We start from the raw sequence: 144,179 nt of genomic DNA, 5'->3' as shown, positions 1-144,179 counted from the left end.
AAGGCCACCAAGTCCCACCTCTATCCATGGTCTACAAAAGAAAACCCAAACTTCCCAGCATAGCTTACAGACCCTTCAGGATCTGTTCCCACCAGGCTCACCAGTGCAAAGCCTGCCAGTCTCTTGTCTCTGCCTTTAGCCTGCCATACAGAACGACTTGCAGTTCTTCAAAGTCATTCTGTTTGCACGTCCTTGCATTTAGGAAATCATTTTCTTGGTAATTCTGCCCCTAGCTGTCCTTTTTTTTTTTTTTTTTTTGTCTTTTTGCTATTTCCTTGGGCCGTTCCCGCAGCACGTGGAGGCCCCCAGGCTAGGGGTTGAATCGGAGCTGCAGCCACCGGCCCACGCCAGAGCCACAGCAACTCGGGATCCAAGCCGCGCCTGCAACCCACACCACAGCTCACGGCAACGCCGGATCATCAACCCACTGAGCAAGGGCAGGGACCAAACCCGCAACCCCATGGTCCCCAGTTGGATTCGTTAACCACTGTGCCACGACGGGAACTCCTGTCCTCTTCTTCATTACCTTCCCTGGGGTTCTGGGGCTCCTGCTCTTGAGCTTCAAAATTCTACCAGGAAAATTATATTCTACCTACGATTGAGGGACCTGAGTTCTAGTCCTGGCTCTAGGTGATCTTGGATGAGTTGCTCACCCTTTTGACTGGAGGGAGGGCTGTAAAAAAAAAAAAAAAAAAAACAACAACAAAAACAACATTAGAAGATATCTAAGGAGTTCCTGTTGTGGCCCAGGAGAAACAAATCTGACTAGCATCCATGAGGACACAGATTCCATCCCTGGTCTTGTTCAGTGGGAAAAGGACCTGGTGTCGCTGTGAGCTGTGGTCACAGACACGGCTCATATCTGGCATTGCTGTAGCTGTGGCATCAGCCAGCAGCTACAGCTCTGATTTGACCCCTAACCTGGGAACCTCCATATGCCATGGGTGCAGCCCTAAAAAGACAAAAGACAAAAAAAAAAAAAAGATATCTAAGATGTCTTAGTCCTCCATTTGAGATAACTAGATAAGATAGTATCCATAGCTGCCTTGGGAAATAATACTGCCTTCATGGGCACCCATCTCTGCTTCTGCCTCCTGCCATAGCACTGACTTCTGACACACAGGCCTTCTTCTGTTAACACTCTAAAAGAAAAACAAACAACAACAACAACAAAAACAGAAGTTATCCAAAAACTGACAGCAAAAAGCCCCAGCTTGGCATTTGGGGGAACTATTCACCAGGCCTTTATTGAGGTGGAAGCAGAAAGGAAGAAACTACCCAAGAGATTTGCTCTGAACATCCCAGAAGGTGCTATCACCTTTAGACTTTATGGGGAAGAGGAGAGGGCAGTAGAGGGGAAGGAAAAAGGTGCATGCCAGAGAAGCCACACGCAGGTGGGCGGAGTTAGCCACCCAAGCCGATCTAGGCTGCCTCCCCCAGCTTTCATGCCCTAACAGTGGGGCTCTGTGAGACGGCTCTGGCTCCCCTGAGTGCCCCCTGGACCCATGTCCACTACAGTAGGAAGGACTTAACTATAGCTGCCCCCTTCTTCTCCCAGCAGCCGATTAGGACTCCAGACATCTGCCACGAGGCCGAGTGCACCTTGGTAGGGAGCTGAGGCAACCATACTTCAGTGATAGCAAACCACCTCGTTAATCACGTGGGTGGTGGAAGACCCCAAATTAGCCATTCAACCACAGTGAGGAAAAAGATGCACTTTTTAAAACCTGCCTCCATGTAGATGAAAACCTGTGCCTTCACTTGTTTACCTCTACTTCAGAAGGTATAATCTGGGCTTCTCCCAATGGCTCCTGACAGGACTTCAGTGAGGTCAGATGTGATCATTCCCTAGCCTGGAACCTGAGCCACTCAAGCAACATCTCCAAGACCGGCTAACATTTATCAAAATCTTGCTATGCGCAAAGCCCTGTTTCAAGAACTTTCAATGAATTAACTCCTTGAATCCACAGGGCCTTCTGAGGTACATATTATTCTGAGGCCCCTTTACAGGTGAGGAAACTGAGGCACACAGCAATGAGGTGACTTGACCCAGGTTACAGAGCTAGTCGGAGGAAGAGCCAGTATTTGAGCCTGAGCAATGTGGCTTACAAGGTGCTTTCTTTTTTTCTTTTTTCTTTCTTTTTTTTTTTTTTTTTTTGGTCTTTAGAGGGCCGCACCCATGGCATATGGAGGTTCCCAGGCTAGGGGTCGAATTGGAGCTGTTGCTGTCAGCCTACACCAGAGCCACAGCAACTCGGGATCTGAGCCACATCTGTGACCTACATCACAGCTCACGGCAATGCCGGATCCCCAACCCACTGAGCAAGGCCAGGGATTGAACCTGACACCCCATTGTTACTAGTCAGGTTCATTAACCACTGAGCCACAGCAGGAATTCCCCCAAGGTGCTTTCTTAACCACCGTTCTGGACTGTGCCACTAGGCCAGAAAAACTGCCCTGGGAGACTCTAAATGGACAGATAATCTGCACGCTGTTTTATTTTGTCTTTACTTTTACTGCCCAATGGTTCAATTAACACAGCAATATATATAATATATATATATATATATATATATATAATATAGAACATACATAAATATGTAATGCATATGGAAACCCATATTGCTGCCTATCGCTAACCAGAGGTTAACATCTTCTAGTCTTTGTTTTATCTACTGCTCTTTTAGAGTAGCATATATAGGGAGTTCCCTGGTGATCCAGTGGTTAGGACTTGGTGCTTTCAATGCTGCAGCCCAGTTTCAGTCTCTGGACTGGGAACTGAGATCCCACATCAAGCCACTGCACACTGTGGCCAAAAAAATAAATTAAATGGCGTTTTATTTTAAATTTAATTTTACTTAAATTTAATTTTTTATTTTTATTTAAATTGAGATTGTATGCTATTTTTTGTTTCATTAAATTGAGATAGCACTGTATACCATAAGAGTCATTATTTTAAAGTGTATAGGAATTCCAATTGTGGTGCAGTGGAAATGAATCTGACTAGTATCTATAAGAATGCAGTTTTGATCCCTGGCCTTGATCAGTGGGTCAGGGATCCAGCATTGTCTGGTGTAGGTTGCAGACTCAGCTCAGTTCCCACGTTGCTGTGGCTGTGGTAGAGGCCAGCAGCTACAGCTCTGATTCGACCCCTAACCTGGGAACTTCCATCTGCTGCAGGTTTGGCCCTAAAAAGCAATAAATAAATAAATAAATAATGTATAATTTAGTGGGTTTTAGTATATTCACAACATTGTACAATCATCACCATTATCTTATGCCAGATGTTTCATTACCTCCAAATCACACTCAAAGCTGTTACCAGTCACTCCTCATTCCTCATGCACCCCATCCACCCAAGTCATTGGCAACCAATAATCTATTTTCTAACTCTGTGGATTTGCTTATTCTGGGCATTTCATATAAATAGAATTATATAATATGTGACATATTGTGTCTAGCCTCTTTTACTTAGCCTAATGTTTTCAAGGTTCATCCATGTTGTAGCATGTATCAATACTTTGTTCCTTTTTATGGCTGAATATATTCCATTGTATGGCTATAGCACGAGTTGTTTATCCATTCATCAGTTAATAGACATTTGAGTTGTTTTCACTTTTTGGCTATTACAAGTAATGCTGTTATGAACATTCATGTGTAAGTTTTGAAATGAAAACATATGTTTTCATTTCTCTTGAGTGTATACCTAGGAGTGGAATTGCTGGGTCATAAGGTAACTAACTTTTTGAGGAACTGCCAAAATTGTTTTCCATGGTAGCTGCACCATTTAGATTCCTGACAGCAGTGTATGAGGGTTCCAATTTTTCTACCTTCTTGCTAATGCTCATTAATTTCCCTTTTTTTTGGTGGCAGGACTCATCCTGGTGGATGTGAAGGGGTGCCTTGTTTTGATTTGCATTTCTCTAATGATTTTGCATTTTTTCTTGTGCTTATCACTCATTTGAATGTCTTTGCTGTAGAAATGCTTATTCATATACTTTGCCCATTTAAAAACTTGGGTTATCTTTTTATTGTTGAGTTCTAAGAGTTCTTTACATATTCTGTGTACTAGAATCTTTTTGGTTTGTTTCTTTTGACCTTTTTTATTTTTTTGCTTTTTAGGGCCACACTCCCAGCACATGGAGGTTCCCAGGCTAGGGGTGTAATCAGAACTACAGCTGTCAGCCTACACCAGAGCCATAGCAACACCAGATCCAAGCCAAGTCTGTGACCTACACCACAGCTCATGGCAATGCCAGATCCTTAACTCACTCAGAGGCTAGGGATGCAGGCTGCAAACTCGTGTTTCCTAGTCGGATTCGTTTCCGCTGTGCCATGATGGGAACTCCTGCCTTTTTTTAAATTGATGTATGGGTGATTTACAATATTGTGTTAATTTCAGGTACACAGCCAAGTGATTGTGATACATATTTTTTTCAGATTGTTTTCTATTATAGGTTATTACAAGATGAATATAGTTCCCAGTGCTACACAGTAAATACTTATATATAGTGATATGTATCTGTTAATCCCATACTCTTAATTTATCCCTCTCCACTCTTTCTCCTTTGGCAACCATTGTTTGTTTTCTATTTCTATGAATCTGTTTCTGTTTTGTGTTTTCTGTTTTGTAAATAAATCCATTTGTATTATTTTTATTTATTTTGTCTTTTTAGGGCCACACCCACAGCATATGGAGGTTCCCAGGCTAGGCGTCAAATTGGAGCTCTAGCCACTGGCCTATGACACAGCCACAGCAACATAAGATCTGAGCCAAATCTTCAAACCACACCACAGCTCACAGAAACACCGGATCCTTAACCCACGGAGTGAGGCCAGGGATTGAACCTGCGTCCTCATAGATGCTAGTCAGATTCGTTTCTGCTGAGCCACGACAGGAATTCCTCCATTTGTAATATTTTTTTAGATTCCAAAAATAATATTTGTTGTATACTAGAATCTTGTCTGATAGATGATTGCAAATATTTTCTCGCATTCTGTGGGTTGTATCTTAACTTTTTTTTTGTCTTTTGTCTTTTTTGTTGTGTTGTTGTTGCTATTTCTTGGGCCGCTCCCGCGGCATTTGGGGGTTCCCAGGCTAGGGGTTGAATCGGAGCTGTAGCCACCGGCCTACGCCAGAGCCACAGCAACGCTGGATCCGAGCCGCGTCTACACCACAGCTCACGGCAACGCCAGATCGTTAACCCACTGAGCAAGGGCAGGGACCGAACCCGCAACCTCATGGTTCCTAGTAGGATTCGTTAACCACTGTGCCACGACGGGAACTCCCTCTTAACTTTCTTAATAGTGTCCTTTGAAGCTAAAAGTTTTAAATTTTGATTGTCTAGTTTATTTTTTATTTGATTGTTGTGCTTTTGGGTGTCATAGCTAGGAAATTATTGCTTAATCCAAGGTCATAAAGATTTAAACTAATGTTTTCTTCTAGGGTTTTATAGTTCTACCTCTTATTAAGAGTTATATAAAACTCTTAGGGAGTTCCCATCTTGGCACAGCAGAAACGAATCCAACTAGGAACCATAAGGTTGCAGGTTCGATCTCCGGCCTTGCTGAGTGGGTTAAGGATCTGGAGTTGTCATGAGTTGTGGTGTAGGCCAGCAGCTACAGTTCCAATCAGACCCCTAGCCTGGGGACATCCATACGCTGTGTGTTTGCCCTAAAAAAAAAAAAAAAAAAAGACAAGGTCATAAAGATTTAAATTAATGTTTTCTTCTAGAGTTTTATAGTTCTACCTCTTATTAAGAGTTATATAAAACTCTTACGGAGTTCCCGTCATAGTGCAGTGGAAACGAATCCTACTAGGAACCATGAGGTTTTGGGTTCAAACCCTGGCCTCACTCACTGGGTTAAGGACCTGGCATTGCCATGAGCTGTGGTGTAGGTTGCAGACGCAGCTCGGATCCCGCCATGGTTGTGGCTCTAGCTGTGGCATAGGCTGGCAGCTGTAGCTCTCATTAGACCCCTAGCCTGGGAACTTCCATATGCCGCAGGTGCGGCCCTAAAAAGCAAAAAAAAAAAAGGGGGGTTATATAAAACTCTTAAAAGAAAACATAAGTATAAACATTTGATCCATTTTGAGTTAATTCCTGCATATGGAATAAACAGGGATCCAAATTCATTCTTTTGCATGTAATATTCAGTCATTTGTTGAAAAAAATATTTTCATTACATCTTATTTTTTTAAGTTAATACACTGTAAGCATTTTCACAATAAATACCTTTTTTTTTTCTTTTCTTTTTAGGGCTACCCTTGTGGCATATGGAGGTTCCCAGGCTGGGGGTCGAATCAGAGCTACAGCCGCCAGCCTACGCCACAGCCACAGCAATGCAGGATCTGAGTTGCATCTGTGACCTATACCACAGCTCACAGCAATGTTGGGTTCTTAACCCTCTAAGCGAGGCCATAATAGAACCCTCAACCTCATGGATGCTAGTCGGATTCATTTCCGAAGTGCCACAACAGGAACTCCAATAAATACTATATTGTAGCAGTATTTTTTTATTAGCCATATGTGTTCCATTACATTGATGTAATTTATTTAACTAATCTATTTGTAGACATTTAAGTTGTCTTCACATTTTACTGTTTTAAATTATCCAGTTGTGAATATACTTACAAAAATATCTTGAACTATATCCCTGATTATTTTCTTTCTCTCTCTCTCATTATTATTACTATTATTTATTTATTTATTTATTTATTTTGGTCTTTTTAGGGCCGCACCTGAGGCATATGGAGGTTCCCAGGCTAGGGGGTCAAATCAGAGCTGTAGCCGCCAGCCTAAGACAGAGCCACAGCAACTCAGATTACAAGCTGCACCTGCAACCTACACCACAGCTCACAGCAACACCGGATCCTTAACCCACTGAGCAAGGCCAGGGATCAAACCTGTGTCCTCATGGATGCTAGTCAGATTGCTTTCCACTGAGCCATGATGGGAACTGCTTTGATTATTTTCTTAGGACCAAGTTTTCAAAGAGGAAAAAAACCTCTTTTTTTTTGGCTGACAGAGCAGCATCATTTTTAAGGCTTTAGATGTATATTGTCACTTTGCTCCCCAACAGCAGTTCTCAGACTTTTTAGTCCTGACATCACTTTACACTCAAAAATTATTGCTGTTCATGGAGTTCTTGCTGTGGTATAGAGGGATCCTTGGCCTCTTAGGAGCACTGGGACACAGGTTCAATCCCCAGCCTGGCACAGTGTGTTAAGAATCCGGCATTGCGGAGTTCCCGTCGTGGTGCAGTGGTTAACGAATCCGACTAGGAACCATGAGGTTGCGGGTTCGGTCCCTGCCCTTGCTCAGTGGGTTAACGATCCGGCGTTGCCGTGAGCTGTGGTGTAGGTTGCAGACGCGGCTCGGATCCCGCGTTGCTGTGGCTCTGGCATAGGCCAGTGGCTGCAGCTCCGATTCAACCCCTAGCCTGGGAACCTCCATATGCCTCGGGAGCGGCCCAAGAAATAGCAACAACAACAACAACAAAAAAGACAAAAGACAAAAAAAAAAAAAAGAATCCGGCATTGCCACAGCTGTGGCTTAGGTTACAACTGCAGCTGGGATCTGATTCCTGGCCCAGGAACTCCATACACTGTGTGGAGGCCAAAAAAGAAAAAAAAATAATTGCAGTTTCTAACAAGTTTTTTTTGTGTGGATTATTTCCATCTATATTGACTGTCTTAGAAATTAAAGAATAAAAAATTTAAATATCTATATATTCATTTCAAAATAACTATAATAAACCCATTAAATGCTAACATAAGTGATATTTTTATTAAAAATATTTTCCACAACAAAAATATTTCGTGAGAAAAGTGACAGTTTTACATTTGTGCAAACCCTTTCCATGTCTGGCTTAATAGAATATGCTGGAGTTTCATATCTGTTTCTACATCAGGCTGCTAAGCTATCATACATTATCCAGCCTCTGGCAAACTGCACTTTACACTAATGAGCAAAAGACTGAAAAGTATTATCTCAGTATTATCATGAAAATAGTTTTGACCTCTCAGACCCCTAAAGAGTCTCAAAGAGCCCTAGGGTCCCTGAACACTCTAATAAATGCTTCTCTGTAAGATTTTTATCAGTGTATGCTCTTAGGACTATGCCCTTTACCCTACACCTTCACGAACACTGGGCATCATCTTTTTTTTAAAACATTTGCTAATTTGTTAAGCAAAAAGCGGATCCTCTTTATGACTTTAATTTGCATTCTGTAATTTCTAATAATGTTGAAAGTTTTTCATTATCTTTGTCATTTATATTTTTCTAGCTTGCCTGTTCATATCCTTTGCACATTTTATTCCTGAGGTGAACATCCTTTAGCTTAATGATTGTAAGAGCACTCTATATAGTTAGGATTTTAGCTCCTTGTTGTGAATGTTGGAAGTGTTTTTGATGTGCTTGAGTTTTGTTTTATATAGGCAAACCTATGGGGTTTTTTTTGTTTGTTTTTGTCTTTTTAGGGCTGCACCTACGGCATATGGAGGTTCCCAGGCTAGGGGTCCAATTGGAGCTGTAGCCACCAGCCTATGCCACAGCCACAGCGATAGCAACACCAGATCCGAGCCGCATCTGCAACCTACAGTACAGCTCACGGCAACAGGGATCTTTAACCCAGTGAGCAAGGCCAGGGATCGAACCTACGTCCTCATGGATGGTAGTCAGATTTGTTTCCACTGAGCCACGACAAGAACTCCTATTGTATTTTTAATGGTTTCATCTTTTCCTTTTGCCTAGCCCAAAGACTAATAAATTTGACTCCTATTTAATTTCCCACCAGCAGAGTGGGAATGTGCCTATTTGGCATAGAAAGGCAACAAGAAGTACCAGATTAGGAGTTCCCGTCACGGTGCAGTAGAAAGTTGTGGGAAATGCATTCTTTAATATGCAATAGGCAGGTCAATTATTACAGTTTCCGCGGTGGACAAGTTGTCAGTTTTGACATTTAAAATCTGGAGTTCCCGTAGTGGCTCAGTGTTTAACAAATCCAACTAGGAACCATGAGGTTGTGGGTTCGATCCCTGGCCTCCTCAAGGGGTTAAGGATCCCGCGTTGCTGTGAGCTATGGTGTAGGTCGGAGACATGGCTCAGATCCCACGTTGCTGTGGCTGTGGTATAGGCCGGCAGCTGTAGCTCCAATTTGACCCTTAGCCTGGGAACCTCCATATACCATGAGTACAACCCCCCCCCCCAAAAAAAGAAGAAGAACCAGATTAGCACTTTCATAGTATCAATAACATTTTATTTTTATGCTGTTGGTTATTCAGGTATTACGCAATAAAAGAGAAATCATATTTGAGTCAGAATGAAGATGCTCTTTGATGTCATCATCACAGATTATCTCCCAACCAAATGTCCTTGCGGAGAAAATCTCTGCTTACCCAGAAGGAGATGACAAAAGTAGGGTTTATTGTTTGTGTGTCTGTAAAGTAGGTAGGTCTCACCTGCTCAGAAGGCTGGAGACGTGAGTTTCCTATTCCTCACAGGAAAGAAGGTGACCCATCTGGGTGGGCCTCCTGGCCTCATGCCAACACTGGGGTGCCCAGCAGGGGGCTGTATCAATGAACCTGAAGTGAGGCCAATTTATATCCAAAAATGTAGCAAGGGATTTAGGTATCCAAGAAGTTAAAGATTTATTATTGGACAATAGCCCAAGCACTCATGACCTATTTCTTAGGAAGAAACATTTTAAAATAAGAAAAGGAAACTAGAACTTAACAGTCTGACAGGATATTCTAGCTAACCACAAATTTACAGAATTATAGCTTAGCTACTGAGATCTTCTCCTTTTGCAACTTTTTGCAAATCTCTCCAGTAAATGCCACCCTCTACAGCTTGACTGCTCTCTGAAAAAGGTAATCAGAAACCATTACAAAGTGGATTTTGCATCCAAGGTGACTAAGCCCCCTTAGCAGGGATTTTCCCAATATTGTTTCTCATAGTCTTAACCTCACTAGAGAACATTTTTCCTTGCCAGTCTGGCAGGTAAAAACAAATGTCATGACATTATGTTATATTTGACTTCATCATATATGCTGCATTTTCTTTCCCCTCAATTTGTCAGTTTCCTTTAAGCTTCTGCTCTGCAGAAGTTTCTAATGGCTAAAAAGCTAAATCTATCTGTCTTTAGAGTTTCTGTCTTTAGTGTCATGCTTGGGAAGTCCTTGCCTCACAATTATTTAAAAAAAAAATTTCTAGTATTTTATATTTTCATTTTTTACATTTAAATCTAACCCATCTGAAATTTCTTTTGGAATCTATGATAGGGAACGCTAATAATTTTCCCCCAAAATTGCAGGCTAGTTGTCCCAATGATACTTATTGAATAATCCAGGAATGACAAATATGTGGCCTGAGTGTAGTCTTCCGTTCCTGGGCCCCTGGAAGACATTTCTAATCAAATGCAGAACTCCTGGCTAAGCCTAGACAGCCCTCCTAGAACTTCAGGCAGCCACCTCCTACTCCTACCTATGAGATTGGGTATCAGGATGGAAACTTTTTGTCATTCTCTAGACTAATCCTTCCTCTTTCCCACTGATGCAAGAAGACTTTATTAGAAAGTACATTTTTGGGAGTTCCCATCATGGCTCAGTGGTTAACAAATCTGACTAGGAACCATGAGGTTGCGGGTTTGATCCCAGTGGGTTAAGGATCCGGTGTTGCAGTGAGCTGTGGTGTAGGTCAAAGACGCGCAGCTTGGATCTGGCGTTGCTGTGGCTGTGGCGTAGGCCGGCAGCTACAGTTCTGATTAGACCCCTAGCCTGGGAACCTCCATATGCCGCAGCTGCAGCCCTAGAAAAGACAAAAAAGAAAAAAAAAGAAAATACATTTTTGGGGAGTTCCATGGAGGTTCAGCAGTAACAAACCTGACTAGTATCCATGAGGACTTGGGTTTGATCCCTGACCTTGCTCAGTGGGTTAAGGATCCAGCATTGCTGTGAGCTAGGGTATAGGTCGCAGATTTGGCTCAGGTTCCAAGTTGCCATGGCTGTAGTGTAGGCTGGCAGCTACAGCTCCAATTTGACCCCAACCTTGGAACTTCCATATCCCTCAGGTGCAACACTAAAAAGACCAAAAAAATGCATCAGGCATTTTAAAAGCTGCCCTGAAGTTCCCACTGTGGTTCAATGGGTAAAGAATCCAACTGCAGCATCTTGAGTTGCTGCAGAGGGGCGGGTTTGATCCCCGGCCTGCCGCAGTAGGTTAAGGATTCGGTGTTGTCACAGCTGCAACTCAAATTCAATCCCTGGCTTGGGAACTTTCATATGCCACAGGTGCAACCATTAAAAAAAAATTAAAAAGCTGCCCCGGCGATTCTAATGTGCAATCACAGTTGAGAATTGCTGGGGTCAAAAAGTACATTTGTGCATATGGAGACTCTAAAAGACGGGGCGGGGGGGAGGTGCAGTCAAGAAGAGGCCCAGCTGCCCTGGCAGAAGGGGTGGAATCCTGGGGGGCTATAGGTATCCCTCCGTCGCAAGAGGAGAGATTCCTGCCTTGTTCTGCCCTTTGGTCAGGATCTGAATTCCTCTCCAACTTCCTGACTTAAGTTAAACCACAGAGAGTTTCCCAGACAGAGAGACCGAGGGACCCCCTGAATGGCCATGGAAGGCCAGGTTCAGGAATATGATAGTAATTATGGCAAACAATACAATTTCCTGCTTAAGAACCAAGCCCCCGGCCTGGTTCACTGCCTGTGCAGGTGCAGGAATGTGTGTGTGTGTGTGTGTGTGTTTCAGACTGCCTATTCAACTGAAAAACAAAAGTGGCTCTGAGACTGGAAGGGAGGCTGAACAAGTGACCAGGATGACTCATGCTGCTTGGCTGCAAAGGCCAGTAGGCTGCCCTCCCCACCCCCAGTGGGGCGGGGCCTGGGCGGGAAGAGCAGCAGGTACAAGCGGCTCCTGTGAACTTCCCACCTGCCTCTGGATAGGCTGCCTTTTGGGTCAAACAAATATTTTTGTAAAAATTAAGGCAGAAAATGTAACTTTCCGCTTACAGCCACAATTTTCTGGTGTTAAGTAGACAAGCTAAAACAAGGCTGAAACCACAGGATCTCGCACAAGAATCCAGGTTTACAGTATTAGCCCCCGAATTGTGACATTTTTCAAAACAGGCTCAAGTTGGAACAAGAGAAGGGCTGCAGGTGTGGATGCCTCTGTGAGGAGGGGTCAGGAGGTAGGCACAGACCAGAAGAGTACATTTAATGGACACTTTCAACATGCAGGTTTGGGGACATGAAGGAGACATTGAACCTGTCTGTGCTGCCCAACATATAGCCACTGGCCACATATGGCTGGTGAGCACAGGAAATGTGGCTCCTCTGAATTAGAGATCAAATGCACAGCAGATTTGAAAGACATAGTACAAGGAAAAAAGTATAAAATAGATCATTAATAATTTATTAATATTTTATACTGACCCCATGTTGAACTAATATTTGAATATTAGTTCAATATTATTATTAACTTTTTATTATTATTAACTTTTTACTAAAATTAACTTCACCTGTTTTATTTTACTTTTTAAGAAATTTATTTATTTATTTATTTATTTAGGGCCACATCTGTGGCATATGGAGGTCCCTAGGCTAGGGGTCAAATCGGAGCTGCAGCTGCCAGCCTATGCCACAGCCACAGCAACTCAGGATCTGATCTGTGTTTGTAACCTACGCCACAGCTCACAACAATGCCAAATACTTAACCCACTGAGCAAGGCCAGGAATCAAACCCAAATCCTCGTGGATTCTAGTCGGATTCGTTACCCTTGAGCCACAACAGGAACTCCTCATTTTACTTTTTAAAATGTAGCTATTAAAAAAATTAAAATCACATCTGTCTTCCATGATATTTCTGTTGGACAATGCTGCCTACCCTATGCCCTTCACCCAATTTACTTTTTTTTTTGGCTGCACCCGAGGAATGTGGAAGTTCCCAGGCCAGGGATCAAACCTGCACCACAGCTGCAACCAGAGCTACGGCAGTGACAACACCAGATTCCTAACCTGCTGTGCCATGAGGGAACTCCCCCAATGAACTTTTATTGGACACCTACTTTGCCCAAGGAAGTGTGAAAGTACAAAGCCACATAATGCTAATAATGACTCCAGTTTTGACAAGGCTGACTACTTGCCAGGCACTTTGCACTGATTTAGTAACTTGCCCTAGTTAAGAAAATGCATTAGCTTCCAGAACCCCCATTATTAGTCAATTGGCCAAACTGCCTGCTTGGCAGCAAAGACCTTAGTGTTTACTTGGGGTACATCACAGACGCCTGCCCTGACATAACAAAGGGGTTGTCACAGCAGAGAACACCCAAGTTAAAAACACATTCTTAGGAACAAACTTTAAATGCTTTTTAACATGACTGAAGCACACAGCAATCGATCTACCTTCTCTTTCTCCAATTTTTAAATAAAGATTGGCAATCTTTTTGGACATGCTGGCAGAGGAAGAGGTGACTCGGAGAAAGATCAGTGGTTCTCTACTTTGGCTGCCCAATGCAATCACTTAGGGTGCTTGGGGAAATCTGGCTGCCTGGGCCCAATCCTTAGAGATTCTGATGTAATTAGTCTGGTTTGGGGTCTGGCTTTGGGGATTTTTAAAAGCTGCCCAGGGATGGGGGTGGAGGGGTGGTTCTAACATGCAGCCACAGAAGGGGACAGGGCCATAGAGTGTCTTAAAGGCTCAGAATTTTGACTTGGGCCCCTGAACTGGTTTTAAACATACTACTCCAGGGCACATTCTGTTCAGTTTTATTCATCTCTCAAGTTTTATTTATTGATGAATCTATACCCACATACTCACACACTAGTGGATGAAAACAGCAAGAGGTCATGGAAAGTACACTGGACATAAAGCCAAGAGAAGTTGCAACGAGTAGTAAATAAGCCCTAGAGATTTAATGCACAGTATAGTGAATATAGACAGCAATATAATAATCATCAAATTTACTGAGATGGAGTTCCCTTCGTGGCTCAGTGGTAACAAATCCGACTAGTATCCATGAGGACACAGGTTCGATCCCTGGCCTTGCTCATTAGGTTAAGGAGCCAGCATTGCAGTGAACTGTGGTGCAGGTCACAGATGCAGCTCGGATCCGGCATTGCTTTGGCTGTGGTGTTGACCGGCAGCTACAGCTCCGATTGGACCCCTAGCCTGGGAACCTCCCTATGCCACGGGAGTGGCCCTAAAAAAGACAAAATTAAAAAATTTTACTGAGAGACTAGAACTTAATGGTCCAACCACTAAAAATAAAGGATAGTTATCATGACAGAGGTGCTAATTATTGCTACAATGGCAATCATATTACAATATAAAAATGCATCAAATTAACATGTTGTATCCCCTAAATTTACACAATTACACAATATTATATATCAAATATATTTCAGGAAAAAAGTCAAGAGCACTCGTCTCCAGGTCTAGTCTGCCACTTCTGAGACCTCAATATCCCCATCTGTAAAATGAGTGGGTTGGCTTAGCTAGGCCTAAGGCACCTTCCAGTGTAGGTATCCCAGAATTCTAGACTGAGGTCAGACTCTGCCTTAAACCTTATGTCTGATCCCCCAGCCAGAGAACATGGCTGGTTCCTTGCTAGTGCAGATCCAGTCCTGCTGGCCATGCTGGAGACTTCACCTTTGAAATAGAAATTTCCACTTGCATCCTATCTTGCTTATCCTCACACTCCCTACCCCACCCCACCCCCATGCAAATCAGCCTGGGGAATCAGATCTTGAAGAAACTTTGATCTCTTTATCTGAAGGCACAAAGATAGCATTGCAGCCTGCTGCCATGTGGAGGTGGCAAAGATGGGAATGCTTCGCATTTTTCTAGCAAGTTTCATTCCTACCATATTCTCAGAGGGGGGAACCTACCCTCAGCAAGGCCCTGGGGAAACTAATGATGGAACTTAGGGAAGAACAAGGACAGGGTGGGAGGCAGTCCTCTTTGAAAGGAAAAATCAGCGATTTCTGGTATGCAAAGATTTGAAAAATCCTTCATGTCATAGTCAGAAAGAACCAGAAGTGGGCTATGGACTGGGCTGTCTCACTGTATCCTTTTCTTCCCCCACCAATTAAAAAAAAGAGAGAGAGAGAAAGCGTTCCCACTGTGGCACAACAGAATTGGTGGTGTCTCTGGAGTGCTGGGATGCAGGTTCGATCCTGGGCCAAGCACAGTTGGTTAAGGATCCAGCATTGTCACGGCAGTGGCTCAGGTCACTACTATGGCTTGGGTTTGATCTCTGACCTGGAACTAACACACGCTGCAGGCCTGGCCGAAAAACAAAAACAAAACGTTTTGGAGTTCCAGTCGTGGTGCAGCAGAAACGAATCCGATTAGGAACCATGGGATTTCGGGTTCAATCCCTGGCCTTGCTCAGTGGGTTAAGGATCTGGCGCTGCCGTGAGCTGTGGTGTAGGCTGGCAGCTGTAGCTCCAATTGGACCCCTAGCCTGGGAACCTCCATATGTTGCAGGGGCAGCCCTAAAAATACAAAAGACAAAAAACAAAACAAAACAAAATATTTCATATATCCAAAGTACTTAGTGCAACAGGCCTCTTACTGAGCCTACAAGTCCTATTCTGACACCCTCTAGCCCACCACCTATCTGCACTGCCACCAGGGCTTGCTCTCAAAAGCACATCTGACCATGATCCTCCCTAGTTTAGGATCAGTCTCCAATTCTACCCCACAGCCTCCATGAACAGTAGGAAATAAAACAAAATCTAAACTCTTCTCAGTGTCCTTTGAAGCCCTTCAAAATCTGGTTCCAGGCTATACTTTTATCTTATCTCCGAAAGATCTGAGCCTTTCTAAGGTTCTCCAGCTCACTGAACCTGTTGTTCTGCCATCCTGTGTGTCATACCAGCCTCTGGACAGCCATGAGATCCACCAGGAAGGACAGTGGCTGGTCACGCTGACTGTGTCCATCCTCCAGCACCCATCTCATTTCCTGGGACACAGGCTCACTAAAGGTTCGATGCCTGAATGACCAACTAAATGAGCAACCATGTAAATTAAGGCCTTTGGATTGGACAATTTCTCAATTATCTTCCAGGGCTAGCTCTCTTCCCCAGGGCAGAGCTTGAAACTGCTTAGAACTTGACCCATTTCATACTAAAGGTCACTATAATTTCCAATCAAGAAAAACAGAGACAAGTGGCCTGACAAAGGGTTTAAAAGGTTTTTGTTTATTTTTACTAAAGCGTAAAAATGTTTAGGCGATCCTATGATAGCATAACAATATGAATGTACTTGGAGTTCCCCTTGTGGCCCAGTGGGTTAAGAACCCAACTAGTATCCATGAGGATGCTGGTTTGATCCCTGGCCTTGCTCAGTGAGTTAAGGATCTGGCATTGCTCTGAGCTGTGGTATGGGTGGTAGATGTGGCTCGGATCCCATGTAGCTCTGGCTGTGGCATAGGCTGGCAGCTGTAGCTCTGATTCAACCCCTCGCCTGGGAACTTCCATATGCTGCAAGTGTGGCCCTAAAATAAATAAATAAATACATACATACATAAAAGATTAAATAGCAAACTTTAAGTTATGTGTCTTTCACCACAAATTTTTTAGGACCATTCTGAATGTTCAGTTCTACAGCCATGCCCCTAGTCGTCTGTCAGTGAGACCGTAAGGCACTCAAACAAAAATTTCGAGTAGGAAAAATATTAAGACCTTTAAAGAAAATGGAGGAAGAGACAATTCCTGGTTTAATAAAATGTTCAAATGCAGTGATACTCAAAGTACCCTAATATCACTAATTTCCAGAAGCTTCAACCATCTATCTATCCTGCAACCCAAGACTAGGAAGTAAGCAAAAATAGCCTCTGAGTGACCACAATAAATGTCACTAGACTAATTAAAGAACTGATTTTATGAGATGGGTGATCTCCACTTCCCGGTCAAAGAAGTGTAGGCACAGAAAGGGTAACTAGCCTTAAATGTTTACAGCTGGTCAGCTAAAGAACCAAGATTCAAGACTACCCTGGGTGTGGAAAGATTGTAAAAAGAAAAAAAACAAATTTCATGCTTTTCTCATTTCACCATGCCTCTGCCTCTTCGATACTATATTTATAACTTTTCTTGTTTCTTTGGTTTTTATTTTGTTTTGCATTGTTTTGTTTTTATGGAGGTATAGTTGATATACCATGTTATTTTAGTTTCAGGTATACAACATAGTGATTCAAAATTTTTACTGATTATACTCCAGTTAAAATTATAAAATATTGGTATATTCCCTGTGCTGTACAATATGTCCTTGTAGCTTATTTTATACACAGTAGTTTTTGTTTTCATTTTGAGTCCTCCCAAAATAACTTTGATTACTGATCAAAATGGACTTTATTGGAAGGAGACTGCAGAACTCAGTCTCAGAGAACTGAAGGAATGGCTAACACATAGGAGCTGGCAGGAACTGGGCAGCTAGGGACCTTCTCTCCAGAATGCAGTGGTTCATGTGACACATACCCAAGCTTGCCAGGCTTGGAGACTCTCTGTTCAGGTTTCAAATTCCCACGAGGGAGAATCTGGTTTGCCTGCCTAGGTCAGGTGCCTACAGCCCTATCAAGCAGCTCTGCCCAGGGAAATTGAGGACTGGATTCCAGACTTGGCCGCTGGGGCTCATCCAAGGTGTTGCTCTTCCCAGAGAAGGGGGAAGCCCCCAGGGGCCAGGTAGACACTCAAGTGTGTCCCCAGAAGGAAATTCTCTGGGGGGAGGGAAGAAGGCAACAGGAGTACCCTGGCACCCCAGAGGCTGCTATGGAAATGCCTTGAGCTATAAATTCAGCCTATGTTTTGCATATTGTTGCATTCAGTTTCATCATTTTCCAGAGTTAACAAACTTTGGCAGCATATCCTCAATTTTGACATCAGTGGACCCATGAAAGTGTTAAAACTCATCTTACTTGAACCAAGGTGGCTACTCTGGAGCCTGCTTTCCAACGGCACCCTTGGGGATGTAGTGGGTCAGAGGGCTACTCAAGGCAGGGAGAAAGAAAGACCTACCATCTAGAAAGCTCAGAGCTGCCTGGGTGGCAGGCTGTGCTCACTCTCTATCAACCCTGAGGGTGCTCGGAAGAAGAAAATTAAAATGAATGCCATGCATTTGATACCTTTTAGCTGTGCATCTGGGCTCACTGCATAGAAACCTGCCCCCACGCAGCCACTCCCATCAAGCAATAACCAGAGTTGCCTGGTCTAAATTCTAAAATTCATTTAAGGCTATTAAAACCATTAACTCTAACTCAAGTTCAGCTCATAGGCACAAATAACTAACCAAATTAAATGATCGGTAGTTCAGCCAGGCTTTCAGAGTCAGGAAGGCCTGTGTGTGAATCCACAGCAGCCAACTACCCCTGCACAGCCCCTTACTGCTATTTCAATTGCATTTCTCCACAATCCTCATGAAGCTGCTATTATTACAGCTATTTATGGATGAGAAAAATGAGGCACAGAGGCGTTTTTAACTTGGCCTACTACAGAATACTGGGAAACCCCAGACAGAATGAGGATTTGAATTCAGGTCTTCTGATCCCAAATCCTAGGCTGACCTGTCTTCTCAGTACTTTCTAGTGGATTCATCATGTCTTTATTCCCTTCACGTCATCAGTCTCCATCTAGAATATGTTACCTAATGACTCTCCACATTTACAAAGTAAGAGTGGCTTCTCCCTGCCAGTGTACCTTTAAAGAATGCATCGGATTAGTTTCTCTGCCCAAGAAAATAGTGTCACCCTTTTCTTGGGCTCTAATTGCAAGAACAGCTGAGCTGGAGCAGATCCTGCTGACCATTTGTTGCCAAATTCCAGATTATACAGTAGACAAGAGGAGTTTTCTAGGACTACGTTAAAGTGAGTAGAGTTAGGGTGAGGATTTCAGGGCCATAGAAGTAAAAAGAACCTTATTCTAAACCTCAGGAATGAAATCCAAAACCAGTTTTTGCTTCTGCCTGTTAGACGTCAATCAAAGCTTAGTTCAGCCTCAGTGCTGATACACAAACTCTTCAGTGTTCTTTACGGATTGAGAATTGTCTGGCCTCTCCATCACCACTTGGTGTGGGAGATGAGTGAAAGTGGAATGGAAGTGGGTAAGATTTGAGGAGAGAGAAAATCTGCCTCTTCATGGTTCTGATATGTGTTTTGCAAACCCTGGGACAGGCTTAACAACCCATCAAACCCCACTGATGGGGTTAAGTCAATTTACTGAGTCAAGAATGATGATTTTTTTTGTTTGTTTGTTTAAATGAAAGAGAAGAGAATTAGTTAAACAGGAAATAGACTACATCACATGTAGTTAGGGTAAGTAATGTTTCATGAAATATTCTAAAATAATTTTTTTAAGTAAATATTCTCATGCGTAGTGGCTTGCAATGTTAAAAAAAATTTTTTTTTTGGCCTCATGTGGACGCTCCCAGGCCAGGGATCGAACCCAAGCCACAGCAGCAACCTAAGCTGTTGCAGTGACAACACCAGATCTCTAGCCCGCTGCTCCACAAGAGAACTCCTATAAAATGTATTTTTTACAAGTCACAGTAAAAAACAAAAACGAAAACAAAAACAAAAAACAAGATTGAAAGCCACTGGCGAGGTGGATTGAGAGCTGGAATGCCCAGGGTTATAATCCTCTCCACTTAATACTAGGTCTCAGCTGTCAGGGAATATCATGGGAGCTATTTAAAACTTGCCACCTAGAAGCATGAAACCAAAACCAAAAGCTTCAAAGAAGAAACTTGTTGTGAAAAGGCATCTACATTTTCTACAGTAAAAAGCATAAAACAGAAATGAAAAGTAAAAAATTTTTAAAAACACCTGCACACGTATTTCATAGTAAATGTTCTTAATATAAAAATGAATATACTAATACATTGTAAATCAACTATACTTCAATAGAATAATTTTTTTTTTTTTTCCATTTCTTGGGCCGCTTCCGCGGCATATGGAGGTTCCCAGGCTAGGGGTCCAATTGGAGCTGTAGCCGCCAGCCTAGGCTAGAGCCACAGCAACACAGGATCCGAGCCAAGTCTGCGACCTACACCTCAGCCCACGGCAATGCCGGATCCTTAACCCACTGAGCAAGGGCAGGGATCGAACCTGAAACCTCATGGTTCCTAGTTGGATTCGTTAACCACTGTGCCACGACGGGAACTCCCAATAAAATAAATTTTTAAAAATGATTATAAATGAAAAGAAAAAGTCTAAATATCCCAATAGAAGGAAAAAGGGTAAAGGCAAATCATTTATTTTTCATATTTTTGTTGAAGTATAGTTGATTTACAATGTGTTAATTTCTGCTGTACAGCAAAGTGGTTCAGTTACTCATATATATAAACACATTTTTTTTTTTTTTTTAGGGTCGCTCCCCTGGCATATGAAGATTCCCAGGCTAGGAGTCTAACTGGGGCTACAGCTGCCGGCCTATGCCACAGCCACAGCAATGCCAGATCCAAGACCTGTCTGCAACTTACGCCACAGCTCATGGTAATGACATATGGTTAACCTGCTGAGCAAGGCCAGGGATCGAACCCATAACCTCATGGTTCCTAGTCAGATTCATTTCCGCTGCGCCACAATGGGAACTCCAAGACATTCTTTTCTAAAAATATTCTTTTTTGTGTGTGTGTGTTTTTAGGGCCACACTCATGGCATATGGAGTTCTCAAGCTAGCGGTCTAATCAGAGCTACAGTTGCCGGCCTACACCACAGCCACAGTAATGCCAGATCTGAGCCGCATCTTCGACTTACACCATAGCTCACAGCAACACCAGATCCTTAACCCACTGAGCAAGGCCAGGGATCAAACCCACAACCTCATGGTTCCTAGTCTGATTGTTTCTGCTGAGCCACAACGGGAACTTCTAAAAATATTCTTTTCCCATTATGGCTTATTATGGGATATTGAATATGGTTAGTTCCTTGTACTATAGTGACCTTGTTATCTATCCATTCTACATTTAATAGTTTGCATCTTTTAACCCCAAACTCCCACTCCATCCCTCCCCTACTCCCACTCCTCCTTGACAACCACAATTCTTTTCTCTGTGAGTCTGTTTCTGTTTAATAGATAAGTGCATTTGCGTCATATTAAATCATTAAAAAAAGGGAAAGAGATGAAAAGATGTACAACTTCACCAATAATGTTAATTAAAACAAAATATCATTTTTTTCATCCTCCCAATATTTTAAAAATACCCAGTTTTGTCAAGGATGTGAGAATATAAAAGGCATTGCATACAGCTGGTGGGACTATAATTATATAAGCTGGAGGAAAAACTGGCAATCCACACCAGAAGCCTTGAAAATCATGTACCCTTTGACTCAATAATTCCTCTTCAAATAATTCATCTCGAGGAAACAATCATGGGTGTGTTCGAGGTTGCCTACAATAGTAAAAACTTGAAAAACACCCTAAACTGTCCAACAATAGGAGTGTTATGATCTCTTTGTGTATAAAAAAGTAAAATAAATTTAAAAAATAAATAAATAAGTACATGCACAGCAGTTTCCTAGTAAAGACCAGCTTGGGCTTAGAGTTTGGGCCTTCTAAGGGGCTGGAACTCCATCGGGAGTTCATTTTCCTGCGCTGACAACAGGTGATGGCAGGAGGAAGGAGGAGTTAGGGGAACACAGGACTAAGGGCCAGGAAAGACAGACAATGGGACTATTGAATATCAATGGACTGAGAAGTTTGAGACAGAAGCAGTTTTTCTTGAGGGACTTTGGTGAGACTTTAAGTTGGGGCCTGGGATCAACAAAAAAAGATAGCATAGGTGTGGTGGTGAGAACTCTCCTGGAAAAAAGTAAAGCCGGTAAGAGAGTACAGGGAGTGTGGGAGACTGAGGACTTTGCAGGTTTATTCAGGTCAGGGGAAGACCCTGATAATGAATTGATATTTGTCAGAGAAAGAAGGGAAGGTGAGAACTACTAAAGGGATCTAGACAGGAGTTCCCTCACGGCTCAGGGGGTTAAAACACTCAGTGTTGTCACTACTGTGGCTCTGGTTACAGCTGTGGGGACGTTGGATCTCGGGCGCAGGAACTTCAGCACACTGCAGGTACAGCCAAAAAACTTTCGTCTTTTTTTTTTTTTTTTTTTTTAGGGCCGCATCCATGGCATAAGGAGGTTCCAGGCTAGGGGTTGAATTGGAGTTGTAGCCGCTGGCCTACACCATAGCCACAGCATCGCCAGATCCAAGCTGTGTCTGTGACCCACACCACAGCTAATGGCAACACTGGATCCTTAATCCACTGAGCAAGGCCAGGGATTGAACCTTCGTCCTCATGGATGCTAGTCAGATTTGTTTCCACTGAGCCACAACAGGATCTCCAAAAATTTTTTTAAATGGAATCTAGGCAGAGGGAACAGCAAGTGCAAAGGCCCTGAGGCACACACATTGGGACCACACCTCACCCCAAGTGAATCAGACTGTCTACACACAGATAGTTCATAATATTTCTTAAATACTCCCCAGGAAACTCTAACCAGGGTTGAAAACTACTATTCTAGGTTGGAATAGGTTATAGGAGACTTCCATTCTTTTTTAATCATTATTTTCCAAAATGAGAGTTATAAATAAGGGAAAAGATATTTTAAACAAATCTTCTCCCCTCCCATACTCTGGGATATAAAATGTGGGTAAGCCATAAGGCTTTTTTTTTTTTTTTTTTTTTTTGCCACATCTGCAGCATGTGGAAGTTCCCAGGCTAGGGAGAGAACCCTCACCATAGAAGCAACCTGAACCACTGCAGTGACAATCCTTAATCCCTGGCACCAGGAGGGAATCCCAAAGGGCTTTATTTTAATGAATGATATCTCCACTTGCCAAATTCCTACCATCCTTCCATAGCCAGCATAAATGCTACCTTCTTTCTGGAGTGCCTTGAGCTTCCCCCACCACCTGTGATGGCTCATTTTTGCCCACCCCTGTGGCCTTTTTCTTTTTGGAGCTTAGTATTTGTATGTGAAGCCTATGTTTTGGCTAGAGGGAGTTGCTGTAACCCTGGAAGTGGTGAAAGCGGGCCCTTGGAGGTTCTATTGCGTGAAGGCCAGAGTCCAGTTGGAAGGAGCGGTGGGGAGACCACCTGGAACATCAGGCAGGGGGACACAGACAGGCTGAAGGCTGGCCCTGGATCTGGGACACGCTGTGGCCTCCCCTGAGGCACTGGGCTCCTGGGACATCCATCCTGAATCCCTGACTCTGGGGAGGCAAGGAATGAGTTACATGTGTAAGACTGAGGCCCTGGAATGTGTCCCAAGTTCTCTGGCACCAGGTGCCCCATTCAGAGGCCTAATAAAATGCTATGAAAAGAGGTGGGAGAAGCCTCATCCCCTCTTACTCCTCCTCTCCGCATACACTATTTAGTATCCTGCTTTCTTAATTTTCATGTCAAATTATGACTAGTTTCCCATGTCATTAAACATTTTTTGAAAATATAATTTTGATGACCACATATAATTACCATTAACTAACCATCCTTTATCATTTCTCCATGGTTTAAAATTTATTTTTAGCTTTTACTATTATATTTAATACCATATATTTGACCTAAAAGGAAGAATTACAATGCAGTCCCCAAATTTTAAAACTGCAACCAAGAAGAAAAGCTCTTTCATTTTCCAAAGATTACCCCACTTTTAAAAAAAAATTCTGATTTGGAAAGGCAATCACTCTTGCCAGCATCTGAGTAATATTTATCTCTACTATTATAATTTACATCTGTATATAGCTTTACAGTTGACAAAGCACTTTCTCAAATATCATCCAATTGATATAACAACTACTATGAAACAGGTCGTTATTCCCATTTTACTTTTGGGGAAACTGAGGCTCAGAAAGGCTATGGGAAGAGTTCAAAATAACAATTACTGAGTGTCAGAGCTAAAACTTGGGTCCAGATCTCGGGACTCCTAAAACTATAACCTCTACCATGTACAAAGTATTATGCTAGGGGGAGTAGGAGAGAGGTAGACAACAGTAGAAGAAGGACAAAGGTGGAACAACTCTACAAGGCAGAGTGGTCAGGCCATTAATGAGATAAAGTGCTACCGACAGTGGCCTTACAAGGATAAAGTGGTTCCTCTTATTGGAGGACATTGCCAAGACTTTTTGAGAAAAACAATTAAAAGTCAGGTCTTCAAGGATGAGTAGATTTGGGGTATTTAGAATAAGGAGGACTTTCCAGAGGCCCGGTAAGAGGGAAAGTAAAGTGTGGCTGATTGGGGAAAGGACCAGACAGGGAGCAGGAGATGGGGTGGGGCTGGAAGGAATGGAATGGTAATTGTAGCCTCACAGAGGCTAGAGCCAGATAGGGCCTTAGAGCTCATCTGGTGAGGAAACCAGAGATGGGGAGGAATTTGCAGTACCAGGCAAGGAAAAGGCAGGGTCTCTATTCTACCCTGGCCTCTGGTCGCCCAGGCCAGTGCTCCTTCCATGCAACAAACTTAATCAATTTGCCAAAACTAAGAGGCCATCTCCTTGGCACAGTATTTGCTATGGCTTCCTGGATCAAAGACTAGCAGCAGGATGAGGGATTAGTGTCAGAGCCTGGGAGACAGCCAGGAAGCTACTGCAGTGGCCTGGCAAGGTGACAGATGAAACCCGAAGAAGGAGTGGTAGGAACAAAGAGGAGGGATCAGAGAAATAAATACTGCAAAGGTCACACTGCCAGGACCCAGCACTTGATCTGATAATGGGAGGCAGTCTAGAGGAAGGGACTGGACCTGAGTTTCCAGCCCTTCAAAGAAGGCAGCTTCAGTCATGTGAGAAGAGCCCAAGGGGAGAGGGGGTGAGAAGTCGGTGAGGAGCAAGAAGGGGCAGGTAGAGTTTCTCTAAGTCCTGTGGCATTGAAGAGCAGTCCCCCCCTCTGGCTACTGTTTGTGCAAGATACATACGTCGCTATAATTCTTCTGGAAAAACACACAAGGCAGTGGTATTAGTCAGGGCTTTGGGAGAGGAAAATGGGTGGTTAGCAGACAGCAGTCTGTTGTCTCTCCGTTTTATATTAATTATACCTTTGGATTATGAACCATGGCCATGTAATATCTAATAGCAAAATAATTAGAAAAAAGTTCTTCAAGTTGTATAGAAAATGGAAGGAAAGAAGTAGGAAATACCACAAGGAACAAACAGACTCTTTTTTTCATTAGGAAGGGGAGACTTGAGCACCTTGGGAGGATGAAATTGAAAATGTGAGGGGGAGGGGTTAGGTGAAACCCGGCCAGAAGGAGGAGGAGAGAGCTCTGAGGCTCAGGAAGGAGGAAGTTAGTCTTGCAAGGGAGGAGAAAAGACCTTCAGTAGAAAAAGGGTGGAAAGGAGGAAAATGGAGGGAGGTCGCCGGCGGATCCCACCTCTGACAGCAGGCATGATGAAGTGACACTGACACCCGGCAGGCTAGCAAAATGCTCCTGGGTCTTGGGGATAAGGACCTCTCAGACCTCACTGGTGAAAGCGGGAATTGTTCTCGCCCTGGGGGCTCCCTATTCAAGGGAGCACCGTTTGTGGTGATAAAACACAGGAAACAAAGGAAAGGGCGTGAACAACAGAATTATTGAGTAAACCGAGGTGCCTTCATGCCAAGGATTAATACTCAGCCATTATTAGAGTGAATCCCTGCCGGGATTTGGGGTTTCCATGATGTACTAGAAAACCAAGATGCAGAGTGGTGTATACTATTATGATGCCATTTTGGAAAACAAAAGATGCCGTGTGTGTGTGTGTGATTTGACGTGGTCATGGGGAAAAATCACGGAAGTACATAGGTTAAAACTGGGAGAGTGGAAGATGAAGGAAGAAGGGGGAGAAATCCTTCCTACTTACACAGTAAAAATGAGCAAGTGCAAGACAAAAGCAGAAACCACCCAGGACCCAGGATCGGCGATAAAGACCCTGAGGCAAGGAGTCCAGGGCGCAGGAGCAGTAGCACCAGACGAATGGGAGCGCCCACTGGTTATTTCCAACTCGTGGGCGTCTGTGCCGGCGCGAGGCGCGCGGCCGGGGCTTCCTCTGGGCTCTTTGTTGAGGAGGACGGGGAGAGAGGAGAGCGCGCTGCGCCGCCAGCGCTTGCGGAAGGGCAAGGGAGGAGGCGCGGGCGGGGGCCGGGTTCCTGCCAAGCGTCGGCCCTGGCCGGGCGCCCCGGCCCGCGTTCTCCCGGGGGCGGCGCTCCCCCGCTTGGACCCGCGCTTCCGGGTCCGGGACAAAGACGCCCGCGCGACTGCCACGCACCCCCGCCGCCGGCCTTCTGGCCCCCTCTCCTCCAGCCGCTGCCCCGCTCCCCTCCAGCAGCCCTTTGCTCCGCACCCCTTTTGTTTTTAATCCCTCCAGTTCCCCCGCTCCCACCCCACTCCCGCCGTTCAGCTCCTCGTGACTTCTTATCTACTCGCGGTCTCTACAAATTTGCTCTTCTGTATAACTCATGGAGGGAATCGCACATATTTGGCCTTTTGCGTCAGGTTTACTTTGTTTAGCATGATGTTTTCAGGATCCACCCATGTTGTAACATCTGAGAACTTCATTCCTTTCATTATATATATATATATATTTTTTTTTTTTTGCGGTAAAATGTAGGTAACCTAAAACTTACGAATTTAACCAAATTAAGTGTACCGTTCAGTGACATTAAAGTACGTTCACATGGTTGTGCAACCATGGCCACTGTCCATCTCCAGAACTTTTCTGTCATCCCCAACTGAAAATTTGTACCCATTAAACAGTAATTCCTCCGACCTTTGTGGGGTGTCTGCAATGGTTGCGTTCCCTCTTTGGGGACTTGAGGGAGACAAAGCCATACACTGGAGAAGATTGATGTAGATGACAAGGATGCCAAAAATCATCCTTGGTCATAGGACAAATCATATATGAGAAAGAGCAGAGGTGACTAAGAATATTCAAAAAAGTGAAGTCCTGGGAGTTCCCGTCGTGGCGCAGTGGTTAACGAATCCAACTAGGAACCATGAGGTTGCGGGTTCGGTCCCTGCCCTTGCTCAGTGGGTTAACGATCTGGCGTTGCCATGAGCTGTGGTGTAGGTTGCAGACGCGGCTCGGATCCCGCGTTGCTGTGGCTCTGGCGTAGGCCGGTGGCTACAGCTCCGATTCAACCCCTAGCCTGGGAACCTCCATATGCCGCGGGAGCGGCCCAAGAAATAGCAACAATAACAACAACAACAACAACAAAAAAGACAAAAAAAAAAGTGAAGTCCTAGGATGATACTAATTCATGCTAAAAAACAAAACCCTAAAAGGAAGGCAAACTTAAAAAAACCCCACAAAATCCTGGAGGTTTTATTTTCTCAGGGTTTTTTTGCTTTTTTTTTTTTTTTTTTTTTCTTTAACTAACACACTCCCGGTAAATGGAGATTTCCAGCCTAGGGGTGGAATCAGAGCTGTAGCTGCAGCCTACACCACAGTCACAGCAGCAGCAATGCAGGACCCAAGCCCCATCTGTGACCTACACCACAACTCATGGCAGTGCTAGATCCTTAACCCCACTGATTGAGGCCAGGAATGGAACCCACACCCTCATGGATCCTAGTCGGTTTGTTAACCGCTGAGCCACGAAGGGAACTCTTGGAGGTTTTAATTTAACAACAAATTTTTAACAAGCAGACAGGCTTTCTTTCAAGAGGCTCTTAGAAGACACAGCAAGAACAGAGTCCACCATCTTTAAGTCAGGAAGAGGGCTATCACTAGACACTGAATTTCCTAGTATCTTGATCTTGGATTTCTGCCTTCAAAACACTGAGAAATAAACATCTATGGTTACAACATCAAAAAAATATATATATATTGAGTTCCCTTTGTGGCTTGGTGGGTAATGAATCTGACTAATATCCATGAGGATGTAGGTTTGATCCCTGGCCCTGCTCAGTGGATTAAGGATCTGATGTTGCCATGAGCTGCTGTGTAGGTCACAGATGTGGCTCAGATCTAGCATTGCTGTGGCTGTAGGGTAGGCTGGCACCTGTGGTGCCAATTTGACTCCTGGCCTGGGAACTTCCACATGACACAGGTGTGGGCCTAAAAAAAAAAAAATTAAAAAGCCAACGGAGTCATGTAATTGGAAAAGACTCAAGGGACCAGAAAAACTCTTTACCCGAGTGAAGGACAGCAGTGGATAAAAGTGATTACAACTGCTGTCAATAAAAATATAAAGTGATTCACATTTAAAATTTTCTAGTTCCCGGTGGCCCAGCAAGTTAAGGACTCCACATTGTCACTGCTGTGACTGAGGTCACTGATGTAGCGAAGGTTTGGCCAAAATAAATTATTCTAGTAGCCACATTAAAAAAAAATTTAAAGCAGTAAAAATTTAAAATTTTGGATTCCTTAATCTGATATATTAAACTATTATTTCAACATGTAATCAATTTAAAAATTAATATGAGTTATCTCCCATTCTTTTATACTGGGGTTTTAACATTAGGATGGCCACATTTCAAGTGCTCAATAGCCATATATGGTTACTGTACTGGACAGTGCAGGATTGATATCAGACAGGTCTGAGATTAAGACCCACATTCCATCTCTTACTAGACTACAATCACAATTTACTTGCCCTGGGAGTTCCCATTGTGGCACAGTGGAAACAAATCCAACTAGGAAACATGAGGTTGTGGGTTTGACCCCTGGCCTCAGTGGGTTAAGGATCCAGCATTGCCAAGAGCTGTGTGTGGTGTAGGTTGCAGATGCAGCTCAGATCTGGCGTTGCTGTGGCTGCGGCGTAGGCCAGCAGCTGTGGCTCTGATTGGACCCCAGCCTGGAAACCTCCATGTACCACGGGTGTGGACCTAAAAAAAAAAAAAATTTACTTGCCCTCTCTTATCTTTCTTCATCTGTAAAATGGAACTAACAGCAGTACCTACTCAATGGAGTAATTGTGATGATTAATGGCACATGAAGCATTTAGAATGTGTTCTGTAAAGGTTGATGATTATTAGTAGTAAATTAGGTGGTTATTAATTTGAATTAATGAGATTTTGTTATCCCTGTTAGTGTGACCTCATTTATTCCCATCAGATGATGTGCTTTAGAGACATTCCAGAGGAACAAAGTTTAAAAAAATGGACAAACTGGGAAAAACTATTGGCAACATAAGTGATAAACAAAATGTCATTTTCAATATGTAGAAAGTGCTTACAAATAAATAAGAAAATGAAGGATATGACTGAGAAGTTCGAAAAAGGACACAAACATCTGAAGTTTTTTTTTGTTTTTTTTTAAAGTAAGAACCATTTGAAGTTAGTTCAACTATCCTACGAACTGAAAATGAACACATGATACCATTGTTCAGCAACAAACTGGCAACAACCAAAATTTGGTGGCATCTAATGTTGAAGACGGAAAGAGGAGATCAACTTTCTTTTCTTTCTTTTTTTTTGTTTTTTGTTTTGTTTTGTTTTGTTTTGTTTTTTTGCTTTTTAGGGCTGCACCCGAGGCATATGGAAGTTCCAGGGTAGGGGTCTAATTGGAGCTGTAACCGCTGTCCTACACCACAGCCACAGCAATGCAGGATCCAAGCCATGTCTGTGACCTACACCACAGCTCACAGCAACACCGCATTCTTAACCCACGAATCGAGGCCAGGGATTGAACCCGAAACCTCGTGTTTCCTGGTCACATTCACTTCTGTTGTGCCACGACGGGAACTCCTCAACTCTCTTTTCAAATCAAGATTCTCTGAAGTTTTGATCCTCAGATCTGATCCTAGATTATCAGGTTAAAAAAGCTGGCTTCAAGAGGAGCAACCAGACAGTCTTTTCTATCCATCTTCTTCCTCTTACAAATAAAGCTGAAAATCCACCAATACCTTCTAGCAAGTTGATTTTTTACTTATCATATGTGCAGTCTCTTCATATTTGCTTTGCCAATAGTCCTTTACCACTATTGTTGACATTTCACAGGGCTTGAAATAGCCCCAACATTGTTCCAAATTTGGGCAGAGCTAACTGACATTAGTACTTAAGCCACAAAACCCCCAGAATATTCTTAGACTTTGGCTAACTCCTTCAGGAATTCTTTATCTGCCAGCAGGTTCAATTACATATTTGCAGGGCCCAGTGTGAAATGAAAATGTGGGGCCCCTTTTTCATAAAAAAAAGGAAAAAAGCTTTTCCCTTTTTTCTGCAGTTTTTCAACATCTTATGATGTATGATGTTTTTTCTTTGCCATTTTTTGCTGCACTCTCAGTCATGAGAGTGGGCAAGGGCAAGAAGAACTTCCATATGCCTCGGGTGTGGCCCTAAAAAGCAAAAAAAAAGAAAAGAAAAGAGAGCTGATCTTCTCATTCCGTCTTCAACATTCGATGCCACCAAGGGGCAAGGGCAGACCCTCCCAGGTGCCTGGGGCCCTGCATTTCTCAGTTTGAGAAAACTTGATCCAGTCTGGGGCGGGAGAAGACACTAACTCAGGTTGAGCTAAGTCCTTAGTCTTCTGGCCTCTGCAATCTGCTCTACAGGCTTGCCTTGAGGTGAAAGATGTCTCAGGGTGCAGCCATCTCAAAGGGAGGGAAGGTTACAGGGCAACAGGAAACAGAAAAAAAACCACATTGGTTAGGAGATCAAAATATGCCTGCACCTACATCAGTATCTGAGAGTTGGGTTAAAGAGTTAGCTCCCAGAGAGCTGATCCACTCTTTGTGTGTTAATAGATCAGGTCTTGAGCCAGACAAGGCTGAGGGCCAGTCAGACTAAGCTCTGAGGTGAGGTGACACCAGGGGGAGTCTCTGTGGATGGCCAGCCAGTCTTACAGGGTGACCCTATTCTGTCTCCCTTCATACACTTCCAGGAAGTTCCTAGACTGTTCAGGGGCCCAAACAGGAGAGAGGATGGTTAGCTAAAACCCTATTTTACTGTATCAGAAAATGCCTCTTTTCAGGCACTTCCAGGCCCCTATCTTGGCAGGAAAAGCCACAGCTTTCTGTACGTCCAGTAAAAGAAAGCTATGTAGGAAGCCAGGGCTGAGGATGCCTGCAGTGAAAGTTCAGGGATCAATCTGCCGCACTCCACAGGGTTCTTCACATGAGTATTCCTTGCCTCCCCTACTCACTGAAGTCCACCATTAAAGAAATCAAGGAGTTCCTGTTGTGGCTCAGCAATAATGAACCCAACTGGTAACCATGAGTATGTAGGTTTGATCCCTGGCCCCGCTCAGCAGATTAAGGATCTGGCATTACTGTGAGCTGTGATGTAGGTCAAAGATGTGGCTCGGATCTTGTGTTGCTGTGGTGTAGGCCAGAGGCTGCAGCTCCGATCGACTCCTAGCCTGGGAACCTCCATATGCTGCAGGTGCGGTCCTAAAAAGACAAAAAAAAATTAAATAAAAATTTAAAAATCAATACAGGTCCTTCCCTTTAGTTAGCCAAAGGATGAGAAATGATTCCTTCCTGATTCAAAGGGAAGGGCCCAGCACCCAAACCCTGGCAACTATATGAACCAAAGAGGAGGGCAGGAAAGCCCCAAGTTGGCCTCATTTGGTGTCCTTCCCAACAGCAGCAAACCTCCCCCACCCCTGCAGTGTCCTTAGAACCCAACTCTTCCTGGGAGAGTTCCCTCCTGTCTGGTGGTTGTGGTCACTCTGCCTCACCTGGACTATGTTCCTGTGACCACTTGAGCTTTGAGAAAAAGGAGAGTGAGGAGTTTCCGTCGTGGCGCAGTGGTTAACGAATCTGACTAGGAACCATGAGGTTGCGTGTTCGGTCCCTGCCCTTGCTCAGTGGGTTAACGATCCAGCGTTGCCGTGGGCTGTGGTGTAGGTTGCAGATGCGGCTCGGATCCCACGTTGCTGTGGCTCTGGCGTAGGCCGGTGGCTACAGCTCCGATTCAACCCCTAGCCTGGGAACCTGCATATGCAGCGGGAGCGGCCCAAGAAATAGCAACAACAACAACAACAAAAGACAAAAAAAAAAAAAAGAAAGAAAGAAAAAGGAGAGTGAGAAAGCTGAGGGCTTCTTATTGGTCAACACTGCTCTTTTCCTGTCAGCAGCATACACACACATATACACACACACACACATTTTCCCCCTTTTTGGCCACTTGTGCAGTATGCGGAAGTTCCCAGGCCAGGGATCAAACCTATGCCACAGCAGTGACAACACCACATCCTTAACCTGATGTGCCATAATAATATATTACTAGCCATCTTCTTCTGAAAAACCTCTTTTCCCCTTTTTTTTGTTTTTTTGTGTGTGGGGGGGATGTCTCTTCTGGTTCATTCATTTTTGTTTGTTTTTTTGTGGCTGCACCTGTGACATATGGAAGTTCCTGGGCTATGGATAGAATCCAAGCCGCAGCTGTGACCTGCACACATCAGGGACAAGTTGATCCTTAACCCATTGTGCCAGGTGGGGGATAGAACCAGTGCCACTGTAGAGACAAAGCCTGATCTCTAACCCTTTGCTCCACAGTGGGAACTCCCATTCGTTTGTTTATTCACTCAATCAGTAAACATTTGTTGAGTGCCTGTTGTGTGCCAGGCATAGTGATGGCTGTGGGGGACAGAGGGTAACACTCCTGGTGTCTGCCTTCAGGCTTGTCACTAACAAAGAGTCTCCCCTTTCCCTGGCTACTACTCTACCTCCTCCACTTTCTCCTCTTCTTCCTCTCGGTTCTCAAAGATGACTTCTCCTTAGGCTTTTTCCTTTGGTTCTCTTCTTTTCTCCTGAATGCCTTCACTCCCATAACTCCAAGGTCACCACAGTGCAAAAGTCCCTTAAATCCTACCACCAGTGTGAAACTCTCTCCTGACTGATCTTCCAACAACTGACCGGTTATGTCTGTGAATGGCCACAGTAACTCAATTAATATGGTCCAAGAAAACAATTCTTTAACTTGCCATCACTCCCACTCCATCCTGCCTCATCGCTCCGTCAGACCCGCTTATCCTCCTGACTTCAACGCTTATGTCAATAGAAACATTCTTTCCCAGGAATCCAGGATTAAAAAGTTTGGTTTGTTCAATTCCATACCCATGCCTCTGCCCTTCCATAGCCAATCAGTGGTTAATTTCTACAGATTCTACTGTCTCTTTATTTCCATTCCCACTTCCACCTTGGCTGAGTCTCTCCTGAACTGCCAAGTTGCTTTTTATCTGGTTTCCATGCCACAACTTTGGCATGCCGAGGTTGCTAGGCCAGGGATTGAACGCGTGCCACAGCAGCGACCTGAGCCGCTGCAGTGATAACATCAGATCCTTACTCACTAGGCCACCAGGGAACACCCTAACTTTTCCTTTTTTGAATGCAGAGCTCTTAGGATGCCTTTTTCTTGTATGCAAAGTCTTCAGAGGTTCCACTGTCACCAGACATCCCAAACCTAACATCTAAGGTCTCATAAAAACAGCCTTGTCCTTTCCAACATATTCTACTTTTCTTCAACACAAGCCCTGAGCTTCTGCCAAACCGAACCACTCTTTTCTCCTCTGTTCATACTATTTGCTCCACTTAATATGTTCCCCTAACTCCTATTCTCCTGATCCAAATCAAAGCCCAATCCAAATTTTTATTATTCCATGAAGACTTTTTTTCTCCCAAATGGCTGAAGCACAGCCCTTGATGTGCACCTCTCTGAGACCCACATACCTTGGCTTTCTTATCTCTCCTAATGAAGCATAAACTTGAAGCAAGGAGAGTTGATTCACCCATGGCTGCATCTTCCAGAGCTGAGCACAGACCCCTGTATAGAGAACAGGGACAAAATAAATTAGAAAGAATGAGAATTTAGGATGAGGAGCCCTGGTTACCAAATGTTAAATTTTGGTCATGTCACCTAATCTTTCTCAACCTTTTTTTTTTTTTTTTGGCCACCCCCATGGCATGCAGAAGTTCCTGCGCCAGGGATTGAACACATGCCACAGCAGTGACACCACTGGATCCTTAACCCTCTGACCACCAGGGAGCTCCTCTCAACCTGTTTCCTTATCTGCTATTTCCTACCTCATGGGGTTTACTGTACATCACCTAGATATATATGTGAAAGTCTTTATAGATAACAAAAGTAACTTATGTGAATTATTCAGTCAATATTTATTTCATTGAAAGGGAAAAGGTTGGAGTTCTCATCGTGGCTCAGTGGTTAGCGAATCCGACTAGGAACCATGAGGTTGCTCAGTGGGTTAAGGATCCGGCGTTGCTGTGAGCTGTGGTGTAGGTCGCAGACACGGCTTGGATCCTGAATTGCTGTGGCTCTGGCATAGGCTGGTGGTTACAGCTCCAATTTGACCCCTAGCCTGGGAACCTCCATATGCCTCAGGAGCAGCCCAAGAAATGGCAAAAAAGACAAAAAAAATAATAATAAAGAAAGAAAGGGAAAATGTTGAAGAGAATCACAGAGGGAATGTGAATGTGGGAATGTGAAATACAAAGATTTTAAATTATTTTTCATGTTTTTGCAAAGTATATTTCTTCTAAGATATTAAACATTCAAATTAAAAGGCAAAATACAAATTATAATTAATGAATATCAAACATTGTTTTTTCTTTTTAGGGTTGCACCTGTGGCATATGGAAGTTCCCAGGCCAGGGGTCGAATCTGAGCTACAGGTGCTGGCCTGCGCCACAGCCACAGCAACATGGGATCCAAGCCACATCTTCGAGCTACACCACAGCTCACAGCAACACCAGATCCTCAATCCACTGAGCGAGAGTGAGGCCAGGGATTGAACCCGCATCCTCATGGATACTAGTTGGGTTCTTAACCTGCTGAGCCACAATGGGAACTCCTTTATGTAAATTTAAAAGTAATATGAGGAGTTCCCATTGTGGCACAGTGGTTAACGAATCCGACTAGGAACCATGAGGTTGCGGGTTCGGTCCCTGCCCTTGCTCAGTGGGTTAAGGATCCGGCGTTGCCGTGAGCTGTGGTGTAGGTTGCAGACGCGGCTCGGATCCCGCGTTGCTGTGGCTCTGGCACAGGCTGGTGGCTACAGCTCCGATTCGACCCCTAGCCTGGGAACCTCCATATGTGGGAGCAGCCCAAGAAATGGCAAAAAGACCAAAAATAAATAAATAAATAAATTTTTTTAAAAAATATGAATCTAAAATTGAGAAAGATCATTTCCTAAGTTGTTATGTGCAATACTGTGACTATTTGATAATTCATGAGTATGTCTGTAACCACGAACTAGGATACAAAGAAGAAAACTGATGATCTGCGCTACTAGGAAACCATACTTTTTTTTTTTTTTGTCTTTTTGCTATTTCTTGGGCCGCTCCCGCGGCATATGGAGGTTCCCAGGCTAGGGGTCGAATCGGAACTGTAGCCACCGGCCTACGCCAGAGCCACAGCAACGCTGGATCCGAGCCACGTCTGCAACCTACACCACAGCTCACGGCAACGCCGGATCCTTAACCCACTGAGCAAAGGCAGGGATCGAACCCGCAACCTCATGGTTCCTAGTCGGATTCATTAACCACTGCGCCACGACGGGAACTCCCATACTTTATTTTTTAAGAATCTGTTGTATCTCTGCTACAGTATACTGATGGTAGAGATGGCCTTATCCTAATCCCCAGAACTTGTGAATATGTTATCTTTTATGGCAGGACAGACATTATAGGTGTGATTCAGGTAAGGATCTTGAGATGGAGAGATTATCTGTGTGGGCTGAATGTAATCACAAAGGTCCTTATGAGAAGAAGGCAGGAGGTCAGAGAGAGAAAGAGAGCTTGGAAATGCTATAATCAATGGTTTTAAAAATGGAGGATCAGGGAGTTCCCATGTGGCTCAGAGGAAACGAATCTGACTAATATCCATGAGGATGCAGTTTCGATCCCTGGCTTGATCAGTGGGTTAAGGATCCAGCATTGCCACGAGCTGTGGTGTAGGTCACAGAAGCAGCTTGGATCCCATGTTGCTGTAGCTGTGGTGATGTAGGCTGGAAGCTACAGCTCCAGTTCGACCCCTAACCTGGGAACCTCTATTTGCCGTGGGTGCAGCCCTAAGGAAAAAAAAAAAAAGGATGGGGCCATAAGCCAAGAAATACCAGCCTTCAGAAGCTACAAAAGGCAAAGAGCCAGATTCTCCCTGTGAGCATCCGGAAGGCACAGAGACTTGCTGACACCTCAATTTTAGGACTCCTGATCTCCAGAACTGTAAGATAATAAAGTTGTATTGTTTTAAGCCACTCAATGCCTGGTAATTCGTAACAGCAGCAATAGGAAACTAATACACCTGCTATCTGAGAAGAAGAACCCAACAATTAATTTGTTTTTTCTCTTAACAAAGTGGTCTGTGCCTCATATTCTTTCTGAACTCCAAAGCAATTGTCCAACATAGAAGCACAAAACCCACAACATTCATAGCATTTGGATGCCATCCTGTTTTGTTGTGAGGACACAGGTAAAGAGATGGAGAAGAGCGTTTTCAAGGTCTGAATACAGTTAGTCAGGGAGTAGATGTTTAGGGTTATGAGTGCAACTGGACTTGTGCTGAGTATAAGATACTAAGTGACAAAGATTTCTGTGAGTTCTTTAAACAATTATTTCATGTGTTTGTGATATATGGGGCCCTCTAAAATATAGATTACAGAGTAGGTACTTGTTGTTTGATTCTAACCCCTAAAAATAACAATTCAGTAAGCAGGACAAAACAAAGCAGAAAAGAGTGAATTAGTTCAGTTTTTGGTGGTTTTTGTTTGTTTTAGCAATGATCTAATTAATTTCATATCTAGGAGCAAAAATATTGATAGAAGACTTCTTTTTTATGATTTGAAAATCATAGAATCTTTTTGTAAAAGTTTGCAAACCAATACCTTGATTATACTTAATGGAGAATTCTAGAATTATTCCTTTAAAGTCTAGAAAAAGGAAAGAATACTTACTATTTTATTTTTTTTGTCTTTTTGTCTTTTGTCTTTTGTTGTTGTTGTTGTTGCTATTTCTTGGGCCGCTCCCTCGGCATATGGAGGTTCCCCGGCTAGGGGTTGAATCGGAGCTGCAGCCACCGGCCTACGCCAGAGCCACAGCAACGCGGGATCCGAGCCGCGTCTGCAACCTACACCACAGCTCACGGCAACGCCGGATCCTTAACCCACTGAGCAAGGGCAGGGACCGAACCCGAAACCTCATGGTTCCTAGTCGGATTCGTTAACCACTGCGCCACAACGGGAACTCCTTACTATTTTAAAATATCTTTTTAGTGAGTTCCCATTGTGGCTCAGCTCAGTGGTTAGCGAACCCAACTAGCATCCATGAGGATGCAGGTTGGATCACTGACCTCACTCAGTGGGTTAAGGATATGGTGGTGTGGTGAGCTGTGGTATAGGTCAAAGAGGCAACTCAGATCCTGCATTGCTGTGGCTGTGGTGCAGGCCAGCAGCTGTAGTTCCGATTGGACCTCCTAGTCTGGGAACCTCCATATGCCTTGGGTGTGGCCCTAAAAACAACAACAAAAAAAGTCTTTTTAGAAATTCTAGCTACTGCAGTAAAACTAGAAAAAGAAATAAGAGCTCTCATTTAAAACAATGAGAAAAGGAGTTCCCGTGTGGCTCAGTGCTTAACGAATCCGACTAGGAACCATGAGTTTGTAAGTTCGATCCCTGGCCTTGTTCAGTGGGTTGAGGATCCAGCGTTGCCATGAGCTGTGATGTGGGTCACAGACATGGCTCAGATCTGGTGTTGCTGTGGCTCTGGCATAGGCCAGCGGCTACGGCTCCGATTGGACCCCTATTTATATGATTACTCTCATTAGGAGCAATAAAAGTATATTCTTTTTCAAGGTTAAATTATAACATGCCCAGTCGAAAGGTATATTGTTTACATTGAGCACTTACTATATCTCAAGTTCTTTGTACATTATAGTTATCTAATCATTCACAAAAATGTTATGGGATAGGCAATAAAAACATAAAATAATCCCCATTTTACCAATGAGGCAATGAAGGCTCAAAGTCAGGCTAGGATTTGAATGAACATCTGTTTGTAAGGTCCATTCCCTTTTTGTTTTCTTGTTTTTTTTTTAACTTTTTTTTTTTTTTTTTTTGGTCTTTTTGCCATTTCTTGGGCCGCTCCCGCGGCATATGGAGGTTCCCAGGCTAGGAGTCGAATCGGAGCTGTAGCCACCGGCCTACGCCAGAGCCACAGCAACGCGGGATCCGAGCCGCGTCTGCAACCTACACCACAGCTCACGGCAACGCTGGATCGTTAAGCCACTGAGCAAGGGCAGGGATCGAACCCACAACCTCATGGTTCCTAGTCGGATTCGTTAACCACTGCGCCACGACGGGAACTCCCATTCCCTTTTTGTAATACCAAATGACTGGAAATAATCTAAATGCCCATCAGGGCAACCAGTTGAATTATAGTATACATTCATACAATGTAAAGTTCTGCAGCCATAAAAATAAAAATGAGAATGCTCTCTACATACTTATAAGGAAATGTTTCTAAGAAATTGTGTTAATTGTGCTGGGGGGACCCAACAAGGTGCAGAAGGTGTGTGTTGCATGGCACTATTTATGTTAAAATGGAATAAAGAAGAGTATACATTTGTTTTAGCTAGTATATGCATACAAACATCATTAGAGAAATAAACAAAAACCTAGTAACAGAGTTTTCTATTTGGAATGGGAGAAATGGGCAGACAGGGCACAGGAACAGGAGAGACTTTTCACTATACACCTTTTAATACTGTTTTAGTTTTGAGCCATGTATATGAATTTCCAATTCACAAAAGTAAATATATGCAAAAATTCAGAAGTTCCCTTCATGGCTCAGTGGTTAACAAGCCGAACTAGGATCCATGAGGTTACGGGTTCCATTCCTGGCCTTGCTCAGTGGGTTAAGGATCTGGCGTTACCGTGAGCTGTGGTGCAGGTTGCAGACACACCTCAGATCCCATGTTACTGTGGCTGTGGCTGTGACTGGCAGCTGTAGCTCCAATTCAACCTCTAGCCTGGGAACTTCCATATGCCCTGGGTGTGGACCTAAAAAGCAAAAAAAAAAAAAGGCAAAATAAAATAAAATTCCTGTCCTTTCTGCTCTTCCATACGCCTTAGACATTCTTGGAGGGCAGTCTGCATCCATTTTTCAATGAGACCTGCGGGGCACCAGGCCTCTGGACTCCTGGGGTGGCTGGAACAACAGCAGCGTCAGCACACAGACCAGGAAGGCTGCCCAGCCAGCAAGCAGTGCCAGGCCAAGCACACCCTCTTTCCCTGACTTAGAAAAACAAAACCAATAGGCAAATCCACTCATCAGCAGTTCTGAAGCCAGCTGTTAACCAATCCTCTTCCTGCCCTTTACTCTTTCTTTTCTTCCTTTTTCCAGAAAAACCTGGAAAGCACTGCAAAACTTTTGCAAAACCACTTACTAGCTCTGGCTGCCTTGTTGTTTTCCTTCTCTCCTTTGGCCTGTGTCATCCTCTCAGGCAAGGGCCACAGTCTGACTTCCTGCCAGCTTGCCTGCTGGGTTCATCTTGGTGTCTTAAAAGAAAAAAAAAAAAAAAAGTGTATTTCCCTAAACCTACAAACCACAAGTTAGAGGTCATTTTGTCTAACCCCACTCAAAGTAGAACACCCCAATTGTAAAATTTAGCAGAGTAAATGTATTTGGTTTTAAAACACAACCCCTTGGTTTCACTTTATCCAGGAGTGACAGCTCTCATAAAATATCTGTTCTTGCTAAGAATCCCACAGGGCAGGCCTACTTGTGTGTGGAGTTGAACAGAGAAGAAAGCTCCAGTAAATTTCCATTTAGTAATTCAGTGACTGTCAATCAACACCTAATATGTATCCATGGCTGTTTGAGGCCCTGTGCTGGGGACAAAAACAAACATGAGACCCAGTTCCTGCTCTCAATCTCTAAAAACCCTGTTAGAACACTTTCAGCTCAAAAATGTGTTTGGACTCATTCATTTTATTCTTTAAATCCATTTGCAAGGTATCAACTATATTACTAAGTTGTGGACAACTTCATGGTTAGCTGTGTGTCATAAATATGATTTATAGGAGTGGTTTTCTTCAGCCTCCCCCCCTTTATAAGATTTTGAGGCAACAGCTTGTATATTGCAAAGATTATACCTAGAGTTCAAACTCTAATCCACCTAAGATTCACTAAACTTTCAGGGTGTTAATTTAGTTATAACAGTGTCACAGAGCTTAGCTTTCAATAACTAGAATTTCTTGGCTAATATGCAGGAAATTTGAGATGCATGCTAGGTGCAATCAATGAAAGGTTCCGCTCAAATCAAATGTGACTCTAAAAGTAAGTCATTCTCAGCATTGCTGAGCTTGGCTGGGATTCAGGTGTCTAGAACCACACCATATACCTCCCCTGAGGGTGCTGGGCCAAAAGACTGCCATCGGGCAAGTGTCGTTGATTTTACTGGGAACATGGAACAGAGGCCCAGGGAGGCTGCAGGGCCTCTCCCTATTAGTTATGTACAGCATCATCAGGAATGATACCATGAGATTCATTCTGCACTGCCTTATTCTCAGAGAAAAACCCCAACCAGGGTGAGGATGATGAACACCACAGACTGAAAGCAGCAGCAAGAAGCTACCACACTGCTATGGCTTCCACAGATCCATACAAAACACGTTAGCAGGAAGAAGGAGTGTTGTGTTTCTTAGGTTTCCTGTCAGGACATCCTGGTTTGAAACAGCTTTGTCCCTGAAAAATTTAAGATAACTGACAGATGGGAAACTACCAGATTGTATCCTTGAGAATCTCAGAAATCTGACAGCTTAGAGTTCCTGTCATGGCGCAGCAGAATTGAATCCAACTAGGAACCATGAAGTTGCGGGTTTGATCCTGGCCTCGCTCAGTGGGTTAAGGATCTAGCATTGCCGTGAGCTGTGGTGTAGGTCGAAGATACAGCTCAGCTATGGCGTTGCTATGGCTCTGGCGTAGGCTAGCAGCAACAGCTCGGATTAGACCCCTAGCCTGGGAACCTCCTCCATATGCCATGGGTGCAGCCCTAAAAAGACAAAAACAAACAAACAAAATCTGTCAGCTTGCAAAAGAGAGCTCAAAGCAAGTATGAAAATCACCCATTTTCATTAATAACAGGTAGTTTTTCTTCCAGGTAAAGAGGAACATGGGAACATGAGAGCATAAATTGATTTAAGGAATCTGGCTTGGGGAAGGCTCCATGCACAGATTCTGAGCAGACAGGGCCTGTCTTTAACAACCTTGGGCCAAATTTACAATAAGATTTGACAAACTTGGGGTATAAGCATTACCACAGAAGGTGGGTGGCCCCATTCTGCTTGTGACTTTGAAGATGACCTATGAATTTTTCATTTCCCATGGGCTTTGCCATCCATGCTAATCAGTATAAACAGTTCAGTGCAGCAAAACAGTATAAGGTTATAATATTGAATACTCTAAGTCATTTCTCTGGGAGAACTGCAGAATAAAAGAGGATCCACTAATAAGTGAATGTATGGGGAGTTCCCATTGTGGCTCAGCAGTAATGAACTCAACCAGTACCATGAGGATGTGGGTTTGGTCCCTGGCCCCATGGTGCAGATCTGGTGTTGTATGGCCCTAAAAAAAAATTTTTTAAGAGGTTTTTTGTTTGTTTGTTTTTGGTTTTTTTTAGGGCCGAACAAGTGGCATATGGATGTTCCCAGGGTAGGGGTTAAATCAGAGCTACAGCTGCCAGCCTATGCCATATCCACAGCAATGCAGGATCCAAGCCACATATGCAACCTACACCACAGCTCACAGCAATGCTGGATCCCCGACACACTGAGCAAGGCCAAGGATCGAACCCACATCCTCATGGATGCTAGTTGGATTCATTTCTGCTTCACCACAGCAGAACTCCCGGCATGTGTGAATTCTTTTGTGGCACAGTGGGTTAAGGATCTGGAATTGTCACTGAAGTAGTTTGGGTTGCTGTTGTGGTGCAGGTTCGATCCCTGGCCCAGGAACTAAGAACTTCCAATGCCACGGGCCCGGCCCAAAAAAAACCAGAGAGATGTAGGCCAGGACCCAGTTCTCCAGACTTGTCATGATAAGCTCAGGATCAGACAGTACCCATCCATTCATTCATTCATTCATTTAACAAACATTTATAGAACACCTCTGAGGTTTCAAGCACTAGGCTTGGTGCTAGGAATGCAAAGGTGAGTAAGACCCAGATCCCTGTCTTTAAAAGGTCACAATCTAATGGCAGAGAGCCAAGAAAATCAACAGTTACAATCAGGCACTATGTGGATATTTGCAGAGTGTTTCTGCTCTTACTGTTGTGTGCTTGCCTTGTTTAAGCATGGTGGCACACAAACAGTTAGGGAAGAGTAGCCAGAGACTGTGATGCCTGAGCTGAATGCCTGAAAAGTAAATAGGAATTAGCCAGGGGAAGTGGAGGAAGGAAAGAATATTCAGCAGTGAGATCAACATGTGCAAGGGTACAAACAATACAGAGGAGAGGGAGAAGATGTGGCTCAGTGACAGCCTCATAAGGCACAGTGTGGATGGAGAATAAAGGGTGGAGGAGGGTGGGGTGGAAGAGATGAGGATGGGTGGGGAAATTACAACCAGGTGACCAAGGTGCTTGTCATGCTAAGGTAGGGGCTGGGTCTCATATTTGTTTTGTCCCCCATGGGGATGAGATGTTGGTAGATACATATCAGTTGCCAATAAACATCTAAAGAAATGAGGAGGTCCCACTGAAGGATTTTTTTGTGTATGTTTGTTTTTAGGGCTGCATCCTCATCATATGGAAGTTCCCAGACTAGGGGTCAAATTGGAGCTGCAGCTGCTAGCCTAAGCCAGAGCCACAGCAACACACGATCCAAGCCACATCTGCAACCTACACTACAGCTCACAGTAACACCAGATCCTTAACCTACTGACTGGGGCCAGGGATTGAACCTGCATCCTCATGGATACTAATCTCCAGTTTATTACCACTGAGCCACAGTGGGAACTCCCACTGAACGGTTTTAAACAGGGGAGTAACACGACCAGGTCTCTATAGGAGACACACACATCAGAGGAAAACTTGAAGAGGCTTAAACCAGGGAGGCAACTGCAGTGACTGAGGTAAGAGATGAAGATGAGCTAAACTAAGGTAGTGCCAGCAGGAGTGGAGAAGAGTGAGTGAACATAGGATCAGAACATCATATAGGAGAGAGGGGGCTGCCATTTTTAGGTAAAAGAGTATGGATACATTTATCATTTCTCATGGGCACTGCCAGACCATATGCAGAAGTTATTAGTCAACCTGAAGATTCTTCAAAATCACAGACTAAGACTATAAAGCTGGTGGTCTCCACTGCCCATTACTGTGGGCAAAATGCCACTTTTCAGGTCCCCACAGAACTTTTCTTGGGCTTATTCCCACTGCCTCTTCTGTGCAGAAAGGGAAAATACTGTTCAGAAAAGGAGTTCCTGTCATGGCTCAGTGGTTAACAAATCCAACTAGGAACCATGAGGTTGTGGGTTCGATCCCTGGACTTGCTCAGTGGGTTAAGGATCTGGCGTTGCTGTGAGCTGTGGTGTAGGACACAGACACGGCTTGGATCCCGAGTTGCTGTGGCTCTGGCATAGGCTGGTGGCTACAGCTCTGATTAGATCCCTAGACTGAGAACCTCCATATGCTGTGGGTGCAGCCCTAGAAAAGACAAAAAGAAAAAAGAGAAGAATGACAATTACCTTTACAGTAGGTTATAGGTGAAAAGACCCCCATCTTTCGCTCTTAACAGAATGTCTGAGGGACCAAGAGAGAGCAATTCAAGTCCTTCTTGCACAGAAGAGCAAGCTAGAACTTCAAGAGGTAGAGAGACTTGCCCAAGGACAGAGCTAGAGAGGAGCAGAGAAAGCCAAGAACACCAGTGTCATCCTATTCCCCCTCACCATCAGGAAGTCCTTTAAATTTCCCCAATGTTTTTTTTTTTTTTCTATAATTTTGGGGGGGGGGCTGTGCCCATGGCATGTGGAGGCTCCTGGACCAGGGTTCAAACCTTAGCCAGAGTAGTAACCAGAGCCACAGCACTAACAACACTGGATCCTTAACCCACTAAACCATCAGGAACTCCTAAATTCCCCCAATCTTATCATTAACAGAGGGGGAGAAGGACAGGACAGGTGAAGGCAGGAATGTAAGCTGAGCCAAGTTCAGTTCTTGCTACACCCATTTCCCCAGCTTCAAAGAGAATATAGATGACCACCGATTCTGACACCTCCAAGTCAGTGCAGAATTTTGAGGCCCTTTGGTACATCTCTCAGCTTGTTCTGGGGCTGCTATCTGTTAACACTAATATTCACACTGTTCTTCCTTTGATCTTTCCTTCCTCAACCACAAGCTTCTACTTCCTTCCATTTTTCTGTCTTACGATGCTAAGTCATCTTCATCTGAATGTCTTCCAAATGTCAATATTTTTGTCCCAATTTCACCTCTGGCACTAAAGAGTATGATAAACTTTATAGCTCTGAAAGCCTTGGTCAGAAAATAGTGCTGTGACACACAAGGTGGCAGGCTGAGTTCCCTCTTCAACTTCATATCTCTAGCCTCACGCCCACATCTGTGAACAGGGAACCTCCTGAGGAAACACATGTGGTCTCTGAAGATTCCACAGCCACCCTGTCTCAAGGCCTGACTTCCTCCTCCTCCTCCCCCACCTCTCAGGCAGGAAAAGGAGCAGAGAAGTTATTTCTTTTCTTTTTGCGGGCCACACCTGAGGCATATGGAGGTTCCTAGGCTAGAGGTCTAACAGAGCTACAGCTGCCAGCCTATGCAACAGCCAAAGCAATGCAGGATCCAAGCTGCATCTGTGACCTACACCGAAGCTCACACCAACACCAGATCCTTAACCCACTGAGAAGGGCCAGGGATCGAACCTGTGTCCTCATGGATGCTAGTTGGATTTGTTAACTACTGAGCCGAGATGGGAACTCCTGAAAAGGTATTTCTTTAGCCCTTTGCTCTTCCCTGCTTAGCTCTGTCACATCTCACAGGGGTCAATACCTAATTTTCTTAGAACACCTATTTTCTTTTGGTCACACCCAGAGTATGTGGAAATTCCTGGACCAGGGAACTCTAAAACCATAATATTTATATTTAGAGGTTTAGGGTACAATTGTTTCCCTATCATCGCACCTGATTTTTCTGGCTTTCAGAAATGTTCCATTCAGGAGTTCCCATCATGGCACAGAGGAAACGAATCTGACTAGGAATCATGAGGTTGCGGGTTCTATCCCTGGCCTCGGTCAGCAGGTTAAGGATTTGGTGTTGCAATGAGCTGTGGTATAGGTCACAGATGCGACTCAGATCTGGCATGGCTGTGGCATACGCTGGTGGCTACAGCTCCGATTGGACCCCTAGCCTGGGAACCTCCATATGCTGTGGGTGCAGCCCTAAAAAGACAAAAGACCAAAAAGAAATGCCCCATTCAGAGATTGTGGCTTAATTTTCTCCAGGCAGTGAGCCATATTCACAGACAAATTTTATCTCCTGCGTCACAAACTGGTCAGCTCCCCCAACTCACAGAAAATGATCTAAGATTTCGTACACTTTTGCCTCTATATTGCTTGCACACAACTCATTAAAAATTTAGGGAAAAAAACACCTCAGCACAGCTGATCGCTTCTCCACGTCTTATTTCCCACCCTCCTTCTCTCCTCCTTCCTTTCCTTTCTTCTTTGATTTCTTCCAGTCTTTCTCTCATCTCACTAGAATGTAAACTCTTTGAAGGCAGGGCTTTTGTTTTGTTCATTTCTACATCCTCAGGACAGAGTTCAGTGCCTGGCACATAGCAGAAACTCACTAAATGGTGAAAAAAGAGTTATTGGATGAACAGTTGATCTTCCTTTCATTTCTTTGGGGCCTACCACTCCCTCTCCTGTCCCAACAGTGTTTTTTCTTTGGCTCAACAACTAAGAAATTAGTTGATTATATATTTTCCATCAGCTCTGGAGGGGAACTTCACTGAAATGGCAGTGGGTATTTCTTCTTCATCTAATGAAATTGTATCCACTTGACAAGTCCTACCAACCTCTTCTGTGGCACCATCCTTTAACCTCCCACAGCACTCTCCCCACCTCTGAATTCACAGCACGCGATGCCTACATCACGCATCTGGAATTTTGCACTTTCTACCTTATGCTCATGATATAGTTTTCCTGAATGCGATTGCAACAGGAAGGTCAAGGGTAGTTTTTCCTTGGCAAAGCTGGCTTCCTGCCCCCGCTCCCCCTCCTCCTTTCCCACAGGTCCACACTCAGCAGTGCTTATCTTGGTGAACTCAACAAGGACCCAGCTCTGGGCCTCACAGTTTTAGGGTGACACATGTGAAAGGACCTACCTCTCAAACACCTATTAACCAAGTTCACACAGAGGTCACAGGGCATACAAACCAAATGCCAATATACTGATTTAAACCAAGGAAGAGTGCACATTCTAACAGACTAGAATGCTTGAATTTGCCCGACTGGCTGATATTTTCCTCATGGGCTGGAGACATACTGTAGCTCAGATCTGGTGGTGGTGTGGCTATGGAGAAGGCCAGCAGCTGCAGCTCTAATTAGATCCCTAGATTGGGAACCTCCATATGCCGCAGGTACGGCCCTAAAAAGAAAAAAAAAAAAATGATCTAGGATCAGCTAACTAGGCTCATCTGCTCTCTAGATCTGAAACACAAAAGCTACTTGCCCTGCTCAGAACCAAGGAGTATTGACTTACAAAGCCCTGGGTTTTGGAGGAATGACTCCAAAATACACAGGCCCTTATTAGTTTGCCTTATCCTGGGAATTTCTTTTATCTTGTGCTCTAGCCAAGTTCAAGTTTAAAAAAGAACAAAAAGAGGAGTTCCCATTGTGGCTCAGTGGTTAACGAATCCGACCAGGAACCATGAGGTTTCGGGTTTGATCCCTGGCCTTGCTCAGTGGGTTGAGGATCCGGTGTTGCTGTGAGCTGTGGTGTAGGTCACAGACATGGCTGGAATCTGGCGTTGCTATGGTTGTGGCGTAGGCCAGCGGCTACAGCTCTGATTTAACCCCTAGCCTGGGATCCTCCATATGCTGTGGGTGTAGCCCTAAAAAGACAAAAAATAAAAAAAAAAAATAAAAAAAAAGAACAAAAAGAAAATGGAGAGGGGACCCCTGCCTTTACTGCCTTTCTTGTCTCCTGCAATTCCACATACAACTTATGGGTGGCTATGGACTGCCATTCTCTGAAAATAATACAGAGAACACAGCCATCCCTGAGGTAACACTGAATCTAACTTACACAGGCACCACATTTCTGCCTTTCACACTGTTGATGGGCAAATGAGCAATGGTTTGTAGATGCAGCAGGTGCAGGAGAGGTGGCTCCTGCCAGATGGTGTTTAAAAAAGGCACAAGTCTGATACACAACAGTCCTTCCATTAACCCATCCATGGCCAAGGCGGTGCGTATGCTAGGAGGAGTTTGACCCTTCTCTGTCTTTGAGGATTTTTAGAGTCTCAAATGCTGCCCCTATGTGATCCATCATTTAACGTGGTTTTGCCTTGATACAAATGGCAGGGGTGGCCAAGAGACCAGGGATATAGAGAGGAAGGCTTTAGTGTAATACACTTTCACTCATACCCTCTAGGATAGTCCTCAGCACCTCATACCTGAGAAAAGGGCTGACTAGGTACGGACTCTTTCTGCCCAAAGCCCTGCAATGGAAATTTAGTACCTCTGAGAGCACTTGCTCTACCATATTCTTTCTGTAAACTGTGAACCACAGTTCCCTCCTCTATATAAAGGGATGATAATTCCACCAAGCTCACAAGACCAGTTGTGGGAATCTAATGAGACGACGTGTGAAAAGGCAAATACAGTCCCTGACACGTGCTAAATAAGCACTTCAAGTACTTTAGTTTTCTTCCTTCCAGAAGACAGTCTTGGAGTTCCCACTCTGACTCAACAGGTTAAGAACCTAACTAGTATCCATGAGGTTCCATCCCTGGCCTCAGTGGGTTAAGGATCTGGCACTGCCAAGAGCTGTGGTGCAGGTAGAGGACATGACTCAGATCCCACATTTCTGTGGCTGTGGCAAAGGCCAGCAGCTGCAGCTCTGATTTGAGCCCTAGCCTGGGGACTTCCATATGCTACAGGCATGGTCCTAAAAGGAAAAGAAAAGAAAAAAATCTTGTATTCTGTTACTCTGAGATCAGCTTCCTATAAGCTACAGGAGGCTAGCTTGTCCCCAAGTCTCAAGCCATCCCAGGAAAGGTATCTTGGCCATAGCAATGCAGCATGAGATGAAAAACTCTGGGAAGGGGCAGCTAGAGGAGAGACTGAAGGGTGCTTCAAAGCAGTGTGTGCCCTAGACCGGGCTCCCAGCCGGAAATCCCACAGCCTCTCAGTTAAGTAGTATCACAGGTGCTGGGGCCCAGAGAAAATTCCCATAACCACCCTCCCCCAAATTCTGATCAGGCTCCAGGTTCAACTCGTCAGGTCATCGATGAGTCATTTGCCACCTTTTCTTCCAAAGCCACAGGCAGGACTTGGAACTCATGCTAAGAAAAGGGAAGCTTCAGTCCACTAAATACCAGGACACAGAACTGTACAAAGCCTTTTGTTCTACGGACTACCCAGGGATTAATGCCCCTGCCAAGTGACTCTAAGGACCCGGTGGAGCTGAGTGGGAAAAAATAATTTTTTATATTTTGACTAACCATCTGCCACGTGCTAGACACAGACTAGTTAAGTCTGCAGAGTGGAGGATATTTTGCAAAGGAGAAAACCGACAGAAGTACTGAATGACTCTCAGGGCAAACAGTAAGAGGCCAGCAGGAGCCCACGCTCCCCCTCACTCCCCACCCAGCCGCACAGCTAGGGCGAAACACGGCCAATACCAGGCAGGCGGGGAGGAGCCCGGACGCAGCTGCTCCCTCCCCGCCAAGCCGCGCTTTCTGAAACTCCGGGTGCGGCCTGGGCCCCACGTGCCCCCTGCTCCCGCGGACCCGCGGGTCGCAGTCCAAGCTCCGTCGGCCCGAACCAGGAAGTCGGTGCCCGGCCTCCCAGCGGGTCTGAAGGCGGCTAGGTTACGCCTGGGCAACCTAGCCGGCGAACGATCTCAGGAGTCTCGCGCTGGGCAGCCGGAGCCCCTCCTCTCCGAGCCCGCCCCGTCAGCACCTTTCCCGCAGCTCGGCCCGCCGCCCTGGCCCGCCCGGGCCCCACAGCGGGTCACGAGGCAGCGCCGGAGAGTCGGCAGTAGGCGCGGCCCGGTCAGCCCCAGCGGAGCCTGCGCTCGGCGCCACCCCCCACGCCGCGCGCCACGTCCCCAACCCCCCCGCCCCCCGCGTGCCACGCGGGGAACCCCGGTGACGTCACCGCCCTCCTGTTCTCGCCTTCCCGCGCTCTCCAGAAAAGACGCGAAGGTGGTGACGTGTCCGGGAATTCAATGCGCCTGCGCAGGAGGCGTCAGCCACACAACGTCCTGCAGCGCCGCCTGGTGGAAGAAAAGCCCATACCGGCCGGAAGCGTCGACGCGGGCGAGAGGAGAACGTGACTGACGTCAGCTCGCGGAGCCGAGGGGGCGACCGCCGCGTGACAGGCCCCTCGCTCTGGGCGCCTGCGCGTCTTTATCTTCCCCTTTTAAGAACAGGGTGGAAACTTGATTATTTCGCACCTTGTTTTAAGAGTGTAATCTTTCCTTGTATCGAATGGGTTAAATTGGTCTTTAAAGGAAAAAGAAAGTGGGGGGAAGAAAATATATGAAGAAAAGGAATAGCAATACTCTTCATATTTACTTCCAGCCTTTTTTTTTTTTTTTTACTTAAATCAAAATTGAGATTTGCTGTGGTTTTAAGCCCAAAGTTCTTAGGGAGGTACAAAAAGCACCAAAGCTAAGTTAGAAAAACACGGTAGAAGAGAGAAGTGCAGAACAATAGGTGAAAGGATAATAGCTCGTATATAACAAGCGTTTCACAGACAGTATCTTATTTACCCTGCATAATATCCAGCTGAGGAAACTGGGGCTCAGAGGGTTAAATAACTTGCCTGAGATGGCTCTGCTGCTATCCACTCTGGTAAGTGGGTAGCAGAGTGTGTTGACGGGTTGGGGCATTGAACCCAGGGGTTAAAATCTGAACCATAGGACGGTGGGCTGGGGAGAATGGCGAAAAACCTCAGGGAACATACATGGATGAAGACACTTTTTGTACTTCTGTATCGTGGGATTACAACTAGTTCGTAGGAACGTGGATAGTGCCTCCATCAGTTGGGTCAACTTTGCAGGAGCGCGCCTTAAGCAGCTCACGCTATTACACTCCCTTGAAATGCATAGCTATGCTTAAGGGCCCCTAACTGCGGAGGTCACCGCCTGCAGCACTGCCCTCTCCCATTAATAGTCGCGAAAGGTAGCGGTCAGCACCAGCACAGGTATTACGTCCTGCAACCCAAAGTGCAGTCTGCAGTCCAGCAGCATTTCTTCCATCTTATAAACGCCATCCCAATCCCTTGGTGAAGCAGGTGGGGTGGTAGAAAGATGTGAAGGGAGTTTGCTGAGCTGGATGGTGGAAGGGCAGGCAGACAGGGAGCAGGGTACTTATGGAGGTTTTAAAAGAGGATCATATAAGGAGTACCAAAAAAATCACAAGATGCAAAGGAAGAAAAGTAGGAAATCAATCTGGGAGACTAACAAAAGAGAGAACTAGGTTAAGGGGGTTAAGCAAGTCCAACTTGGGATAAGTCACCAAAAAAAATAGACACAAGTGCTGTTCTTTGTAGGTGACTTTTGTGTGTGTTATGCTTGAGACAGTCCCTAATTCAAAGAACTGGAGGAAGGCAGCCCCTGCCCATTCCCTCATCTTCAGCAGATGCAGTAGGGTTTCTCTGGGTTCTTGTAATAGAGGGCAGATCGGGCAGTGACAAGAGTGCCCCTGGGATGACATACACAGGTTGTACTATATATGGCCAGGCCTCAGGGCTGGTGTGGATGCAAGTGCGTGCACATGTGGGTTGGAGGGAAGGGCAGGTTATTAGCAGACCAGATGTAACAGGAATCAGTGAAAGATGGAGTGAATTTATGTGACTGGAAATGGCTTGGCCCAGAAAGTCACAGGGCTGATAGCATCTGGTACCTTGAGAAAGCCAGGTGGCAGGCTTACAGACCTTCACTTAGGTGGGTAGTTCTTGGGAGTCAGATTTTCTGGACTTTTGGGTGGCCTGTCATTCTTCCAAATAGTAGTAGCAAGCTGTTGAGATGATAGTTCTGGTAGAGGCAGGTGTGAATTGAAGTGTTCTAGGTATAGGAGTAATAAGTTGTCCTCATGATGCCCATTTTATTAGGGGCCCAGCCATGTTGCCTGGAGGAGTTAAGATGGATTCTCTCTCAGACCCATTAATACACTCAGTCTGAGGATGATCAGTCTGTGCAACAGAAAGTTGCGTAGACATGAAGGGTTTTGTGCTGCTCACACTAGAATACAAAGTGGCTGCAGCATGGAAAGGCAGTAGCTGGGCAGTCCCCAGAAGTATAAGATTCCAACAACTAATGGAGGAGATATGCAGGGGATGATACAGATGAGTGTGTATATGGGTGGGTACAGGGTTTGAAGAGCACTAGGACCACTCTACTCTGATAGCATGGGTAGAGTCTGAAATGAGGTCAAGGCTGATGGTGTCCCAAAGGTGTCTAGGAGTGGGTACAGTACTCGGCTAGGGCCATGTGTGACCTGGCAAAGTCAGTTTAGAAAAGGTCAATGCAGAGTTCCCGTCGTGGTGCAGTGGTTAACGAATCTGACTAGGAACCATGAGGTTGCGGGTTCAGTCCCTGCCCTTGCTCAGTGGGTTAACGATCCGGCGTTGCTGTGAGCTGTGGTGTAGGTTACAGACGCGGCTCGGATCCAGCGTTGCTGTGGCTCTGGTGTAGGCCGGTGGCTGCAGCTCCGATTGGACCCCTGGCCTGGGAACCTCCATATGCCGCAGGAGCGGCCCAAGAAATAGCAAAAAGACAAAAAAAAAAAAAAAGAAAAGGTCAATGCAACTCTGAACATCATTCCAGACTTTTTCTTGGCTATACCTGTAGCATGTTGAAGTTCCCAGGCCAGGGATCAAACTCACACCATAGCAGTGACCTCTGCCACAGCAGGGACAATGCCAGGTCTTTTAACCTACTGAGCCGCTGGTGAAATCTGCCATTCTAGATTTTGATGGGCTCTATTGGTGGGCCAGGGGTGGTCCTGGGAGAAGTCCTTAGTATTTGAGTAGGGGCTTCTTTGGATAAATTATTTGCCCTAGCCATGTGTTTTATGGCCCCTGTTGGGTCATTAAAAAAAATATATATATATTGCTAGACCTAGCCAGGATTTGCCTGTCAGTCATAGGCTTGGTTTGGTCAAAAAGCTATGACTAATGTCCTCAAGTGTTTAGATTGAAGGATTTTTCAGAATGGACCAAGCAATGTGGTTGAGCAACCTTAGTTGTTCTTGCTTTTCAAGCAGGCAACCTGCCTGTTTTTTTTTTTGGTTTTGTTTTTGGTTTTGGTTTTTAGAGCCCAGCAAGTGGCATATGGAGGTTCCCAGGCTAGGAGTTGAATTGGAGCTGCAGCTGCTGGCCTACACCACAGCCACAGCAACTCGGGCTCCGAGCCACATCTTTGACCTACGCCACAGCTCATGGAAATGCCGGATCCTTAACCCACGGAGCAAGGCCAGGGATAGATCCCGGATCCTCATGGATATTAGTTGGGCTCGCTACCACTGAGCCGCAATGGGAGCTACTGCCTCACTTAGTTTTCTCTTTTTCTCTATGCCTTTCTAAGCCCTTCCTCTCCTTTAAAGCCCAGCACAAGGTCTAATTCTCTTTGGGCCTCTGGATTCTCCTCAGGGATTTCCCCCACTGTCTGAAGCACTTGGGGGCTCTCCACACAAGCTACACATCCCTCTCTTGTAGGAGCACAGTCCCCCCATTTTACAAAGAAATGGTCACGGATCTCCCCCCCCCCCCCCCCGCCCCAGCCACCCAGTTAGGCACATCAGATCCTTTCTTTAGGGGATTTTGGGTTTTTGGATCAGAGAGAGCAGAGCAGTCAGTCCAGCTCTAGTGTGGAGGGGCAGCCATGCTTTCAGGTGCATCAGGAGCTAGAATTCCTACCAGAAGCAGCTAGTCTGTGCTGACAGTGAGTGAAGCTCCAGGAGAGGAGATGGGTCAGATGGACCGTGGCTCCAGGGGTTCTGAGGAGCCGCACCCCATCTCCACCCCAGGATGCCTGTCCAACCTTGTTTCAGTGTCCATAAACCATTCATTCATTCCCATTTTTGCCTGAGCTGGTTAGAGTTGGATTTTTGTTACCTACAATCAAAAGAAAACAAAAAGCCTACCTCAAATGGACTTTTCTTGTCTTCCCAAGGATAATGCATTATAAGGAATTTATACTAAAGCAACATGATACAGTGGAAAGAACATGCACTTTGAAGTAAAATGAAACATTTTAATGCTGTTTCCAGCAATATACTTAACCTCAGAGAGACTTTAATTTTATGAGGATGGCTAAACTCAAAGAATGGTAAGGACTAAATGAGATGATTAAGTGAGAATGTAAATGAAAGTTCCCATTGTGGCTCAGTGGTAACGAACCTGATTAGCATCCGGGAAAACACAGGTTGGACCCCTGGCCTTGCTCAGTGGGTTAAGGATCTGGCGTTGCCATGAGCTGTGTTGTAGTTTGCAGACGCGGCTTGGATCTGGCATTGCTGTGGCTATGCATAGGCCAGTAGCTGTAGCTTGGATTTGACCCCTAGCCTGGGAACTTCCATATGCCACAGTTGCAGCCCTAAAAAGCAAAAAAGAAAAGAAAATGCCTGGCATGTAGTAGGCAGATAGGAAATGTTTATTCTTTTCTTCTTGAAGACAGGCTTCCATTCTGTGTCTTTCCGTATTTCCAGTCTGTAATCAGTGAATTCAAAAGAAGGAACTAAATTTTACCAACTGTTTAACTTTTTGGAGAGGAAAGAAGAAAATAAAGTGAACAGGAGTTCCTGTTGTGGTGCAGCAGAAAAGAATCTGACTAGGAACCATGAGGTTGTGGGTTCAATCCCTGGCCTCGCTCAGTGGGTTAAGGATCTGGCATTGCCATGAGCGTGGGGTAGGTCACAGATGCGGCTTGGATCCTATCTGCTGTGGCTGTGGCATAGGCTGGCAGCTGTAGTTTCGATTTGACCCCTAGCCTGGGAACCTCCATATGCTGTGGGTGTGGCCCTAAAAAGACAAAATCCAAAAAAAATATATATATATATATATAAATATATATATTTATAAATATATAAATATATATATTTACATAGTGAACAAGCCACTACAAGCATTTGTTTGTTTTGTTTTGACTTTGGCTACAGCTTCAACACGCAGAGGTTCCCAGGCCAGGAGCTGAATCCACACCATAGCAGCGACCCAAGTCAAGGCAGTGAGAACACCAGATCTGTAATCTGCTGAGCCACCAGGGAACTCCTACGAGCATTAGTCTGTAATGTCAATATTCCCTGGACCTCTTTTTCCTATTTCACTATCACCTAAATCTCCCAAAATGTTTATGATTTTATAATTAGGCCAATATGAGATATAATTTGGAAAAACTAGTGACACTGTGCTTTATTTGAGAACAGAATAAAATGGCATAACTGGAACTCTGACAGGATGGTCCTTAATAACATTCTGCCATAACCAAGGTATTATTAACATTTCAACACTGTTGGTGTAGGGCAGAGTGCTGCTAATAACCTCAGAGAATTAGGAAAAGGGTGAAACAAACTCTAAAAGTGGGTCGTTTAAAGAAGATGGTAGGCTGGTTTTCTTTTTGTTTCCTTAAAAACTCTAGCCAGAAATACCACCCAATTTAGAATGAAGACTATACACAGCAGCACCAAAAGGGCTATTTACAAAAAGAGTTTTTCTTCAACAGTATCCAATTGATTGTGTTGAGAAACTGCGTCTTAGCTAAGAGCAGTTCATTAAGGAACAAGGCCATCTAAGTGCCTGACTAGTATTTAAAGTTGTCAAAGGGTTGGGATGTGCAAATTTAGCAGCAAAAGCCTCTTTTGTTTTGCCTCAAGGGAAAGTAATGGTGGTCAGAGGTGCAAGCTCCAAGGGCTGGTCCAGGGGGGGCCGCTGGTCTTGGTAATCTGCCACATGGCCATTCCGGTGGTGACCGTACTCAAACTTGATCCGCAGCTCGCCAATCTTGGATTGGGGAAGAATATCTGGGATCCACTCAATGATGAAAGGTGTTGGCTCCTTTTGATCTGGGGAAGTGTTGCCTTAAGGAAAAAAAAAAAAGACTGAGAGTCATGGCTCAGTGGTTAACAAACCCAACTAGTATCCATGAGGATGCAGGTTCAATCCCTGGGTTCGCTCCCTGGCCTTGCTCAGTGGGTTAAGGATCTGGCGTTGCCATGAGCTGTGGTGTAGGTCACAGACGCAGCTCAAATACGATGTTTCTGTGGCTGTGGTGTAGGCTGGCGGCTATAGTTCTGATTCAACCCCTAGCCTGGAAACCTCCATATGCTGTGGGTGCGGCCCTAAGAAGATAAAAAAGACAAAAAAGAAAAGATTGAGTAGGATTGGGTAGTACCACTCCAAAACAAATTTGAGTCTGGACAGGTCTTACTCTGTTCAGGAATTTTTTTTTTTTTTTTTGCTTTTTAGGGCCACACCCATAGCATAAGGAAGTTTCCAGGCTAGGGGTCCAATTGGAGCTATAGCTGCCAGCCTACACCACAGCCACAGCAATTCAGAATCCAAGTCATTTCTGCAAACTACACCACAGCTCACGGCAACACCAGATCCCTACCCACTAAGAGGGGCCAGGTATCGAATCCACATCTTCATGGATCCTACTCGAGTTTATTACCACTGAGCCCACAATGGGAACTCCCTGTTCAAGAGTTTTAAAAGGAAAGGAAAAAGCTTAAAAAAAAACCAAAAACACTAAAACTACATGAAAGAAAAAAAAAATAGTGGGGAAGTAACAAGAATCAAGGGGAAGGAAAAGTGATCACTGCTGTATCTCTACAAAAGAAAATTGCAGGGAACTATCTAGCATCCTCAAAATAAGACCCAGCCTTTACAAAAATAGGGCCAAAAGAATCATAAATAGAGCCCAGACTGAGAGAAAAGAAAACTGAATGAGTTTAAAAGGGAGACTAGCAGGAAGAAGTCAAGATTCAAGGAAACTAGAAAACAGAATTAAAATCCACATGGTTCTAAAACATATTACAAACCCGTAATAACCAAAAGAGTCTGGGACTAGCATAGGTCTAAACAAATTAAAAGAACAGAAGAGAAACATCTAAAATGGACACACAAAAAACAGGGAATTTAAGATAAAGGCAGCATTTTCCATTATTAAAAGAAGTACAGAGTTCCCTGGTGGTTCAGTGGGTTAAGGACCTGGTGTTGTCACTGCAGTGGCACAGGTTCAATCTCTGGCCCAGGAAGTTCTGCATGCCGCGGGTGCAGCCAAAAAAAGAAATACAAGTAAACGTTTCTTAAAATAAATGGTGTGCATCAACTATATAGTTATCTGGAAGAAAATAAAAGGTGGCAGAATCTTTCCTTATAACTTACATCAAAATAAAGTCCAGAAAATCAAAGATTTAAACATAAAAAACTCAGGTTAAAGGATGCTTTTGAAAAAATATGAAATACTAGCAGATTTAAAAATGGGGAATATGGGGAATTGTCTTGTGGTGCAGCAGGTTAAATATCCACGTTGTCACTGCAGTGGTCCAGGTCACCATTGTGGCATGGATTCAGTCCTTGACCTGGGAATTTCCACAGGCAGTGGGTGTGGTCCAAAAAAAAAAGAAAAGAAAAGAAAGATATTCCATAAAAAAGAAAAAAAAGGAGTTCCCTCTATAGTGCAGTGGGTTAAGAAACTGACCACAGTGGCTTGGGTTGCCGGGGAAGCACAGGTTTGATCCCAGCCCAGGGCAGTGGGTTAAAGGATCCAGCACTGCCACAGCTGAGGTGTTTGTTGCTTGGATTCAATCCCTGGTCTGAGAACTTCTATATTTCAAAAGTGCAGCCATAACAATTTTTTTTTATAAAAGTAAATAAAACAACTGATAAACACAAGAGCCAGTTTTTTTGAAAAACAGACAAAATTCTGATGAAGAATATAACTGTAGATTTAGATTTTAAAAGTTATGTGGGAGTTCCCGTCGTGGCGCAGTGGTTAACGAATCCGACTAGGAACCATGAGGTTGCGGGTTCGGTCCCTGCCCTTGCTCAGTGGGTTAACGATCTGGCGTTGCCGTGAGCTGTGGTGTAGGTTGCAGATGTGGCTCGGATCCTGCGTTGCTGTGGCTCTGGCGTAGGCCGGTGGCTACAGCTCCGATTCGACCCCTAGCCTGGGAACCTCCATATGCCGTGGAAGCGGCCCAAAGAAATAGCAAAAAGACAGAAAGAAAAAAAAAATTAAAAAAATAAATAAAAGTTATGTGATAATCTTCTATATAAAAAATTATAGGAGTTCCCTTCATGGCGCAGCGGAAACAAATCCGACTAGGAACCATGAGGTTGCAGGTTCCATCCCTGGCCTTGCTCAGTGGGTTAAGGATCCGGTGTTGTGTGAGCTGTGGTGTAGGTCACAGATGTGGCTTGGATCTGGTGTTGCTGTGGCTCTGGCATAGTCTAGCAGCAACAGCTCCAATTAGACCCCTAGCCTGAGAACCTCCATATGCCGCAGGTGTGACCCTAAAAGGACAAAAGACCAAAAAAATAATAATAATAAAATAATATAAAAAATTATAAAAATGAACATAACTTAAAATTTGGATAAAAAAATAGAATTCTGGAGTTCCCGTCGTGGTGCAGTGGTTAACGAATCCGACTAGGAACCATGAGGTTGCGGGTTCGGTCCCTGCCCTTGCTCAGTGGGTTAATGATCCGGCGTTGCCGTGAGCTGTGGTGTAGGTTGCAGACGTGGCTCGGATCCTGTGTTGCTGTGGCTCTGGCGTAGGCCGGTGGCTACAGCTCCGATTAGACCCCTAGCCTGGGAACCTCCATATGCCATGGGAGCAGCCCAAAGAAATAGCAAAAAGACAAAAAAAAAAAATAGAATTCTGGGGATTTCCTGTTGTGGGTCAGTGGGTTACAAGGCCAACTAGTATCCAGGAAGATTCAGGTTCGACCCCTGGCCTCACTCAGTGGGTTAAGGATCCAGCATTGCCATAAGCTATGGTGAGATCACAGAGGCAGCTCAGATCCTGTGTTGCTGTGGCTGTGGTGTTGGCCAGCAGCTGCAGCTCTGATTCAACCCCTAGCCTGGGAACTTCCATATGTCACAGGTAGGGGCCTAAAAAGACAAAAATAAATAAAGAAAACCAGATATCACAAGCTAAGGAATTTAGCACTTTTCTATGTATGGGAAGATACAAGAGTCTAGGCTCACTTAAATCACTCCTTTTTTTTTTGGCTTCACTGGAGGCATGTAGAAGTTTCTGGGCCAGGGACTGAACTTGCACCACAGCAGTAACCCGAACAACAGTAGCGACAACACTGGATCTTTAACCCACTGCTGCCACCAGGGAACTGCAAAAGGAAGTTATTTCTAAAAGGAAGCATTGTTTATACCAGCTAAAAGTTTGAAACAACTTAACTCAGGACTGATTAGAGTGAAATAACTTTTTTTTTCCCTTTTAGGGCTGCACCCTCAGCACATGGGCGTTCCCAGGCCGGGGGTCGAATTGGAGCCACAGCCACCGGCCTACGCCACAGGCACAGCAATACCAGATCCGAGCCACATCTGTGACCTGTGCCATAGCTTTTAGCAACACCAGATCCTTAACCCACTGAGTAAGGCCAGGGATTGAACCCATATGCTCATGGATATTAATTGGAATCTTAACCTACTGAGCCACAATGGGAACTCCTACAGTGAAATAACTTAATGAATGAATTGTACGTGTCTATTTAAAAATGTTGTATTCACAACAACCAAATGGTAGAAGTGATCCAAAACTAATTGAGAGATGATAAACAAAATGTATATATAATGTACATATAATGAAATATTTTTCAGCATTAGAAAGCAAAGAAGATTTGACATATGCTACAACATGTTTGAACCTTGAAGACATTATGCTAAGTGAAATAAGCCAGTCACAAAAGGATAAAGACTGTATAATTCTTTTTTTTTTTTTTTAGGGCCACATCTGCAGCATATGGAGGTTCCCAGGCTAGCAGCTGAATAGGAGCTGTAGCCGCCGGCATACACCACAGCCACAGCAACTCCAGATCTGAGCCAAGTCTGTGACCTACACCACAGCTCATGGCAATGCCGGATTCTTAACTCACTGAGCAAGGCCAGGGATCGAACCCACAACCTCATGGTTCCTAGTCAGATTCATTTCCACTGGGCCACACCAGGAACTCCCATGATTTTTCTTTTTGCTTTTTATGGCTGTACCTGCAGCATATGGAAGTTCCCAGGCGAGGGGTCAAATCAGAGCTGCAGCTGCCGGCCTACAACACAGCCACAGCAATGCCAGAACCAAGCCGCGTCTGCGATCTATGCCACAGCTCATGGCAACACCAGATCCTTAACCCACTAAGCGAGGCCAGGGATCAAACTCAAATCTTCATGGATACTAGTTGGGTTCATTTCCTCTGAGCCACAACAGGAACTCCCTGGAAACTTTTCATGCACAGAAAAAAAGTCTGGGAGTTCCCGTTGTGGCGCAGCAGAAACAAATCCGACTAGGAAGCATGAGGTTTCAGGTTCAATTCCTGACCTTGCTCAGTGGGTTAAGAATCTGGCGTTGCCATGAGCTGTGGTGTAGGTGGAAGATGCAGCTCGGATCTGGCATTGCTGTGGTGTAGGCTGGCAGCTGTACCTTTGATTAGACGCCTAGCCTGGGAACCTCCACATGCAGTAAGTGCGGCCCTAAAAAGCAAAAAAAAAAAAGTCTGAAAGAGGATACACCAAATCTTTTTTTTTTTTTGGTCTTTTGAGGGCCATGCTTGGGGCATGTGAAGGTTCCCAGCCTAGGGGCAGAATGGGATTTAGAGCCACCAGCCTATGCCACAGCCACAGCAATGCAGGATCCGAGCCAAGTCTGACCTACACCACAGCTCACAGCAACGCCAGATCCTTTAACCCAATGAGTGAGGCCAGGGATCGAACCTGAGTCCTCATGGATACTAGTCAGATTCATTTCCACGGAACCACGATGGGAACTCCAGGAAACACCAATATCTTAATGGTGATGTCATCTACGGTGGGTGGGATTACAGGTAGTTTTTATTTTTCTCCTTCATGCTCTATGATTGTTTTAAAAGCACTGGCTCAAATGAAACAAAAAAACACCTTATCACATGACTGCTTTTACAAAATATATGAGTCTTTTTTGTTTAAGGTCAAGATCCAAAGTCTAGGACAGTGTAACACACACAGTTGACCCTTAAAGGAAAATGTGCTATTGAAACCACCAAATTCACTCACCAACTTTGAGAAAAGTTTTTAGTTCCAAGGGTCGCAGCACTGGTTGCTTTTCTATACGGCCATAGGTTTCTGCTATGCTCTCTACTTCTACTTTAGGGCATTTAAACAGCTCATAAGTCCCATCCCGGTTCTGGATAAAACTCCGGGTGATTTCCAAGGGCATCTGGATATGGAGACAATACCAAGAAAGATGAGAACAGAAAAACTTTCAAAATAGACAAACATTTGGACAAGAATAGATTTTATTCATCCTTTCCTATTAAATATACATAAATTAGCGAAAATGTCTAATGTTTTTCTGTAAATTTTATCGACAAATCTGCCTTTTCTCCTATATCTCGCTCATGGCTTTTCTTTTTTTCTCTGTAACTTAGTTTTTTTAAAAAAAGATTTTTATTTTTTCTATTATAGTTGATTTACAACATTCTGTCAATTTCTGCTGTACTGCAAAGTGACCCAGTCATATATATATATACACACATACATATATACATACATACATATATATACATACACACATATATACATACACATATATACATACATGTATATATATACATATATACATATATATACACATACATATATATACATATATATACACACACATATATATACACACATTCTTTTTCTTACATTAGCCTCCATTTTCTCTATAACTTTGACTTGAACCCTGGCCAAACCATACTGAGTGGAACCCTAATACGTTCTGGCTACATAACTGCTACTGGCACAGACCTGCTCTGAAATCAGTTTTCTTCCTTCCCCTACTCCTCTGCTGGCAGCATTCTTCTCCTAAGAACTCTATCAATAGCACCTGCAGCTGACCTCACATCCTGTGTGCTTCACACCATCCTTGGGACTGAGCCAGATAGAGCTTGAACTGAATTTTGTCTTTGCCACTAAACAGCAGAGTGAGCACCTCATAGACTGTTTCTCATCTGCAAAATACAGTTAATACCAATGTGTGGTTGTGAGACTGATGGGGTGATGTAGGTAAGTTAACATGCAACAGAAACTCAATAATAATTATTAGCTCTCTTCCCTCACATGACTCTGCTCTGGGCTGCTTCAGTGTTTTCCTGAACATGACTTGTTTCAGGCTAGGAGCCTGTCTGTAACATTCTGCATTTAAAGAAGTTCCTCAAGGAGTTCCCATCAAGGTGCAGCGGAAATGAATCCAACTAGGAACCGTGAGGTTGCGGGTTTGATCCCTGGCCTTGCTCAGTGGGTTAAGGATCTGGTGTCGCCGTGAACTGTAGTGTAGGTCGCAGATGCGGCTCGGATCCTGAGCTGCTGTGGCTGTGATGTAGGCTGGCAGCTGTAGCTCCAATTGGACCCCCCCTAGCCTGGGAACCTCCATATGCTGCAGATGCAGCCCTGAAAAGCAAAAAAAAAAAAAAAAAAAAAGACAAGAGCTTCCTCAGGTGTCTTTAGTGCTAATTAGTGAACCTTTTCCAGGGTTCACATGTAAGTTCTACAGCTACCAAATAATTTATTCTTTTTCTGAACAAAATAGTGCCTTGCAATCAAGCTAATCTTAATGTATTAAATTATGTGCAATTTTCCACAATATTCCATTACTCTAGGAAAGGAAAAACCTCAAATCTTTTGGATCTGCTTGAAAAAAAGTTTTAAAATGTCTAATATTGCCCCTATGAAAAAGAACACAAAATATTTAAGAATGATTTCTCTAATGAGAACTAAATTGCAATTTGGAAATTAACATTTAATTGTGCCAGACCCACTGACTTCACAAATAGTACATAATCTTTTTTTTTTTTTTTGTCTTTTTGCCTTTTCTAGGGCCGCTCCCATGGCATATGGAGGTTCCCAGGCTAGGGGTCGAATTGGAGCTGTAGCCGCCGGCCTACACCAGAGCCACAGCAACACAGGATCCGAGCCGCTTCTGCAACCCACACCACAGCTCATGGCAACACGGGATCCTCAACCCACTGAGCAAGGCCAGGGATCGAACCCGCAACCTCATCGTTCCTAGTCAGTTTTGTTAACCACTGAGCCATGATGGGAACTCCAGTACATAATCTTAAATCATATAAATACTTTCTAGCTGTCTGCTAGTTAATCTGGGGCTCACCATAGTTAGTAAAGGATCACTATTTAATTTATAAGAAAAAGCATCCCTGTTTTCTGATCCCAAAGGCATTAGAAAAAGGAGGCTTCAATTTAAGATACATCCTTAAGCTACAGGGAATACCTATTACAATCAGAGCTGGAACCATAAAGCCATGAACCTTTCTGAATAATCTTAGTATGAAAAAAAGGAATTTGCTGTCCAGAACTCAGGGAGCTGTTGCAAACACGATTCCCGCACTTGCTTCCCTCTCTTTGCCTCTCTGTCCTCCCACTACTGTAGAAATAAACTCTTACCTCTGGAGTATCTAAGATTTGTTTAACTTGCAGGATATTTGTGATATGCCAGGTATATTTAGAAAAGGTTCCCAGTGGCAAGGCGTCTTTGCGCACAAAAGCTTTAAGATAAAAAGAGGACAAAATCAGACTACCAAAACACAACATACTCTTTCAATGTTTTCATTATCCAGTTTCTAGAGAGTTCAGTGCAGTGATTTTCCTGCCTTAAAGAATCTCAGCCCTCTAAAAAAGGAATTCTAGAAGCAAATCTATAACAGGGTTTTGGCAGCAATGTGATGAATCAAATGATCAGGATTTCTGCTAATGTACTATTTCTGATGCTTGAGATACTAATTTTTGGCACCTTGGAGATTTGTTTCTTTGTTTGGTAAGACTACACACAAAGGACTCCATTATAAAACAACCACTTACAAGTTTAGGTATGTCAGAGGTCAAATCACAGTCCTTAAAATAATTATGTGGAGTTTAAGCTTACTCTAATGGTTACCCACCTACTGCCCTGTCTCCAAATTATAAAATGGTTCCATTAATGGGCCTAAAACTATCTAAGGAATGGGTTAAAATTAACGTATTAGGCCTAGAGTTTAAACTGGAAGAAAGAATCAACGCTGCCTCAAAAGTCAAATAGTTAAGGTATAAAGAGAGATTTTTGGAGTTCCCATCGTGGCTCAGTGGCTAATGAATCCGACTAGCAACCATGAAGTTGCAGGTTCGATCCCTGGCCTTGCTCAGTGGGTTGGGGATCTGGCGTTGCCGTGAGCTCTGGTATAGGTCGCAGACGTGGCTTGGATCCTGAGTTGCTGTGGCTCTGGCATAGGCTGGTGGCTACAGCTCCAATTCGACCCCTAGCCTGGGAACCTCCATATGCCGTGGGTGCGGCCCTAGAAAAGGCAAAAAGACCAAAAAAAAAAAAAAAAGGAAGAGATTTTTATGGCCCTAAACAAGGTCATCCACAGCTTGCACAATTTATTCAAAGACAGAACTGAACCTCAGTCTCTTTTATATCATCAAATAACAATTCACTGAAGAAACAGCTTCTATTTCTAGCTGTGGTTACTCTTGGGCTATTTTCCCCTGAACGATCTTCTCTTTCTCCTTTTCTCTCCTATTTCCTTATATTACCTAATAAGTATCTTGAGATCGCCAGTAGAAAGATGTTATATGAAACCAAGAAATATGTACCAGATAATGTAATTATAAAGTGTTCCAATCCTGAGAATTGCTCTAAAAATAAAATCTTCCTTCATCAAAAAAATTTCATTGGAAATCGGAAATCATGAGAGTACTCATGGCTCAGCTGGTTAAGGAGCCAGCGTTGTCACTGCTATGGCTTGGGTCACTGCTTGTGGCAAGGGTTTGATCCCTGGCCCAGGAACTGTTATATGCCATGGGCACAGCCAAAAAGGAAAAAAAAGGAGGGGGGGGGAAATAAGAAAAACAAGTTTTAGTTTTTGATATATTATGCTTCCAAGAAGCCAGCCCAAACGACAGATGGAGCCTGCAATGCTTTTGTTGAAACTGATTGATATCTAGAAAACACCCAACTTCTTGGTGGGCACCGTCACTGTACTTCATTGTGGTTCTTTCACCAAGTTTGTGCTTTCTGAGTCTTTCCATCACCTCAATGGAATAAGCATGAGGCCTTTGAAGAGTGTGATCTTTTTATTTTGGGGGGGCCGAATTTTTAGCCTGAGGGGTCTCCAGGCCGGGAAACAAACTCATGCCACTGCAGCTACCTGAGCCATAGCAGTGTCAGGATCCTTAACCTGCTGAGCCACCAGGGAACTCCTGAAGAGTGTGATCATTATTCTAAGAGGTGATAGGCTAAGGCTTCATGCTCTGAGCATGTAACCAGAAGTCCTAATCTGAAAACTTCCACGCAATTTTTTCCAAACATAATCCTCAAAGGTTAAGATACCTATTGCTATTCCTGAGGAAAATCCCATACCTGTGGTGGAGTTGGGAAGCCGTTTTTTTGCACTTCCTATGGATATTCTCTGTTGCAGGGCATCAAAGAAGGACTGAGGAATGTGGAACACCAGTGGCTCTGGTTTGCCTAGAAGAAGTAAGAGGAAGCTCATTTAAAGAAATTGAGTGGGCTTTCTGGTGTGTAGGGAAAGGTGGATGAAATGGAACTGATGGGTAATAATAACTAAAAATACCATTGAGCTTTTTTTATTAAGCAAAAAGGCTTTGATCGACTTTTATGAGCCAAGCCCTGTCAACAGCCCCACTCTTGATCCCTTGCAATTATAACAAATACAGCAGACTCTTGTCATTTACCAAAGACAACTTTTTTTTTTTTTTTGCTTTTTAGAGCTGCACTTGTGGCATATGGAAGTTCCCAGGCTAGGCATCTAATTAAAATTGTAGCTGCCGCCCTATGCCATAGCAACATGGGATCCAAGCCACATTTGCAATCTACACCACAGCCGGCGGCAATGCTGGATCCCTGACTCACTGAATAAGGCCAGGGATCAAACCTGCATCCTTATGGATACTGGTTGGATTTGCTACTGCTGAGCCAAAATGGGACTCCCAAACCCCAATTTTGCAAACACCACCACAGCATAGATGTATCTCTTTAAAGATGACATGAGATGAAATTAAAACATTGAGGCTGAGTTGAAAAGGTAAACTTGATCCATTCCTGCTACCATCCCAGGCACTTGCCTGCATTCATGCTTTCAGATGGTCATGACCATGAATGCCAGACTGAAAAGTTAGGATACTTTATCCAATAAGCACCTGTCTTCTCTCTGATCTGAAGGCAGGCAAACTGTTTGAAAATACTTAACAAATCTCTTTAAAAAATTTGCAAGAAACTAGGTTAACAAAAAGTTAACAGCGTGTTTATGGGAGGGGTTGAAAATGTTCAGAGTTTTCCTTAAAAATTCTTCCTAAGGGGTTAGCTTCAGAGGGACAATGCTCAGAATCACATGGATTAACATGCAACTTCTACCTACCTAGATACATCTTAAAAGTAGCTTTTTTTTTTTGAAGAGTAGTTCTTAAAGACAGTTCAGATGCCTTTTTGAAATAAAGATCAAACTAAGAAAAATGAAAATGAAAATGAAAGGTTTTCCAGTATTCTATTTTAGGATTTTACATTCTTTTCAACTGATTTTGCTTACTTAATTGAATGCAGAATGTCAATGACAAAACTCACTACTTCTGAGTCACTAAAATATTATTATCTGGGCAGTTTAGAGAAGTCACTACAGAAAGGATTTAAAAATCTTTCATCTGGGAGTTCCCATTGTGGCTCAGCAGTAACAAACTCAACTAGTAACCAAGAGGACTCGGGTTTGATCCCTTGCCTCGATCTGTGGGTTAAGGATACGGTGTTGCCATGAGGTGCGGTGCAGGTTGCAGCTCGGATGTGACATTACTGTGGCTCTGGCATAGGCCAGCAGGTGTATCTCTGGTGTCGACACGTAGCCTGGGAGCTTCCACGTGCCACTGGTTTGGCCCTACAAAGACAAAAAAACAAAAAATAAAAACTGCAAAAAAACCCCCATAACTTTCATCTTGAAATTAGATCATGGGCTATTATGCAGAGATCTCAGCTGATGGGATGCTAGAGTTGAGGTTTACAAATTAATCTTGAAAAGCCCTTGTAAAAGAGAATCACAGTCAAGGAGAGAGCTGATGGTGACACTTTGACAAAGGTGGTGGTAATGGAAATGGTGAGAGGGGTGGTAAAGGAATGGGATGGAAAAGGACAACAGTTTATAGCTTATATTATTGTCAATGTTCTATTTTATGTCTTGGGAGGCAGGTTAGTAGATATTTATTATGTTATTTCAAACAATATATACATAAATTTTTAAAAGAAAAAAACATAGACTCTCTCTTTAACCTTCCCTAGGTTACTGGGTTTGTTTTGTTTTGTTTTGTTTTTTTGTCTTTTTTGTCTTTTTAAGGCTGCAACCACCACATATGGAGGTTCCCAGGCTAGGAGTCAAATCGGAGTTGTAGCTGCCGGCCTACACCACAGCCACAGCACGCAGGATCCGAGCTGCTTCTGCCACCTACAACAGAGCTCATAGCAACGCCAGATCCTTAACCCACTGAGCAAAGCCAGGGATCAAACCCACATCCTCATGGATACTAGTCAGGTTCGTTAACCACTGAGCCATGACGGAAACTCCTAGCTTGTTGTTTTTACTTCTAAAGTTTAATTTTTTCTGAATTAATATAAATAAAACTTAGCATGTATTTCAAGACTTCCATTCTTGTCCCTTTCCTCACCATGAAGCCATAACTCATCTTCTCTGAGTGTCTGCTGCTGGACTACTGTTCAGTGTGGGGTGCTTTATTTTTAAAATGATATCTACAAACTTCCAACATATTCAGCAAAGATCATCAAAATGATGTGAGGTTTATAAATATGCCATGAGGAATGTCTGAAGACCTGAAGTATCACTTGGAAAAGAAATGACCTGTCAGGTAGGACAATGAGTGTGTGCAGTGGCAGGGACTGTTATTTGAAAATAGGACCACAGACTTAGTCCATGTGGCTAGAGTGCAGAAGTAAACCAACAGGCAGTATTATTGACAAACATTTCCTCTTAGAATGAGGAAGACCTTTTCACAGCTATCACTATTCAACCATGTTGTGAGCTGTCTCAAAAAGCAGTGTGCTGCACACAGCTGCACAAAGCCTAGAAAACCATCCACCAAGGATGCTTTTAAGGCAATGGGTAAGGCCTGGTTAGAAGGTCCACCTCTGAAATTGCTGAGGTTCCATAAGGCTATCACAATCAACCTGAAACCAGCCTGTGTTCTCCAATCTTCCTTAGCATTCCTTTGTAATTTTGTATAACTATGTTAGTCTCACATGTTTAGATTTTTTTCTAAACTTTTTCGTCCCTTGCTTTGATTTTTTTTGGGGGGTAAGGTAGGGGGAGCCTCACCCATGGCAGTCAGAAGTTCCCAGGTCAGGGATTGAACCGTTCCACAGAAGTGAAAACACTGGATCCTTAACCAGCTGTGCCACCAGGAAATTCCATCCCTTGCTTTGATTTTAAGTTTGAGGGTTAGAATGATCTTCTAAGGTTTTGGTATCTCTCTCACCAAACAAACACCCATGCATACCTCAAAACCAAGGCTATCTACTTTTACTTACTGTTTGCTGTGGTTTTTCTCTTCCGTCTCTAAATTCATTTTGCTGGTCCTACACTTTAATTACATGATTCCTCCTTTCATTTATTTTATTTATTTATTTATTTTGTCTTTTTGCCATTTCTTGGGCTGCTCCTGAGGCATATGGAGGTTCCCAGGCTAGGGGTCGAATCGGAGCTGTAGCCACTGGCCTACGCCAGAGCCACAGCAACGCGGGATCTGAGCCGCGTCTGCGACCTACACCACAGCTCACGGCAACGCCGGATCATTAACCCACTGAGCAAGGGCAGGGACCGAACCCGCAACCTCATGGTTCCTAGTCGGATTCGTTAACCACTGCACCATGATGGGAACTCCTCCTCCTTTCATTTAGATTTCTATTTTCTTGAGGTCCAATGCAGTTTGGCCTGAAGCCCAATTATTTTTTCTATCAAAATAGCATAGAACTACATCATAATTTCTTTAATTTCTCCTACTTAGAGCAAAAGTCCAATTGGATGACCAATACTTACCATCAAACTGATAGTGCATGGTTTGATGGATGCGTTCCGTGACACTAGCCAGCCAGTCTTGGAAGGATAAGGTCACTTGTGCCTCATCTAACAGTTGACCACAGGCTGATGGGGAGGGGGTAAAAACTCCAATAAATTTATCTTTTCTCACAGAATTAAACAGTTAACTGAAGTTTTAAAAAGCCAAGGCATTGACACAGAAGAGAGCAGCAAGTTGAAAATTCAAAGAAATTAGATATTTTAAGTGAAATGGAATATAGCAGGGTTTCTTTTTTTTAAGAATCCATCTAGAACATCTCCATGTACCCACCAACCTACCATTTTATTCTATTTCTTCTCCTGAAATATCTTCACTGTGTCTGAAGTATATCCCTTTCATTTGTTTTGGCCTTGCCTGAGGCGTGTGAAATTCCCAGGCCAGGCACTGAACCCTTGCCATAGCAGCAACTTAAGCCACAGTAGTGACAATGCCAGGTCCTTAATCCACTGGGCCACCAGGGAACCCCCCCCATATTATCTTTTATAAAGAAATAATGATGCCAAAACTACTATTCATTTAAAATTAAAATTCTCACAGATAAATACATATTGTGATAATTTGGATTTAAAGCTATTTTCTTTTTTCTTTGCATCAAAGTGACAAAATTTTGTTTAAGATCTTCTAACAGATGCTTCTGATCTGTTTACTTCCTGACCTTCCAAAAATATTTATTCTTGGAATGTGTCAGTTCTTCTTTAATTAGTAAATTAAGATTTGGTCTTGTATTATTTGCTATTTATGTACTGGTCTTGTCTTCAAAACCAGAGTATGAGGGCAGGGATGATGTCTAACTTCTAATCACCCACTCATATTATAAAAGGGTTAAAAAATGTTGATCTTCAAACATACAAGTTTAATTATTCTGAGTAGAAAAGTGATAAATATAAATGTATAAGTTATGATCAAAATTAAGTCATTCTGTCTCATTAATTCAAAATAATATCCATGCTACTGCTTTTAGGTGTTTTCAAACTTTACTACCTTTGGAGTACAGACTATATTTGTCTTTCTTAACAATTATTTATCCCTGCGTAATTTTAAAATATGTTTCTTCTTCAATTTTGAACCTCCATACTAACTGCATGTGGGTAATGAGCAACAAAACAAAAATATTCTATAAAATATGCGCTGCTAAAATAAGTCAGTAATTTTTGTTGCATTTGTTACTTAAAAGGCAATTTGGTTTTGAGCTTGATTTGAAAGCAGTGGGAGAGACAGCACAGATCTAAGCCTCGGGGCCTGCTAGTTTTTATCTTAGCACTCCCTAGGGGACAACCTGCAACATTACTTTTGATTACATATATATATATATATATATTATTTTTTTTTTTTTTGGTCATACCCATAGCACATGGAAGTTCCCAGGCCAAGGATCCAACCCATGCTACAGCAGCGACCCAAGCCACACCAGTGAAAACACTGAGTCCTTAACCCTCTACATTACCAGGGAACTCCTCTTTTGATTATATTGCTTTGGGCTTCTTTAGGATGAATTAACACCTCTTTAGCCTATCCTAGGGAAGGGGAAACTTACCCTGCCTTTTTAATGAAGAAGCAACCACAGGCTTTTTCAGGCCACTTTTCCTTAGATTACTGTTCACTGCATCTTGAGGCAGCAGCGAGCTGTTCGTCTGTGCACCTAAACCACAAATCATTACAGTGCTTAATAAGATGTCTGCAGAATACAAATTGATTCAATATTAATTTCTGAAGAGTTTAAAGCATTAAAAAGTCTGCTAATTTCACTTAGAATAGATTTATAAGGAGATCCTGCTGAGTAGCATTGAGAACTTTGTCTAGATACTCATGTTGCAACAGAACAAAGGGTGGGGAAAAAAATGTAATTGTAATGTATACATGTAAGGATAACTTGATCCCCTTGCTGTACAGTGGGGGGAAAAAAAAAAAAAAGTCTGCTAATTTCTTTTTTTTTCTGTCTTTTTGCTATTTCTTGGGCCGCTCCCACGGCATATGGAGGTTCCCAGGCTAGGGGTCGAATCGGAGCTGTAGCCACCAGCCCACGCCAGAGCCACAGCAATGCGGGATCCGAGCCGCGTCTGCAACCTACACCACAGCTCACGGCAACGCCAGATCGTTAACCCACTGAGCAAGTGCAGGGACCGAACCCGCAACCTCATGGTTCCTAGTCGGATTCGTTAACCACTGCGCCACGACGGGAACTCCAAGGCTGCTAATTTCTAAGTTAGTTTCTAGAAGGAATTAGTGTTAGACTTTATACGTAATATTTTAAGTTTTTTTTTGTTTTCTTTTGTTTTTTGCTTTTTCATTTTTAGGGCTGCAAGAGCGGCCACGCTAGGGCTCAAATCGGAGCTGCAAGTGCCAACCATAGTCATAGCCACAGCCACAGCAACTCAGGATCTGAGCTGCATTGGTGACCTGCACCACCGCTCACAGCAATGCAGGATCCTTAACCTACTGAGTGAGGTCAGGGATTAAACCCACATCCTCATGGATACTAGCCACAATGGGAACCCCCACTTTTTTTTTTCAGCTGTGCCTGAGGCATACAGAAGTTCTTGGGATCAAACTTGCATCACAGCAGTGACCAGAACTATAGTAGCGACAACACCAGATCCTTAACCTCCTGAGCCAGCAGGGAACTCAAGTGTCTCATACTCTTTACGGGAAGTCAGTGAAGGAGACTACAATGAAAGGAAGAAAAAAAATTCACCCTTTGCTCTCACCTCTTGGACAATCACTATTAATTTTCTGGTGAACTATCATCCATTTTTTGGTATATGAATAGTTTATTTTGCAAGGTTTGTGATTTTAAGCAGCTGTGATTATACCAGGATTGCCAGATTTAGCCGCAGGTGTAGTATACGGAAGTTCCCAGGTTAGGGGTCGAACTGGAGCTACAGCTGCCAGGCTACAAAAAAGCCAAGACAATGCCAGATCCGAGTCATATCTGGGGCGGACACCACAGCTTGCAACAATGTCTGATCCTTAACCCATTGAGCAAGGCCAGGGATCAGACCCATATCCTCAGAGACACTGTCAGGTTCTTAACCCACTGAGCCACAATGGGAACTCCTTTTACAGTCATTTTTAATGGCTACCTGGTATGCTAGCCAGTGGCTTTATCATGGTTCATTTAACTAAGTGGTTGGCCCATAGTTTGTTTCTAGTTTTTCACTATTATAATAACCACACAATAAGCATCTCTGGACAAAATGCTTTTCCTGTACTAAGGATTATTTTTTTAAAAAAGGATTATTTAGAAGTGATATTACTGGAGTTCCCATTGTGGCTCAGTGGTAACAAACACAACTAGTATCCATGAGGACATAGGTTCAATCCCTGGCCCCACTCAGTGAGTTAAGGATCCAGCATTGCTATAAGCTGTGGTGCAGATCACAGACACAGCTCTGATCTGGCATTGCTGTGACTGTGACATAGGCTGGCAGCTGTAGCTCCGATTCGACCCCCTAGCCTGGGAACTTCCACATGCCACAAAAAAGAAGTGACATTACTGAGTATAAGGGTTAAAAAAAAAAATTTTTTTAATTTCAAGTTTTCCCGGGAAAGACTGATAAGTAAACATTTAACAACAATCTCTGCTCTATCTTGCTGCCAAAATTACCTTTCAAAAACACAGAAATAACCAGGTCACTTTGTATCTCCATCTTTCTCCAACTTGCCAGCCCCTAAACTCCTGTGCATGACTACCTGACTCATCTCCAGCAATACTCCCTCTATGGGTAGGAACATTGTTAAGGTTCTTAAGAAATACTGCACACTGCTTTTACAAATGATTAAAGCAACTTACACTATTAGCCATGCTCAAAAGCCCTGATTTCACCTTTGTCTGTGGTCTCATCATTTAAAAAAAGGCTAATTTGATACCCGGAAGTATCTTGTTTTAATTTTTTTTTTCTTTTTATAGCCACATCTATGGCATAGGGAAATTCCTGGGCTAGGGGCCAAACCGGAGCTAGAGCTACTGGTCTATGCCACAGCCACAGCAACACCAGATCCCACTGCGGTCTGTGACCTACACTGCAGCTCACAGCAACACCAGATCCTTAACCGACTGAGCAAGCCCAGGGATCGAACCCACATCCTCATGGATATTAGTTGGGTTCTTAACCCACTGAGCCACAATGGGAACTCCTCTTGCTTTAATTTTGCACTTGTAAAATGTTTGTGTTTCTCTGTTCACTAGTGAGTTTGGAGTTTAGTCCACACATGCAGACCAGGTAATATTTTCCTTCTATTGTTTTTTTCTATGTTTTGCTTTTTGGGGCCACACTGTGGCATATGGAGGTTCCCAGGCTAGGGGTCAAATCAGAGCTACAGCTGCCAGCCTAGCCACAGCCACAGCAACTCAGGATCCAAGCCACGTCTGTGACCTACACCACAGCTCACAGCAACGCCAGATCTTTAACCCACTGCAAGAGGTCAGGGATCAAACCCACAACTTCATAGTTCCTAGTCGGATTATTTCTGCTGTGCCACGACGGGAACTCCTTTCCTTCTGTTTAGAGTCTAGTTTTTTGTTTTGTTTTTTTTTTTTTTGGCCACACCCACATGATATGGAAGTTCTGGGGCCAGCAACTGAATGAGACACAGCTTCAACCTACGCCAGATCCTTAACCCACTGCACTGGGCCGGGGATCAAACTGGTGCCACTGCAGAGACAATGCTGGATCCTTAACCTGCTGTGCCACAGTGGGAATTTCAAGAGTCTAGGTCTTTTAATACCTATCAACTAGGTATTCTCATGTTGATTTATATGAGTTCTTTTTTTTTTTTAATTTTATTTATTTATTTATTTTTTGTCTTTTTTGCCATTTCTTGAGCCGCTCCTGTGGCATATGGAGGTTTCCAGGCTAGGGGTCAAATCGGAGCTGTAGCCACCGGCCTACGCCAGAGCCACAGCAACACAGGATCCGAGCCACGTCTGCAACCTACACCACAGCTCACGGCAATGCCGGATCGTTAACCCACTGAGCAAGGGCAGGGACCGAACCCGCAACCTCATGGTTCTTAGTCGGATTCATTAACCACTGAGCCACAACGGGAACTCCTGATTTATATGAGTTCTTAACTGACACTGATATATTTGAATTAAAAATATATATATATTTATTGCACTACCTGCTGAAAATGTGAATAACAAATTATACTCCTAAGTTATCATGGAAAATATAATTAGCCATTGCCACAAATTTTTAAAAGACATTCTATTGATGAAAACATCATACAGTGTCTTAAGGCAGATTAAGGTCTAAAACTAGTCTGAATGTTTAACGGATAAACGAAGAAATACAGTAACACAAGTGGGAGTTCTCACTGTGGCACAATGGCATGTCGGGAGTGCTGGGATGCAGGTTCGATTCCTGGCCCAGCACAGCGGGTTAAGGATCTGGTACTACAGCAGCTGCAGCTTAGGTTGAGATCCCTGGCCCAGGAACCATGTGCTGTGGGGGTGGCCAAAAAAGGAAAAAAAAAATTTAATAATAATACAAGTGGAGTTTGGTTGGATTTTTTTTCTTCTTTTTAGCCACACTCATGGCACATGAAAGTTCCTGGGCCAGGGATCGAACCAGTGCCACAGCAGTGACCACACCAGATCCTTAACCCGCTAAGCCACAATAGAACTCCATGGTTGGATCTTATACTTGACCAATAGAACCAACTATTAGCTCGATTTAACAAAGAATCATCAATGTCTCAAGAGTAAGACTTTTTCCAGGAAAAAAAAAATCAAACCCACATTATTTCTTAAATTTGCTGAAATTCAGTGAAACACATAAAACACAGCAAAACAATCTTTGAAACTAACACCATCAAACGAACCAAACAGCTTCTCACCAGATACTTCCTCCTTTTTCCTCTTCTTTGGCTTAGAGGCAGTAGACTCACAAGCTGATACTGTTGATTCTGAATGGCAACCTAACTGGGGCACAATAATCTCCTTAAGACCTAGAAGAGAACAAATTTCTGAAATATTAATACTCTCCAAGAGTAAGTATGTGTCCTTATCTGAGAAAAATTAATTTACAAAAATCCAAATCCTCTAAACAAATTTAGGGTGACTGCCTGCTTTAAAATCAGCTCCTTTAAAGAACTCTTCAGTATATGTTTTTGTTTACAGACCATTAACATGGTAAAAAGGCTCTAGAGATAAATACTAAAATTCAAAAATTGGCAGCTGCTGCCAACTACAGATCATTCAGAAATGAAAATAAGGAGTTCCCATTATGGCTCAGCGGTTAACGAACCTGACTAGTACCCTTGAGGACGCAGGTTTGATCCCTGGCCTCTATCAGTGGGTTAAGGATCCTGAGTTGCTGTGGCTGTGGCATAGGCCGACAGCTACAGCTCCGAGTGGACCCTAGCCTGGGAACCTCCATATGCCCCAGGTGCAGCCCTAAAAAAAGACAAAACAAAAAGAAATGAAAATAAAAAGCATCCACAAGATAAAAATATTAAAAACAACAACATAAGAAGCTTGTGTCGTGGCTCAGTGGTTAACAAACCCTACTAGTACGCAGCTTTGACCCCTGGCCTCACTCAGTGGATTAAGGATACAGCATTGCCACGAGCTGTGGTGTAGGTTGCAGATGAAGCTCAAATCCCACGTTACTGTGGCTCTGGCATAGGCTGGCAGCTGCAGCTCCAATTTGACCCTTAGCGTGGGAAACTCTATATGCTTTGGGTGTGGGCCTGCAAAAAATTAAAAATAAATTAATTAATTAAAAAAAAAATAGGAGTTCCTGTCGTGGCTCAGTGGTTAACGAATCCGACTAGGAACCATGAGGTTTCGGGTTCCATCCCTGGCCTCGCTCAGTGGGTTGAGGATCTGGTGTTGCTATGAGCTCTGGTGTAGGCTGCAGGTGCAGCTTGTAATCTGAGTTGCTGTGGCTCTGGCATAGGCCGGCAGCTACGGCTCTGATTGGACCCCTAGCCTGGGAACCTCCATATGCCGTGAGTGAGGCCCTAGAAAAAAGACAAAAAAATAAAAACAACAACATAAGATTTTTTTTTTTTTTTAGGGTTTCTAGTCAGATTCAGTTCTACTGTGCCACGACAGGAACTCCACAACAACATAAGACTTAATGTAGAAACTTTTTTGGTTTTTTGTTTGTCTTTTTGTCTTTCGAGGGCCGCACCCATGGCATATGGAGGTTCCCAGGCTAGGGGTCGAATTGGAGCTACAGGTGCTGGCCTACGCCCTAGCCACAGCAATGCCAGATTTGAGCTGCATCTTCGACCTACACCACAGCTCACAGCAACGCTGGATCATTAACCCACTGAGTGAGTCCAGGGATCAAACCGGCAACCTCATGGTTCCTAGTCAGATTCGTTTCCGCTGTGCCACAATGGGAACTCCAAATACAGAAATTTTAAAGGCTTTTTTTTGGCCACACTTGGGGCATGCAGAAGTTCCCAACCCAGGGCTCAAACCCACTCTACTGCAGAGACCCAAGCCACAGCAGTGATAATGCCAAATCCTTAACCCACTAGGCCACCAGGGAATTCCTAAAGGTCCTTTGAGCCAGCTACTTGTTTTTCCCAGCTTCAAAAGAAGTAACACTAAAGGGAATTTTTTTGGTTTGCTGTTTTTACTAACCTAGGGCATCTGTGTAAAAGTAAAAATACCAAAGCAAGGAGTTCCTTGGGGCTGTGGCATAGGCCGGCAGCTACAGCTCCAATCTGACCTCCAGCCTGGGAACTTCCATATGTGGCAGGTGTGGCCCTAAATAAACAAAAGACCAAAAAAAAAAAAAAAGCAAAAAAAAAACCCATAAAGCAAACTTTGTTAGATTCATTGTTTCAATGAAAATGCCCAAATCATTCATTTCAACCAACCAACCAAGCAATCAACCAACGAAGCTTTATGCAAATGTGCTGACTGGGTTTAAAAGAAGGAATGTTTTTTTGTTTTGTTTTGTTTTTTTGTCTTTTTTAGGGCCACACCCGAGGCATATGGAGGTTCCCAGGCTAGGGGTCTAATTGGAGCTGTAGCTGCCGGCCTACACCACAGCCACAGCAACACCAGATCTGAGCCGCGTCTGCGATCTACACCACAGCTCATAGCAATGCCAGATCCTTAACCCACTGAGCAAGGCCAGAGATCAAACCCGCAACCTCATGGTTCTTAGTCGGATTTGTTTCCACTGTGCCATGACAGGAACTCCAAAAGAAGGAATGCTTTTTTCGTTTATCTAGCTACTGTTTCTTAAGATTGCTGGGATAATCTCCAAATGCCATCAGTGGAACCCTTTCATTGGTATTTTAGACAAACAAGAGTAACTGTCATGCCACCTACCACTGGAATCAAAATTTAGGAAGTCTGAGAATTCCTGAGCCAATGTCTCGTCACTGGCAAAGGCACAGATGCAAGCAAAGAAATGAATGCATCTCTGGACCGCCTCATCCTTGGAGGCATTCGACTTGTGTGATTTCAGAGTCTGGCAGGAGCAGAAGAAACGGCGCTCAGGTAAGCTTTTGGCACTGATTTTCTGCACGAAGGATGTATGCAAATACCCTAAACTATGCTTCTGACTTGCCTTACATTTCACCACCAAAATGTTTTTAGTAATCCTCTGTACAAGGGGACCTGTGGGTTCTGTGGCTAACTGCCAGATGGTCTGCTTGGTTTCTGGCGAGGCCTGCATTGCATTCAGGACCGAGCTCTTTAGAGTCAGAGGGGTGGCCTCTGCTTGGCAGTTCACTGCCAGCTTGATGTGCTGGCACTGGTTTTCTACCACACCCTGGGTGGCAGCTTTCAGGCATGAGGGGACATAACACCGTCCAGAGCTCAGTTGAGTGATGATCGTCCCATCCACGGTCTGGATTGTCGTCTCAGAAACTCCTAGCTCCACAAAGCATCGGTAATCAGGGCCCCGGTCTCTTTGCCGCACTGAGTAGACTTGCAGGTCAGAGCCTGTTATGATTTTGACAGCTTCCGCACTAGGCTGCTTCCGCGCACCATATCGGAATATGGTTCCACAGGTCTTATTTTTACAGCTCAGTCCCCGGGTTCCATTGTAAGTGCCGCATCGGGGACACTTTCTGATTCCCCTCAAGGTGGCCTTCCCCAAATCAGATAGGAAAGCTGGGACTTTTGTCCTCAGCGAGTTTGGTTCCATTTTTCACAGGTCCTAGAAAAGGCAGTAAGCTCCATCAGCATGAATATACATTCATACACAGTTAAGATCATATATGATATTTAGTACAGAAAATAAAATGTAAAGACTCTATCCACTATTTTCAAATTATGCTCTCAAATAGAACATCCATTTCAACTCCCAAAACAAAAGTGGAGGAAACTTTGCCTTTCACATCTATTTTTAGAATCCTAATGTAATAATTAAAGCATTTCTCTAGAGTCAGTCCTGTTCTATAAAATAATCTAGATTAGTTAACCTAATCTTTACATGCACAGAGGTTTAACTTGAGCAAGGACTGGAGAGTGGAAAGATGAGTTCTTTCCCTTCCACCATACCCCACAAAACTCAGCCCAATCCTACCTGTATCAGCTGCCAGAGCATCCAGAAAACAGTGTGACCCGAATTCTTAAGACCTAAGAGGTGTTTCATTAGTTTGTGATGATCATAGAGAACAGGTGAAGACATAATCATTTGCAGAGTAAATGACACTGCTTAACTCAAAGTCTTCTGAAGTTTGAACTCTGTGGTGTAACAATGCAGACATTCTGCCTCCTCCTTCTCAGCCAGCCAATGGCAAAGCTCATGCCCAGTGTTCCACAATCAAAGAAGATTCCTACTGCCCTAAATGGCGATCTGGGCAATCTATAAGTAAAACAGGAAAATATATTAAAGTTAAGCAGAAGGAAAATGAGTCTTTCCTCTTAGAAGAGAAATCTAAGTCTGGGGTCCAGGGATGTGCTTGGGTTGTGGGATGGAAATCCTGTGAAACTGGATTGTTATGATCATTATACAACTACAGATGTGATAAATTCATTTGAGTAATACAAAAATTAAAAAAATCTAAGTCACAAGTATTTGAGAAATATTTGATAGAAGTTTTTATGGAAATGGTTGTTTCACACTTCCAATTGCAAGAAGGTAAAACAGTGCTAATGTCATTACACAGGGAGTTGTCAAGAATAGAGGAGTTCCCATCGTGGCTCAGTGGTTAACAAATCTGACTAGGAACCATGAGGTTTTGGGTTCGATCCCTGCCCTTGCTCAGTGGGTTAAGGATGCAGCGTTGCCATGAGTCGTGGTGTAAGTCACAGACGTGGCTTGGATCTGATGTGGCTGTGGCTGTGGCGTAGGCCGGCGGCTACAGCTCCAATTAGACCCCTAGCCTGGGAACCTCCATATGCCGTGAGAGCAGCCCTAGAAAAGGCAAAAAGACAAAAACAAAAAAACAAACAAACAAAAAAAACAACCACTTAGAGCCATAGTATATAACTGGCCACTCATCCTTCCTAATAGTAATGCATTACATTTTTAGATGGAGAACTTCATGCTTTTCAAACTGCTTTCATATTATTTCATTTGAACCTCACAATATTAGCATTTAATTTGAGCCAAACAACAATCACTCTTCAGGTTAAAATTAAAAAGTTAAGGAGTTCTCTTGTGGCGCAGCAAGTTAAGGATCTGGTGTTATCACTGCAGTGGCTTGGGTTGCTGCCATGGCGTAAGTAACTTGCCTGAGGCCACCCATCAAAATCAGCAATGCGGTTTCCACTAACTTAGTGTCTGCCCACGAGTGTTAATCTGTTTTTTTTTTTATCCCCCCCAATATTATGAAAATTTTCAAACAGAGAAAAAAATAGAATCATACAGTCAACCTTCCATAAACCCACTTTCTAGATTCTACGTTTTACTATGTTTACTTTATTACATGGCTATTTATCCGTCTCTTCCTCTATCCATTAGACTCTTTCATATTTTGATACATTTCAAAGTTGCAGGTATTAGTTCAGCATGTTTATTACTAACTAAAGTTTAACATTTTTACTTATTTTTTTGGCCACGCCTGTAGCATGCAAAAGTTCTTGTGCCAGCAATCAAACCCCAACCACAGCAGTAACCTGAGTCACAGCAGTGACAACAGAGTCAAAAGTTTAATATTTTTGATACTTTTTAAAAAGGTGTATGTGTTCATGATTTTGAAGTCGATTGTTAGATTTGCTTTTCCTCCTTGACCCCAAAGAATGGTCTTGATCAAAGATTTTCCCTTCACATTTTCTACAGGCCACCAGTTAACAAATAGGAACGTACAAAGTTTAGGTAGAGTTCCCTGGTGGCCTAGCGGATCAAGGATCTGGCACTGTCACAGCTATGGCACAGGTTTGATGCCTCGCCCAGGCATGGCCAAAAAAAAGGGAGTTCTCATTGTGGCTCAGCAGTCAATGAACAAGACTGGGAACCATGAGGTTACAAGTTCAATCCCTGGCCTCACTCAGTGGGTTAAGGATCCTGCGTTGCCGTGAGCTGTGGTGTAGGTCAAAGACGCGGCTCAAATCTGGCGTTGCTGTGGCTGTGGCGTAGGCCAGTGGCTACAGCTCCAATTCGACCCCTAGCCTGGGAACCTCCATATGCCTTGGGTGTGGCCCTAAAAATAGAAAAAAAAAAAAAAAAAACTATCACGCTCTGAATATCAGCTTCCAATTAAGCCAACTTTGGGGCATAGAGCTCTTTGGAGTTCTCTGGTGGCTCAGTGGGTTAAGGATCATGCACTGACACCGCAGTGGCTCAGGTCACTGCTGTGGCATGGGTTCAATCCTTGGCCCAAGAACTTTAGCATGCCATGGGCAAGGCCAAAAAAAAAAAAAAGAAAAATGCCCACCTTTTTCACTGGCGCTATGAACTAACCCCCAACTGTAACATTTGCTGAGAGAATAAAGCTTTGTGAAATATGATCTATAGCAGAGTTTCTCCACCTTGGTACTACTGACATTTAGGGTTGGATAACTGTTGCTGTAGGGGGCTATCCTATACATTGTGCGATGTTTAGTAGCACCCTGGGTCTCTACCACTAGATGCCAGTAGCAGTCAACATCCCCTTCCCCAAACTGTAAAAAAAACAAAAATGTCTCCAGATATTGCTAAATGTTCTCTTGGGGGCAAAATCAACTGTTAAAACCACTGATCTAGAGACATTAGCCTGTTTACACAGCCATTTCCTTCTCAGGTGAATAAACTTTTTTCCTGCAGCATGCAGAAGTTCCTGGGCCAGGGATCAAAACCATGCCACAGCAGCAACCCAAGCCACAGCAGTGATACCGCCAGATCTTTAACCCACTAAACCATCACAGAACTCCTCAATAAACTTCTTTAGCAGGTAGTCTCATTCAGCCAAATACGGGTTCATAGGAGAGAATGTTGTTCTCAAGTTGATTATCTCTGTAACCAAGTCTTTTAACTCCCTGAGCTTCAGACCGAGATCTATCTATTTATAAATCAGTTTTAAAATTATATTGGAGTTCCCCTCGTGGCGCAGTGGTTAACGAATCCGACTAGGAACCATGAGGTTGCAGGTTTGATCCCTGGCTTTGCTCAGTAGGTTAAGGATCCGGCATTGCTGTGGCTGTGGTGTAGGCTGGCAGCTGTAGCTCCGATTAGACCCTAGCGTGGGAATCTCCATATGCTGCAGGGGCAGCCCTAAAAAGCAAAAAAAAAAAAAAAAAAGTACAAATGCACATTAAAAAAAAAACCATTGGAGTTCCCGTCATGGCGCAGTGGTTAACAAATCCGACTAGGAACCATGAGGTTGAGGGTTCGGTCTCTGTCCTTGCTCAGTGGGTTAATGATCCAGTGTTGCCGTGAGCTGTGGTGTAGATTGCAGACTAGGCTCGGATCCTGCGTTGCTGTGGCTCTGGCGTAGGCTGGCAGCTACAGCTCTGATTCAACCCCTAGCCTGGGAACCTCCATATGCTGCGGAAGTGGCCCAAGAAATGGCAAAAAATAAATAAATAAAATAAAAATTAAAAAACCATTAATTCTGAAATAACTTGATTTATATAAAAAGGACAAAGACAGCATAGATAGTTCCTGTATACCCTTTACCCAGCTTCCCCAAATGTTAACATCTTACATAACCGTGGGACATTTGTCAAAACTACAGTCTTAACATTGATACAATATTATTAACTCCACGACAGACTGAGGATTTCACCAGTTTTTCCCTAATGCCATTTTTTTTTTAAAGAATAAACCTTTTATTTTTTTTAGGGCCACACCTGTGGCACATGGAAGTTCCCAGCCTAGGGGTCAAATCAGAGCTACAGCTGCCAGCTTAGCCACAGCCACAGCCACAGCCTCAGCAACTCAGGATCCAAGCCATGTTTGTGACCTACACCACAGCTCACAGCAATGCTAGATCCCCGACCCAATGATCAAAGCCAGGTATCAAACCCACATCCTCAGCTTTACTGGTCAGATTTGTTTCCACTGTGCCACAAGGAGAACCCCCTAAACTTTTACTTTTAGAATAATTTCACATTTTCAGAAAAGTTGCAAAGAAAGAACAGAGTTCCCAGATACCTTTCACCCAGATTCCCCTAATGTTTACAACATATATTACCACAGGATATTTGTCAAAACTAAGAAATCAACATTGGAATTTAGTTTACTAATTAAACTCTAAACTTTGTCCTTTTTCTCTCACAGGATCCAATCCAAGATACCACATTGCATTTAGTCATCATATCTCCTTAGTCTTATCAGATCTATGAATTCATCTTTTCCTTGTTTTTCATAATCTTGACAACTTTGAAGAGTTGAGTATTTTATGGTATGTCCCCCAATTGGGGATTATCTGATGTCTTCTCTGCCTATTCCTTCGACCCAGTAACTCCACTAAGAAATTGTCTTACAGGTATACACTCCCATGTGAAATGAGAAACATATAAGGTTATTCACTGAAGTATTTTTTTGTTTGTTTGTTCCATTTTGATTTCTCTCTCTCTCTTTTTTTTTGGTCTTTTGTTTTTTTTTTTAGGGCCCCACCCATGGCATATGGAAGCTCTTAGGCTAGGGGTTAAACTGGAGCTGGAGCTGCCAGCTTAAGCCACAGCCACAACAACCTGGGATCCAAGCCATGTCTGTGACATACACCACAGCTCATGGCAACGCCAGATCCTTAACCCACTGAGCAAGGCCAGGGATGGAACCGGAGTCCTCATGAATACTAGTCGGGTTCGTTAACCACTGAGCCACGATGGGAACGCCACTGTTTTGATTTCTAAGTCTACAGCTATGACATATGGAAGTTTCCAGGCCAGGGGTGGAAAACTAGAGCTGCAGCTGCCAGCTTACTCCACAGCCATGTCTTCAACCTGTGCCACAGCTTACGGCAATGCCAGATCCTTAACCCAATGACAAGGCCAGGGATCAAACCCCCATCCTCATATACTTATAGGGTTCTAAAATCATTCTCAATCTGATACAGAATCTGTTGTCTCTGAAGAAGTGACTGGGGACTTGAAAAATACAAAGTGGGAGGGAGATGTACAATTCGCTGTTTTGTACTGTCTGAATTTTAAACCGTTACTAGTATTACTTGTTACAGATTCTATACTGAAAGCATATATAAACAAGTAACACAACTTGTAAACAACCTATATTTGAATCCTGCCTAAGAAAGGGTCTCCTCTTCCCCGGCAAGTTTACTAAACAGCCTCCTCAGTCAGATGGCGTTAAAGAGACTGGGGCTGGAAGAGCTAACCCACGAACATTCCTTGAACTACTGGGTTTTCAGCCCGTTACTCTTTGCAGGGCTATACAGTTTGGTGAATGCTGTTTAATGCTTGTGAAGCACAGTAAGTGAAGAGAATAAAGGGTCACCTTGAATAAGACATAAACTTGCTAATGTTTACTGAGTACAAGTAAGCCCTTCCCATGCATTTACTCATGTATTGCTATGTATTGCTCACCACGATCCTGTGAAGTAGGTACTATTTTACCCATCTTGGAGATGAAGAAGTTGGCTCAGAGAAAAGTAGTGATTTGATTAACATCCCTCAGCCAGTCTCCAGATAACTTAACGTGAGTTTGCAATCTGGATTCCTCGTCAAACCACAAGTGAGAGGAAAGGGCAGGACCATAAGCCAGGACTCTCAATTCCAGGTCCGGGATGCTTCCATTTGCCCTGCGATGCCTCAGGATAATGGAGAAAGGCCACCAAGGCTAAGCCGACCACAGCCCAGTCACGCGGCCTGCAGGACGATCACCTCCCACCTGGCTTCCGGGACCGCCCGCCCCTTGACGCACTACCAGGGACCAGCTTCCCGGCAGCCTCCCCGCGCGACCGCTTACTTCCGGTCCTAAGTAGGCCCGAGCAGAAGCATCACCTGGCCGGTACCCTGCTCTCGGGACACGCTATGCGCCGGGACTCCCGGCTCTACATCCTTGTCCCATAGCCGCACCCCCCTTCTTTTAGCACAGCCCCCCTTACCTGCCCTGCGCAACCCACCCCGCGGCCCTAGGCCCCCACGCTGATGACCGCCCTCACCTCCTCTCTCTTCTCCTGCCGCGTCCTTTTACAAACGCGGCCAAACTGTTCGCTGTAACGACAGTCGCTATTGGTCAGAGCCGCCCACGCGCGGCTAGAGCCCGCCTACCTTGGCTCGCGTTGTCTTACGGGAGTTGTAGTTTCCTCCTTTTGGAGCCGGCTGACAATTGCTGCGGAATCCGATGGTGGAATCTGCGCTGACCTGACGACTGTACAGTTTAGGTTCTTTGCTGTGCCTAGAGTGCTTCTGGCCGACCCTGCTGGTGCTGGAAGCCCAGAGCTCTAGGATTAGTCGTCACTGTTTTAGGCCTGAGCGAGTCCTAAGTCTGAGTAGAATTCCATTGATCATTGATGAAAAAAATCTCCTTAGATTTTCTGCATTATTAGCAGATGTCAGATGCGAGCGATTTAGTGTTCTGTCAAGGGAGTCTTGTTCACCAAAGAATTCGTTGTTTCTATCACTTGTGTGTTTGCATCAGATCATCTTTTTCTCCCTTAATTACACTCTGACATATTACTTGAATGTTTCCCTTATAATGAGTTGTTATTGGCTTCTGGTGTGACCTAGTTTTGATTATTGGAATCACACAGAATAAATCTGAATACTCTTTGTTGACAATAGTTCATGAGTTAAAATGTGTCAAGGGTGAGGCCTGTGTGTGGGAAAACTCTGGAATGAGATTTCCTACACCTTTGGCTTTCATACTGCTCCTTATTAGTGATGGCACTGTGGGCTGGGTGGCTGAGAACTGTCACATGAAATAGTATGAATAAATAAAAAGGTGAGAACTGTGGTTCAGTTGTATTCTGGGTTATAAGACTATAGGCCCAGAGACAGCCTCTCAGATAGTTCTGAGGAAGAGCTCCAAAAAGATATGGAGGGAGGTCATATATCTAAGAGAAGGAGTATGTGCAATCAAGCACACATCTTGTTAGAAGGTTGCTTCTGGTCACGGGACACAGCTATCTTAGCTAGTAATTTTAGTGCTCTTCTAAGTATGGGAAGATACAAAAAAATGGATTCATAAAATCTTCTTCTGAAAATATTTATCTGAAGTCCTGTTTTGCCAGTTTTCCCAGAGCAGAGAGTACCTCAATCCTAATCTGCAAACTGAAAGTCTGTGACTGCAGTGGATAATGACTTTAACCTTGTGGAACCAGATGGTGAGTGACATTCTTTAGTTAGCAGAACCTTAGTCTTCTCAACTATTAATAAGACAAATGGGCTTTTCCAAGATTAAGGTTTGTTATGTTGTTTCTTAAACTGGAGGTAGGGGGAAGCGGGCACATTTTTTCCAGGAAATTTTTCCAATTTTGCTTATTTCAATTTATAAGGTTTTTTTTTTCTTTTTTTTTAGGGCTGCAACTGCAGCATATGGAGGTTCCCAGGCTAAGGGTCAAATCGGAGCTGTAGCTGCCTACACCACAGCCACAGCACCACCAGATCCAAGATGCGTCTGTGACCTACACCACAGCTCATGGCAACGCCGGATCCTTAACCCACTGAGCAAGGCCAGGGATTGAACCTGCAACCTCATGGTTCCTAGTCAGATTCATTAACCACTGTGCCATGACAGGAACTCCTCAATTTATAAGTTTTTAAATGATCATCAGTATATCCTGGATTGTCTAGATGATCACCTAATAATACTGTGGGGTCTCAATGCCTGGTTGTGTTTTTGATTGTTGTAGTGCCAAGTGATTAAAGCAGCTCTTCTCAACTGGGAGCACTGCTACACCTCTAATGGACACCATGGCTGTTGTTAAAGATCCTGCAATGCACAGGACAGCCCTTACAACAAAGAATTATCTGGACCAAAATATCAATAGTACCACAATTGAGAGACCTTGTTGTTGAGAGAGTGTTTACATTTTTTTTCAATGGAGTTGCCCAAATGCATCCTAAGAGATCTGTGGGTTTTCAGTGGTGACACATTGTATGTTCCAGTCAGGAAGGAAGCTATCAAGCAGCCCCATTCTGAAAGAGGTTTCTTAGAGTTCCCACCATGGCACAAGGGGATTGGCAGTGTTTCTGCCAGCACCAGGATGAAAGTTCCATACCCACCTGGCACAGTGGATTCAAGGATCCAGGGTTGCTGCAGCAGTGGTGTGGATCACAACTGTGGCTCATATATGATTCCTGGCCTGGGAACTCCATATAAATAAAAGAGATTTCTTTCTTCCAAGCCAGACACTCATGTTTTTTCCTTCTTCATAGAAGAGACTTTGAAGAAGTATTGCCATCATAGAAGTAATTTCTGAGCGGTCTTATAAATAGAATTCTCAGAATTGCATAATAGTCTCAAGTAGTGGTTTGTTATGGTATGTAATTTTTTTTTTCTTTTTTGGGACCGCACCCAAGGCATATGGAGGTTCCCAGGCCAGGGGTCGAATTGGAGCTGTAGTTGCTGGCCTACGCCACAGCCACGGCAGCGCAGGATCCAAGCAGCATCTGTTAACTACACCAAAGCTCATGGAAATGCTGGATCCTTAACCCACTGAATGAGGCCAGGGATTGAACCTGCATCCTCGTGAATACTAGTCAGATTTGTTTCTGCTGAGCCACAACAGGAACTCCCATAGTATGTTAATTTTCAGCATGTTAATATTTTTTACCTAGTCACTTCACTTAATTCTCTCATTATTTTTTATTTTTTGTTAATGATTAACTTTTTAAAATTACTCAATGAATTTATTACATTTGTAGTTGTACAATGATCATCACAATCCAATTTTATAGCGCATCCCCCCACCCCCCAAACTGTTTCCTTTGGAAACCATAAGATTTTCAAAGTCTGTGAGTCAGTATCTGTTCTGCAAAGAAGTTCATTCTGTCCTTTTTTCAGGCTCCACATGTCAGTGAAAGCATTTGATGTTGGTGTCTCATTGTCTGACTGACTTCACTTAGCATGAATAATTTCTAGGTCCATCCATATTGCTAAAAATGGTGGTATTTTGTTCCTTTTAATGGCTGAGTAATATTCCATTGTGTATATGGACCACATCTTCTTGATCCACGCCTCTGTTGATGGACATTTAGATTGTTGTCTTGGCTATTGAAAATAGTGCTGCAATGAACATCAGAGTACATGTGTCTTTGTGAGTCATGGTTTTCTCTGGATAGATGCCCAGGAGTGGGATTGCTGGATCAAATGGTAGTTCTATTTTGAGTTTTCTGAAGAATCTCCATACTGTTTTCCACAGAGGTTGCACCAATTTGCAATCCTATCAACAGTGTACTAGTGTTCCTTTTTCTCCACACCCTCTCCAGCACTTATTGATTGTAGACTTTTTGATGATGGCCCTTCTGGCTGGTATAAGGTGGTACCTCAGAGTGGTTTTGATTTGCATTTCTCTAATAATGAGTGATGTTGAACATCTTTTCATGTGTTTTTTGGCCATGTGCATGTCGTCTTTGGAGAATTGTCTGTTTAGATCTTTTGCCCATTTTTTGATGGGGTTGTTTGTTTTTTGGTATTGAGCAGTAGGAAGTGTTTATAAATTTTGGAGATTAATCCCTTGTCAGTTGATTCATTTGCAAAGATTTTCTCCCATTCTGTATGTTGTCTTTTGGTTTTGTTCAGGGTTTCCTTTTCTGTGAAGAAACTTCTAAGTTTAATTAGGTCCCATTTGTTTATTTTTGTTTTTATTGTCATTACTCTAAGAGGCGGATCTGAGAAGATGTTGCTGTCGTTTATGTCAGAGTGTGTTTGGCCTATGTTTTCCTCTAAGAGTCTTATAGTGTCTGGTCTTATATCTAGGTCTTTAATCCATTTTGAGTTTATTTTTGTGTATGGTGTTAGGGAGTGTTATAATTTCATTCTTTTACCTGTGGCTGTCCAAGTTTTTTTTTTTTTTTTTTTTTTTAGTATTTTCTAATTGTCAAGAGTTCAGAATATTAATTTATGTGGTAATAGTGGATAACTTTATCTTTGACCTTGAGAATGTCTCTAGGGGAGTTCCCGTTGTGGCTCAGTGGGAACCTAACTAGTATCCATGAGGACTTGGGTTCAATTCCTGGCCTAGCTCAGTGGGTTAAGGATCCAGCATTGGCGTGAACTGTGTTGTAGGTTGTAGACTCGGCTGGAAAGCCCTCTCTTGGTTCCTAATTTTTTATTTGTGATTTCTCTTTTTCCCCTGATCAGTTTCACCATGTTAAATATATTATTAGTCTCTGCAAAAGAACAAACTTTTGGCTCGTTTGAGCTAGTTTATTATGTTTTCATTTTCAATTATCTTCCTTATTGTTCTTTTTCTAACTTGTTAATAGGAAACAGCACTCTTTTTTTTTTTTTTTTCTTTTCGCCATGGCAATCGATGGCTTGATGTGGGATCTCCTTTCCCAGACCAGGGGTAGAACCCAGGAATTCTAACCACCAGATCACCAGGGAACTCCCAATTCAATTACCCATTAATTTTTTTTTGTTTTTTGTTTTTTGTTTTTTTGCTTTTTAGAGCCACACTTGCAGTACATGGAAGTTCCCAGGCTAGGGGTCCAATCAGAGCTGTAGCTGTTGGCCTGCGACATAGCTACAGCAACGCAGGACCAGAACTTCGTCTGCAACCTGCACTACAGCTGACAGCAATGCCAGATACCTGACCCATTGAGCAGGGCCAAGGATTGAACCTGCACCCTCATATATACTAGTTGGATTAATTTCTCCTGTGCCACAATGGGAACTCCCTCACCTTTCTTTTCTTATATAAGTTTTTAATGGTGTGCATTGTTTTCAAAGTGCCATTTTACTTGCATTCTACAAATCTTTTTTTTTTTTTGTCTTTTTGCCATTTCTTGGGCCGCTCCCGAGGCATATGGAGGTTCCCAGGCTAGGGGTCGAATCAGAGCTGTAGCCACCAGCCTACGCCAGAGCCACAGCAACGCAGGATCCGAGCCGAATCTGCAACCTACACCACAGCTCACGGCAACGCCGGATCCTTAACCCACTGAGCAAGGGCAGGGACCGAACCCGCAACCTCATGGTTCCTAGTCGGATTCGTTAACCACTGCGCCACGACGGGAACTCCCTACAAATCTTGATATATAGTATTTTTATTGACATTTTAAATAATCTAAAATTTTTACTGTGGTATCTTTGACTCATAAGGTTTTTTTTTTTTTTAAACACATATATATTGGAGTTTCTACAAATTTTTCTGATTGATTTCTAAACTAAAAAAAATTTTTTAGGGCTACACCTGCAGCATATGGTGATTCCCAGGCTAGGGGTCGAATCAGAGCTGCAGCTGCTGGCCTACACCACAGACACAGCAACACAGGATCCAAGCCGCATCTGTGACCTACATCACAGCTCACAGAAACACCGGATCCTTAACCCACTGATCGAGGCCAGGGATCGAAACTGCATCCTTGTGAAAACTACTCGGATTCGTTTCTGCTGCACTGCAACGGGAACTCCTAAATTCTTTATGTCAGAAAATATAAGCTACTTTTTTTTAGTCTCATAGAAGTTCTGCTTTATTTATCTGTTGATAGATAAATACTAGCTTCTGAGATTTCTTTTTTTTTTCTTTCTTTTTTTTTTTTTTGTCTTTTTGGCCGTTTCTTGGGCCGCTCCCGTGGCATATGGAGGTTCCCAGGCTAGGGGTCTAATCGGAGCTGTAGCTGCCAGCCTACGCCAGAGCCACAGCAACGCAGGATCTGCGACCTACACCACAGCTCATGGCAACGCCAGAACCTTGACCCACTGAGCAAGGGCAGGGACCGAACCTGCAACCTCATGGTTCCTAGTTGGATTGGTTAACCACTGCGCCACGACGGGAACTCCTAGCTTCTGAGATTTAAAAGCATTTCCAATAAAAAGAATTTGTGTGCTATTCACACTTTAAAACAAATATTCACAGTCTTTGATTTTTGCCAATTGACAATAATTATTCTTCAGCTTCCCTCACTTCTTTACCCTGTGACCTTTTTCCTTTTTTTTTTGCCTTCATGCGCAGAATGGGGAAGTTCCTGGGCCAGCGATTGAATCTATTTCACAGCAGTGACCTGAACCACAGTAGTGACAACTGCTGGATCCCCAACCCAATGGGCAACCAGAGAACTCCCCACTGTGACTTTTTTTTTTTAAGGGCCACGTATGGACGTTCCCAGGTTACGACTGAATCGGAGCTATAGCTGCTGGCCTACACCACAGCCACAGCAACCCTAGATTTGAGCCGTTATCTGCGACCTATACCACAACTTGCAGCAATGGTGGATCTTAACTCACTGAACAAGGCCAGGGATTGAACCCGAACCCTCATGGATACTAGTTGGGTTCTTATCCCACTGAGTCACAGTGGAGACCCCCCCATGCTTGATCTTTTTACACCAATATTTTAAGTATTCCATCTGTGCTTAACAGATGTTTGTACATTTTGTTTGCTATTAATTTGGCTACATCAGCTTCAATTAGTTTCCTGGTACATATATATATTTCTGCATCCTTTTGTTTTAGATGTTGCTTGTAAGGAACAACTGGATTTTTAAAAAATCCAGATAGACAATCTCTTTTAACTTGTTAGCTTAGTACATTGCTTATGCTTATTAATCCATTTGGAATTATTATTATTTGTCTTTTTGTCTTTTCCAGGGCCACAACTGAGGCACATGGAGGATCCTAGGCTAGGGGTCTAATCGGAACTGTAGCTGCCCGCCTACACCACAGCCACAGCAGCTCACGGCAACACCAGATCCTTAACTTGCTGAGCAAGGCCAGGGATCGAACCCGAAACCTCATAGTTCCTTGTCAGATTTGTTAACCACTGAGCCACGATGGGAACCCCCATTTGGTATTATTTCTACTATCTATGTTTTTGATTCCTTTGTCCAGCTTTTTTTTTTTTTTTTTTTTTTTTTTTAGCTATTTCTTGGCCCGCTCCCTCGGCATATGGAGGTTCCCAGGCTAGGGGTTGAATCGGAGCTGTAGCCACCGGCCTACGCCAGAGCCACAGCAACCCGGGATCCGAGCCGCGTCTGCAACCTACACCACAGCTCACGGCAATGCCAGATCCTTAACCCACGGAGCAAGGGCAGGGACCGGATCCGCAACCTCATGGTTCCTAGTCGGATTCGTTAACCACTGCGCCACGAGGGGAACTCCCAGCTTTGTTTCTTTTCTACCTTCTTTTGAATTTTTTTGGGGGTAGCTCCTCTTTTGGAAAGTTATATTTGCTATTTCTATTATTTTAGTGACCATTCTTTACATTTTAACTCAAGGCCAAAGCTTATAAATCTGTCATTCTTCTGAAAAAATATAGTGATCTTAGAACATTTTAATCAACTTCTGTCACATGTATTGTCATTACCTAGTTTTTTAGTTCTCCCTTAGAAAAAGGCATCATTATTGTTTGAGATTAAATTACACACATTTATCATTGTAGTAGTCTTTTTTTTCCTCCCTCTGCTGCTTGCAACCCTGGATCCTTAACCCACTGAGAGAGGCCAGGATCATTAACTGCTGAGCCATGAAGAGAACTCCCCTTCTGGTATGTTAAAAATCTGTCTTTGATAATCTGCAATTTGCCTATGTAACCATGGATTTCATTTTATTAATCTTTCTTGGGATTCATTGTGGGGTTTTTTTTTTTTTTTGCTATTTCTTGGGCCGCTCCCACGGCATATGGAGGTTCCCAGGCTAGGGGCCGAATCGGAGCTGTAGCCACTGGCCTACGCCAGAGCCACAGCAACGCTGGATCCGAGCCGCGTCTGCGACCTACACCCCTACACCACAGCTCATGGCAACACCGGATCATTAACCCACTGAGCAAGGACAGGGACCGAACCTGCAACCTCATGGTTCCTAGTCGGATTGGTTAACCACTGCGCCACGACGGGAACTCTGGGTTTTTTTTTTTTGTCATGGTGTGCAGTGGCTGGATATTGGGGTCTCAGTTCCCAGACCAGGGATTGAACCCAGGCTGCAGCCATGAAAGCACTGAATGAATCCTAACCACTAGACCACCAGGGAATGTCCCGCCATAGTTCCTGAATCTCAGAATTCCTTTCAATAATTGTGGAAAACTTTCAGCCATTATCTTTTCGAATCTTGCCCATCCCAACTTGTTTTCTCTCTTTATGGAACTCCAGCTTAAATATATTATATATATATGTATATATATATATATATATTTTTTTGTCTTTTTGCCTTTTCTAGGGCTGCTTCCTGCGGCATATGGAGATTCCCAGGCTAGGGGTCTAATTGGACCTGTAGCTGCCGGCCTATGCCAGAGCCACAGCAACTCCGGATTCAAGCTGTGTCTGCGACCCACACCACAGCTCACGGCAACACCGGATCCTTAACCCACTGAGCAAGGCCAGGGATCAAACCCGCAACCTCATGGTTCCTAGATGGGTTCATTTCCGTTGCGCTGCAATAGCAACTCCTGGCTTTTGTATTTTTAATTTCTAGAGTTTAATAATCTGCCTAATCATTTGATAGCCACTTCTTCCTCTCATTTTTATTCCATCTCTCCTTTCTAAAGACATATAAAATATATTTATTCTATATGTGGTTATTATAATGTCTAAGGTCCTAGAAGGTCAAATGGACAAAGGACAACAGACACATCACAGAAAAGGAATACAAATAGCCAATTATCATGGAAAAAGATAACTAAGTTTACTTACAATCAGGGAAATACAATGAAGGAGATCATGATACATGCATCAGATTGGCAAAAATAAAAGCTTAATAACAATCAGCATTGGTAAAAGTAGAGGCAAATGAGTGCTTTTGCACATTATTGGTTGGGGTGTAAAATGGTACAGCTTTTTAAGAGGGCAATTTGACAATATATAATACAAGTTTTACAATTTACATTCTTTAATCCATCATTCAATCCCAAAGATCCTAGAGAAACAATATACACACGCACACAAATGTATTCTTTAACCTTGGTTCCATTTTTTTTTTTTTTGCGGGGGGGGGGGGGGGGGGGCAAGCCTGCAGCATGTGGAAATTCCCAGGCCAGGGGCTGAACCCACACCACAGCAACAATCCAAGACCAGAGCAGTGACAGCTCTGGACCTTAACCTGCTGTGCCACCAGGGAACTCCCTTCCAGTTTTTTTTTTTTTTTTTTAAATACAAAACAGAGATGAATGTTTTCTGTTGTGTATTTCCAAATGGGTGAATAGTGGGGTTATTTTTTTAGCAGTCATTTACTTTTATGATTTATTCATAGTTTATTGTATTGACATTTAAAAAAATATTGCTTTCTTAAGCCCATCTCCTCTTTCTTCTCTCCTTTCTCTCTACAGCCCAATGAACTGGGAAGGCAGTCTGCTCCTGATAACTATCTCACTTCCCACTCCTTAACCCACCGCAGTTCACATTTTGCTCCCACTACTTCACTGAAAATGCTCAATGTTACCAATTACTTCCTTATTGCTAAATCCAGTGGACTTGTTTTCCCCAACCTTTTTTTTTCACCAACTTCTCTCTGCTCTTGACTACTTCTATTTCCTTGAATTTTTTCTTCCTTGATTTCTACATCATGGACCTTCGGTATTTCTCCTGCCTGTCAGGGAGCTCCTCCTCATTCTCCTTTGCCAACTTCTGTGTCTCTATCCTCCTCAAGCTTGATGGACCTACGGGTTCTGTCCTCAGTCCTTTTCTCACTCTGGCGTCTCTCTGGGTGACTGCCACTCCATGGGCTGAATTACCACCTAAAGGCTGGTGACTCTCGTCTCTCTTCCAGCCTGGATCTCCCTTCCAGATTCCCTATCATTACCTACTGGATATTTCTACCTGAATGTCACACATGTCCAAGCTCCACATTTTCAAAGGCAGAAATCATTAGCTTTCATCTTCTGCCCTCTAACCAGCTTCCATGTTATTTTTACGAACTCCCCTTCTTCCTTTTCCCACTCCAGTAATTAGCCCCACCATCCATTCATGGCTCATGCCAGGAACCTGGAAGACATCTTGACTGAAAACGTATTAGATCAATGGCTCCCTAGGACCTTTAAGATTTAAAAAAAATTTCAAATTATTTGACATGACAGAACGAATTAGCCCTGTTTTGGTCCTCTAATTTTAGCTTTTATCACTTCACACTTGGTACTCTAGCTGGTAGTACTATCAGCAAATGGTAGAAAGCCATTTGGTTAAGACAGGAATGAGATAATTAAATTAATTCAACAGACATATTGAGCACCTACTATTTACTACCTACTGGGTACATACAGCATTGAAGAAAACAGTCACTATATTTTAGTGGGGAACATGAGTTTTCAAGATATAATCACAGAAATACATAACTTTAAAATTGTGACAAATGCTATAAAGCAAAAGTATAGGATGATTTGAGAGGCTACTGATCTAGATTGTAGGTAATAGAAGGAAGGCTTTTTAGAGGAAGAAACATTTAAGAGGAGAGTTGAAGACAAAGAGCAGACAAAAGGCATTCAGGTGGCAGGGCTCTGAAATGGAGTCTGGGTCCCCACGCCACCCTTCTTTGCCTTGCTTTGTGAAACATTTCTCCTCTGCCAGTTGGCTAAGTCTTAGGCTTCATCAACAGTGGCAATGGGGGAACAATGCAAGGTGATAGTGACAGAAAGCCTCACCCCTTACAGGTCCTGGTTCTCTTTCTTTTTATTCACTGCCGGAGCCAGTGGACCAGTGCACAGACGACCCAGTGGTGCTCCCCTCAGTGGTTCCCAGGACCTGCCCCAACTGCACCCTCAGGCCACACTTTTCACACCTGCAGCTGCTTCCACGGCAGCTTTGGACTGCCAGATAAAATACAGGACACCCAGTTAAATTTGGATTTCAGTTTTACAACAAATAATTTTTAGTATGTTTCATGTAATACTTGGGATTGTGGTCTTGCTAAATCTGGTGACCCTAGCTCCCCCACCCGGCGGACCATTTCTAAATTACCATCTCCAGCTTCCCAACCTTTGACAATGGCAGGCAGCTTCTAAGGACCGGCTCTGGCCCATACCCTCTGGCACATTTCTTCACCAGGCTGCACATTCCTTGGTAATTAAGCCCACTTTGAAGAGGCCAGAAAATCAGTGCTCTCCTAAACACTTAGATCCCGCATTGTCCACTCTATCCATAACAACTGTTTTTGCACCTGCAACTTCTGGATCTCTTTTAGTTAACCTTTTACTCTTTAACCATTATTTACATTAAAATTTCCCTTTTCAAATTTTAGCCTTGGTCTCTGTCTCCTGACTGGACACTGACTCATATAAAATGATTACTTACTTAAGAAACTGAAAGATGAGTGTGGAGGGGAAGGGCTTATGGGAGAGTGGAGGACGGTTTGCTGTACAGTTGGTAAGTACAGACTGCACTTTAGAACTCACTGCAGGCCATATTCAAGATTTTACATATTAAAGATTTAGATTACATTCTAAATACAATTTGAAGAGAAGACTTTCATGCAGGGGAGTGTCATGATCAAATACATGTGTAAAAGATTCCTTTAGGCTTCTGATTCTGGTAGAAACGTTAACAGCCTGGTTCTGGATCTTTCTACTTCTTCTGGAAATCACAGGGAGCAAAAAAGAAAAAAGAAAAACATGAACACTGACTCCTACAAACAGTATCTTAGGTGAAAGTAGGGAGGCAGAGAAAATGCACATGTCCCACAGTGAGTGGAAGTGTGGTCCTGGATGGGAGGCCAACTGAGTGCTGTGGGGGAAGAACAGAGTGAGGAAGGGAGTTGATGGCGGCAGACCTCAGAAATCATCCACAAATATTCACTCTGAGAAGAGAGCCAAACCCTGAGTGGAAACTGCTGTGGGGATGTCTAACCAAGCTTGAGTGCTGGGAAAGGCAGGGAGGGAAGGTGTGCCAGGTACCTAGGGGGTGCAGAGTCCATGTCTTTCAGAAAGCAAGTTAGGGGATCTCCATGAAAGCAGGTGTTAGGTTCCCTAATGTAGCAGATGAAGGAACCAAGCAAGGGAGCTCAGAGCTGGTACAGAACTTTTGGACAAGGTCACATCTCAGAGAGGACCCATGGCTGCAACTTTTAAGGAGACAATTCACTGGAGCCACAGAGGTGGGAGGGGAGAAACCTGCACAGGGTCTTTCCCTTTCATCTTCCTGCTGGTAAGTGGTCTAGGAAAAACTGTTTCAAATATGAATAAATAGAAAGGCATATATGCAGCATTTGTACAAAGATACTGTAATTAAAAATACAGTAGCAAAACTTACCTAGAGTTTCCCTGGAGAAAACTCAGAAGAAAAATGTTCCCACAAAGCAGTTGAAAATAATATACCGACATTTCCAACATGGATTTTAAAAATCTAATGAAGTAAATGCGGCTAAGAAATACAAGAATTCAGGGAAGCAACGGCCCTGAAGTGAAACAGAAATTGGTAGAATTTAGGAAACAGAAACCACCCTCTCCCTTAACATTTCAGAAACGAAGACTACATTAAAAGGAAGACTACATAAGCAAGTTTGGACATCACAGGAAGCACATTAAGGAATGCAGATTAGAAATGAGAAAAGCAAACAAAAAGATTCAAAGAACTAAGAACAAATGATAGAAACAGATGACAGGCAGAAGAAACCCAACATAAAATTAAGTTGCCACAGAAAACCAAAGCAGTGGAATAGTACAAATATTTATGAATGTAATCCAGGAAAAGATGAAATATTATCTTGGTGCATGTACTTGGCTCAGGGAACATTTCCTTTCTTATACAACTTTTTTCCTGACAATTGCCTCTTCCCATTTGCCTGACTTTCTCCCAGCATTAAGTCTTCTCACCTTCTCCATAGGTCTGTAAAACATCCCACAACACAATTATCTACACAGCCCAACCTGTCAGAGAACCTTAAGTCTAGCCCTCTGACGATCAGTCTGGACTGGCTACCAGGTCATGTCACAGCTGTAATCTTGGGGCTTCCCTTATCTCACTGCTGTATTTGATCCCAGTTCTAGATGCTACATCTTATCTTTTCTGGGTTTACTTTTGTTTTGATGGCATTCATCCAGCAGCTGGAAGCTGGAGCCAGTGAACAGGAAGAAAACCTTTTGAGAACTTGCATGTCTAAAAATGACTTTATTCTATTGTCACCCAAGACATAATTTAAACTTTTGAAGACAATACCATTGATCCCTAGGTTCTAATGTTGCTTTTTTTTTTTTTGTCGTCTTTTTCCAGGGCCGATCCTGTGGTATATGGAGGTTCCCAGGCTAGGGGTCTAATCAGAATTGTTGCTCCCGGCCTACACCACAGCCACAGCAACGCCAGATCCGAGCCTCGTCTGCAACCTACACCACATCTCATGGCATCGCCGGATCCTTAATCCACTGAGCAAGGCTAGAGATCGAACCTGCAACCTCAGGGTTCCCAGTTGGATTTGTTAACCACTGAGCCATGAAGAACTCCTAATGTTGCTTTTGAGTATTATTCTTGGAACTTTTTCATCTGATACATTTTATATTATTTACTGCTGTGCCACAAGAGAACTTCTCTGTCTGATAAATTTTATTTTGTTTTAGGGCCACACCTTTGGCATATGCAAGTTCTCACACTAGGGGTGGAATTGGAGTTGTGGCTGATAGCCTATATTAAAGCCACAGCAGTGCCAGATCTGAGCCTCGTCTGTGACCTAGATCCTTAACCTGCTGTGCCACAAGAGAATTCCTATCTCCACTTTTGATTTCTGTTCTAGAACATTGCCTTGTCTTTGAATATTCTCACCTAATTTATTCATATCCTAATTTGTGACATTTTACCAGCATCCTAATTTCTTGAGTAGAGTATCTTGAGGATATTACTTTTTTTTTTTTTTCTCTTCCCTTTGAAAATAAAAGTTTTTCTCAATTTCTTCTTTCTTTTTTAAGGACTGCACCCTCGGCATATGGAGATTTCCAGGCTAGGGGTTGAAATGGAGCTGTAGCCACTGGCTCACGCCAGCCACAGCCACATGGGATCCAAGCCGCGTCTGTGACCTATACCACAGCTCACGGTAACGCCAGATCCTTAACCCACTAAGCGAGGCCAGGGATAGAACCCCCATCCTCATGGAAGCTAGTCAGGTTCATCAACCACTGAACCGACAGGAACTCTGTTTCTCAATTTCTAATCTTTGTCTTTATTTAAAAGTGAAGCACTAAAAACTTATTGGAAGATTTGTGTTCACGGGCAGGGCTTGCTGATTGGCACACTCCACTGTAAGGGGATTGGTGGTCAGCTGGTTTTTGGTGGGGATCCTCAAATGCCAGCATGTCTTTTCTCTCAAAAGTTGTTTAGTTTTTCTTCCCATTCTTGCCTGGTGTATTCAAGTGTGGCTGTTGGTATTCAAGAGCTGAACTCAGAGAAGGAGCTAAGGATCTCATTTATCTAGTATGTGAAATTGTGCTTAGTTCCTATTTCTGTACAGTATCTCCTTCTAGCCTAGTAACCCTGAGTCAGACACCTACTTTTTCCTTTAAAAGGTGAATTATTATCAGAATAACTTTAGCCCCTAACATTAGAGGCCATAGTGTAAAGTCTTATTCAACTGAGACACATTCACATACATTTTATCAAGGCTCTTATATTAAACTTTGTTGTTTGGAGCTATGTTTTTCAAATTCTAAACTGTTAAAATGCAGTGACTAGAAAAAATATAATACCCCTACCAAAAAAAAAAAAAAGAAAAGAAAAAAGATTTTGTTTTTAGAAATCATCACTCCTGGAGTTCCTGTTGTGGCGCAGTGGAAATGAATCCGACTAGGAACCATGAGGTTGCAGGTCTGATCCCAGGCCTCGATCAGTGGGTTAAGGATCCGGCACTGTCGTGAACCGTGGCATAGGCCGGCAGCTGTAGCTCCAATTCAACCTCTAGCCTGGGAACCTCCATATGCTGCAAGTTCGGCCCTAAAAAAGGAAAAAGAAAAGAAAAGAAAAAAAAACTCCTGGAGTTCCCTCTGTGGCTCAGTGGTTAACAAACCCAACTAGGATCCATGAGGATACAGGTTTGATCCCTAGCTTTGCTAAGTGGCTTAGGGATACAGTGTTGCTGTGAGCTGAGGTGTAGGTGTAGGTCACAGACACGGCTTGGATCCCGTGTGGCTGTGGCGTAGGCCGGCAGCTGTAGCTCTGATTCGACCCCTAGCTAGGGAAAAAAAAAAAAAAAAAAGAAAGAAAGAAATTATCGTTCTTGGAGTTCCTCTTGTGGCTCAGCAGAAACAAAACCACCTAGTATCCATGAAGATATAGGTTTGATCCCTGGCCTCGCTCAGTGGGTCAGTGATCCAGGGTAGCTATGGTGTAGGTCACAGACCAGCAGCTGTAGCTCCAAATCGACCCTTAGCCTGGGAACTTTCATATGCCGCACCTGTGGCCCTAAGAAAAACAAAACAAAAATCACTCATTGAAAGGGTTTGCTTATTATCGCCTGTAAACACATTTTATTTTCTAATTCAACTGTAACCTCAAGAGCATTCTATAGCTCTTAGTAAACTCAAGTCTCTGTGTATGCAATCTAGTCCTTATCAACTGTCTTCTCAAAAGTAATACAACTCTAACATATGCAAAAGGAAGATGAGCAAGCACAGGAATGAAATAGCAGAAGAATAAAACCAGAACGTGAATCTCATTTTCAACAGGGAGGTAGTAGTATCAATAAGGAAAATGAGATCCTGATTTCATGATTTAAATTTATAGCAATTCTTTGTGGTATTAAATAGTAACCCAATGCAAACCACGGTTTCTGGAATAAGATTAAAAAGAAAGCTAACAAATACCTGAGTGAATACAACAATATGGCTAGACTAAAAAGAAAATAAAACCTCTCACACACAATAATCACTGCAAGAAGCTCCCAAAGGTTATAGAAAACATAAAGGAACTTTAATATCCAAACAGTCAGGGCAAAGAATACTGGATTAATGACCCATTAAGTGCGAACCACTTCAGGTTCTTTACAGTACCAGATGTATTTTAAAGTAAAATCTGAATGCATATTGAAGAGAATGAAGCTATTTTTAAAACTTTAATTTCCTTACCTGATACTAATACCAGTATGACTTTTAGACTGTAAAATTTTAAAATGATTTGTCTTAACACTGAAAGATTTAAAGCAAAATTAGCAATGTTCCTGAAATACAAATTTGTCAGTAGTAAACTTTTGAGTAATACTACTTTCTTCTCAAAAAGTAGACAATGTACTTTTTTGAATTGTGCAGCAAGAAAATATTGGCCAAAAAGAAGTGTTATTACTTGAATTAGTCAAAGTGAAAGAAAAACTATACTTTTGCTTATTCATGCCCAAATAATTTACCCTGCAGTCCATAAATGTATAGGACATAAAATATTTTTGAATAAGAGAAAAATAATGAAGGTCCTGAAATAGGAACACAAACTAGAAGAATCTAAAAAGAGCATCCTGTTATTTTATTTTTTTGAGTATTTGATTTAAGCTGCTTTTGGTTACATGCCCTAATCTGCAGAAGTTATCAGGGAAGTAAAAATTTCAAGTGTTTAAAAAATTTACTCATCTTGCATAAAGCAACTTTTAATGTATCAACACTTAAAAATACACAGTGACTTAATGAAACATTACTACGACTGCATAGAATTGAGCTCCAAAGAATTATACACTTATGAGCTGTCTTTCCTGGGCGCTGGTTTGTAGAATATTGGCTTAGAGACCAGCTTAGAGTCATTACGTGGAGGATACAGGCCAGGAAAGCCTTAAGATTCCACATGCCTTTTCTGTCTGTAAATAAAATGCTAGGAGCTCTCTGAAGGTCTTAAAAACAACCAAGTATCCAAATATGTGTACTGGGGACCCTTCACCTTTGTGAATCAAAGGAGAAGAGTTTGTGACTTTCATTGAAAATAAAACAAAAGCTCTCACAATTCTTAGAGACTTTGAAATGTACTAGAAATTTCAAAACTAGGACAATGCCATCAAAGATTAAACCTCTTAATGCTCGGAGTCACCCCAAAATAATAAAATTGGGAACTCCAGGAAAACAGGTACCAAAAGAATCAAAGTAATGATTGCACTGAGGATTCTCCTCTTTGAAGGCTGTTTAAGGAGGTAGGATTTTAAGGGTTTTTTGTTTGTTTGTTTATCTTTTGGCCTCTGAACATTTAAAAAATGCTTTGCCCGGCTGGTCATTCAGGCTAATTTTGGAGTTCACAACAAACCCCAAGCCTGACATAAGGATATTCTACAGTTTCACAGCTATCATTTGTACATATTAAAATCAAGCTGATTTACTCTTTTGGAGTAAGTATATCTAGAAAATGGCAAATTAATATATTCCTTTACATACAACTTTGTGTCTCAAAATTCTTGAAAAACAAGAGCAGATGACTTTGTATTCAAAGACTACCAAAGTGTGTATTTGATATTCACATGCAAACGAAACCTTATAAATCTGTGGACTCTGCATGATGCCTTTAAGGAGGAAATGACATACAAAGTTTACTAACTGTGCAAAATATTAAATTGCTAAAACATTTTACATAATGAAATAATACATGTTAATGTAGAATTTGACACATGAAATTAACAGGGGTTCATAAGAACTTATCACATGTCAGAGATTTTCTTTAGTAACAAATTTTTGTTTTTATATTTCCTGGTACATAGCGAAGTTTATCACAGAAGGTAAAAACTCTTTTAAACAAATTCAACAGGGAATTCTTGAGGCACCTTCTCATATAAAACACAAGATGAATGCAATTATCAATCCATCTGAGAAAAGTTTTCAATCTAAATGAACATCATTTTTTTCCATTTAAGTATGTTACAGAACTTTAATAAGGCAAGACAAATTTGTGAAAAAATGTAGATACAAAAGTGATGTAAACTAATAATTTATATTTAAAAACCCCAGAGGGAAAACGGTGGAGATGGGACAGTTCAAACAAAGCCTTTTTCAAAAAAAAAAACCTAAAACACAATTGTGCATAAGCTGAAGATTACAACAAACTTCTAGACTCTGCACAGTTTTGGTTTTTCTTTTTTTTTTAACATATTATATTATATGTTAAAAATCATATTACATGTTTAAAATCATATCAGGAATGCAAACTAGAACTGCACGCTACTTCAGTGGAAAAAAGTTCAACATTGTGCAATTTTCTGCCTCAATTTTAAAAAAGTGGCAGCAATCCCTGCATTTGTATTTGAAACAAGGATCTGAGAAACTTTATCAAAAAAGGTAATGAAGGCAAAAATTGGCAGACATCCAGCATCTTGTTTCTCTTTAAAACAATGCGGATGATAAGTAATTTCATGATTAAAAAATGAATCTTTTAAATAAATACATTGTATCTGACATTTGCACTGACTGATTTGATAAATCTTTAAGTAAACAACAGCTCTACTACGCTCCCTGTAGCCTCAAGCCACTGGCTTTAGCTTCTAGAGTCCTCTTTCACTGGGTTTCATACCCTGCCACTCGATACCCTGCAGGCTGACTAGGCATCATGCTGCCATTCTGTCCTGGAGGTGGCTGTACTCCGTAATTTGGTCCCATCCACGGTGCAGAAGACTGTGTCTGACTGGTAGAGAATGTGAAAGAAGCAGAGGGGAGTGGAAACCCACTGATTAAAATAAAATGTAATGCCAAGAACAAATAACACAAACATGGGAAATATCCTTTTTCTTAAGCCTAAAGATAAGAATATTGTTATGCCAGGGAAAGCAAAGGCAAAAGCTTTTTTCTTTAAAAAAAAAATAGGCATTCTTTTAGCTTTAATTTGTACAGTTTAATTTTGTTATTTATTTAATTGCAGATAAGAAACTATCCTTTATAAACACTTATTCCCTTTGAAATTAGAAAAAAACCTCATCTCTACTCTCAGAAAACTGTCTATCTGGGGTTGAACATATGTTGGACAAGCCACTACCCTACCTGAGAGAAACTTAGCATTTAGTATGCTATGGACTTGTGTTTATATTACTCAAAGAAGAAATGAAAGTAATTATTAGCATACGTAAGCTCATTAAATTTTTTCAATATTACAAGATTCTTTTTAAATAAAAACTGCAAAGTGTTTTAATTTCCAGTTTGTTTTTCAGAATTTAAGTAAAACTGCGTAATTCACGAAGTTTAAAGCAGCTTCCATTGAACAATGTATGAATAAACCCTTCTGCACAGAGAAAAAGTATAATGAATAAAGCAACTAGTATCAAAATAACTGCATCCAAGAATGGCTAAGTGGCCATTAGTCATATTAAGAAGCTTAACAACTGTTATTTTCTTACTGAAATATTCACTGATTCATTACTAAGGATCACCAAAATTCTTTTTTGTCTTTTTTTAGGGCTGCACCCGGCAGCATATGGAGGTTGCCAGGTAAGGGGTCGAATCAGAGCTGTAGCTGCTGACCTACACCACAGCTATAGCAACACCAGGTCGAACTGCATCTGCGAACTGCGTCCTCATGGATGCTAATCAGATTCGTTTCTGCTAAACCACAACGGGAACTCCGGCATTACCAAAATTCTTATAACTCCCTAAGTCTTTCAAAGAATATGCTTTAGACAGAGGGCCACATTACCTACTAATTACTTAAATTAATTACTCTTCCTTCCTAAGTTCTTGACATTTCCAAAGGCTAATAATAAAGGAAAAGAACAAATATGCTTACTTAAATCCCTGCTGGTTCCACGCCTGGCCATACATTCCATATGCAGGTACTTGCCAACCATTAGGCATATACTGGCCAATTTGCTGTGCATTTCCATACCACTGGCCCCACTGGCCATAAGCTTGTGGATATCCAATTTGATTCTGCTATTAAGTAAAATGATTTAACAGATAATTTAATATTATTTGATGTCATGCATATATATATAGTCTTAAAATAACACAATTACATAGTCATATCACATATTGCCATGTTTACAATTAAAATTATGGGGTAAACAAAGAGTTTATAAAGTAAATGAAATCTAAAAAAAAAAGTGAGATTATAGTGCTTTAACTACACTAATGCTCTAAATGGCATAGTCTTTGTAAGACATCAGGCAATGCCCTAGTAATAAATATTAAAATCAGTATAATGTTTAAATGTTTTGTAAACTATCCATAATGACTGTTTATTTTAGATAGGAAAGATATAAAGATTATTTATGCCTATATTCAGTTTACTTAAGAAACTTAATTAGTTTTCTTACTCCTATCTTGGTGCTCCATTTACAATTTCCTCACAGAAACTTTTGTGGGATCAAGTTTGAACCATTAAAGCTGCCTGGAAAAACAAAGGCAGCAAAATCTGGAAAAAAATGCTAAGATACAAATACCTTTATAGCTTTTATTTCAACTGAATCAAGCATGCTTGTGAGTTCTCCAAATAGTATGTGAAGAAATATACCAAGTATTAGAAAAAATTTAACACCCTGTTAAGTTTGTCAGAGCATTTTAAAATCCATTGTGTGAGCATGAGTCACCTGAGGCGGTCACATTCATCATGTCACCGCTGCAATCCATGAACCACCACTCTAGAACTATAATACATGTAGGAAGAGCCCTTATAGTCTATCTAATGCTAGAAACATTAACAAGGATTATCAACAATTTCATTTAAAAATACCTCTTAGCTCAGCAATTACTTTATGAAGTCCAGAACCCTCTCACCTGTTGCACGGGATTTATCATATCAAGAGTTTCTTTGCCCCAGTAACATTTCACAACATGGCCTTCAATGGTAGTTCCATTAACAGAAACAATTGCATGTGCTGCACTTTCATGGGAATTGAACCTGTTGAAAATGATATTAAGAATTATCAATATAGGGAGTTCCCGTCGTGGTGCAGTGGTTAACGAATCCGACTAGGAACCATGAGGTTGCGGGTTCAGTCCCTGCCCTTGCTCAGTGGGTTAACGATCTGGCGTTGCCGTGAGCTGTGGTGTAGGTTGCAGACGCGGCTCGGATCCCGCGTTGCTGTGGCTCTGGCGTGGGCTGGTGGCTACAGCTCCGATTCAACCCCTAGCCTGGGAACCTCCATATGCCGCGGGAGCAGCCCAAGAAATAGCAACAACAACAACAACAACAAAAGACAAAAAAAAAATTATCAATATAAAGTGTTTAAAATACATGAATAAAACCTATTTTTAAAAATCAAAATGAGGTAAAACATAAAACAGGCCGTTCATATTAAAAAATCAATACAATGGTACGTTTTTGTTTTTACAAAGATCTTGCAGTTCTGAAGAAACTTCTTTTAGTAGAGAATGTTTTATTTTGCCATGTGTTGGAAGGAGGGAGCTATTTAAAAAGTGGCAAATATGATAAATACTACAGAAATTTCATTTCTTTTGGCTTTTTTAGGGCCATGCCTGCTGCATATGGAAGTTCTCAGGCTAGGGGTCAAATTGGAGCTACAGCTGCTGGCCTTTGCCACAGCCACAAAAACACAGGGTCCAAGCCGCATCTGTGACCTACACTACCACTCACAGCAGAGCTGCCGGATCCTTAACCCAGAGTGAGGCCAGGGATCCAACCAGCATCCTCAGGGATATTAGTTGGGTTCATTACCACTGAGCCCCAATTGCAACTCCACAATTTCTATTTCTTTATAACCAAAGCAAATTTTAAAGAAAACCACTAAGTGTTCAAAAATGATTCAGGGGGAAAAGTTTTTTAAACTTTAAAAACTATCCCTACCGGACAAATGAATATCCTTTATCTGGAAAGACTCGAATTTCCATTATTTGTCCAAATGGTGAAAAAGTCTGACGCATTAGTTGTTCTGTTAGACAAAAACCAAGAACAAACCACACAAAGTTATATTAATTGCTACAAATACTAAGCCTTACAGTTTAAAAGTTAATCTCAAGATGCCACATAGGTAAAGCCCCCCATACCTGTTAGCCCAGAAGTGACACCTCCACAGTATACGGTACAGTTGCTTGGACTAGACTGATTTACAACCTCATCATATGATAGCTGTTTGGTGTTTGCTGCAGAAGCAAAGTTTAATGTTTTTAATTCACTAAATTAAAATGTTCAGAAAGAGGAAAGCAACATTAACTACACTAATATAACAGTAATTTTATCTTGATCAAAATGCTTATTTAATACATATTACATTTGATTGAGGATTAAACCACCCCAAAGAATGTCTAAAAAATTACTTAGTATTCTCTATTTAATAGGAGACTTGACAAGAGATATAATTTATTATTTATAATTACAAAAATGAAAACTAAGTACATTTTTGAACAGTAGTCTTGATTTGCTTCTCATCTATTTCTGCAATAAGTCTCCGGGAACAGCTCTAACATTTAAAATCTAGTGTATTTTCCTCCAAAATTCCACATTTCCTTTTCTTCTCCAATACACCTACACTCATATGTACTCTTTGGAGCTGGAGGCTTTCGAGTTGCCCAGTTAGTTCTGATTTGTCTTCCACCAAGCCACTGGCCACCCATCTGTTGAATGGCGTTTTCGGCATCCTGTTTCACACATTAGAAATGACAAAGAAGCCACTATTAGCTGATGTTAAACAATTGTTAGCAATAGAGAAATCTCATAGCTGCTTTTCACAAATGATTTCTGAATGAAAGTGCTTTATGAAATACACAGTGTATTACAACTTCCCAAAATGCAATGGTACTTTTTTTTTTCTTTTTAGGGCCACACCCACCCGCATCCTCATGGATACTAGTTGGGCTCGTCACCCACTGAGCCACAACAGGAAATCCCCAAAATTCTATTTTTTTATCCAAAATTCAAGTTGTGTTCATTTTTACAATTTTTATATTATTTTATTATTATTATTTTTTTTGGTCTTTTGTCCTTTTAGGGTTGCACCCGTGGCATATGGAGGTTCCCAGGCTCGGGGTTCAATCAGAGCTATAGCTGCTGGCCTAAGTCACAGCCACAGCAACACGGATCTGAGCCACATCTTTGACCTACACCACAGCTCAGGGAAATGCCAGATCCTTAACCCACTGAGCAAGGCCAGGGACTGAATCCACAAACTCATGGTTCCTAGTTGGATTCATTTCCGACGCCCCACAACGGAACTCCTGCAGTGGTACTTTTAACTGCTCAGACTACTACAGATGAAAATCTCACTTTTTACAATCTAGCAAGCTTTTAATGGTTTCTCATTTACCTTACAAGTAAATATTGAATAGCTATCATATTCTAGACAGTAGGTTAAGTGCCAGGGAACGTTGGTCAATAAGGTAGACATGGTTTCTGCTGCCATGGAGCTTACATTCTTTCAGGGGACAAGTAGTAACAAATGCCATGATAGAAAAAAAATGCTGAGATATGGGCATGGGGATCTACTTTAGACAGCATGATTAGGGAAGTCTCTCTGAAATGACATTTAAGCTGAAACTGAGAGAATGGGAGCTAGAAAAGTTAAAACACCAGAGTGTTTCTGGGAGAGGGAAAGGCATTGCAAAATGTGTTAAGGCAGGAAAGAGTTTGGTATGCAACTAAAAGAAGCATGTGAAAGATGACTAGCTTCAATGGAATCTAGTGTGCAAAAAGGAAAAGTTTTAGAGGGAAAAAGGAAAAGTTTAAGGTACCAGAATATCATGACCTGATTTATGTTTTAAGAAAGCCATTCTTAGTGTTAGGAGGAAATGGTCTAGGGAGACAGGTAGTACGAGGAGAAAGATATTTTATAAGATTAATACAATATCCAGATTTTTCAAAATGTTGGTGGCCAGGACTAGTAGAGTAGCAGCAGACATAATCTAAAGGAAGAGTCAAAAGAATTGGGGGGAGCAGGAGCTGTGTATAGTAAGTAAAGGGGAGGAATCAAAGATAACTCTTAGTTATCTTTGGGCAGTAGGGAAGATAGTGCTAGGATTCATGAAAATGGGAAGCCTGGGAGGGAGGACAGGAACAGGTTTGAAATAAAGACCTCCATTTAAGACACATTAGTTTGAGATGTCTGTAAGACATCTAAAAGAAGCTCATTTGTTGGTAAGTGTGAAGAAAACCAAGCTGGTGATATAAAATTCAGAGTCATGAAGAATGACTATAGAGAAAGGACAGTATCCTAGAACAGAGCCCTGAAAAAAAGCAAACTCTGAAAACTGGGTAAAGAAGAAATCAATAGCTAAGGTGACTAAGAAGGAATAGCCAGTTGTGAAGGAAGAAATCCACAAAAATGTCCTGCCACAGAGCCAAGCAAGCAGAAGTCAAGAGGTGAACTTGAAAAGAGTAGTGTTGGTAGAGACTAATAACAAAAGCCATCTTAGAGTGGACTGAAAAGAAAATGGTGTTCAGCTTTGGTCCTCACGTGTCAAATGTGGGCTTAACCTAGCACAAAAGAACAGGAAAATTCAAGGCTAAAAGCTATGCCTTTTTTTTTTCTGCCCAATGCTTGCAGAAGTTTCAGGGTCAGGGATACAACTCACACCACAGCTATAACCAGAGAGCTACAGCAGCTGACAAGGCCGGATCACTAACCTACTGAGCGATGAGGGAATTCCTAAAAGCCCATTTTGAGACACACATAAAGAAAATGTATATTCTTTTTTTTTTTCATTTTGCTTTTTAGGGCCGCACCCGAGGTATATGGAGGTTTCCAGGCTAGCGGTCTAATCGGAGCTACAGCTGCCGCCTACACCACAGCCACAGCAATGCCAGATCTGAGCCACGTCTGTACCCTACACCAGAGCTCATGGCAACACCAGATCCTTAACCCACTGAGCAAGGCCAGAGATCAAACTTGTGTCCTCATGGATACCAGTCAGATTCATTTCCACAGAGCCATGTCATGACAGAAACTCTCTCTCTTTTTTAACTTTTTTTTCTTTTGGCTGTGCCTGAGGCATGCACAAGTTCTCAGGCCTGGTGTTGAACCCGTGCCACAGCCGTGACAACATCAGGTTCTTAACTGCTAGGTCACCAGGGAACTCCCTAACCTACTTTCTTAGAAGACATTTTTCATTTCATGAGAGGAAGACTACAGCTATACTGCATAGCACATTTAAACAATCTGATTGCAAGATTATGATGTTACTATGCAACAGGTGACACAGAATTACAGTGTATTCTATCTTCTTTTGCCTTAATTTACAAGCATGTAAATATATGTAGGGCAGGTTTTTTATTTAAAAGTAAACTTTAGGCAAAATGGTTGTAAGCTGTTATGGCAAATATCTGGATAGTAAGAGTTCACAGGAAGGAATAACTAGACATTAGTTTCAATGTAGGCAGACACAGAAACTAGAAAACTAAGACAATTTGACACTATTTGGCATAACTGCAAACACAAATTTTTTTTCTTTCTGTTTACAATTGCACCTGAGACATGGTAGTTCCCAGGTCAGGGAATCGGAGTTACAGCTATCGGCCTACGCCACAGCAACACGGAATCCGAGCTGCGTCTGCGACCTGTACCACAGCTCACGGCAATGCCAGATCCTGAGGGAGGCCAGGGATTGAACCCGTGTCCTCATGGATACTAGCTGGGTTTGTTACCGCCGAGTCACAACAGGAACTCCTTAGAAGGAACTGGCACAATAAATGATGCTCGTAAATTTGACCCTCAATCATCGATACAATAAAATATCTACTTCAAATACTCCATTTACTAAATTAAGAAAATCCTTTCTAAAACACATTTCACATCATCAAAAAATTTCAATGGCTCATTCTAAGACACTTTAACAGAGAAAGTATGATATTTTTGTACTTACCATTGGCAAACAATAGTAGAAGCAATATAATAAAATTTAAGGTCCATGTAACCTTAGCGTATACTCCAAATATATGGAGTATATATGCACTCATATGGAGTATATATGCACTCATATAAACTCTCCCACCATCCACCCCTATATTTTTAGAAATGTGATATCTCGGGAGTTTCCATTGTGGTGCAGTGGTTAACAAATCCAACTAGGAACCATGAGGTTGCGGGTTCGATCCCTGGCTTTGCTCAGTTGGTTAAGGATCTGGCATTGCCATGAGCTGTGGTGTAGGTCACAGATGTGGCTCGGATCCTGCGTGGCTGTGGCTGTGGCATAGGCCAATGGCTACAGCTCCAATTAGACCCCTGGCCTGGGAACCTCCATGTGCCACAGGAGTGGCCCTAGAAAAGGCAAAAAAAAAAAAAAAAAGAAATGTGTTATCTCTGCATTTAATTGGTCTGGAACCTTGAGTTATCACACTAAAAACATTGAATTACTTATTTGAATTTGTAATATATTTACAGGTTCAAACTTCTAACAGTATAATACAGTGAGAAGGTTCTTGCTCTTCCTACTGCGCATCTGCCTCTCATTACTCTTCAACAAGTTTATTGTTTATCTCTGCAGAGGGAAAAGAAAATACACACACACACACACACACACACACACACGCATTTGCTCGCACATCACATCTCCCTTCTTTTTTATATAAATGAGTGGTTTTGTTTGTTTGTTTTTGTCTTTTTAGGTCTGCACCCAGGGCACACGGAAGTTTCCAGGTTCCCAGGCTAGTGGTCGAATTGGAGCTGTAGCTGCTGGCCTATGCCACAGCCACAGCAACACTCTTATCTGGATCCGAGCTGCGTCTACAACCTACACTGCAGCTCATGGCAACACCGGATCCTTAACCTACTGAGCAGGGTCAGGGATCAAACCCGAGTCCTCAAGGAGTCAGGTTCATTACTGCTGAGCCACCATGGGAACTCCACAGATGAGCTTTTTCAACTGACAATAGAACATGGTAATCTTTCCACAATCAGTGCTTACATAAATTCTGCCTAAAAACAATATAGTATTGCACAGTATAAAAATTTTATTTAGCTGTCACACTAAATATGAGCCTTTTCCTTCTTTATACCCTACTCTCACCTCTCATTTGACAAACTGTGCTATCCTTTTTTCTGCAAAATCCAAAAACTTCAAGTCCATGCAAAATGGTGTTCAGTTATGTTTGTTGAATGAAAGAAATGATGAGAATTTTAAAATACATTCATATACAATTTTAAAAAAGTCCCCACCCACTGCAACATTTTATTAGCTATTTTTAAATTATGATGGGAATATAAAACAGGGAGACAATGAATTAAATACATAAATGAGATATTCAATATCTACCTTTGGCTAATGATTGATCGACTGATTGAATTTATGTCTTTTTAGGGCCTCACTCACGGCATATGGAGGTTCCCAGGCTAGGGGTCTAATTAGAGCTGTTGCTGCTGGCCTCTGCCAGAGCCACAGCAGCACCCAATCTGAGCCACATCTGCGACCTACACCACAGCTCACGGCAATGCCAGATCCTTAACCCACTGAGCAAGGCCAGGGATCGAACCCGGAACCTCATGGTTCCTAGTTGGATTCGTTAACCACTGCGCCACAACGGCAACTCCATAAACACCTTCTATTTCTATGTTCTGAGAGCATTCTAGCAGTATCTTGCATGCATTAAGTGCTAAATAAATGTTGACTAAATGACCAAACAGGAGAAAGAATATCCTTTAGTAAGGGTATTAATTATCAGTGAAATGAATAAATGGCAGATGAGAGAAATGATTAATAATTGAAACTACATGAGTATTTTTATTCTTTACTCTTAAAGCACCGCACATGCACTTTTTATTGAGCTCACCCATTTGTTGAAAAAGGAGACAAAGCCATATCCCTTAGACTTTCCTGTTGCCATGTCTTTTACCACTCGGGCATCTCTGAAATCAGAAACAATCAGAAGTTTAGGTTTGCAAACTCCCCTTTGGATAGCAAGTGAGAATTTCATACACAACTCATTTTCATGTTTCATCTCCATTAAAATGAACCTTAAATGCAAATTCACCTTTTATTCTATAAAATTTATCATGTATTAGCAAATGAGGCTTAATTTTATAAACATGCAAATCAATAACTTCTTATATATATGTATATACATTGTACAGAAATTGCCTCCCACTTCAAGAAGTTTTAAATTTTTTAATATTAAGCATGGTAAAAGCAGCTATTCACATGAATTACTCAACCTCTTATAGGGTTCACAGGCACACTAAATGAATGGCTTTCTTTAACCATGCAACTTATAATTTGCTATTTGACACCATAAGCTGCCTAATCATTAAAAAATTAAAATAGAAAACTGGAAACTAAAAGAATGAAAAAGTTGTATAATCCCTAAATTAATTAAAGTATTTCATTCTCTCAAGATCATTTCACACCCCCCTTTTGGACTATGGGTAAATTCTGAGAACTTGACATTTTCAGAAATGTTAAATCATTGGAGAAAAATACTAGATACACACTTTAGTTTTAAACTATATAAGAAAAGATTTTATACTGAATTCTAAAATAGCAATCATGTAAGACTGATTGGAAACTACAAGATATAAAGCAAAATTTTAAAAAGTCAGAAAGTAAAAAAGCACGCCAACATTTATCCACTGTGAACCGTAGCTTGTAGTTAGCCAGGGCAATTCTGTCCATTCTTCAGAGATACTCTGCAAAATAACCAGAGCCCTATTATTTGAGATTGAGTAAAAATCCCAGCCATGATAGCTAAAACTCCATACCTCAAAAAATTGGACTCAAATTGTGCTTCACAGGCAATCTGCTTTTAAGTTAGCCAGGTATGTCACAATGCTTGTTCTCTCAGGACACATGAACAAAACAGGCACTTTCACAACAAAAACCCAAGTCAGAAAGCCATGCATTATAATTTTATATTAAAGTATACATAAGCATATTTTGATCAATTTAGGAGTGATTTATTAAGTGTTTAGGGTCAAAATGACAAAGAAGTGATGGTGAAAAGGGAAAACTAATGCAAGTCACTTCTCAATATGTAAAAATACTTAAAATTATCTATATGGTACACATGCATTTAATTTGTAGCTGATTCACTACTATAAGCAAAATTTATTAAGACTATCCTAAAACTCAAGGAACAGGAAAAATTTAAACTGTGTAAACTAGGGAAAGTAAGGAATGTGTTTTGTATACTAATATTTTAATAGGCCAATATTTACTACATCTTTTATAAATCAAGCACTGCTGTAGGATCTCTACAGAGAATATCTATCACAAGAACCTTTCAATATATATAGTTATCAACTTAACTCCTTTAACTAAAAAAAAAAAAAAAATTAGGAAATGATGCTACTAACTAAAAATGGTTCTTTCAAATTTAGAAACACTGACTCCGACTCTTTGGGTAGCCTAAAGCTTAGATATTACCTTGACTGAAAATTCTAAAACTTAAAGACAGGCCTTAGCAAGAAAAAAATAATATATACATCAATAATCACAGCTGACTCTAGGAAAACCTACAGATTGTAATTATGATACCAACATATTTAACAAAAAGAAATTGTTGATCCACAATTAAAAAATAATGAAATTACTGAAATTTAAATGTCATTTAACTTAAACTCACCAATCATTAGACATCCTTTATCCAATCCCAAACTAAAATTACCATGCTTTCAAAAAAGCTACTTCAATCAAAATAAAAACATGTAATAAAATGGCATTTAATCTGTTGAAATGTTAGAAATGCTTTTCTTTTTAAAGTTAAATTTCAGGAAATGTTAGCCTTGAAATATATTTAATTCTTACTTATTTCTGAAAGGATTCTCTAAGGAAGAAGCAGCCAAGATCTAGATCAGAGTTCTTTAATCCTTTTATGGTCCTGTGACTACTCTGAAAATAGGATAAAACTTAAAAATATACTCCACACCAAAAGGAAAAGAAACACAAAATTTTGCATAGAGATTTACAGAGCCTTTGAGAAGCCAAAGGTTAAGACCTTACACTTTAGCTATTTGAACGCAAGCTAACCATCATCAAAATCCTAAAACAGATTAAAAGGAACAATCAAGAAATCAGAATTTGAATTTCCTAAAGTCAGTTCTCACAAAGAAAAGCGTCACCTAACAGAAGAGCCCATTTATAAACCCTAATTGTGTGACTGCCTTTACAGCTGGCCCCATACTTATGGTAATTCCTTGGTCACTAAGCATTTTCATCCTCCTACCAATGAACTACAACTCTTCAAGTGAAAAAACTCCCAAAATTCAACATCAATACTACCAGCATTTACATTCCACTCTCCTCACCTCCTCATCAAACCAAACCAAAGCTAGTGTTTCCTTTTTATCCCTACTCTTCTAGCTGGAACAACAATAATAAAGCAACCAGAAATCCTAAAAAATTTGTTTTATAAATTCAACAATTACTTCTAAAAAAGTACAATGATCAACTTACTATTCTTATTCTACTATATGGCATGCTTTTCCAAATATTAAAGTTCTTTTATGATGAATGTTACCCTGAGTGACCTATTTATAAAAGGTCTAACCTGTATAATTAATAACAAGTGCAAGCAAGACAGTGCTTCACAAAATACTAAAAGGCACTATTATTAACAGCAGCAAAAAAACAAAAGCGTAGATATCTGGGAATTAACATTTAGTAAAATGCTTTTTAGGTTGAATTGTTAAGGTTTCTTTTTGTTAAAATATATTAATAGAAAATGCATGGTATCATAGAATTGCAAAAGGGTCTAAATTCCTTAGTCACAGCTCAAGTTTACTAAAGATTATGACCAAGCTAGCAAGACACTCATATCAGAAACTGTATGCACAATAGCACATCTATCTCCTAAACACTAATGCTAACTGAAAAAGTTTTAAGATAACTGAAGAACAAAGATTTATTTATCAATGGGAAAATAACCTTTGGCTGTTAACTGCTTGAATAGTCTCTAAACAATACATCTGTTCAAGTCAACACTACATTTAGGTATTAAAACTAGGGTCCAAAATTGACAACTGATTTTCAAATTACTTCTACGTAAGATTGTTTCTAATTAAAAGTATTTTAAATTTATCTTGTTACTTACGATATTCTTCCAAATGGTGCAAAAGCAGCTTTTATATCTTCAGTTGTAATTTCTGGACTGAGATCACCAACAAAGACATGGAAATGATCTTATAAGGGGAAGGAAGGGGAAGTGAAAAGAAAAAAAAAATTTTAGAATTGAAAAAAATGCTAAAATCTATTCAATAAAGTATTCTTAAAATAATTTATGGATTATAGTAAAGTATAAGTAAACACTACCCTATATCTAGACAAATCCTATCAGTTTTGAAACATAATGAATCAAGGTGACAATACAGGAAAGATTTTCTTCAAGACTGATAATATCTAATGGGAAACTGACAGTTACACTTCTACTTCAGCCAATTAATATTACTGACCTAGGAAAATAAACTAATTATAACAAGCTTTGCAAAAAAAGAAAATATATAAATGACATAATTACCATTCTAAGAGTAATTATTTACATGTATTCAGTTTACCACTATATGATATCTTTACAAATTAAAATAGTGGTATTATGAGTTATTTAAACTAGATTTGCCTCAGTTAAAGACAATTTACTGAAGCTAGCTACACATATACTTGGTTTAACCATATTTTGTGAAGAACAATCAAAGAAATACCTTGCATTGCAACAGTTTGATGTTAAAGTATTTGACAGTTTTCTCAAAAGCCAACAGTTTTGGTTGCCCAGACATTACACCATTCAGTTTATGTGAATCCATGTGCAAGTGAACTAAGACTGAAGGCAACAGAATGAAAACAGTAATCCCTTCACTTTATATCAGAGCCATAAAAAAAGCATTGGAGAGAAATAACGATCCCATATGTGAAGTTTTTTTTAAAAAGACAATGCTCAAAAAAAGAAACACTTAAAAAATACAAAATCATTGGATCAATACTTTAAATGGATATATATACCAATTTTGACAAAGTATATTTGGAAAGAAAAGTTACCCCTACTTGGCAGGCCTTAAGCAACATACTGGATTGCCATTTGGGAAATACAGTTTCAGGAGCAACTCAAGCAATCAGCAGATCTGCATATGGAGCACAGATCATGACCTCAAACAGGGTATCTTGCTCTTCAGTGGTAAAAGTATTTCTAAGGCATCAACTGCTACCAAGGTGAGGGGGCGGGGGGATCAGAGAACTTAAAGTAGTGGACAAGCCACACTTGGTCAACACTGGGAAAAAGGGGGAAAAATACTGCCAGAGAGACAAGAAACAGGACTCCCTCCCTCCCCGCTCCCCCCAATATCAAACAAAAAAATTTCAGGTGGTTAGTGAATACCCTTTCAAGAGATTTCATTTTATGTTTAAGAAGATACAATTACCTTGTGAACGCTGTGTGCTGACAACGGTACTACCTGATGACAAAGATTAGATTTGTTCTTAAATTTATTAACACAAACACATTCAATCATATCTTAGGATAACGATCAAAACATTACTGCAAATGTATGATGTTTATATGCTTTACAATAAAACTACTGTGTACAATAAAAACAAATGTTCCAAGAGTATTAAATACACTTACTGCTTGTATCTTTCTTTTGACTGCTGGGGGTTGTTGCCCAATTCACTTTGACTTCCTAAAAAAAATTTTCTACATTATAAGATTTGCAACTATGAACACAGAGATATGTGGGTTTTTTTTTTTTTGTCTTTTTAGGGCTGTACCCTCGGCATATGGAAATTCCCAGGCAATGCCAGATCTGAGTTGAGTCTGTGACCTACACCACACCTCATAGCAACACTGATTCTTAACCCACTGAGCAAGGCCAGGGATCAAACCTGTAACATCATGGATACTAGTCCAATTCTTAACCTGCTGAGCCATAATGGGAACTCCACACAAAGGTACGTTTGAGACAAAGTATTCAAAGGCTATCAGTTCTAAGTTTCAATTATTTATTTTTTAATGTACACTTATGCAAATAATGTTAACAAATCCTAACTTTATATACTTCTCCATCAACATTCAACTAATCTTTCTTAACATAAAGTATCAATAATTTTTTCTTTTATTCTTCTCCATTAGTATACAATGTTCCAAGACATTTCATACAAGCATTATTAATTCAACAGATATTTTAGTATTTACCATGTGCAAAGCACGATGAAGAATACTAACATAAATATGTCCTCTAAAAGCTTTATTCCACCTGTTTAACTGTGATCATTTTCTGTAAAGCAAATACAGTGCTTTTAAAAAGGAAACAAAACTATATACAACTTAAAATTTTTCAGTGAAGTCACCTTCTTTAATTATGACAGCTTACCTTACCCATTATCTTCCGCCCATTCATAGCAGCTAGTGCTGCAGCTGCATGGCGATGCTCATAAAACTCCACAAAACAATAGGGATCATTTCCAGCTGTCTGTTAAGGAAGAAACACAAAAGCCAATTTTAAGTTTTATATTTCCATTACTTGAAAACTCTAAAAAAAACCATATACCTCAGTATCAGGCCATGAAGAATGAAACGTCCACTCCCCAACCAAATGTTTAGATAAGGAAGTAAATACTAAAGACAGAAATGAACTATCTTTCTACAAAACTATCTTCTTCAACAACTTATACTATGCTACTATATATAATCTTTTATTAATGATTAAGTGTGTCCTACCAAAAAGCTTTCTTTTTTTTGGCTTTTTGCCATTTCTTGGGCCGCTCCAGGCTAGGGGTTGAATCAGAGCTGTAGCTGCCAGCCCACGCCAGAGCCACAGCAACGCGGGATCCGAGCCGTGTCTGTGACCTACACCTCAGCTCACGGCAACGCCAGATCATTAACCCACTGAGCAAGGGCAGGGATTGAACCCACAACCTCATGGTTCCTAGTGGGATTTGTTAACCACTGCGCCACGATGGGAACTCCCCCAAAAGCTTTCTTAAATCTGTTACTAAAATATAAGCAAATCAGCTCCAAAAACTGAAGTTCTCTGTTAAGTTTTCTTTGGCCAAGGCATGCAACAGTGGGATCTTAGTTCCCAAACCAGGGACTGAACCCAGGCCTCAGCAGTGAAAGTGCCAAATTTAATCACTTGATCACCACAGAACTCCCAGTAAAGTTTTAGAATAGGTTTTACAATGTGGACTTTCTGACATCAAATTTTGTTGCCTCCTTATTAGTCTTTTTGTGTGTTGTGCCTTTTTAGGGCCAAACCCTCGGCATACAGAAGTTCCTAGGGTAGGGGTTGAATCAGAGCTGTAGCTGCTGGGCTATGCCACAGCAACACAGGATCTGAGCTGTGTCTGCAATTTAAACCATAGCTGACAGCAACACTACATCCTGAACCCACTGAGCAAGGCCAGGTATTGAACTCATGTCTTTAGGGATACTAGTTGGGTTCATTACTGCTGAGCCACAACAGAACTATGCCCCCCACCCCCTTTTCTAAAAAGATGATTAGCTTTTGCTTTTTTTTTTTTGGCCATATGTGGCATGCAGAAGTTCCAGAGCCAGAGATTTAACCCATCCTACAACAGTGACCTAAATTTGATCCCTGGCCTGGGAACTTCCATATGCCATGGATGTAGCTGAAAAAGAAAAAAAAAATTCTCTCCTCCTTTTTGCTGGTATTCCAAGTAGTAGACATCTGATGACAGGTGAAGCCTGGATGTTTTCTTAGAAACACCCAATACTTTACACCTATCAGTGCAAAATACCAAATGAATTTATAACACATTTTTAAATTCCTTCTATAATCTCCTAAGCAGATTTGTTAAAATAAGCTACTTCAAAAGATTAGGAGTTCTCTTGTGGTGTATTGCGTTAAGGATCTGGCTTTGTCACTGCAGCAGTGCAGGTTCTATGCCTGGCCCAAGAACTTCCACAAGATTTTTTTTTGCACACACAAAAAAACCCAAAAGCCTAGAATAATAAAATAAATACACCATTTTGTTTCAAGCACAATTAAGAGTTAATAAAAAGTCACTGGAAGAGTTCCCACTGTGGCACAGTGGAAATGAATCTGACTAGTATCCATGAGGCTGGTTCAATCCCTGGCCTCAATCAGTGGGTTGGGGATCCAGCATTGCCATGAGCTGTGGTATAGGTGGGGGACACAGCTTGGATCCTACGTTGCTGTAGCTGTGGCATAGGCTAACAGCTGTAGTTCCAAATCAACCCCCAGCCTGGGAGCCTCTATATGCCACAGAGACGGCCCTAAAAAACCAAAAGCAATGACTTTAAAGTATTTTAGAGCAAGGAGGCAACCATAAAATTGATGACACTGAAATTATCCATTGTTTTATTTTGAAAAGATAAATATAAAAAGGTTTTGGGAGCTCCCGTTGTGGCTCAGCAGTAACAAACCCAACGAGTGTCCTTGAGGATGCAGATTTGATCCCTGGCCCCACTTAGTGGGTTAAGGATCTGGCGTTGCTGTGAGCTGTGGTGTAGGTCACAGACTCAGCTCAGATCCTGCAATGCTGTGGCTGTGGTGTAGCCTGGCAGTTGCAGCTCCGATTTGATCCCTAGCCTGGGAACTTCCATATGCTGTGGATGTGGCCCTAAAAAGAAAAAAAACCTGTTTTTAAAATTGTCTTATTCCAACTAATGCTATATTTAATGGGAATTCTATTACTAAGATCAATGCTGACAGGCATCAGAATGTGGTTAAAAAAGTAGCTTACACCTAAGAGTAGGACAATCCAAAAAAAATGTTCATTTTACTTAATTTGTACCCAGAGGGAAAAAAAAAAACTACAGTTTAAAATTTTTACTTATTTGTTTTTTGTCTTTTTAGGGCCCAACCCACAGCATATGGAGATTCCAAGGTTAGGGGTTGAATTGAAGCTATAGCTGCCAGCCTATACCACAGACACAGCAATACTGGATCTGAGCCTTGTCTGTGACCTACACCCCAGCTCATGGCAACGCCAGATCCTTAACCACTGAGCGACGCCAGGGATTGAACCCGAATCCTCATGGATACTAGTCGGGTTCGTTAACCACTGAGCCATGATGGGAACTCCTATACTTTTTTATATTAAAAAATCAATCCGGAGTTCCCATTGTGACGCAGAGAAAACGAATCCGACTAGGAACCATGAAGTTTCAGGTTCAATCCCTGGCCTCGCTCAGTGGGTTAAGGATCTGGCGTTGCCATGAGCTGGGGTGTAGGCTGCAGATGGGGCTTGGATCTGGCGTTACTGTGGTTGTGGCATAGGCCAGCAGCTACAGTTCTGATTCGACCCCCAGCCTGGGAACCTCCACATGCTGTGGGTGCAGCCCTAAAAAGCAAAAAATAAATAAATTTAAGCACATTATCAGCCTTTATACTCTAACGTGTGTAAAAAGTCATAAATATGAACACCAGTCCAACACTGTGAACAAACTGGAATTCAGACTTTAATATAACAAAATAATGATAAGAGAGGAGGCAGAAGTGTAGTTAATCTAAACCTTTGAGTGGCCAAAAAAATCCAAAATGTATACAAAGTGGCAGAGGATAACCTAGCCAGTCTTTTCTGTAGGTCCAATAGTCATTACCATTTTGCCTAGTGATCTTTACCACACAATTATCTAAAATGACCCAGATATGGAGCTCCTGTTGTGGCTCAGTGGTAACAAAGTGCTCGGATCTGGCATTGCTGTGGCTGTGGCGTAGGCCAGCAACTAGATTTGACCCCCAGCCTGGGAACTTTCATATGCTGCGGGTGCAGCCCTAAAAAGACAAAATGAAATAAAATGACCCGGACATGGAGAGGAGAATAGCAGCCTACAAAACAATGGAGAAGATAGATTAATCTGGGTTTACATTCTTGCCTTGCCTTATTTCTATATATTCAATGGGAATAACCTCTGCTTTATAATGTTTCTATTGAGCATTTATCAGCATTAAAATATCTAACAGGTAGTTAGCATTCCATAAATGCTATTACTAAGATAAGAAAGGAGACCTATCAGATGAAAGACTTTATTATTTTTCTTTTTTCCTTTTTTGGCCACCCTGTGGCATATGGAGTTCCCGGGCCAGGGACTGGATCTGAGCTGCAGTTGCAATCTAAGCTGCAGCTACAGCAGTGCTGGATACTTAACCCACTGTGCCAGGCAGGAGACTGAACCTGCGTCCCAGCACTTATAAATGCACTACTGGTCCTGTAACACCACAGGGGGAACTAGGGAAAGCTGGTTTTAAATTCTCCATCATTTCCCCCGTCTCTCCCTCTTATCTTTCTCTATGGTTACAGGAATCTTTTTCTTTTTTTTTTTTTTTGCTTTTTTGGGCTGCACCTGTGGCATATGGAGGTTGCTAGGCTAGGGTTCAAATTGGAGCTGCAGCTACCAGCCTATGCCAGAGCCACACCATCTTGGAGCCTTGCCTGCAACCTATGCCATGAGCCTTGCCTGTAGCTCATGGCAACACTGGATCTTTCACCCACTAAGCAAGGCCAAGGACTGAACCTACATCTCAGGGACACTAGTCGGGTTTGTAACCTGCTGAGCCACAACTGGAACTCCATGGACTCTTTTCTTCTTTCTCCAAAGATATGCAGATATTAAATGTGATAAGAAAATACTTTGGAAGAGTGTAAAGGACAAAAACATTTGTTGAATCCATCTACGTTATATGTAGCTGACTGCCACATTAGGAGAAAAAGGTGACATATTAAAATCCAAGACAACAAACAAAAGCCAAGTGGCTAAACGATTACCTTTAAAAATTCCAAGTAATGGGAGTTCACGTGGTGGTGCAGTGGTTAGTGAATCCGACTAGGAACCATGAGGTTGCGGGTTCGATCCCTGCCCTTGCTCAGTGGGTTAAGGATCCGGCGTTGCCGTGAGCTGTGGTGTAGGTCACAGACAAGGCTCGGATCCTGTGTTGCTATGGCTGCAGGGTAGGCCGGCAGCTGTAGCTCCAACTGGACCCCTAGCCTGGGAAACTCCACATGCTGCAGGTATGGCCCTAAAGAGGAAAAAAAAAAGTAAAAAAAGAGTTAAAGACTTCCTTTAAGGACCTGGTCTTGTCACTGCGGTAGCTCAAGTTGCTATCGGAGTGCAGGTTTGATCTCTGGCCCAGGAACTTTTACATGCCACAGCATAGCCAAAAAAAAATCAAACTGGAACACAATCAAAGAGAAAGTAGTATACATATATGTATATATATTATTATACATACATGACTTTCTTTCTTATGGAACAGAAAACCAAAACCTTAAAGGAATGAGAAGAAGCTCCCTTGTGCACAATGGGTTAAGGATCTGGTACTGAGCCACAATTGTGGCGCAGGCTGCAACTGCATCGTGGGTTTAATCCCTAGCCAAGGAACTTCCACATGCCATGGCTGTGACCAAAAATGATGATGATGATAAAAATAAAGGAAGAAGAGGAGTTCCCGTCGTGGCGCAGTGGTTAACGAATCCGACTAGGAACCATGAGGTTGTGGGTTTTGTCCCTGGCCTTGCTCAGTGGGTTAAGGATCCGGCGTTGCCGTGAGCTGTGGTGTAGGTTGCAGACGAGGCTCGGATCCTGTGTTGCTGTGGCTCTGGCGTAGGCCAGCGGCTACAGCTCTGATTCGACCCCTAGCCTGGGAACCTCCATATGCCGCAGGAACGGCCCAAAGAAATGGCAAAAAGACAAAAAAATAAAATAAAATAAAATAAAATAAAATAAGAAGAGACCGAAAGATAAAAGGCATTCTCCTTAGCACTTTTCTCATCAAAAGAATTTTAAGTTGTCTTTCTATATATATGATTTAGGATTAGTACCAATTAGATGAGTGACTTCAATGTTTTCTTCTAAACATCAAGGTCTGATGGATAGGAACTGCCACAATACAAGAAAAACTTGAATCATAACCTTTAAAAATAAAGTTAAAAACACTTTCACAGTATCAAATGTTTATTGTTTTTCACCCAATTTCCCATTTTAAATGTAATTACTGAGTTTCTAAATTAGCCAATCAACTGATACCACATATAAAACAATTCTGATGCCTCAATACATTTTAAAATAAGAGCCCATATACAGTTCTCATTTGCTTTAGAAATTATTAGTTCTATTATTTTCCTTTTTTTCCTCTCTTCCTTTTTACAGCCACACCTGTAGCACATGTAAGTTCCCAGGCTAGGGGTCAAACCGGACATGTAGCTGCCAGCCTACACCACAGCCATGGCAATGCTAGGTCCAAACTGCATTTAAGACCTATACCACAGCTTGCAGCAACACCAGATCCTTAACCCACTGAGTGAGGCAGAGATCAAACCTGAATCCTAACAAAAACTATGTTGGGTTCTTAACCTACTGAGCCACAATGGGAACTACTCTTCTTTCCTTTACTTAGTAAAATAAACTAAATCCAGTGGTCAAAATGGATTCATTACAAATTTACTAAAATCTCTATGAATTTAGGCTGTATAAATTAAGAGTTCCTGAAAGATTGGATTTCAACAATGTATTTAAAAAAAGAAGGAAGTTGGGAGTTCCTATTGTGGCTCAGTGGAAATGAACCCAACTAGTATCCATAAGGACACAGGTTCGATCCCTGGCCCCACTCAGTGGGTTGAGGATCCGGCATTGCCATGAGCTGTGGTGTAGGTCACAGACATGGCTTACATCTGGTGTTGGTGTGGCTGTGGCATAGGCCGGCAGCTGCAGCTCCAGTTAGAACCCTAGCCAGGGAACTTCCATATGCACCCTTTTAGGGTGCAGCCCTAAAAAGACAAAATAAAAAAAATAAAAAGCAAAAAACAAAAACAAAAAAAGAAGTTAACTAAGTAAAATACCCTTACATCCATAATCATTTTGCAGTTTTTACAAGGTCCAATCTGGCTAAAGAGCTGGAGAATTAGAGCTTCTGTCACATCTCTGGAAAGGTTACCGACATATCTGAAACACAAAAACAATGACCATTTTAATTTTGCTTCTTTTGCCACTAGTTCCTAAAGTTGACTATTGAGGAGTGAATTTGGGGAATAGGTAGATCTTTGCCTTATACTACACTCTTTGGGAACTTACATGTTACTTGCAAATATATCAGACACTGTTAGTAGAGGGGAAGCAAATATTTAGTCAAAGTTTTGCAAATTAAATCTGTTGCTTGTTTCTAGGTTTACCTCAGCAACATATGCTTAAAATCTCTCAAATGAAAAATCAGATATGCAGAAAATTTTATATAATCAATCTTGGAAAGCTTTGCAGTTACTTCTACAATACTACTGAGAACATTAAATTTTCCTCAATTTTTAATTCACATGAGTACCCTAAAACTGTCCGATTTAGGTATACTTTGGTTTACATAGTAAACATATTTTGGAAAAATCATGGGTAAATAACTTATCAGGTGTTGTATATGCTCACAAAAGAATGTGAAACCTTTCAATAAATATCATTAGATGTAAAAAGGGAGTAAAAAGAGCCTAGGAGAGATAATACAAATTGCTAACTAACAAAACTTATTAGTGTAAATAATGTATTACAAGACCACATGACTGGAATGATCCTTACTTTTTTAGGGGGCAGGGGGATGATCCTAATTTAAAGAGTTTATATATGTTTTCAAAATGGGATTTTGCAATGAGATTACCTCCAGACATGTTAGAGTTATAGGTTTATCACTTCTGAAATCAGAGACTATAATCTCTCAATGATTTTCTCATTCTGTCAAGAATCCTTCACGGAATGTGATAAAAGGTATGGACTCTCCCCCCAGAAACATAAACATCTACACAGGACATAAAGTATGGACTCAATTCCTTCCTTCCATTTATCACCCCTTCAACAGAATACTGAGAGCTTACTATGAAGGCACAGGAATAGGTTAAAATGGCAAAGGGAGAAATGCTGATTCTTAAAGAACAATGAACAATTCCTTCACGGAAAAATGTTAGGCGTTCCCACTGTGGCACAATGGGATTAGCGGCATCTTGGGAGTGCTGCGACAGGTTTGATCTCTGGCCTGGCACAGTGGGTTACAGATCCAGAGTTGCAGCAGCTGTGGCTTAGATTGTGACTTCAGATGGGATCTGATCCCTTGCCTGGAACTCCATATGCTGAGGGATGGCTGAAAAAGGAAAAGAAAAAAAGAAAAGAAAAAAAAGGAAGAAAAATGTTAGTCAAGGAGTTCCCCTTGTGGTGCAGTAGAAAACGAATCCAACTACTGACTAGTATCCATGAGAATGTGGGTTCCATCCCTGGCCTCACTCGGTGGGTTAAAGGAGCCAGCGTTGCTGTGAGCTGTGGTGTAGGTCGCAGACATGGCTCAGATCCTGCACTGCTGTGGCTGTGGCACAGGCTGGCAGCTGCAGCTCTGATTCAACCTCTAGCCTGAGAACTTCCATATGCTGGTGAGACCCTAAAAAAAAAAAAAAAAAAAGTTAGTCAATAAATGTAGACAGACAGCATTAAATTAACGAAGTGTAGGCCCTACTGAAATAACTGATTCAATGATGAACTATGAATGGATACAAAACTGTTAGGAAAGAAAAACAAAATTTGGTAAAATGGACATTAGCAGGGTGCCTAAGTTATCACATAGATTACTTAATAATTGCAAAGAGAAAACCCTACTTAAAAGTGAGAGCTTTGCCTGTTTTACCACTCTGACCCAATGATCAAACTTCAAATTATACTACAGATAAACAAAAAGGAATTGTGTGTATGGTATGAATTATACAATATCATCTATGAAGTATTCAAATCAAAAAGGTCTAACTTGAATCTAGCTAAGCTTAAATTGAGACCTGAGCTTACAGGATACTGGGCATTAAAACAATTACACAAATACAGATGTGGGATATTACACAAGGAGACTGGTTTGATGTCTTCAAAAAATTACTGTCCTAAAAAAAAGTACAAAGAGGCTTAAAAGACACTGACGACCTAATACAATGAATAATCCTTGATGGAATCCTAGATCAGGCTGGGGGGGCAGGGCAGCTTTTTCTTATAGACCTTTAGTTAATAAATGTAATGGGAATGAGGGAAATCACCATTAAAACATCATGGTAACAACTGCTACTGAAAAGAATTCTTTGATATACTTTCCTCTATGAAGTAAAGCTTAATCTCCCTCTCTTTGAGTATGGGCTAGTCTTAGCGACTCAATTCTAACAGAGCATTTTCAGAAAAAAGAAGTCACTATACAGTGGAGAAACAGTACCCTTCAAAAGTGCCACCATATGAAAGACATCTCCTCACAAATTAAAGGGACATCACAACTAAACACAACAGGGTATCTTGGATTAGATCCTGGAATAGAGAAAGGACATTAGCGCCAACACTGGGGAGATAGTAATAAAACTCATAGTAGTATTATACCAATGTTAATTTATTAGTTTTGATAACTATACCATAGTTATCAGAAGCTCAGTGAAGGATGAGAACTGTGTACTATCTCTGCAACTCTTCTATGTCTGTTCTTACCTTATTCTTGGGTTTATTAGAAATCTTCAGGATTGCATATGTCTACATGAAAAAAAGTCTCTTCTGAAAATTTAATTCTAATACCTATTTGCTAAAGCTAGATAATCTAGTGACAAGTTGACAGTATTTAGGAAACCTGGTTACTATCATTTACTCTTTGCAAAATTGTCTAAGATTTTCTCAGAAATATTTTCTGAGATTTACAGTTTGAAGATAAAGCACTAAGATCTGTGCTGCCTTTACATTTGTTTATTTAATGTGGCCTGTTGTATATACTGTAAGGTTCAGGAACTTCTATCAATTAACTCTACACATAGCTGTTTAGAGAAAGTGCCTTAGGAGGAAGTTATACAAATAACTTGCTCTCAAACTTCAACGCCATTACAATAAACTACAAGTAATATATGTAACATTTTCATTCCCGTTTTTATATATGTTTCTTTAGTTGTCCCATACTTCCTCATATACTATTCTGTTTCTAAAGGGCTGCCTATTAACAGTATGGATTTAAGTAACAGTCATCTGCTACATGTGTAGCAGGTTTTCTTTTAGTTTGCCAAACATCTTCCTTTTTTTTTTTTTTTGGCTGTTGGCTGTGGCATGCAGCAGCTTGATGTGGGAATCTCAGTTCCCAGACCAAGGACTGAACCTGGGCTGAAGCCAAAACCTAACCACTAGACCACTGGGGAACTCTCATCTTCCCTTTTCTTCCCCTCTCCTTTTTATGGCTGTACCTGTGGCATATGAAGTTTCCAGCCAGGGGTTGAATTGGAGGTGCATCTGCGACCTATGCCAGAGCTTACAGCAACACCAGATCCTTAACCTACCGAGCAAGGCCAGGGATAGAACCAGCATCCTGAGACTGCACTGGGTCCTTAACTCACTGGGTCACAATGGGAACTCTGCATCTTCCTATTTTAAAATAAATTTTCACCCTATGGCAGAACCTGACTCCTCTTCAGAAGATAAAAGGGCTAAATACGGTTATATGGTCTTTGCATATGACCTAAGCTAGGTCAATTAGAGATGCCGGTCCTGAACACAGAGGACAAAGACAGGGCTTGAAGAAACAGAGACGAAAGAGAATCCATTTTGGTGGCAAATAGCAGTAGAGTCCCAAGTCCAATGAAAGTGAAGGTGTACTAGCAGGTCCTCAGTGGATGCTGTAGTAGTAGTAGTAGGCTTTGGGGGATGGTCTGTGGCATGATTAGGACTGTGAGCCTGACAGTTGTCTCTCTTTCCCGAACATTTTCTAAGCCAGGTTCCACAAGCTTCCTGCAAATCCTAGGAGTGTCCAATATCTTTTAAACAAATTCCTTTAGTGCTTCAACTTTTTTGCAGCTTGCGCTTAAGAAAATTCTGATATATAGAGAACAAATTTAGTAGTTATCAGTGGGGAGAAGGAAAAGGGAAGGGGCAATACAGGGACAGGGGAGTAAAAGGTACATATGTATAAAATAAGCTACAACGATATACTGTACAACAATATAGAAATATAGCCAATATTTCATAAGAACTGTTGTTAAAAGTTGTGAATCACTATACTGTACACTAGTGACTTATATAATATTGCATATCAACTATACTTCAATTTAAAAAAAAAAAAGAGGAGTTCCCGTCGTGGCGCAATAGTTAACGAATCCGACTAGGAACCATGAGGTTGCGGGTTCGGTCCCTGCCCTTGCTCAGTGGGTTGACGATCCAGCGTTGCCAAGAGCTGTGGTGTAGGTTGCAGACGAGGCTCGGATCCTGCGTTGCTGTGGCTCTGGTATAGGCCGGTGGCTACAGCTCCGATTCGACCCCTAGCCTGGGAACCTCCACATGCCGCAGAAGCGACTCAGGGAAATAGCAAAAAGACAAAAAAAAAAAAAAAAAAAAGAAGTTCCCGTCATGGCTCAGTGGTTAATGAACCCTACTAGTATCCATGAGGACACGGGTTCAATCCCTGGCCTTGCTCAGTGGGTAAAGGAGCCTACATTGTCGTGAGCTGTGATGTAGTCTGCAGATGTGGCTTGGATCTGGAGTTGCCATGGCTGTGGTGTAGTTCAGCAGGTACAGCTCCAATTCTAACCCTAGCCTGGGAACTACCATAAGCCACGGGTGTGGCCCTAAAACTACAAAAAGACAAAAAATATAAAAAACCCAGCTCCCATTCCAATCAGAGGTTCCAATCAGGTGGCGGGAAAAAAAAAAAGAAAATTTTGTCTGATACAAAACACTGGTACTGGAGCAGCTGCAAGCCAAGATTCCCTATCACAATTTCAATTAGACCCCTTAACAGGAATGCAAATTTCTTACATTTATATTTTATTTTTCAAGATATTTTCCCAAAAAACATTAAAATGTCCCTTTCCAGGTGTTGCAAGGACTTCTCGTTAATATTGATTGAAACATTCCATATTGGGAGTTCTCGTCATGGCTCAGCGGAAACCAATCTGACGAGTATCCATGAGGACGCAGATTCAATCTCTGGCCTTGCTCAGTGGGTTAAGGATCTGGCATTGCTATGAGCCGTGGTGTACATTGCAAATGCAACTCGGATCTGGTGTTGCTATGGCGTAAGTCAGTGGCTATAGCTCCAATTTGACCCCTAGCCTGGAACCTCCATATGCCGTGGGTGAGGCCCTAAAAAGACAAAAAAAAAAAAACCCAAAAAACAAACAGGAGACAGTATGATTCAAAAAAAAAAAAGGAAGAAAGAAAAAAAAATCCCATGTGGATATTTATTATTATCACCTCTGAGATCATGTACCAATCTTGCCCAGAAATAGAAAGTAAATGTCCTCCTTGAACAATTGGATATGAATATAAACTAGGTATTAGTTAACAATACTGTACCTATAAAGTATTCTTAATATGAAAATTATGTTGTGGTTATATAAGAGAATGCTCTTATTGTTAGATGTATTTAGGCCTGAAGTGTCATGATGTCTCCTCAGATGGTTCAGCAAATTTGGTTAACTATTAGCAAACTGGTAAAACCACACGAAAGGCATCTAAGTCTTCAATGTACTATTTTTGCTACTTTTCCATAGGGTTTTAATTTTTCGAAATAAAGAGCTATCTGAGAAGATTCATTTGTGAAAATGTGATAGTTCTGGGATAGAATTTCCTATCAATTTAATCCTTATTTTTAAATCTGATACTAAGTTCAAATAGTTATAAAATTGGAATCCAAAAAATTCAAAATATTCATTTTGATTAGTACAGCTCCAGAAAAACTTAACCTACAAAAAAATTTTACAAGGCAGAATGCTGTATTGGATTTGTTTTAAACCACAATTATTGTATAAAAATTCAGTATGAGAACTCTGAAAATTTGAGTGAATAAACATGAATAGGTTTTAATTTAAAGATAAATTTCCTAAGAATAGAGATTCTTATTTTCATTCATACTATATATCTACTATCTAGTTCCCTCCCTGGAATGTGTGCTATAAATATTTGTTAAAGAGGCAAGTGTACTCTCTCAGAGTAACTTCTGAACATTTGTAATTTGCTACGAAATTAATACATTTTTGCTTGAGTTACTAGTTCAGGGGAAAAGGTATCTCTTACTAATTATGAAATTATGATAAGAATATACTGTACAACATAAGGAATATAGTATTTTATAGTAACTATAAATGGAGTATAACCTTTGAAAATTGTAAATTACTATACTGTACACCTGTAACTTATACACAACTGTACTTTAAAAAAGAAATTATGTACAACAGTAAATGCTTGCTGTATATAGTATATAATACAGATACTATATACTAGCATCATACCTTACTATTATTTAAAAACTGTCCACCACAAAGGGTGGTCTGGTGCATGATAGCCGAAACCCTCTTATTTTTTTAGCTAAAAGTTCCTGGGTCAGGGATTGAACCCACACAACTGTAGAACCCAAGCTGCTGCTGAAGTGACAATGCTGGATCTTAACCTGTTGTGCGTGATATCCTTTTATTTTATTCACTAGCATCTCCTTCACTTGGAGATCAGATCGTATGCAGTCAACCATCCACTGGTGCTCACAGGTTCCTGGACCTACCTCCTCCCATGGATACCAAAAACTATGGATGCTCAAGTCTGTTAGTTGGCCCTCCATATCTGCAGGTTCCACATTCACGAATAGGTAGGGCAGTCTGAACAAAACCAGTCTGAACCAGTGTGAACTATGCCCAAAAGACTTACTAAGACATTCATGCTCTCAAGACAGTTCTCCTTTTTCCTTATATTTTGCAACAAACTTAACATTTTAGATAACTGATAATTACACATTTATAAATAAACCTTATTGATGACTTCATTCACACATCCAATTTCCAAACCATTGGCAATTCCGGCAGCTCTATTTTCAAAACATATCCAGAATCAAACCACTTCTCACAATACGGTTAATCCTTGAACAACACAGGTTTAAAATGCATGGGTCAGGAAGCTCCCATCGAGGCGCAGTGGTTAACAAAATCTCACTAGGAACCATGAGGTTGCGGGTTCAATCCCTGCCCTTGCTCAGTGGATTAAGAATCTGGCATTGGGGTGAGCTGTAGTGTGGGCCACAGATGCGGCTTGGATCCCAAGTTGCTGTGGCCCTGGCGTAGGTAGGCTGGTGGCTACAGCTCCGATTCGACCCCTAGCCTGGGAACCTCCATATGCTGAGGGAGTGGCAAAAAGACAAAATAAATAAATAAGTAAAATGCATGGGTCAAAAACATAAAAAAATAAACAGCATGGGTCCACTTATACACGTGGATTTTCTTTTTTTTTCCCACTAAATATGTCCTATACTATCCATAGTTGACTGAATCACAGATGTGGAGCCACTGATACAGAGATCCAACCATAAAAGTTACACATGGAATTTGTTAGGTGTTGGAGCCCCTAACACTTGCATTGTTCAAGGGTCAAATGTACATTTCCAAAGAACTGCTGACAAGAAACTGAATACTGGCATTCTCTAACTATGCTGTGTTGAACACTCACTTGTGGCAAATGAAGGCATTTCCTCCGAGCCATTTAGGTACAGGGGCAATACTGAAATTCAGACCATATACCCTCAAGAATGAGTAAAATCTTGATTCACTGCTTGAAATTATACCAGTTTTAAAAACAAATTTATTGATAACCATGGACCAGACACTATGTTAACATATTAAAAGCCACTGACTTCCAAGCTTACCCAAACATTTTATATTAAAAGTAAAAACACTACTGGGAAAACTATGGGATGAGTACCTAACAAAACTGGTCTTACTGGAAGAACAGGAGTTTTGGTTAAGAAGGGTAGAAGTAAGGAAGGAGATAATAGGAAATGTTAAAGCATGAAATACTTTGGATTGGACGGGATGTTCTACTGAAGGATACAAGGCAAAATGAGTCATAAATACAAGAGTCAAGAGTTGAGGACAGTAGAGTTAGAGCATAATGAACAAAAAGGCATATGATTTTGAATGAAGATTCTTAAATTCTAAACTTAGCTTCTCTTCTGATGCAAAATGGACTAATTTACTGCAGAATTCTGATGATTAAACAAGCACATAAAGCACTTAGAACAGGACAAACAATAAATATTCAATTAGCATTTGGTGAAAAAAATTTCCTTCAATATTTCTCCTACAATGGTTGCTCCCCTGTCCCCAAACTAGTACTTTTGTAGACTGGCCTGAGAAAGCTGAAGTTGTCTTCATTATTTGATATTCTCAAATCAATGTACTAAGGTTAAGTTGCCAGATATTTCTGGCAGTTTCTGAAATTAAAAATTTCAAAATAAGACTCTTACAGACACTGTAAAAGATGACCATTGCTTAATCCAGAATGCAGCTGGCTATCATACTTCTAAGGAAAAGGCAAGAGGAAAAAACTGTTTCTAGAAACTCTACGGGGCTAATGATTTCTTAGGGATTTCATCCACAGATAGAAATCTTTCAAAAAATAAAGGTCATGCACTAATTGCCGTATCATATTAAAAAATTTTTGAGATAAACTAGCCAAAAGTTTACTGATCTATTGAGAAAACAAGTGTGACTATATTTCCCATATTGTTTACAAAATGGCAACTATTTCGGTGGTGAAAAAATAGTTGATTATGTTGTACTTCATAAGTGATATTTAGAGACTTGCAAAAAGAAACCGAAGGGCGCATTTTTAATGCATAGAGTTCTCAAATTGTCAGTCTTCCTAAGAATAAAAACAAAAAACTACATCAAAAACTCATTGGGCTTTTTTCTTTCTTTTGGAGAAAAGTAACAAAGGCAGGATCACCTCATCCGACAATACTTGGAAAAACAAAGAATGCTGGGGAAGGCTACATGACAAAGAAGAGATCCCAAACTAAGATCATTTAACACTACCTCTAAAAATTCCCAGAGGTGACTAAATACGTTAAGGTACTTATCAATTGCTGCTTCATTAAAAACTCCCCAGTCCTTCAGAGTCATGTCAATCACAAAAGTAGAAGGCGAAGATATAAACGTATTAGATCCACTTCCCCTTAGTAGATCTATCCCTCCGGGTGAGATTTCCATTTGAAAAAACAAACAAAAAAACCCCCAAACAAACAAACAGCACTTTCAAAATCCTCAAGGGGTCCGATTTTAGACTTTTTCATCTGGAGAGGGGGTGCCACAGAAGGAAAGCCAAAGAAAAGTTCAAAGAAAAACATCTGGCTTTTTTTCCAGTTGGCAACTGCGGGAATAAAGTTTACCTCCCGGAAAATGAGTCCAAACATTTTCAAGAGAAGAATGTCTATCAACGAGAAGGAAATGAAAGGAAGAGTTTCTGGAAAAAAAAAAATAAAATGAAAGGAAATAAAGCTCGAAAAGAGGTTAATCGAGAAGCCGGGGGGGGGGTAAGAGAAGAAAAGCGTGGGACAAAAAGGCTCGCCAAGTTCTAAAAAGAGGTTTGAATTAAAAAGTCTTCTCCTGGCCTAAAACCACAGAAGGCCCGGGGCGAAGTCAAAAGCCACGCTGTGGGGTAGTAAACGTGTAGGGACTAATTTAGAGGGTTGAGCCCCCCTCTCCCTCCAGCTCATCCTCTCACAGCCGGGGTCTCGGTCCCTAGGCAGCCAGGTGAGCGCCTAAAATAGGAGCCACGAAATCGCGGCGTCCAAAGGGAACAATAGGCTGAGCAACGGCGCTGAGCCGAAGCCTCGCTCCGGGATCACCACCATCCCGCCCCCCTCATTGCTGCCCCAGACTCACAGAGTCTTAGGCATCTCGTCCTCCATGGCTGCTGCTGTCGCGGCGGCGCCTCTGAGTCCAGCTCCCTACGCTTTACTACCTCACAAATCTTTTGAGCGGCTATGGCTGCGGAATAGCGGGGGTTTCTTGGCTGACCGGAGGTTACTCCGCCTCCTTCTTCGACAGCAATGACACTAAAGCACCCGGCCCACCGCGAACAATGAAGCCCCGATACAAGATGGCGGCGAGCCGGGAGCCTTGGAGCCGCCAGCGAAGTGACCCGGGCCGCGCAGGCGCAGAAGAATCTTGCACTTTCAACCTCCCGGCCGCCAGGCTACACCTCAGTCCATACATTCACTTGTTGCGCAGCCGCTCTTCCAACCACGCCAGGGATTTGTCTCAGACTGCGCAGGCGTGAAGGTTAACTATTTCAGGACTACAATAAACTTTCTTGAATTCCACCTCCCGATTCGAATGTTTCAACGGTGAATTATAATGAAATATAAATATTCGTGGAAATGAAAAGTTCGAAGTGTTTCTAGAAGAAGAAAAAGCTATAAAAACAATCTAAGGCTAGCAAAAGACCGTGCGCCGCCCGGGAATCGAACCCGGGTCGCAAGAATGGGAATCTTGCATGATACCACTACACCAGCGGCGCTGATGGCAACTGTTCTTGCAGAAATGCTTTAGAACTAATAGCAAGCAAACTTTCGTTCCCGAACAGCTATGAGGAAGGTTCGTTCACTCCTTTAAAAACAAAAGCTTATTGCTACTTTCCCTTAATGTAAGTGATGATTTCTCTCATTCCAATACAGTTAAATGGATGTTCCTACTTTTTCAGTACGGAAAAATCTTATTAAAATTTTTGTTTTTAAACTTAAAAGTAAGAGTTTCATTAAGAAGAATTTGTCTTGTTGGTGTTAAGCAGCTTTTTGAAAGCCGGGCATGTATTTCCAGATTTTTGCGGAATTTTTCTTTATGTACTCAATGTACATTGGAAAATATTAAAGAAATATTTATCTAATGCAAATCGGTCCCAAGAATTCTAAAACCATATGAATTGGGGCATATACAAGTTTCAGTCCTTTTGGGGTGGGTGGGGGGAGGCAGAAAAATTAGGGTTCTGAAATGTACTTCAATATACTCATGCATTTTGTATTGCATTTTATAATTTATGTAAAAAAATTTAAACATTGGGGACTATCCATGTTCAAAAATGTGATCTCTTCTTTGAAGTAGTTCCTTTAGACTGTGATAATTTTGGATTACCATTTTTGGACTTGTCTTTAGAATCTGTAGCACATTCTTAGGATTTCATTCAAAGATATCAAATATTAGTCTTTTGAGGATGAATAAGACAAATGTTAATAGTAGATTGTATTTTTTAAAAAAACTTTTTGAGATATAATTTGCATAATGTACATTTCTTCCATTTAAAATATGCAGTTCAGTGGGGTTTTTTTAGGGTATTCACAGAGATGTGTAGCCATCTCATAATCAATTTTAGCACACTTTCACCATCCTGAATAGGAAAGCTGTACAATTAGCAGTTACTTCCTATTCCCCATCCCACCCCTCTCCCCAACCCACTATTTTTGTGTTTCTATAAATTTGTCTATTCAGGACATTTCATATTGTCTCTGAAAAATTAATTAATAGTCAACCTTAAAAATTAATAGTCAACCTAAGAAAGAAATAGAGAATTTTATTTGAGCCAACCTAAAGATTATAACCCAGGAGACAGTCTTTCAGAAAGCTGTGAGGGGGTGAGGATCAAGACGGTGGAGGAGTAAGATGTGGAGCTCACCTTCTCCCGCAAACACATCAGAAAGTTGTGGGGACTTTTCCATTCTTTAGAAGTTAGTGCAGTTATATACATTTTGAAGACAAAGAGTTATACATCAAGTGATGTATTGACAGTTTACATAGTCCAGATCTGCATGTACAAGGCAAATAGCGAGTCATCTTGATTGAAAAAGGGATGTTATATCCTAAAGAATAACCTTGCTGGTGCCAGGAGAAAATTGCTCTTTACCATTGAGTAGGCATTCCAGTATTTTCTTGGGAAATATTGTTATACTTGGAGATGCATGGTGCACAGTAAAAAGAGGTAGGGGCCCAAATGAGTTGAAAGAAAGTTGTTTTGTTTTGTTTTTTTTGTCTTTTTAGGGCTGTACCTTCGGCATATGGAAGTTCCTAGGCTAGGGATCTAATTGGAGCTGTAGCCAATGGCCCACACCACAGCCACAGCCACACCAGATCCGAGCCACGTCTGTGACCTACACCGTAGCTCACGGCAACACCGGATCCTTAACTCACTGAGCAAGGCCAGGGATTGAACTGGCATCCTCATGGTTCCTAGTCAGACTAGTTTCCGCTGCACGACCACGGGAACTCCGAGAGAGAAAGTTTTATGTTTAATTTTTTTTGGTCCTGCCCTGAAAATAGTTTTATTTCATCAATTCCTTCTTTTGATCATTCATCGTTTGATAGAAAGCATTAGGTGATCAAATAATTTGGTTCCTTGATGCCAGCCAGTGTGTTTGCTTACCTGTCCTGGGTCTATCATATCCCTCCATTCTCATTCTAAAAGTCCGGTTCTTTCTTTCCTTTTAGGGGGTTTATACTGATAGAATTTCTATCAAGGACTGACAGTCAATTCCAAGTTGTCCAGTGGAACTTATGCCAATTTTACACTGCTTGTGTATTGTGCATGTTTATTATTTTGTAGAGAACTATAGATGTGATCAACAGTTGCAGGCAGCTTAGATATCATTATCTTAGTAGGAGTAGGTGATACACAGTGTGAAATGGAAGAAACCATCACTTTATAATTTACACAAGCTATAATCAAGATTGCCAGCAGTAGTGACAATGCTATTAGTAAAGACTTAAAGGAGTTCTCCTTTGGCACAGTGGGTTAAGGATCCCTTGTTGTTGCTGCAGTGTCTTGGGCCACTGCCATGGTGTGGGTTCAGCCCCTAACCTGGTAACTTCCACTTTGTGCAGGTGTACCCTCCCCAGGGGAAAAAAAAAAAGATTTAAATCAGGACCTCCCTCTGAACCAAACCATTTCCCTGGTATTTTCCTAAACTGGGAAGAGGATCATTCAGAGTGGAAGTTTGTATTTTCATATGTATCACACCGTGGCTTGCATTAGAAGACTCATCAGGTACAAAAACTCAACAGTATTTAGTGTATATTATAGTATATTGAGTATATATTATAGCATAAGTTCCCCCTTGGGAAGCAGTTAAAATATTTAGGGCCATGTGATTTTGTAGGACCCCCTTTCTTATCATGGAAAACTTCTGAATTGAGCAAGCTAATGGCTTGGCTAATATAATTTAAGGTTTGTTGGGTGAATTTTGTTAAAGCCTCTATGTGAATAATGACATCTTCTATTCTAAGCAAAGGGATAACTATCACGGCAAAAGATTATACCAATGGAAAACGGATCTATCCCAGCTTGTTTGCATTAAAGGCAGATCAGCAGAGGCAGTTTCAAAGGATAACTCTGGGTGACCTTGAGCATGAGTGAAACCAATTGTGCATCTTTCTAACCAGCCTAGGGAGAGCTAAGGCCATAAATTTGTTAATCCACTGGATCCTGTTAAGAGCTACCTAATATATTTAACATATAATGAAAAAGAGTATTTATGGCTAGGTTCAGAAAAAGTATCATTAGTTGGCTAGGGAAGAGGGTTCCACTTAGTCATACTCTCAGTGGCTTGTACAGTCCTAGAATATCTTTTCTCTAAAATTAACCAATTAGGAGTTCCTCTCCTGGCGCAGTGGAAACGAATCTGACTAGGAACCATGAAGTTGCACGTTAGATCCCCGGCCTTGTTCAGTGGGGTAAGGATCCAGCATTGCCGTGAACTGTGGTGTAGGTCACAGACAAAGCTCGGATCTGGCGTTGCTATGGCTTTGGTGTAGGCCGGCAGCTACAGCTCCAATTAGACCCCAGCCTGGGAACCTCCATATGCCTCAGGTACGGCCAAAAAAAGAAAGACCAAAAACAAAACAACAACAACAACAAAATCATCCAATTAGAGCTTTAGGAGAAGTCTGCCAAGGTAACCCAGGAGAAATGGACATAGGTACTGACCATAAGCCCAACAATTGAATTAATTTTACACTCACCATAGGATTTGTGCCTATGATAAAAAAAAATTGATAAATTTTAAAGTCCAAGAAATCAAGAAAACATTTTAGATGATTATACAAGTCAGGTCCAGCATCAGGGGATAGCTATTTACTTCTGATGTCATTGTTTTCCTGTCCTGGTGTGAATGTGGTTTCTCTTTTTTTTTGGCCTTTTCAGGGCCACACCTGCGGCATATGGAGGTTCCCAGGCTAGGGGTCTAATTGGAGCTGTAGCTGCCGGCCTACAGCACAGCAGCACAGCCACAGCAATGCCAGATCCAAGCCTTGCCTGCAACCTACACCACAGCTCACGCCAAGCCAGATCTTTAACCCACTGAGGGAGGCCAGGGATCAAACCTACATCCTCATGGATAGTAGTTGGATTCGTTAATCACTGAGCCATGACGGGAACTCCTCTCTTCTATCTGAGTATTGTTTTAAGGTGAGTTAAGTCAACCGTCCTCTCTATAGACCACACCAGTGCAGGGCCCTTTATAAGTGGGCATTGTGAATCCAAAAGTCAATTTCCTACAGTTTTACTGTGCATGAGCTAGTTAAGTTTATCTGGTAAAGGTCTTTCCATCTAGTTGGAGATAGGCCTTTAAATGATGTCTTTCCCAATAAGCATAATCTGCCTGATTGCAGGTCATGAGCCACCTGATCTTCATCCAAAGTTAGATTACAGGGATAAGCTTCAGAAAGAAACTTAGAATGTCCTTTAAAAAGTTAATTAAGGAGTTCCCGTCGTGGCGCAGTGATTACCGAATCCGACAAGGAACCGTGAGGTTGTGGGTTCGATCCCTGGCCTTGCTCAGTGGGTTAAGAATCCAGCATTGCCGAGAGCTGTGGTGTAGGTCGCAGACGTGGCTTGGATCCCGCTTTGCTGTGGCTCTGGCGTAGGCTGGCAGCTGCAGCTCCGATTGGACCCCTAGCCTGGGAACATCCATATGCCACAGGAGTGGCCCAAGAAAATGGCAAAAAGAGAAAAAAATAAAAATACATAAAAAGTTAATTAAAATTTACAGTAATATAGTAATGAGGAGCCATTCAGGAAGTGAGTCTTAGTAGATATAAAACCTTAAATACAACTCCACAACATTAGAATTTAATATCCACAGTTATATTGTGGAAGCATAATTTCTCTCTCAAAATTATCCTCATTTCCACCAAATATGGACAAATTAAGACTAATGTGTTAGCAAAATAAGTCTATTTTTAAAATAAATTTGGCTTGATTATTTACATAAGTGTAATTGATCATATAGGCTCTTTAAATTGGTTTAGCTGGAAGTTTTCATAAGGAATCTCAAGCTGAATTTTTAAAAGGCCTCTCCAGGGCAGGAAAGCCACATCAAGGATTTGCTATCAGATTCTGTTTGCAATATCTCTAGACTTGGTTGAAGTCCTCTCTTGTGGAGGTGCCCAAATGTCTTGAGCTTCCTGTGGCAGCCAGAAGGAGGACTTCTTTATTTACCTGGTAAGGCTGCTGAGAAACCTGTACTCAGAGTACCAGATTGTTTTCTAAGGGGTTTCATGACTCCATAAAGTTCACCTAAGTATGGTAAAGCTGCTTGGTCATAACTCATTCTATGCCTGTTTTCTAAGACGACATTCCAGTCAAAGCCATGGTAATATAAACAGTGTTTCCCAAGAAATAGCAACAACAACAACAACAACAATAACAACAACAAAAGACCAAAAAAAAAAAAAAAGAGTTCCCGTCGTGGCGCAGTGGTTAACCAATCCGACTAGGAACCATGAGGTTGCAGGTTCGGTCCCTGCCCTTGCTCAGTGGGTTAACGATCTGGCGTTGCCGTGAGCTGTGGTGTAGGTCGCAGACGCGGCTCGGATCCCGCTCTGGCGTAGGCCGGTGGCTACAGCTCCGATTCGACCCCTAGCCTGGGAACCTCCATATGCCGCGGGAGCGGCCCAAGAAATAGCAACAATAACAACAACAAAAGACCAAAAAAAAAACAAAAAACAAAAAAACAATGTTTCCAGTTATGTCCTATTATAAGGAGAACAAACTCTTTTTTTCTTTCTTTCTTTCTTTTTTTTTTGGCTTTTTAGGGCCACACCCGTGGCATAGTCCCAGGTTAGGAGTTGAATCAGAGCTACAGCTGCAGGCCTAGGCCACAGCCACAGCCACAGCAACACAGGATCCAAGCCGCTTGTGCAACCTACACCACAGCTCACCACAATGCCGGATCCTTAACCCACTGTACGAGGCCAGGGATTCACCCCACAACCTCGTGGTTCCTGGTTGGATTCATTTCCGCTGCACCATGACAGGAACCTCGAAAACAAATTCTTATTGGATTTATGCAAATGACTATATTGCCATAAAAATAAGAACACTCACTAAAGTTTCCAAATTAAGGAGGGATCAGATAGAGAGAAAAGATAAATATTTCTATTCTGCTTTAAAAGTTATAATTTTGGAAGTTCCTGTCGTGGCGCAGTGGTTAACGAATCTGACTAGGAACCATGAAATTGCGGGTTCGATCCCTGGCCTTGCTCAGTGGGTTAAGGATCCAGCGTTGCCATGAGCTGTAGTGTAGGTTGCAGAAGCGGCTTGAATCCTGTGTTGCTGTGGCTGTGGCTGTGGCTGTGGTGTAGGCCAGCAGCTACAGCTCCAATTTGACCCCTAGCCTGGGAACCTCCATATGATGGCGGGAGCGGCCATAGAAAAAGGCAAAAAGACAAAAAGACACACACACACAAAAGTTATAGTTTACATGAAATTGGCACAGCATTGTAAATCAACTATACTCTAAAAAAAACACAAAAACAGTTACAATTTACCTAGTTGCTAGAAGATATATTTAGCTTAAGGGGAAAGATTTCCTTAAAGCTGGAAAACAAAGATTAAAAGCCAATGATATTTCAGACAAAAATTACAACTATATTCATCAGTTTACCCAGTCCTATGTAGCTTGTTAACCTTGATCATTTGTGAACAGTTTATGAAGCCATCTGCTTTTCCATTAGAATTCTTTAATTTGTTACCCAGATCAGTTGTATGATTTCAAGTTTGTAGAAACGTGTACTTGTCCAAAGGTCCTTTATGTGAATATTCTTGAAAATGAAGCACTCTTCAAAAGCATCAAAGTAGAACAATGGCTGTCTATAAATGACAAAAGACTTTAAAAGGCACAGTTAAAGATCTAATTATGATGAAATTGACAAAGAAACTTGGAACTTGGTTTAATCAAATCCAGTTATTTTTCTTGCCGATGAATTTTTTTTTTTCTTTTTATGGCTGTACCTGTGGCATATGGAAATTCCTGGGCTAGGGGTTGAATCGAAGCCGCAGCTGCAGGCCTGCACCACAGCCACTGTCACAACAACACTGGATCTGAGCCGCATCTGCGACCTATGCTGCAGCTTGTGGCAACACTGGATCCTTAACTCATTGAGTGGGACCAGGGATCAAACCAGCATCCTCACAGAGACAGCATTGGGTCCTTAACCCACTGAGCCACAATGGGTGCTCCTTTTCTTACTGATGAATTTTTTAACGGAGATATGATATTATTTGACTTCTGGTAAACCTAGGTACTTAAGCTTGACTCCAAAGACATATCTATATTCATTAGACAAAAAATTAATTTTAATATGAAATATTAATTTCATATTAAATGTTTTCCAGGTCATGTGAGCCTGAAATTCATTTAAATTAGTTTTTTAAAAAATATTTCAGAGTATTTATATGGAGCTTAATTTTCTTTAAGCCACTTAAATAGAACTAATTTACAAATAATTTCGGTAAAACCACCCAACTATAAAGAAGTATCATATCTATAACATACACACAGCTATGTAGACAGACACAACCAGAGATCTAGTAGCTTCACTTTCGGATCTAATCATGAATCAGGTATTACAGTATAAATTCACTAGTTTGTAAATAACACTTGGAGTAATTTAAGTTTACTTGAGTGAGTTTAAAAAGACCTCTTTCCCCTTTTTTTCCTCTCAGTCTCAGGAGCTGAGGATAGTCTAAATAAGAGTAAGATAAGAGTTCCCAAGAGCCCTGGTAGAACATTCACATCTCAAAGTACAGGGCGAGAAAAGCAAGTTCCTCCTAGAAGAACTTTTTCCCTTAAGGTCAGGATTTTGAAAAGATGTTTATCAAGCTGGCATTTTCTAACTGCATAAGCAAAGCCAGTTTGGGAACATCAAAAGAGCCTCATCTTGGTCAATTTCAGGGCAGGACTTTCAGTTCCCAACTTAGTAAGAACTTGCAGGTATCAGTTCCTTGTGTCATAGATAAACCCAGCTTGGGTTCTCATAGATGTGGGTCTGCCAGGGAACTGTTCGGCCTTTGAGGAACACTTTCCAATTATTAATTCTGCAGCCTAAGTGAATTAGGATCTGAACAGTTTTCTGAGAACAGTGTGGTGGCCTGGATGTGTGCTTCTTCTGGGTCTAGTTCCCAAAGGGCTAACCTTGGGTTGGTTTAACTCTTTTACCTGTCTCAATTTTTCCCTCTGGCAGTCTAGAACTTCCTTGGGTGCTGAGAGCACTAGTTGATCAGTCTTTACATCCTGAATTCACTGAGCAGAATTTACTTAACGGTGTTATTGGGATTCCCTGTGAGACTGTGGCCTGTTGCAGGGATTAATCCTCAGCCATTTCCACTAGTCTCAGTCGCCTGAGGACACCTTGTGGTCAGAAGGAGCAAATGTCCCTTTTCTTCCAAGTGGAATAATTTAGTCTCTCATTTCACCAGCAGTTTGTTCAGACATATACCTACTTGTCTTTCAGTTAAGCCAAATTTAACAAAAACCTGGCCATCTATGTTTCCTTGAGCCGCCCACCCAGAGCCCCCTAATTCTCTGCCTAGGAAATGTACTCCAGGTCTTCAGTGAAAACAACTTGAATAAAACTTTTGGGATCATTAAAAGATAAGTTCTAGATATTAGAAGAACTCACTGGAACACCTGAGGAGTACTGAGAAGTCAGTGGAACTCAAAGGGGCCTGTGCTGGTGCTAACAGCAGTTTAGGGTAGATTCCGTGTAGCCTCTGGTGGGAATCTCTGATATCCTTCAGGCTATGACATGCAAATGTTGATAAAAATTAATTAATTGTCACTCTAAGAAGGAAACAGAGAATTTTGTTTGAGCCAACCTGAGGATGATGACCCAGGAGACCGTCTTTCAGAAAGCTCTGAGGACTGTTCTGCCCACTAGAAGTTAAAGAACATTTATATACATTTTGGTGACAGAAGGTTATACATAAAATGATGTATGGACAGTCTACATAGTTTGGATCTGCATGTATCAGGTGAGAAGTGGGTCATAATGACCCCTCAGAAGATTAAAAATAAATAGCTTGTCCTAAGAAGTTACCTTGCTGGTGCCAGGAGAAAATTGTTTTTATGGTTGAGCAGTCATTCCTAGGTCTTTGAAGGAGATCTGGTGAATGTATCATATAGATGCACAGTGGAAGAGGTGTAGAGCCCAAACAGAGAAAATTTTATGTTTAAAAATTTTCTTGTCCTGCCTTAAAAATAATATTGTTCCATCAGTATAAATGGAATCTTACAATATGTGGTCCTTTGTGACTGGCTTATTTCACTTAGCATTATGCTTTTATGGTTCATATATGTTATGGCATGTATCAATATTTTATTATTTTTTTCCAAATAAAATTCCTTCTTATGGATACAGCAAAAGTACTTTCTAAGCTTTAAAAGGTATATTAAAACTTTATTATTTTCATTTTTTTTTTAAATGCTAAACCTGGGGCATATGGAAGTTCCAGGCTAGGGGTTGAATCAGACCTGTGGCTGCTGGTCTATGCCACGACCTCGGCAACTCCAGATCCAGGCCACTCTATGCAACAGCTTGCAGCAACACTTAACCCGTTGAGCAAGGCCAGGAATCAAACCCACATCCTCATGAATACTAGTTGGGTTCTTAAGCCACTGAGCCACAATGGGTACTCCATCCTATATACTTATTTTAAAACTTTATTAAAAACTTTAGTAGGAGTTCCCGTCGTGGCGCAGTGGTTAACGAATCCGACTAGGAGCCATGAGTTTGCGGGTTCGGTCCTTGCCCTCACTCAGTGGGTTAACGATCTGGCGTTGCTGTGAGCTGTGGTGTAGGTTGCAGACGCGGCTCGGATCCCGCGTTGCTGTGGCTCTGGCGTAGGCCGGTGGCTACAGCTCCGATTAGATCCCTAGCCTGGGAACCTCCATATGCCGCGGGAGCGGCCCAAGAAATAGCAACAACAACAACAACAAAAGACAAAAAAAAAAAAAAAAAACTTTAGTAAAATATTAAAGTTACAACAGTGTCATCCTAAATTAGAACCACATCCAGAAAAGAATCAAGGTTCTTTTCATTTTTATTTTTTGGCCACTCTGCAGCATATGGAGTTCCTGGGCCAGGGATCATGATCCAATCCGCAGCTGTGACTCACCCCATGCGTGAGGCAATGTGGGATCCCCCAACCCGTTGTGCCTGGTCAGGAATTGAACCTGTATCCAGGGATGCAGAAACCGGGCAGGTCCCTGTTGTGCCACAGAGGAAACTCCAACTGAGGGTTATTTTGAAGCAAAAAGACAATTTTATTGTTCACAGGGCTTGTGAACTGAGGATACAAAACCATCAGCTGAAACTGCAATTATGTTGCCAGGAGGTACTGGGTGGGAGGGTGAGGGATTTTTAAAAGCAGAAACCTCAGAAGCCACAGCGGTGAGACTTCTAAGGGGATTGGATGGCCCTTGCAGATTGACCGCAAGTCCTTGCGTGATCAATGATTGGCTGTCATTGGAGCTTCTTGATGTAGGTTTTTTAAGTAGGACACTTAGCAGAATAGAAATCTTTAAA

The 144,179-nt window shown here is 42.0% G+C and overlaps 2 protein-coding genes and 1 non-coding gene across 23 annotated transcripts; all 3 read right to left on the bottom strand.

The window, feature by feature from the left end:
• Positions 1–54,488: 54,488 nt before the first annotated feature.
• Positions 54,489–83,959, bottom strand: C5H2orf42 (chromosome 5 C2orf42 homolog). Of its 3 annotated transcripts, none has more exons than XM_047781856.1 (10): positions 83,907–83,959; positions 77,945–78,226; positions 76,741–77,575; positions 74,280–74,390; positions 69,976–70,080; positions 68,402–68,506; positions 64,711–64,818; positions 62,760–62,860; positions 60,369–60,531; positions 54,489–55,179 (listed from the first exon to the last, which is right to left on the bottom strand). In XM_047781856.1, exons 3-10 carry the CDS (start codon positions 77,561–77,563, stop codon positions 54,971–54,973), a joined length of 1,725 nt encoding a protein of 574 aa, XP_047637812.1. In that variant the 5' UTR covers positions 77,564–77,575; positions 77,945–78,226; positions 83,907–83,959; the 3' UTR covers positions 54,489–54,970. The 3 variants fall into 3 exon arrangements, with proteins under 3 accessions (XP_047637812.1, XP_047637811.1, XP_047637813.1); XM_047781855.1 differs by lacking the exon at positions 83,907–83,959 and adding an exon at positions 83,329–83,683; XM_047781857.1 differs by lacking the exons at positions 64,711–64,818; positions 83,907–83,959 and adding an exon at positions 83,329–83,697.
• An 8,964-nt stretch (positions 83,960–92,923) lies between these two features.
• On the bottom strand, positions 92,924–133,520 carry TIA1 (TIA1 cytotoxic granule associated RNA binding protein). 19 transcript variants are annotated; one of them, XR_007135090.1, is made up of 14 exons: positions 133,209–133,491; positions 123,381–123,483; positions 116,930–117,028; positions 116,185–116,239; positions 115,982–116,014; positions 114,664–114,751; positions 111,409–111,484; positions 106,181–106,289; positions 105,699–105,794; positions 105,499–105,583; positions 104,469–104,592; positions 103,480–103,625; positions 96,079–96,223; positions 92,924–95,403 (listed from the first exon to the last, which is right to left on the bottom strand). XR_007135090.1 is itself a non-coding variant. In XM_047781847.1 (13 exons), exons 1-13 carry the CDS (start codon positions 133,232–133,234, stop codon positions 96,190–96,192), a joined length of 1,074 nt encoding a protein of 357 aa, XP_047637803.1. In that variant the 5' UTR covers positions 133,235–133,491; the 3' UTR covers positions 92,924–96,189. The 19 variants fall into 19 exon arrangements, 15 of the variants coding, with proteins under 15 accessions (XP_047637803.1, XP_047637795.1, XP_047637796.1 ...); XM_047781847.1 differs by having other exon boundaries at positions 92,924–96,223; XM_047781839.1 differs by lacking the exons at positions 92,924–95,403; positions 96,079–96,223 and adding an exon at positions 99,696–102,387 and having other exon boundaries at positions 133,209–133,487.
• Positions 133,521–133,774: 254 nt separating this feature from the next.
• Positions 133,775–133,845, bottom strand: TRNAG-CCC (transfer RNA glycine (anticodon CCC)). The gene has a single exon. It is a non-coding gene; the product is annotated as a tRNA-Gly (tRNA).
• Positions 133,846–144,179: the final 10,334 nt, after the last annotated feature.

Source organism: Phacochoerus africanus, chromosome 5, assembly GCF_016906955.1.
Source record: "Phacochoerus africanus isolate WHEZ1 chromosome 5, ROS_Pafr_v1, whole genome shotgun sequence".
NCBI lineage: Eukaryota > Metazoa > Chordata > Mammalia > Artiodactyla > Suidae > Phacochoerus > Phacochoerus africanus.
Note: the sequence above shows the minus strand (reverse complement) of the source record. Positions and strands in the feature narration are given on the sequence as shown.

Bases quoted from the DNA above. Each gene is read 5' to 3' on its own strand.
- TIA1 (XM_047781839.1), bottom strand. From the start codon at position 133,234: ATGGAGGACGAGATGCCTAAGACTCT. The intron at 116,240-116,929 runs GTAAGCTGTCAT...AATTTTTTTTAG, and splicing joins GGCGGAAGATAATGGGTAAG to GAAGTCAAAGTGAATTGGGC. The intron at 111,485-114,663 runs GTAAGTAACAAG...TTCTGATTTCAG, and splicing joins GCACCATTTGGAAGAATATC to AGATGCCCGAGTGGTAAAAG.
- C5H2orf42 (XM_047781856.1), bottom strand. From the start codon at position 77,563: ATGGAACCAAACTCGCTGAGGACAAAAGTCCCAGCTTTCCTATCTGAT. The intron at 74,391-76,740 runs GTAGGTGGCATG...GTTCTCTTCTAG, and splicing joins CCTAAATTTTGATTCCAGTG to GTCTTAAGGAGATTATTGTG. The intron at 60,532-62,759 runs GTAAGAGTTTAT...CTCCATATCCAG, and splicing joins AAATCTTAGATACTCCAGAG to ATGCCCTTGGAAATCACCCG.